We start from the raw sequence: 144,179 nt of genomic DNA, 5'->3' as shown, positions 1-144,179 counted from the left end.
TAAACAGAAAACAATCAAAGCCATCCTTATGGTATTTCTATCACACTGAATGTACTTACAATGACTACTATACTGTTAAACATCAGACAGTATCCATAAACTTGTCAATGAACAATCAACTTAGGAAATCCTCAGATGTCGTCAGTTTCTGTAAACATTGGATGTACCTCACAATTTCTTAATGCAAGAAATTTGGACAAAGCCTAAAATGATGAGGGGGGAGCAAAGGCCCAAAATAGGAACCGAGTTTAAACATTGCTCTTATAAACCTAGAAAGTTGCTAGAATAATAGAATCTGTGTTAAACATGCATTTTCTGAATGATATGAAGTCTTAAACTCAAATGTATGTCATTATTTAGTGAATTCAGTCCTCAGTGATTTACCAGAATTCCACAAATTTTTTTGAGGAGCATAACAAAATATGAGGAAAAAATCTGGACAGTTGAGAGTGTGATACTGCAGACATTACAGTTTAATTATAAATAAATATGACTATATTTTCATTCTGTCCTTATCTATTTTTCACCAGGGTTGTTTCATTTTTATCCATACACCTGCATATGAAGAGAAAGCCCTTGTCACACATGCTCATTTATCCATCTTTATCCATATTGTTCAATTCTACAACTCTCCTTTATGTCACAGACAGATTGTATTGCAGACAATTTACCAAAAAAGCCTGACAGCATTTATACCTTGAGTTATACAGATTAATGATAACATAGGTACATGATAGTAGCAATCTGTTCAACCACAGCAATGCTAGCAGGTGACAGGTCACCTTTGAAGTAAGCTTTACATCAGCTATACCTTAAAGTGAGGGGCCCAAATAGAGAGATGATAAATCAACAAACAAAGGAGAGTAGTACTGCTGGAATTGAATTCATCCTCAAGTCTTAGTGAGTACTGTTATTTTATGCTTAACAAGGTATTAAGGTTGAAAGTAATTCTGCTACAAATATGTAACATAAATAATTTACACAATAAAGCTTGCTTAAATGTAGAAATAGAGTTTAGCAATATGTGATTAGCATCCATACTAAATGACTGTGGCTTGAAAAATAAGGAATTTGCTTAATGGACATGTTTCCTACAGAATCAGCAAGAATGCATGAATTTCACACTTTCAGCAAGAAAGCTGACCTCTTACAGACTTAAAAACAGGATGTATGCAGTTCACATGGTCAGTAAGAGCAAAAATGTAAAAAACAGGATGTATGCATTTCACATTGTCAGTAAGAGCAGAAATGTAAAAAAACAGGATGTATGCAGCTTCTTTAAAGAATGCAAACTCCAAATCACCAAAGATGAAACCAAGAACAGCTGTTGTGAAATAAACTCCAGGAGATCAGCAACCAGTTACTTCAAAGCACTTTATTTGATTAATTAAGTATATCATGTGACTGAGTCAGGAGGGGTATATATTCTTAACATTTTTGATTAAATGATATTGTTCTGATAAAGGTCTAACGAAAGCACTTAACAACTGTTTCTAATATTTGTTCGAATAAAATACTTTAAAGTGACTGGTTCTTCTTTAAAGAATGGGCAACAGGAAAACAATCTGTACATGTTTCTATTATATGACTGTTAAGCAAGGAAGTTTGAATGGATATGCTTTATCACGTACAAGATGTTTACTTAAAAGATAATACCAGCATTATTTCTCTACAGGATGAAAACGTATTTTTCTGCAAACACCAGCAAACAGATGTTTTCATACAAAGACCAAAATCGAATACCAAGGAGAAAAACAGGATGTAAAACCACCATAAAGAGACTATAGCAGATAACATTGTTAGAGATATTTGTGTAGGAACACCCATGTGTTCTGAGATAATATTGTATCTCTCACATCATTCATGCTGTTTGAGAAGTAAAGTAGCACAGTACCTGAAGCTGTAACAGTAGTTCGTGTGATTTGTTATAAAAAGTTATTTATTGGTTACTGTTTTTATGACAGAGTTTGACGTTGCATCAGTGTATATTCTGCAAGTTTCTGTGGGCAACAGACTGTGAATGCAATTATAACTAGTTGTTGATTTCAGCAGAATCCAGCCAGCAAGACCTTAGTGTATTAAGAAGACTTTGGTTCCAGAACAGTAAGCAGCACCTTGATAGTTAATTCTTCAATGGTGAGCTAGCCTGCATTTGAACACAAAGGGAGTAGTAAGGCCCACAGAGGGTCACTTCAGTCAAATTGCAGTAACTAACATTTGTACGTATGTGTAACTCCTAAACAGAAGGACTCCAGTTTATGCAGCTTGCAGCAGTAATGATTTTCAGATGTCTGAATCCAGATTAAGCCTGCAGTCCAGGAAAGTAGCAGTGCCATAAATTCTCCAAGAAAAGGTGGACATCTACTTTTCACAGCAGTTCACTGCCTGCTGTGTTTCACCAGCTTCTTGAGTGACTCTGAAAAATTTGCAGCCATCTGCAACAATAGCCTGATCGCTAACTGGTAAGACCTTTTTCTATGCCACATTTTTAGTATGGGTGCTGTTAGACAGAATTCATGCAAGTGTAACCCAAGCTTTACTCTTAATGTAGCAGAGCAACCAGATAAAATATGGAGTAAATTGCAATGTTGGTATACACAGCACATTAGTAAATATAAAACCTTATTAGGGCAAGTTGACCTACAGGCATTATGTAAGTGGATTTAACATTTGATTGATATTTGCAACAAAAATGAAGTATATCATAGTAAATGTTTATTGTGTGATTCAACAGAAACTGCATTTTGTGTGCCATGCCATAAAAAAGTATTGCATGATATTGCTAAAAATATCGACTGTGAAAACAAACATTTTCATGATAAAGGATTAACTAAGGGTAAAGTGTTTTCATTATATCCAGATGTAAAGCAGTTATGTCCTGTTAGTACATTCATTTTTAAATTACAACAGTCACATCTGTTATTGACAGAATCCTCTGTAGATCTTGTGACACCCTTTAAAAATTATGTACAAGCGTGGAATGATACCACGACTACACATACAGAAGAGGAGAGAAACATTATGATAAATTGACAGAATAATTTAATAAGTTAATAAATTCTTAAAAGACAAACACAGTGAGTTTAAAAAGTTCAGGAATGACATCCAAGACCTCTGTCAAAAGTGCATAGGAGCCCTGCAGTCAACAGAAAAATCTAATATCAGGTATCATACATCCTTTAAACAATTACAGGTAGAAATGTCAGACCTTAAACAGCATTTGAAGGAAAAGGAAGAAGAATTAGATGAATTAACAGAGATTAACCTACAAAATACTGTCTTGATATCCCAGCTTAAGGAGAAGTAAAAAAATACAAAACCAGTCCAAATTATAGAACAGGGACAGGGACAGGGAACCACTACAGATTTATATACACATTCTAGGTTATTACAGAGTTTGCCACAGTGGAATGATAAAAGAGGCATATTTTATAACATGCTTGTATTTGAATAATGGGTGGCATATACAGCAGAATCTGATATATGGACAGATGCATTACTTAGATGTTTCTGGATTTTCATACCCAAATGTTTTAAAACTTTCTTTCAGTTAAAGCAAGATGCTTCTCAGTTAAACACTAAAGTAGGACGTATGACAGCCATTCTAATGGCATTTACACAAGGGCAGCCACTCACAGCTAAGTTAATTGGTGAAGTAAAAAACATGGGAAGGCAATTATGGTGTGATCAACCTCCAGCAGAAAGAGCTACATCTGCACCACCTGCTCTTGCCTCTATGTCTATAGCACCAGGCTAAGGCACAGGTAATGAACAAAAGACACCAACATGCTGTTTTGTAAAAAAAAAATAGAACATGTTAAGCAAAATTGTGATCATTATAAAGCTTGGCATAAAAAGAAGGAAGAACAGGGGGTGTTTCCAAAAAATAGAGCCAAAACCTTACAATATTGGTAAAAATGGCTATAAGGGCCATCAGTATACAGAAACAGGGAAAGTATGCCGTATAGATTTTCAAGCAGTTTCCCCTGTAAATCTGAAACATTTGATAGAACAGACAGAGGGAATAGCTAGGCAACAATTAAGAAAAGAGATTGAAAAGCCTAAATATGTAGATCACTCAGACACAGAGGAAGATTACAAGCAAAACATGAGCTATGTCATATTGCATTTGACAATAAAGAGGAGGATGAGTGGATCTCCTTACAATAGGGATGCCCCCCCCCACTCTGGTATCTTTCCTGACTACTTTTAAAAAGGGTCGAAATGGATGACCACTGATATATGGATAGAGGGGTCACTATGGAAGAATGTCTTATTAAACACAGGAACAGCAGTATCTGTCACAAACAGACATTTACCAGCAAATCCTATAAAAAGGTTTGCATTTCAGCATTTAATGGCACAGGATGCTATTCAGTGAGAAGCCAAAATGTGGACATAAAGTTTAGCCAAGAGGGACAGGCATGGAAGTGTGCATTTTTAATGCAGCCATCTTGCTCAACTACTATTATTGGTATGGACATTTTAGGGCCTTTGGGCATAGTACTTGATCTACCTAATGGAATCCTGTGGATAGGAAACAAGCAAAAAGGAGAGTGAGAGCAACGTACAGGTTACTATGCAATCTCTATACCTGAAAAACCTGACAAACCTACAGGATATGTGAATACAAACAGTGAGGATGTGTGGAAGCATTTACAACAGCAATTCCCAAATCTGTGGTCCAAGGGTCCTAGTGATTGTGGGAAACTAGAAAGCCCAGTTGGGGGTAGGAAGTGATCAAGACTATATACCACATTTTCAAAAACAATATCCTATTCCTAGGGAGGCAGAAGAACATATGGAAAATGTATTGTAGAATGGGAAAAGGAAGGGATTGTACAAAAAGGCAACAGTCCTACAAATTCACCAGTCTGGCCAGTCAAGAAAAAAGATGGCAGTTATCCTCTTGTTATTGATTTACGGAAGGTTAATCAATATACTACTCAAGAGCACATTTGATTCCAGGAGTCCCAGAGTTAGCTGCACATATTAAGCCACAAAGTAAGTGGTTTACAGTAATAGATTTAGCAAATGTTTTTTCTGCAGTACCACTCAGAAAAAAAGATTGTCCAAGATTTGTCTTTACATTTAAAAAACAATAATATGTCATAACAAGGTTACCACAAGGATTTCAAAATAGTCCAGTTATTTTTCATCAGACAGTAGGATCCATTCTACAACATTTGGAAAATGATGATTCAGTGTTACATTACATTGATGACATTTTGATTCAGTTAGAGACAGTAGAGGAGCACGTACAGCTTCTTAAAATTGTTTTCATACTCTACAGCAGGCAGGGTTTAAGGTTAAAAGTGAAAAAAAGTTGTTTATGTCACAAGAGGTCAAGTTTCTAGGTACTATTATAAAACCAACAGGAAGGTCTCATTGCCCTATGCGTGTGCAAGGCATTTTACAAATGGAAAAAACACTGACTATAGCAGACATACATAAATTCATGGGAATCATGAATTACAATGGGAATTTATAGAGGATTATGCAGCAGTGGCTGCTCCCCTATACAAAATGTTACAGGAACAAAAGAACTCCACCTTTTTAGAGTGGTAAGCCCATGAAGTGGAGGCTTTTTCACAAATAAAAGCAAAATTAGCACAAACTACAGAATTAATAGCACACACACTAAAGTTACTGTTTGTATTGCAAACAGCAGCAGGGAAAAATAAACTGTCTGTGGTATTACTACAGGAATGGCCACATGGTAGCAACACTAGAATGGAAAAAAAAACATTATGTCCAATCACTTTCTGTAGTAGGAAGATGACTCCAGTAGAACTGGGCTACCACCCATGTATACAGCAATTATTAACAGGGTAACAGAAAGTTCACACCGGGGATCACACCAACAGCACTACTAGATAGGGGCCAAGGGTACTAGCTGCTAGTACAAGGGTCTAGGGAACTACTGAAGGGGTGGTGAATACCGCACAACATGGCTGGGCTAATATATGCCTTCGGGCAGATAGCTCAGTACCAACCTATGAACCTGTGAACCTATTAGCCATTTATTGGGGTATTAAACAAACTGAGTACCTAACTGTATTTTCCAGCATTATAGTACAAACACCACATCAAGCAGTAGAAGCTCTGACAGTCAAATTTGAAATGAATAAAATTACAGATGGTATTAGTCAGGCAGTCTTTGCAAAATGGATGGCACTTTTTGGAATGAAAACTGCCACTATACAGACAGGGGACAAATACTATTTGTCCAATTATATGGGATATGAAAGGAAACAGCATAACTGTTTAGAAAAGATGTCATCTGATGTGCAATTTTTGGCATCTGACTTTGATTACTTTAAGCCATCCATCTTTGTGGATGGAGCACGATATTGGGACAAAGGCAGATACTGGTCATGAGTTGCCATAGGTCCAGAGAATCCACAACTGGATTCTCCCGAACTAATCAAGTTACCAGGACATATGTAAGCTCAAAGAGCTGAACTGGAGGCAGTACTATATGTACTAAAGTATTACAACCCTGTTAACATTTTTTCGGATAGTGCTTATGTAGTAAATTCTTTAAGACTGCATATGGAAACCTGAGTAAGGTGAGGATTTGTGGATAGTGCAGGTAAACCATTATGGCATGCTGAAGTATTAAAAGGTATATATAAAGTTATAACAATATCAAATCAACAGGGACAGTACAGCATTTTGAAAGTAAAAGCATATCAAATGCCAACCAGTGAAACTTACAGCTGATACTTTGGCAAAACAAGCAGCACAAAATGGAAAAGAACTTCCAAAATATGAGCATACCATTGTAGACATTGGTGTCTTAAAAGAGTTAGATGAAAAGTCAATAGAAAAAGACCTTGTAAATGTACAAACGCACAACAGGGCTTAAAAGAAGAAACTGATCAGTGCAAACTAGCAGGTATACCACCAAAGGAGTACTATGTATACACTACTTCCAAGGGGTTACAGTTGCCATATGTACCATTTCAGCTGACACGCCAGTTGGTCAAGTTAACTCACCAAATACTGGGACATGTAGGAGCTGATAAGCTATGGGCAGTTGTAAAAGAAAAGTATTGGAACTCAAATTTAAAAAAGGTCTACAAGCTAATTGTCAAAGAATGTTTAATCTGTCTGCAGGTAAATGCTAAAAGCAAAAAGCCTCAGTTACATTGGGTGCAGCCAGTAGATGGGACACGGTATGCAGTTCAAATAGATTATGCAGGTCATTTGCCAACAGCAAAGGGTAGTTATAGATACTTACTGGTAATAGTGGATGTTTTCTCAAAATGGGTAGAAGCAATTCTTATCAAAACAATAACGGCAAAAGCAACTGCAGAAGCTTTATGGAAAAATATCTTTTGCCATTGGGGATGGCCACAGGTCATAGAGTCAGACAATGGCCCACAGTTTGTTAGTAATCTCATTAAACAAATGTATAATTTGTTAGGCATACAGCAAAGGTTTCATGTACCATACCATCCACAATCTAATGGCATTGCAGAACATATGAATCAGACGTTAAAAGAACGTCTAAAAAGGCATGCTTAGAAAAGGGCAAAACATGGATACATCATCTGCATGGTATTTTAATGGGTATTCAAGTGACACCAAACAGCAAAACAGGTATTTCCCAGTATGAAATAATGACAGGCCACAAAATGCCCATACAATTACCATTTGATCCAAATATACCTAATGGTAGGCCCATGCTAGAAACCAGCAAACATCAGGAATGGCTTAAACAACTTACTAACATATGAGACTATAATTCAAGGGAACAGGCATTCCATCTATGGAAAATGGTACCAATATTACAAGCTGAAGAAAACCTTCTCTGCAGAACAACAGTACTGGTAAAAATGTTCCAAACAGAAGGACCATGGGCTAGCAATTGGCAAGGCCCTTTTGAAGTAGTGGAACAAATTGGACCATTAGTGTACAAAATCAAAGGAAAAAAGAAAAACAGAACAATGTTGGTACATAAAGATCAACTAAGAATGATCAAACACAGTGAGCAATGTAAATCTGATTGTGTATTCTCTTGTAGGTTTCCAACAGAAAAAAAAAAAAACATAATGAAATTGACATGGTTTAAAGTGCATCCTTTTGGAAATCCAATTTCAAATGACCAAAGGCAAAATCAATCGACAATGGAAATTTTATTTAAAGGATTTTTTTAAAGCAATAATAATTGTCATACTAATTATCATTGTATTGCTTAGCATTAAATTGTATTTACAACCTGTTAATGAAACCATAAAATTGCATAAAAAAGAAAGTAAAGAAATGTGGAAAAGTGAACAAGACTGGTCACCATCTTTTAATACCTTGACAATGTTGGTATGCAAAAAGCATGAATGTTTCTAATTGTTGGGTATGTAGTTTAATGCCAAAAATAAGAGGGGCCATGCCTTTAATACCTATTCCACTAAATTCCCACAACAGACCAAGTCATAAATGTACAGCTACATAAAGGAAGAGTACAGTTATCTGCTATAGTGCAGGGAATCACATGTTTTCAACAAAATGGAACTCTTCCAGTGGGTAATAGTAATTGTATTCAAACAATTGAAATGATAAACTTACACAACCACATACCACTATGTGGAATATTTTTTCATGGTTTTCCTATTTAATACCAATTAAGGGTAAGTTAATATTAAGTGACACAGCAGTGTTTCATTTTTCACAAAATGACAAAAAATGAGTGTAAAACCAATATTACATGTTGGCAAAGTAAAACAGATAAAAACTTTACAGTTGTGCATGATAAAACTCCTACTATAGGGCAAGTAAATGGCAGCCTGGTAATAGTAGTGTTGCTCTGTCAGATAGGTTATATTACATCTATGGAAAATATGCTTATAAATGGTTACCAAAGGGATGGGATGGCACCTGTTATACAGGGTTAGTGGTACCAGCAATGTATCATGTAAAAGAATTACCAAGAGGAAGCATTAGAAATTAAAAACAAGAAAAGGGATATATTACCTGTGATTGAAAGTCCAGAAAATCAAGTAGACACCTTAGATACATCACGTAGCTATCATCAAAATCTTAATTATATTAAATTAAAAGATATGGATTTAGTAGATGATATAATCTCTGGAGTAGGTATTTTCCCTTGGTATGGGGCTGCAAAAGCCATCTGGGAGCTGAGAAAACTATCCAAACTAGTTGAGGTATTGGCAAATGCCACTTTTAATGCAGTCCTTGACATAACTGTCGAAATGACAGCTATATGAACTATGGTTTTACAAAATCGAATGGCATTAGATTACATATTAGCATCCTAAGGGGGTACATGTGCCTTGATAGGAGAGCACTGTTGTACATTTATTCCAGACAAAACATAATCTGTAAAAGCACATTTAGAAGTGATTGTGCAAGTGTCTCAACATACTAGAAAAAACTGGAATGATGACTGGAGTGAATGGTTTAGTAGTCTATTTACAGGATGGACAGGAAAAATCATTATATTTTTAATTTCTGTTATAGTTATTGTAGTGCTTGGTTGCATATTATTTACATGTATTAAAGTCTGCTTAAGAGCTAGTCAAGTTACTGTTGTTAATTGCCATAATGAGAAAGTATTATCAAATAATGCTGAATTTGTATCCCTGTTTTAAAATAAAACAAAAGAGGGAATTGTTAGAGTATGCTTAACAAGGTATTAAGGTTGAAAGTAATTCTGCTACAAATATGTAACATAAATAAGGTATAAAATAAAGCTTTCTTAAATGTAAAAAATAGAGTTTAGCAATATGTGATTAGCATCCATACTAAATTACTGTGGCTTGAAAAATAAGGAATTTTCTTACTGGACATGTTTTCTACAGAATCAGCATGACTGTACGCATTTCACACTGTCAGCAAGAAAGCTGACCTATTGCAGACTTAAAAACAGGATGTATGCATTTCACATGGTCAGTAAGAGCAAAAATGTAAAAAAAACAGGATGCATGCATTTCACATTGTCAGTAAGAGCAAAAATGTAAAACAACAGGATGTGTGCAGCTTCTTTAAAGAATGGGCAACAGGAAAACAATCTGTACATGTTTCTATTATATGAGTTATAAGCAAGGAATTTGAATGGATATGCTTTCAAGTCAGCATTTGCACAGGATGTTTCCTTAAAAGACAATACCAGTATTATTTCTCTACAGGGTGAAAACATATTTTTCTGCAAACACCAGCAAACAGATGTTTTCATACAAAGACCAAAATAGAATACCAAGGAGAAAAACAGGATATATAACCACTATAAAGAGACTATAGCAGATAACATTGTTAGAGATACTTGTGTATGAACACCCATTTGTACCGAGGTAATATTGTATCTCTCACATCATTCATGCTGTTTGAGAAGTAAAGTAGCACAGTACCTGAAGCTGTAACAGTAGTTTGTGTGATGTGTTATAAAAAAGTTTTTTTATTGATTACTGCTTTTATGACAGAGTTTGATGCTGCATCAGTGTATATTCTGTACATTTCTGTGGGCAACAGACTGTGAATGCAATTATAACTAGACTTTGATTTCAGCAGAATCCAGCCAGCAAGACCTTAGTGTCTTAATAAGACTTCGGTTCCAGCACAGTAAGCAGCAATTTGATAGTTAATTCTTCAAGTACCATCATGAGGTGGATCATGTTTTTAACAAAATCTCACCAAGATGACACATATATATAGACTGCATTTTATATATCATGAACAGATGCAGGTTAAAAAATAAAAAAGAGAGCTGGGTGCACTAGACCCAGGATAAAACAGTGCCCAGTCCTGGTAGGTGCACTGGTATCAGGACTGGAAAGAATGATTGTGTAGAATTCTCAAGACACAGAAACATTCCTACAATGTGGCTAGGCCAGGCCTGGGGGAAGGATGGCTAGTCTGCAATACAAGGAAGTGGTAGTAGTACACAAAACTCACAAAAAAAATGATAGTCCAAAAAAGAGGCATAAAGATGATAGACTGGACTACTGAGGATAAGAAAGAAATTATGTGTTGTTACTATTATGCAAGTAGCCTAGAATTTTGAGACAGAAGATGCACAAAAATATTAATAGAGAAATTAGAGGAAAGAAAAATACATGCACAAAAAAAACTGTCAGAAGCTTCAAGTAAAAATGTGCTTTCATTAATACAACAGATTTATGAAAAACATTATACAGACCAAGAAACCTTGGGTGGTTTGGAAAAAGAAGCAACTGAGGAAGTGCGAAAATATAAAGAACAAAATCTAGAGATTTTTGAAAGGTATAAAAAAGAAATATATGCATGAGAAAGAAAGAGAGAACTGATATGGTGCAATATTCATGCAAAGGAGAAAGCCAAATTAATCAATACAAAAAAAGTATCCCAAAAAATATTCGAAGAGAAATACAGACAAAAACATCCGGATATTGAAAATTTCACAATACAAAAAAAAGACCACAAAGAGTGAATGTAGAAGAGAGGATTAGTAAAGCAGAAGTTAGGAAAATAGAAGGTGAAGTTATGGAATACCTGAGAAGTGAAGAATTTACTTTAGAAAATCTAACACAGGTTATATCACAACATGATAGAACGAGTCCCCCAGATGAGGAGAAACAGGAGGAACATGAGACATCTGAAGGAGAAATATGGACATGAGAAAGAGATTGAATATGGTGCAATATTTATGCAAAAGAGAAAGCAAATCTAATCAATACAAAAAGAACAGCACCAAAGATATTTGATGAGAAATACAGGCAAAGGCATCCAGATGTGGAAACCTTTACAATACAAAAAATAAGAAAACAAAGAGTAAAAGTAGAAAAGTGGATTCTCAATGGAAACATTAAAGAAATAGAAACTGAGGTTATGGATTACTTGTGAAGTGAAGGATTTAGTATAGACAATCAAATTTGATAACATCTCAGCAGGATCGAGCAATAGATCCCCAAATTAAGGAGAAATCAGTGGATTGGGAAACAACTGATCAGTTGCCATATGAAGATATTTTGGAGCCTTCCACAGGAAACCAGTACAAAAGTTTAGCTGGAGTTGCAGAGCAAGGGAATGTGGCACCTCTGACACAGCCAATGTTGTGGAGTGATAGGATAGTGAGTTCCCATATGGATGACACAGGATGAAACTGAAGAGAATATGGCACAGGAAGATGCTGTGGAACTTTCCATAGAATGCTCACAGGAAATGGAGAACAAAGAATGTAGTACCCTCAGTTTAGAAGAAAAAGGTGTAACAGAACAGTTGCTTGATTTAATAGAGATGGACAGACATTAAATTGATGAAAGAAATAGACTACAAAAAGTCAATAAAACCTCAGAAGTTAGAAGTTTGATAAAACAAATCAACACAGTAATTAGGACTGTTAATAGATAATCATGCAATATAACAGAGATAAATATGATATATTACTGTGCAGCTAAATTAATAACAGATAAAATCTTACCACAAAAGCACAGTGCATTAAGGGAAAGGAAGAGGAGAAATGAAATTTCATCATGGAAGCATCACCTAGAGAAAAGTATGAAGCAATTAAGATAAGAGGTGTTACAGTTAAAAGAGTATAGAAGAGGGAACAAATCAACAAAATTACTCAGAAAGATACATGTACTTAAAGCAAAGCACAGTATCAGAACATATCAGGATCTATTGTGCACTGTTGCAAATAATAAATTAAAAATAGCACAGGCAAAAACTTCGAAGATATGCAGATGAATATAAAGGAAAAGTACAAAATAAGTAATTTATTGACGACCCAAAAAAGCTTTATAGAGAATTGAGAAACAAGGCAAAAGCAATTGAAACACCGTGAAAAAAGGAAAAATAGATACATTTTGGAGAAATATCTGTGAAGATCTTGTGGAACATAACAAAGATGTTAAAAGGGTAGAATAAGTAAAAGAAAGAATAAGAAGTTCAAATGTACAGGATATGAAATGGGATGAAGTAACTTCCATAAAGAATTGAAACAAAGTTAAGAAAAGCTCCTAATTGGAAATCCTCAGGCCCAGATGCAGTACCTAACTTCTGGCTCAAAGTATTAACATCTTTACATGAAGATTTAACCTTTATTAAACTTCCATAAACATAATTGTTAACCAATATTCATTAATTTCAACCAAAACATGATATAGGTGAAAATATCATCCATGTAACATAACATAGGACAGCATGACCCCACTCATCCTCATCAGTAAGCAGTGTCCATACCTCCACTCGCTTACTTATGAAGCAGCGTACCACTCAATTCAGTTACCATTTATTGAATTACCTCCAACCAAATAAGCAGCTTACCTCCGCTTGCATATTTACTTATCAAGCAGTGCAACCACTCACTTGCCTTTCCCAACTTATTGAATTGAACATCTACCACCAGAGGGGGAACAGAAGAGGGCAAGCCTGCCCCTCTTCTCTGCCCTATCCAAACTGAAAAATAACTGCAATCCCCACTAAAAGGGGAGGGAGGGAGGGTGGGTAGCAAGTTCACCGCAAAAATTTGACTCAAGTTACACTTGCCTAAAACCCTTTAAGCCCCTCCCTACCCTTACCTCATTTACTCCCAATCATCCTTCATTCGTATTTAACCCTCCCCTCCCCTTCTCCTCCTAATTCCTACTACTCTATTTATCTAGCCCCACTTGAAGATATCCCTGGACAAATTAGCCTCTTCCAAACCTCATATGGCTCAGTCCCCTTCAATAAAAACATCACACCGAATGACATTTGATGACCTTTATTAAACTTCCATAAACATGATTGTTAACCAATGCTCCGTATTTCAACCAAAACATGATATAGGTGAAAATAACATCCATGTAACATTAACATAGGACAGAGTGACCCCACTCATCCTGATCAGTCCATTCCTCCACTCGCTTACTTATGAAGCCATGTACCACTCACTTCAGTTACCATTTATTGAATTAACTCCAACAATATAAGCAGCTTACCTCTGCTTGCTTATTTACTTATCAAGCAGTGCAACCACTCACTTGCCTTTCCTTATCAATCTGTGCAGCTGCTCACTTGTCTTTCCCAACCTATTGAATTGAACATCCACCACCAGAGGGAGAAAAGAAGAGGGCAAGCCTGCCTGTCTTCTCCACCCACCAGCCTAAACAGGCTGTTCCCCCTCTCTCCGACAAACTTTCAACCATCTAACCACCATTAAGGCCCTAGGCCACACATCATTCGGTGTACCCCATCCTCTCTAACCAAGCTGAATCTGAGTCATCACCTCCTAAATCCTATCACATAACTAGTGAAAATAGCCAGTTACCTAAACAGCTGAAAACAAACCTCTGATACCTCTCCTATACTAAGGCAGCAACCATAGCATCATAACCTAGCATAACCAATGTGCATAAACTAAATAATCCTTACCTCACAACCAATGCAAGCCTCACAAAAATTCCAAGGGCATTACCAGCCAACTGGACAACCAAACACTAAGCCCACTGCCACTAAAAGCCACACCGAGGCAACTGCATACTATTATGACACATTGAAACCCATTTACCACCCAATGAATGTAATAAACAGATGAGATCCAAATGAGATCTCTAAAGTCAGCGCAACAACAGTCCTGACATCACACCAACTATGGATTATAAACATAAATGTTTTAAATGGATATCATAGCATTTTAGCAGCCCAACCACCACAAACCTTACAAGTTTCATATTGGAAAGATGAACCGTAATTCCCAAAAAACCCAAATGAACCTCCTACCCAGCTTAACACAAAAAACAAATACTCCATATCCCCTACATCATCCTTCCTTCCCTCACACAAGCCATCGACCCAATCCCCCAACTTTATGTAAATGTGCCACTTAAAACCATGCAAAGGCAACTGCATACCCTCATGTCAGATTGCAACCCCATTTTACTGCCCAATTATGTAATAACTACAAGAAATCCCTTTTCAAATTCCATTTAATTGCAATCTTGCCATCACATTAACTACCCATCATAAACAAGAGGGCACTTAAAACCACCATCATGGCCTTTTGCAGTACAACCCCCTACTGTTCCATAAACAGTAACCAAGATAGGCAAAACTAACCAAACACAAAGCGCCACCAAAACTTGAAGATGCCCAATGTACCAGGCCAAATAAAGTCAGTGACATGCCATCACTGTCCAGAATGTAGAAAATTAACCCAACCCTGTCTCCTACGAAACTGCAGTAACTCAAAGCTAAATCACCTTCCAGCAAACACCCCATTTAGCTCAGCAGCCTGAGCCAACTGACTCAGTGTAATCCCTACTCCTGATGGCTGCAAAAGAGTTTGACCAAGATAACCCCCTTACCATAAACTTTACTTATAAATCAGCCCCATAATCCTGCCACAATCATGTAATCTTTCTAACTGCCACCTGCCATGCCTCATCTCACCAGTACCTCCTTCAGCAGTAAACCATTACTTGGTACGTTCCCATGATAGTCCGTCTATCTGACCCATTCCAAGGAAAAAACCCAGCTACCAATAATACAGCATGACATTGAATTTTGCTGCTCCCTGCAAAAGATCAACAAAAATAGGACATTACCTTGTGGCTGCAGGGAGGAAACACCCCAAACAACTCCATATTCAGTTGCCTGCTGGAAAATCATGACCTCCTTACACACTGCTCCATCAGCCGACACATCCTCCAGCTTCCTCTCTCACCTGTTGAGTCCACATTCCTTCTGCCCACCAAGAAAAGCCCACTCTGCATGTTAACATCTGCAACCTTGGTGTGATCAGTAAAAGAAAAGACTGTAAATACTCCACACATGCATAAACCACATCTTAATGACATTATGTTCCTTTCATCAACTGCATAAAATGCACCCTCTACCGAATGTGAAACAATCAGATTCCTTAAATTACCAATACCTACTTAGGGTACAGATTTGTTCCCCCATAGATAACACCACTTTCGGAATAAGACTCCATATCCCTATCAACAGAACATGTCATTGGTCCCCTACAAACCCAATAAACTGGATGGGTAACTAAGTGCCCCAAGGGGTTCCATCCATCCAAATATGAAGGCTAACTTGGATGGCTTGGAAGAACCTTATATCTGTTAGCCTAATAACCTCCTTTGCTCCCACAACTGTTGTGACTCAACTCCACCTGTAGGAATCCCACACTCAACATAAGCAATTCCTAGTGTTTTGTATCCTACCCCCAACCTGCCTCTACCTCTACCTCAATTGCCCTCACTACCCCAAGACACAATACTCTGATGTGCCTTAGTGAACCCAAATAGGTAGGATTACCTGTGACCTCTTTGTGCTCCATTCCAGACACTGATGCCTCCTTCCTAGCAGAATCCATTACCTTGCAGCTTCACTCTCCTCATTCCACTGACCATTGCTCATTCTGTACACTGCCTTTAAGACCTCATTATGCACCATATTGGTGACCGGACATCGACAAAACTTGTGTAGCATTTATGGCCAGTCCATCTTAGTTCTTTAAACCTTCTTGGGGTCATTGTGCATGCAAGTACTACCAGATTATACCAGCGCAACCAGTCTTACCCAATTAAAATGTCACATACACAGTCAACTGATGGAAGATGCCACCATGACAGCTTAACTCACCACAATATATTTGCCAAAGCACAAAATGACCTCATAGCATGCCCATACCCCTCACATGTGGTCCACCCTGATGAGCACCCTCCCTATCTGAGGTCAACAGATTTCATGTGCCTGTATACCAGCGCAATCAGTATTGCCCAAATTAAAATTGTAAACATACATGGGCACCTGATGGCTTGGAAATAACAAAGAATTAAATGTGCATCTCAAGCTTGCATTGTACAAAACTGTATGTATTTAACATATCTGCAGAGAATAAAACATTTCTAATAAAACTTGTAGATGGCACCTGCAAAAGATATGCATTCTCAACTAAATTGCATGTCATTGTGTAGTAAATTCAATCTGCAGGGAATTGCAAGAAAACCCAAATACCATACCGAAGAACCCAAATATGAAGAAAGTCTGTCAGTGGAGAGGTTTCCTCAGCCCTTTGATCTACCAACCCGCCTTATTTATTTATTTATTTTTTTCTGATAGTATCCTTCTCTCCCCTTAAATCAGTGCACTTCATGCCCATGCATCAAAATTCCCTAACGTGCATATGGAAGTACAATCACAGTACCACATTCTCACGAAAACATATCGGAACAGAAAATGTTGCAATGCTATTCTCAACCTCAATGGACTAAACACAATGGTGCAGCAGCCCCCCCCCCCCGCCACCATACTTGCAGCTACAACAAGCAATGAGACAAATTACAATAAGACAGCTGGCCAAACTGAGATGTGCATCCCTTCCATACCTCTCAGGTCCAGAAGCTTGGACAAAGCTTGAAGAAAAATTATGGGGTAGGGGCAGCGGGCAAGGGCCCAAAACCAAGAACATATCCAATATTGCTCCTGCAAATATAATAGTAAGTCAGGATAACCTGGTTTTGTGTAACTATGCATCTCCTAAAGAAACCCAACTATAAAACTGCATATCCCCACTTAGTGACAATTCCTCAGGCCATTCTCATGAACCCCCAGAGAATGAACCACTTTATGTTGAGCAGCCAAACATGAGACACAAATCTGGACCCTGCAAAAATACATACAGTGGAGAGGCATGACCCCTTCATTGGCACCTGTCCTAGTCTAGCTGGTTGTCTTAATCTGTCACTACCCCTACCCATGTTTAACTACTGAAGTACTTGACTGACCCATGCCCATCCCCCCATGACCCCAAATCCCCCCCATGGTATCTGACTCATCTGTGTAGGAGTAGTTACTCACAGTTATACTACTGCCTTGAAAGAAACCCTCCTTAAACTGGTTATCCCTAGCAACCCCCCAACGGTAAGAACACCAGGCCAATCTGACTTGCAAAAGACCGCAAACCAACAATTCAATTAAATGTCACCAACAAAAGCCACAAGCCACTATGGATACCTCACCCCAACAGCTCCAATAACCTCAGTGCAAATTGCAAGAATAAAAGCCTTGTATTACCATGCAAACTGAAAGACAGGAAGTCACTGCAAACATTCAGAAAATTACAAATCATATGAGGACATAGCTTAAGATGTGACAACTAAACTGAGGCAAATCTGGACACTCTGAAAAAATGTGGATGTTTGCAAAATGTGGTTCCCACCCCCCTTAATCATACCTCTCAAACCCTTAAAGCAAGAAATCTTTCATAAGCCACAGACAGAACAGGCAACCAAGACCCAAAAAATAGGAACACTTAAATATTGCTCCTACAAGCTTAGACAGTTAATAGAATAACAGATATTGCATTTACTAGGGTATGCCACCTGAAACTCAATATTATTTTTTTGTGTGCATTAAAAACACAATTCAGAGTCAAACTCTGGACAGTTAAGAGGTATGCCTGAATGGCAGAACCACACGTGGAAGCCATCATTACTCAGGTGCCTTGCTGCCCATGAAATTATCGTGAAGCAAGAAACAGCTCGGCCACCACCCCAACACTAAACCAAGAATACCCCTAGCAGGGTCCTCCACAATCAGCTTCTGGAAGGATGCACACATGGAGAACACAATCTTGGTGCTATTAAGACAAGGAGGGAAAGTCCCTACAGCCAGGACTGACTCGGATCACTGCACCCAAACCAGAAAGCACATCCAACCAAACAGTAATTATATGAGCCCTGAACATTCTGTGTTATCTGTACCCTGAAGGATATGAAGTCTGAAAACCAATGTATTTCATTACCTAGTGGCATCAACACTGAAATCATGCAAATGATTAGCCAGAAAAATCACAATTTTTTTTTGAGGTATAGACAGACGATATGAGAAGAGAAAAAGGGGATGACAGCCTACAGGTAAAAATGGAAAGGCAGTGCAGTAGCAATGGATTTAACAACCCATACAGCCTGCATTCATATCTCATGAAATCCGTCAGTCTCACAAGAAATCTAAATGAGTATTTCCATCGTTATACCTTATGCTTTCCACTGTCTTCTTTATTTTTATTTTTTTATTGCCAAGACGAGTGTTAATACCAAGGAGGAGCACATCAAGTAGTGAATTCCATGCTGCGACATTGAATTAGACTGACTCAACAACCAGAAAAAGGGGGAGGGGGGTTTGTGCCATCATAAACTGACACAGCCACAGTGACAGACAGCTCCTGCCTCAACATTCCCCCCTCGGTGCCACCTCATGAAAACCCTCTTAGTAACAGCAGCGATCCCCTTTCAGCCACAAACCAAAGAAAACTTCGTGAAGCAGCAGTGATCCCCCTCAGCTGCCCATGAACAGGCCAACACACCCCATACCTGACCGAACAGCCACCAATGACCCCCAAACCAACTACCTTTAAGCTCTCCGAAAAAAAAATTACCTTTTAAAAGTACTTCCGTACTAGCAAAAGAGGCTACTCGACTGGTGAGATAAACATCATGATAAATCAGCCAGTACCCTGTGCTACAAGAGCTGTTCAACAGCTGATTCCTCTTTGGAAACAGCCTAGCGTTTTAACTTTTCTGCACCCTCCACCACCGAAGCAAATAAACAGAAGTGAGACAAGGTCCATTTATTATTGTCTGCCAATCAGAGAAGGTTGATTAACGGATTTATCCCTAGTTCTCACAGGGAACATACTTTGCCTGGTAATCTGTCATTATTTCTAACTTAGTCTTTAAAGATTTCCACTATTTTGACAGAAAACAAGGGTTTATAAAGAATGGACCCCAGTTATAAGGTAGAATGCTGGGGAAAACCTGCACCATTTAATGGTAAACCAAACAAGTCTTCAGGAGCCATGAAACACCAAGGTAAAACACAGCAACACCAGTAGTCCCCCCCCCCCCCCAAAAAAACTCTGGTAGTTAGAAAAATGTTTTTACAAGCCACAGAACCTGCAAACCACCAAAACGACCATCTCACCATCCCCAAACAGCCACCCTAGAGAGATACAAGAAAGAGGAGAAGAAAAAAAAAATAATAAAAAAAATATATATATATACATATATATATATATATATATATATATATATATATATATATATGAATAATTTCCCTCACCAAGCCTCACCATGTCCCCACTTACCCCCAAGGCCTGCCTGCACCGAAATACCCACAGGTCGTCTAGGACATGGCACCTGCCTTAGCAAGTTCACGCCAAAAATGTGACTCCTCCTCCAGTTACACTTGCTTAAAACCCTTTAAGCCTCTCCCTACCCTTATCTCATTTCTCCCAATCATCCCTCATTCCTATTTACCCCTATCCTCCCCTTATCCTCCTAATTCCTGCTACTCTATTTATCTAGCCCCACATGAAGATGTCCCTGGACAAATCGGTCTGTTTCAAACCTCATAAATAGAGTTGCAAGTACTGAAAACTCTTGAAACAACCTCATGTTGATCAGGAATGAACACGGGAATGGTTAAGGAGAGGTGAATTTAAACCATAAGGGTGAAAAGCTAATATTGGCGGCCCAAGATAGTGGACTACATGCACATTAGCTTACAGAGTCCATTGAACATGTGAGAAAGACAGAGTAATGTAGGTTTTGTAAAACAGAATTGGAAACAGTTGCACATCTTGTTGCTGGTCATGCTATATTAATGGCCGAAAGACTGTATACTGAAAGGTATAATAATGTGCCAAGACTGTTGCATTGGGGATTGTGCAAATATTATAACACTGAAGTAGCTGGAAACATGAGCTAGAAAGCATTATAGAAAATGATGAAGTTTATATCACATGGGATTACCCATTACCAACAGTTGAAAAAATAGATGCGAGAAAACCAGATATAGTAGTCCATGAAAAGAAGACAAATGTAGCATTGATCACTGAAATTGCTACACCAGTGATTCCAGTGTCTTACATACAGAGAGACACAACATCATAAAATACCAGAATCTGCAGGCAGAAATGATGGCAATATGGAAAAAAAAAATAACCAGACAGTTCTAAAGGTAGAGGAACGGGTCTTATAAAATAGAATTTACCATCATACTTAGATATATTACTGATACATGTAACTTCGTACGAATTGCAGAAGGAGTCATTACTGGGCACATTGTAGGTACTACAAAGAGCACTTCTGGCTAACATCAAAGATTGAAACAATACTAATTCATACTTTAACTTAGGAACACCCACCATGGATTTAGAAACCCAAAAGACATAGAGAAATTAAATAAAGTAAGTTTAGCTATGTGCACACAGCTTTTAATTACCATTTTTCCATATATGATTAATGAGTTCATTATCATTCAGAGGTTTGGAATCAAATTTGCATAAGTCCATATAAGTTCTCAAAATGTAGTGCTTTAACTAATAGTTCAGCATTACTGGAGGGGCTCAGCACAACTACCCAATAGGTGTTGGTGAACTGGAATATCTGTAACATATGCTTGATTCCCTCCAATAGTCTGATACCATCCTATAAGTACCGAATTTAAAATGTGATATTGATGGATTTACTGCTCATACCATTGCTACCTGTGAACAGAGTAGGACCTCAGTTAGCATTTTTGTGAAGGCATTTTTGTACCACTGTTAAGAGGAGGCTTTGGCATGTCCAGGTGCCAAACTGGACTGAGGAGGAGACCACCCAGATGCTGACTGTCTATGGTGGACATGAGCAGAGGATCAGTGCACGCCCCAAGCTCTTTGCGATGAGCAACATCTGAAACCAGATTGTGAGGGAACACCACCGATGGACTGGGATGTATTGGAATGGTGAGCAAGCTTGTTACAACTATGAGGACCTACATCAGAGGGATGCAGAAGATCTTCACTGCAGGTTTTCATAGGTCAGACACCAGCCAGCAGAAGCCTATAGTAAATTTCATAATCCATACATTAACACATATATTACAGTACATGTATTTGGCATGCATATCTGTTTCTGAGACTGTTTCAATTGTATTTTATGGGTATCTGTATTGATAATGGTAATGTAAATGTAGTTAACATTACCTTTTTGATGCCTTCTTAGGTTATCCAAAACTATACTGAGGCAGTATACACATTCTGAATGAACTTTGATTATGAATATACAGACATCACACATATAACTGTGAATGATACTCCATAAATTCTTTTCAAATCAGTATTGAGTTGTTTTGTCACTTAGCTGAAATGGTTAAGCAATAAGTGAAAATGACTGCTGATCTCCTCAGTGTGGGTGCAAACCCCATTGCAGGTTATTTTTTTTAATAGCAGCAGTTATGTAGATAATATTGAACATAACATATGGAAGACCTATGTTTATTAGGTAACTTATACGGTGCATCTTTTCTACATCTAGCATGGCCGGAGTTCACTGATGCCTACAGCACTTAAGTCGTGGATGACTATACATTTCTCCTTTATCCGTAATGGTTCTAGAAGCATCGCACAGTATTCTTCTGTATGTGTGAATGCTGAGTAATATGTGCATACATACATTATTAAGCTCTACATTGCATCATGTACATCATCATAATATGCATGTCTATTGTAATCATGTTTATGAATGTAAGACCATTGTAGGTCAGCATGGCTAAAATTTGTTAGAGTTTGCAAAAACATATGAAACTATAAGACAGCTAAACACTGCCACACACTAATGCTATTAGGTGGATTTCATTGTTGTTCCATACAGTTTTACAACATTAAAGGAAGTATGCTGTCTGTTACCTCAAATGAGAAAGCAATACACCAATGTGAATGTTTCATGCATATGTGTGAGTTTGAATCTTAGTGTACACTATTCATGAAGTTACTTTTCAAGTTCTGTATTTCCTTTTTCATAACAGATTTGTGAGATGTATACTTGATGGCAAGTTATGCAGTACACCTTTTTACAAATCTAGTATATATGTGGTTTATTACTGCTTATAGCACCTAGATCTCTGATTACTATGCATGCCTGTGTTATCTACAAAGTTTCTAGAAATGTCCCACAGTAATTCTGTACAATGTGAGTAAAATGCAATTACAAGATGTGTGGACCTGTAAATCTTATTCTGTCTTATGGGTCTAGGTTTACCACTGTATGTGTAGACGTGTTATTTAATCACACAGTTATGCGCTAATGCTATTTTGGCTTGTTCATTTTGAAAAGTACATTCTGATGTTTATTTTTGAAACCTGTGACAGTTTAACTCAGTATGCCGAGATGTTATAAGGCAGATATATGCATATTCTGTCATTACTTTATGTTGTTTTACAACATTAAAGAAGTGTGCTATATACTATCTCAAAATGTTAAGTACTAGGCCAATGTAAATGTTTCATCGATATAAGTGGATTTGAATTTCTGTGTAGAGTATTTTGGACGATATTTGGTAGTTCAGTATTTCCTAATTAAATGGGATATATTTGGTAATTCATGCAGTACAGATTTTTATACATGTGATGGATTAATACCAATAGTGCTTAGGTCTCAGATGACTGGGAATATCTCCATTATCTGCAAAGTTTCTGGAAACACCCTACCTATGTCAGTATGGGTGTATGTGTAAATGCTGTGCATGTTGATATATTAAATATCACTGATAAACAGTAATTTCTCTAATGTGTAGTTATGTCTTTCAAGTGCAGTCATATGTTTTATAGCAAAGTATAACACTTTGCAATCTGAAGTGTTGTAACTGTTTGTTATTGCTGTGAGCAATGTGCTGACATGCACTCAAGATTTCATGCTTCCATAATTTAAATGCACAGCATGTGGTAGAAGTTGGACTTTTCCTTTACTTATCCTGTAATTTAGAAGAGCAAATCCATGTGTCTAATTCCTCCCTGTATGGTCATACAGTTGAGTTTTTAAACTTTCATCAATCCATGCAATCACAGCCAAGGTAGATTAGCTAGGCAGGAAGGTGTCAGGGTTGTTGTGCAAACAGATGCGTGTTGTAGGTTTCCGTTATAACTGTCAGCTTTTATTTCCCCAGAAAGACTCAAAGCACAGTTAAAAAATCAATTTTAATTGCATATTCAGGCATGCTAATATTAATGCCAGACTACACATAATGCATCTGCAAGGTAAGTACAATAGTCATTGATCTACTGTGAATAACAAAATTGAAACATTGTCCTTTAAGTTATAAGCTCAGCATGTTTGATAACTACAGTTAATACTTTTTTGTTGTCACAGCCTAAATGACAGAAAGCTGTGTATAACTGTAGTAGTGCTGTTAAGTGGACTATTTCACCTCTACGTTGTTTAGCAGCTGCTGGTAAGTTTGTATATTTGACAGTTGTCTTTGGCATAAGCATGTTATTAAGGGAATATCAACATGACACATTACTTATGCATAGTAATACTTTATAGTAGAAAATAACTGACATATTGACACCTCAGCATACATGTGTGAGGCACACATACAAATAGTGTCCCACTGAATTATGTCTTTTCTCTCATATTTTTTTATTGACATTCTTGTAAGGCCTAGATGTTAACTAGTTAGAGTAAGGGCTCCATTTCAAATTGTATGTTGTCAGTGCCACTGTAAGCTTACAGTGCAGCAAGTCTTTTGGGGCAAAGAAACATGTCAGTGTTGAATGGTGCAGCTTGATGGCATCCTTGTCTTGATATGTCATGATGATATATATGTCTACTAGCTGTACATGTGTGTTTTGCATGGATACCAATGGCTAATATGTTCATAATTGAATAAGTAATGACAGTATCTTATCTGATAAATTGTGTACTGCATGCCATGCCATGTACTTGAGTAACATACTGACACTTTATGATGGACACAGTGGCCCACACATGCCTTCTATTCATATCATCAATATATATAGATAATAGGACATTGGGATGTTGCATGATCATGACTGTACACCTGCTTTTTTCATAATTGTGTTGTTATACATTATCTAAATACACATTATGGACAATATCATCTGATAATTAAGTTTTAATGACAACTGTAGTGTATTGTAACAAATCTTGATCAAACATTTCACACGTCCTATCTCATATGTTTTGATCATGTTACTGGCATACTATATACTGTCTTTAACATTATTTAGGTGCACATCTGAATGTGTTTTATGACAGTTCTGTTTTGCATATGACTGTGATGTAGGTTGCACACCATTTTGTACATTGTTATGGATTGAATTCATGCTTTATATTGTATACGGTGTTACATTTGCATAAAGCTATACACTATTGTAATATCATGTACAGAAAAGTTACCAAATAGCGATTGTGTCAGCTTTTATATAACATGTTATGTATTCATAACTTTTAAGGAATAAGTATTATATATGTATGATGTTTTTTACCTGTGTTTAACCTTGCCAGAGCATTGGACACATGTTGTCTCTCCTATCAGATGCAGAAAAGAATGAGGTGCCAGACCAGTGCCAGACAACCTGGACTCCAAGGACCAAGGTGATAACCATGTTGAGGTTGATGATGATGACAGACAGGGACCTGAATGTTGCATCATTCCTGCTGCTCACTGTAGAAGATATCCACTTTCATGACAGGGAGATGATTTTCAAGGCCATATCTAGGAGGTGATAACGGATGCCTTCCAGATTCAGATGAGGGACATGATGGGGAACCTCTTCCAGGAAATGGCACTTGCCATGGCTGCCTCCTTCCAGGAGATCACTAGAGAGATCATTCCTGATATTTGACCACATCAATTTGGCCACTCAGGAACATAAATATTGTCTGTATGATACACTTATGTAACGCTGCCACCATTGTGTTTGCCTTGTTCAACTATATACAGTATAGGCACAATTATGCAGCATTGCATATTGCAGTCATGCTTGTCTGATATATGTCTTACTCTACACTGCACATATAATGTCATGCATGGTGTTATGTTGCTGCTGCAGTCTGACGCACATTGCACATGTGGTAATCAATTAGATGTGCATGACATGCTGCACTTACTGCATACATTGCTCAATATGGGCAGGGGTGGTACTTCTTACTTGTTTGTGTGTGTGTGTGTGTGTGTGTGTGTGTGTGTGTGTGTGTGTGTGTGTGTGTGTGAGTGTGAGTGTGTGTGTCTGTACTCCTATGTATACAGTGCAGCACAATATTGTTATGTCCAAAACAATCTGACCCTATATGTGACAGATATGACTGTTGCCGTTACCATGATGTAAGTGTGACATAATTGTTCTGCTTCAGCTGTTCCAGTGTATACTTACGTGGGATGATAGCAAATCACAAACTATATTATTCCCATACACTGAAAAGGCTGTGGAAGCTGAGGCACTAGAGGATCTGGTTTGTTTCATATTGCTGTAAAACTCTGTTGCTACTTTTTAATTAAAGAAGGAAAAGACAAAATCCTGGTGTGTTTCGGCAATTTCCTTATGGTTCCTGTGGATTTACTGACCTTCTGGTGTGTGGTAAAAGATTACTTTTCTTCATTGTGGTTATCATATATTATTCCCATTCTTCGTACATAGCACAGTGAAGTGAGTCCATTTTGTTTATTTGCACATGTTATCTGTGTGCATGCATTGCACCCATTTCTCTATTGGTTGTTGCTGTCTTATGTGTGTTCAAGATGACAGGTCCTTGGTTATGTGATTTGTGTACCATTGTTGTGTCATGTTGTCAAACTGGCACAATGGCTTTGTATGTGACATGTAGTGGCAAATATTGTGGCATATTTTATTATATTACTGTGATTGATATATATGAGCAGGTAACCACCACATACTGGACGGATGTTCACTGATCCATTACTGAATATCATACCTCTCAGCCTGGAAACATCAAAAATCTGGACAAAGGCCCATGAAAAATAGGTACAAATCTGTATGCTGATTAATATAAAATTTGCATACATATTTATGTAACCCCACCCATTCCAGTGGAATTGTAGGATATCAACTTTCAAATGCAAACTGAAGAACAGACAACCAAAATATGGCCCCAGACACCCAGACCCTGTAGTAAATGGTAACCATTTTCTTTTAAATGTGTAGCAATGATGTTCATTGGGAAGTGAGAAGATGATGAACCTCAGGATTTTGTTTTTGGTGACTTGCAGTATGTGGATTTTATGGTAAAAGTAGAGGATTTATTGGTAGGCAATATTCTAATCTTAGTAAAAGAATATTATAGTTTGCTAGGACCTCCAAAAGTCATTCCTCATGGCCTGCATATCAGTGGTGTTGCTACAGTTTGTGCCTGTTGGGGCTATCCTGTCTGAGTTTGCCGCCCTTCCCCTCTCACAAAATCATGCTTGAATGGGGTCTCCCCATATACACCCCTCCCCCTGCAGTCATTCCAATGTCCCATTACTTAGCTAGTGACCCATTTACCATAAACACTGCAATGTGCATGCTGTTTTTCTTTTAAGATAATTTGGATTTCATTTAAAAGTTTTATTTTACATTTTATAACACAAACACTAATAGACATCGGCTAAACAAAGCAATGCAGTCTCACAATGAAAATAGGCTTAGCACCAAAACTTATCTGTCCTTGAAACTCACATTCATTGAAACAGCATTGAAACCCACATTCAAAGAAAATACATCTGGCCAGTGGCAGATAAAGATTACCTTTGGGCTGTTTTCAAATCATAGGCCCCTTGCACATGAATCATAGATGTGTTCTTTGATGCACCTTCCTGGTTGTATTAAATTATATTTATTGTATAATACAGTACAGTTGTTAGAGGATATTTTAAATTTATTGTTTTAAACATCTTTCCAGTAAACAATGAATCAAAATGCATGCTGCACCAGTAATGACAAAACTGCCCAATTCAGAACATTTCCATCATAAAAAGTCTACTCAAACTTCTACAACCCACTAGTATCAGTAAATATGTACAATATCTGCAGAAATAAGAGTCATCTAAATAATTCCACATTAAAGAGATTTGTAACTAATGAAGAGGTTGCTGCTAGCAAGCAACTTTATATTTCATTGTTTCATCTACAAATAAAGTACCTGTTACCCTTGAGGAATAAATTGCCTATGCTACATTAATTAACATGATAATCTAGTAATATTGCAATAGAGAATGGATGGGAAACTGATAAAGGTTCACAGTTACTAGTTATCACCGCCAAAGAGGACATTCTCAGGACTGCAGCATCCACCCCCTTTAAAAGTACAACACATTACAGTATCATCAATGCACCTACATAATGTGGGAGTAGAACCCACCTCCCACAAACGTCTGCATCAAAAGCAAGTATTTAACCTGTTATGCTATTAATAATGTAAACACACTCACCATAAGCAGCACTAAACTTCTCTTCCCCTGAAGATCTCTGTTCCTTGTAAAATCCACTTGACACCCAACTGTATCTCTAAACTTTGTAGCAGAAGAAATCTGGAAAAAGCCAAAATTTATTGGAGGGTGGCAAAAGCCCCAAAACCAGGGACACATTTTAAACATTGCTTGTATAATCTTGGAAAGCTGCTAGAATAAAATGTTGTATTCCACTGGCATGTTTTGATCCCAAGACCCTGTATACTATAGTTAGAGCAACATACCACTATACCAGATCAGCAGTTTCCTGAAAGATAGGAAGACTGAAACTTAAATGGCTATCATTTAGTGAATTCAGTTCTCACCATAGCTCTTAACCTCTTAGCACAAAACACCTGAAAAAAGCCAACAATGGGGGAATACAGCCCCCAAACATATTCAGTGAATTCAGTTCTCACCATACCTCTCAACCTCTTAACACAAAAAAACTGGACAAAGCCAATAATGGGAGAATGTTGTGTCTTTCGGCTTTTCCCAGTTAGGGGTCACCACAGCGGAACTCCGGTCCGCTAATGATTGGTAGTTGATTTTTACGTGCCGAGTTACCAGCCCTGATGCACAACCTTCAATGAAGGTATACCCATTCACGCATGTCTCCACGCAGTAGACACTCTAGCTGAGAATCAAACTGGATAGCGACTTACTGTGAGGTGACAACGCTACCGCAGCACCACCACTGCAGGTAATACAGCCCCAGAAATAGGTACATATTTCAAATATTGATCTTATAAACTTAGAAAATTGATAGAATAAAAGGTTTTGTGTTACCATGTGTTTTCTGAGGAATATGAAGTCTGAAATTCAAATGCCTGTCATTATTTAGTGAATTCAATCCTTCACTGATTTGCCACAAAAATCCGGAAAACTACATATTTTATGAGGAACAGAAAAGAACAAAACAAAAATATGAGGCAAAAATCTGGAAAGTTTTCACAAGTGGTAGTATGAGGAACAAAACAGAACAAAAAAAAATATGAGGCAAAACTCTGGAAAGTTTTCACAAGTGGTGGTGGGTAGGGAATTCAGGTTCTTCTTACCTGTACCCAAGGTACAGAGTTTGAGCCTTTACACACATACACACACACACACACACACACACACACACACACACACGCACGCACGCACGCAAGCATGCACGCACACACACACACACACACACACACACACACACACACACACACACACACACACACACACACACACGCACATTAACAGCCTTGCGGCTTACCTCTGAAGTCTGAACAGTTTGTTCCGTTTCTTCTCAGCACTGCAGCATAATAATAAAATCCTCAGCAGCATAACCATTCCTGCTTGCTTGTTCTGTTCCTGGAACCACCATGAACAGCCTTGCAGCTTAGCTGGTGCAGTCGGAAATGCTCGTACTCGTGTTATGTTAAGCCCTTGAGCTCAATTCCGTCAGGCTGTTCACGAAGCTGACGTCATCGCACATGTGATGATGTCAGCTCAAATAAGTGAAAACAAAATTTAAAAAAGCAGTAAATTCAGAAATTAAGGGGTGCTACTCAGGAATCGTGGCACCCCATTATTTGGACCTCAAAACTGGTAAAACCCAAGAAATTCGGTAAGGTTGAGACGTATGGTGAATATACAGAGGAAGCAATGCTTTATTTAGCCAGTATATTTGACAATAGCTTATATTAGGATATGCGTAAACAGATTTGCTTGCATGCCTATGTGTATGCCATTGTAATACATATGCAATGATTTACATAGCTGTACATGTGTATGCACATGTTATGATCGACACACAAATGCCCTTGTAATATGTGACTGTGTGCATACAATTACTCCATTTTCCTGTGCTATACTGTTGTTCAAAGTACCCTCCTTTGATCAGTCCTTCACATGAACAATGCTATTTATATCAATAAGTTGTTTGTTGAGTCTGTTGTCTTATGTTTGTATGACATTATACATGTGTATGTAATAATAAAAATCATTTTGTGTATGTAATCATCTTGCTGTTTAACAGTTGCACTTTACTGTGCTCTTCTCATTTGTACACAGACATGTTTATAACCATCGGCAATGCAGTTTGCCCATGTGACATATGTTTTCCATTTTCTTCAATGTAGCGAGTTCCACATCACACTATGTGGTGAACAAATGCATATGCAACGTGTTCCCTTAGATAAGTTTGCCCAGCTTTATTGTATGCTACTTTCTGTTGCTGGCATTTCCTCACTGATGTGAGCATATGTAGTCTATCTCCCTTCCTATTTTTGCTTTGACCTATATACTGTATGTGTATATGTATATATATATATATATATATATATATATATATATATATATATGGTATACCTTTACCTTCCTCTACATTATCATCATTGTCATATTGTGGCACTGTTACAATAGTACATTGTGCCAATGTGTTGGGCATCTTACACACGCAAGACTTACGCATGCAAGGTGCTTGCAATTTGGCTTTGTGAAAGGGAGATCATGCCTGCTCAACCTGGTTGACTTCTTTGAGTCAGTCACCAGGGCTGTAGATGAAGGTAAGGCAGTGCATACAGCTTACCTCGATCTGGCCAAGGCAGTGCATACAGCCTACCTTGATCTGGCCAAGGCCTGTGATACCATTCCTCACTCGGGAATTATTGATAAACAACAAACTAGGCATAAACCCCTATATCACTAGGTGGGTTGCAAATTGGCTCACAGATAGAACACAAAGTGTGAAATAGCAGACTCCATGTCAGACTGCCGACCAGTCATGAGTGGAGTCCCACAGTGATCAGTCCTGGGGCCTCTCCTGTTCACCATCTACTTTTCAGAAGTCAAGGCCAAAACAAAAAGACTCTGGCTGACCAAGTTCAGAGATGACTGCAAGCTGGGAACCATTATTAACTCCCAAGTGATGCAGACATCCTACAGAAAGGCCTCACTGAGACCAATGAGTCAAAACCTTGGCCTTAAACCTAACGCCAAAAAATGTGTCCTCATCCCCTGTGGTAAAAACTCAGTTCCCACTAATTACCACATTGATGGGAGCCCACTGTACACTGAAAGAGTTATAAGAGATCTGGGAATGCAGGTTGACAGCAACCTCACCTTCGACCACCACATTGCCACTGTGGTCAGAAAGTCCTTCTATGTGGCACATCTCATTGCCAAGGGTTTTGCATCCAGGAAGAAGGAGTTCATCATCTCCCTCTACTCTTCCCTCTTTAGACCAATCATCGAGTATAATGCCCCATTTGGCATGCACCTCAATAGACACCTGCAACAGCTGGAGATGCCACAGAAGTACCTCATGAAGAGGATCATAGGAATTGAACACATGTCCTACACGGACAGACTCAAAAGAATCCAGCTATCCTCTGTCTCATATCACCTGCTTAGAGGTGATCTCTGCTTGACTTACAAAGCCATGTCTGATCCAGCTCTGTTAGTAATGCTACATCTAAAGAAATCCCAATCCCTTCACACCACATGATCCACAGACCTCAACCTCATTACCACAATCAACAGAACATGCTGGAGGGACAGGGGATCACTCCAGTGGCTCTACTTGATAGATGTTAAAACAAGGCAGAAACAAACACAATAAACCAGTTACAACTGACAAACACTTTAAAAACACACCTCCTCATCAAGAGGTATACAAACTTAAAAGTAAAATCTCGTTATGTTACTCTAAAGCATAGCCCCCATCACTTCAGCTTCCTGCATTTCATAACAGATTTCAATGGGACTGAATCATTCAGTCCAAGCTCACGATGAGCCCCTAGCCTCCAAATCCACTGCAGTTCCATATTCTCAGATGTATTTGTCAGATCACCCATTCTGACATTCTCTTTCAAAATGTGTAAAACTTGAAAAGTAAAAACATGCTCTCATATCTTTTAAAATTGTGCATATAACTAACTGTTGAAGATGTAGGTTTGTCTGATGAAGCAATGCTTATTATTGTGAAAGCGCTAAGATATGTTTAATAAATCAGTGTTCTGTAGCAGTTTGGTGTGAATTGAAATCTTCAACAACTAGTTTCTGCCTTGTTTCAACATGGATTATTAACTGGGTTTGTTGTTTCTGTATAATATACACTATTTACTTTCTAATTTTAGCAGCAGTGGAGTCATATCCTAGTAAGACAAGATGGCAGCTTTGTAGTAGAGGTACAACACCCTACACTGAAAAAAAATTCAAATCCATCACTATATATACACACACACATGCAAATATATATATATATATATATATATATATATATATATATATATATATATATATATATATATATATATACACATGCATATATGTGTGTGTGTGTATACATATATGTATAGATATATATATATATATATATATATACAGTTGTAGTCTGTATGATCGATCGAACATACATAAATATAAAATACAGGTATTAAGAATTATGAATGTGCAGCAAACTGAACGCTCTAAATATCGACTTACAGAACACTGAGAAAGGAAAACGATTCCTGCTTCTGATCTTCACACTAAATAGTAGCTTCAAAGTAATCTGAGTAGTGGCAGTGTTACAGGAAGGGTTTTTTAAGGGGAGATGTAGGGTTAGAGGTGGCCCCCTATACTTGTTTATTAATGGGTGCTGATCCTAATGTTGCCCCCCCAACCCTAACCCTACACCTTACCTTTAAAAATCTTTCCTGTAACACTGCTACTACACAAGATGGACTTGGGCACACAAATTTGGACAAACACACACTAAAAACATGGCATCTGTCTCTTTGAATAACCCTGACCTTAGCCCTTAACATCACACACACACACACACACACACACACACACACACACACACACACACACACACACACACACACACACACAACCTATCCCCATCCCTAACTGTCAAACACAATCACACTCTTACTCCCCTCCATACCCTCTCAATTGTCTTGATGAAACATACTGTCAACATTTTAACCATTCTGCTATCTTTACATTTGACAAGATATATCAGCCCTAACATTTGTCAACCAACCAGACGTTTATGTGTGTGTGTGTGTGTGTGTGTGTGTGTGTGTGTGTGTGTGTGTGTATATATATATATATATATATATATATATATATATATATATATATACACACACACACACATATATATATATTTATATATATATATATATATATATATATATATATATATATATATATAAAACACGTGAAACCGTAATGTAAGTATTTACTCTTCTAAAAAAAGTTTTATTTCCCATGTTTATTTATTTATTTACTCAGATGTTTCATTCAATAAGAATAGCAAAGAAGTTATTTTGGGTTTCTAGTTGGCAAATGTTTCGGGACGAGTAAAACATGATTTGTCAAACAAAGCACTCATGAGATCATATGCAGAACTACTGTAGATTTCCTTTTCACAAGACAATGGTATTTGGGTCAAATCAGTCATTACAAAATAAACCCTAGCAAAATGTTTAGCCCCTGCATAAGTCATTAGATTCTAAGTAATTTGCAAGCAGTGGTCAAAGAAGGATCTAAAAGCCACAGAGATTAGTTTGAAATTGTGGAAGTATATTAATTGAAGTGAAAGCACAGGAAATTGTTGGAATTGTTCATGGCTCAAGCACTGAGGAACAACAGAAAATGGATAGAACATAATGATGTCTTCAAACAACATGGATGTGAAGATGGTAGACCAGATTACTGGTAGAGTGAAGTGTGCAAATAATCTACATAATAAGAACTGGTGGTGAAATGCAGAGAATTAGTTATGTTATCTAAAGAAAGAAAGACTTTGTGAAGAACTGGGAGATAGAAAAAATGAACCAAACTAAAAAAGAATACTAACTTGCTAGCAAAAAGACTTAGAGAGCCCCAGCTATGTCAAAGAACAAGACATTAGAAAAAGTAACTCAGCAGATGGCAAAAATATGTTTTATCTGGTTGCAAGACAACAACAAAAAGACAAAGAGTATCATCTGTGACGATCGTCACAGACCAAACATTCTGCTAATGACTACAAAGGACATCAAGGGCAGATTGAAAGAGCAGTTCAAGAAGCTTCTGAATGAAGAAAACCCCTCATAAACATACTACTCAGCCTCTTAGCACAAGAAATATTGACAAGGCCAAAAATAATGGTGGGGGGGCAAAAGACCAAACATAGGGACAGATTTCAAATATTGCTCTTATAAACTAAGAAAAGTGCTAGAGTAACAGGATTTGTGTTAGCATGCATTTTATGAAAGATATGAAGTCTGAGACTCTAATGTATGTCATTATTTAATGACTTTAATCCTCAATGATTTGCCACAACACCACAAATTTCATGAGAAACAGGACAAAAATATGAGGCAAAAATCTGGACAGTTGAGAAGTATGCCTGGAAACTGTATTTTACATGCAAAGCCTATGTTAAAAAAGGAAGGAGAACTCAGCCTATGTGTGGAAGGTGCGCAAAGGAAAATGAAGTCTAAGAAAATGATAGAGTCAGATAAAATCACAGCAAGTATGACAACGATGTTCAATGCATTAGGCAGGATTTGAGTCCTCAGGGCACTAGTTGCTGAATGGAGAACTGGAGAAGTCCAAATGACTGGAGCAAAATCTTTCTAGTAATATTGTACAAGAGTAAAGGGGATATAAACAACTGAAGGTAGTACACAGACTCCTGTCACATTACGTGAAAGTGCTGCAGAGAGTGACTGATAAATGAGTTCACAGAATATAGAAAATGAAATGGAAGATGAGCAATTCAGATTTAAGTCTGGATGCAGTACAACAAATGTGATGTTTGCAGAAATAGATACTGGTGAACATGGTGCAGATAAGGAAAGAACTTAATGCTGCATTCTTAGGCATTGAAAAAAACATACCAAGGTCCTAGGATAGCTGATTTAAGCAGTTATGTGATGGCTAGAAGTCCTGCAAACATTAGTAGAATTAGTGCAGGTTATGTATAAGTACCCAGTGACACGTGTACTGACAGAGTTCAGACTCACAGAGAGGATCATAATGGAAGTGGGTCTGTGTGAGGGTTCATCTCTAAACCCTCTCCTGTTCATACTGATCCCCTCCTGATAGACTACATTAACAAAGAGGTCAGAAGGGGCTAACCAACAGAGCTCCTCAATGCTGACGATGTAGCACAACAAGCACTCATCATGAAATTCAGCAAATGATAGGAGACTGAAATGCAAAACTAAGGGCACAAGATATGGTAATGAGTACTGACAATACAGTGGTCATGACAGCTAAAGAGGGAGCTCAGAAGAAGTTTGAAATTGATATAAAAGGGAACATAGTGATAGAGAGTGATAGAGAGTAGCAGCTTCAAGTATCTGGAAGGTCTGGCTAAAGAGAAGGGAACTCTGAATGAATCTAGCATTGGAGGTGCTGCAGCCAACTGGAACAAAGTGTCAGGGGCAGTGAGACAGGCAAAGTTGATAAGTAAGATGTACAAAGTGCGGTACACTTACTGCTTCAGTCTGACATAGAAACCTGTGCAGTGAAAGTAGAGTAGTTAATAAAGTTTAGGATGACGGAGATTAGATGAGTTGTAGGATGCAGACAGTGGAATACATGATGCAATGAGGACATCAAAGCAGAGCCCAAGTGGCACAGGCCAAGGAAAACAGATGTGGTTTAATGATATGTGTAGGAAAAGAAGAATATTTGGTAAAGTAAATTTGGGAGAAACTGGAAGAAGAAAAGAGCAGAGAAGGATGTGCAACTTACAGATGGATGGATTGCATGAGAGAAGACTAGCAACATACCGACATGAATGCTGAAGAAGGTATGAAAGTAGCACTGAATTGAAAAAGGTGGTGGTGGTTGATGCATCACCATGAGACAAGTAAAACTGGGAAAAATGGTGGTGCTGAAGATAATGATAATAATGAACACAGCTGTGACGATGATGATGATGCCTTTACTGGTGTATGTAAATCATTATCAACATGTACACTGGCATTTTTGTTGTCCTGTTCGATTCTCAGCTAGAGCGTCTTCTGTGTGGAGACATGCGTGAATGGGCGTACCTTCGTTGAAGGTTGTGCATCAGGGCTGGCAACTCGGCATGTAAAACTCTTTTGCCAATCATTAGTGGACCAGAGTTCTGCTGTGGCAACCCCTAACCAGGAAAAGCCGAAAGACTTAACAACACTGGCATTTTGCAGGTGTGGTCATAAAGAAACACTGAGCAGACAGTGAAACTAAATCATCAAAAAAATGGCCAAATTTTGAAGGCCTACACTAAGTTTACACTAAGTATACACCATTTTGAGTGAATAAACAAAGCAAGCATAGCTCCCATCTTCTTCCTCCTAATTTCAGTTTTCCTACTGATTTCATAAAAGTTACCACAAAGTGCTGCGGTAGCGTTGTCACCTCACAGCAAGACGTTGTCCCATTCAATTCTCAGCTAGAACGTCTTCTGTGTGGAGGCATGCGTGAATGGGCATGCCTTCGTTGAAGGTTGTGTGTCAGGGCTGGTAACTCGGCACGTAAAAATCCACTACCAAACATTAGCGGACCGGAGTTCCACTGTGGCGACCCCTAACCGGGATAAGCCGAAAGACACAACAACAACAACCACAAAGTGTGGACTACATTTGCACTTAGTGTGATCTTTCTGAATGAATACACAACACAAAAATATGATAGGGATGTTTTTGAATACATACTGTATACACTTACTGTAGGCATTCATGAATTTGGCCCAAATCTTTTTTTTCCACATGAATCACTCCCAACTTTAACATCAGGATTGTAACCATAAATTCAATTAACTGAAAAACAAAGATGCATCAGAAGTACAGCAATACATTAAGGTTTTCACAGCTATTCTTCAGTGTGTTACATAAAACTGCTCATTTTGAGAAAGTAGTTACTTTTGAATTTATTAATATTCCATAATTTAAGTTCTTACACTTCAGGTGGTAAATTTTTCATTTTGTGAAATGCTTCATGTATTTATTTTTTTAGCATTTCCTGGTATAGTGTTTTTGGAGTATTGATCAACTGTTTATTTACGACTCTCATTGACATGACAGTCCTATAATCTAAAGATGTGTCCACCTTTTCCTTATGTCATGTTTTACTTTTATATTTTCTCCTATGCATCTAGCATTGTTACATTTATTGGATAGATTCTGATTATTTGTTCTATTTATTTTTAAATAGTCATTTAGTTTAATCCAATACCCAGAATCTACTCCCTACCAGCAATATAGCTGCAGTTTTTGGTCTGAGGAATTCTTCTGGTATAAGGATGAAAGAGTTGATTTTGCCAATATCCACACTGATGCTATTCCAACTTCTTTTCCCATATCAACACCCCCCTGCCCCACTCATTATTCACAGTAGAATAACATTTCCATGTTGTGGTGTCTTCTCAGGTTGCAATAGCTGCTTGATTTTGTTTTTCTTGAAGTATTTGAGTTTCAGCAGTATTCTTGTTGGATCTTTATCCACCTTTTTTATATTTGCCTGCTTCTCACACATAACATTTATTTATAACACATACCTGGCTCTTCCATTTTGCTAATATTTCTTACTTTTTTCTTTCCAGTGAAAAACACCTATAGCAACCCATATCTCTGACTATCATCTGCATAGCCCTTTTCAGCCCATTTTCTCATTTATTTATTTTTTTCTTGTGAGATAAACAATACAGTATGACACGATTATACAGTAAAAGTCAGACATAGTAACAAACTATAGGAATGTACAGCAATGCAGACAGCAATAAAACTATACATTAATAGCTGCGGTGATGCAGCGGTTAGCGTTGTCGCCTCACAGCAAGAGGTTCTCCCATTCAGTTCTCGGCTGGAGTGCCTTCTGTGTAGAGTCTGCATGTCCTCCCCACGGTCGAGTGACACTTAAGGATATGTAGGTAGGTGCATGCGTGAATGGGTGTACCTTCTTTGAAGGTTGGGAATCGGGCTGGCAACTCGGCACCGTAAAAACCCACTGTCAATCATTAGTGGGCTGGAGTTCCGCTGTGGCGACCCCTAACCTGGAAAAGCCGAAAGACTTTTATTTAACAAAATAGTCACAACAGCCATACAATAATACAAAAGATAATAGAATTGCCTTTCACTGTGGATAAAGTGTTGGCGTGAGTACTTTTGCTTGTAAAGAAAGTGTTAGGGTATTGACAGAAGAGACAGATAGCTACTAACATTATTTATAGAAAATGGGTTTAATTGTGGAGTCTGGAGTCACAAGCCTGGCATCAGTTTAGGATTATATGAACAAAGACATATGCATGGCATGAAAAGCCCTTTCAAGTGATTCTTCCAGATTTTGGGCATGTACAGATTGCCTGTTTAAATAGAAATTTCTTAAAATCCCGTTTGAAAGGTTTTTGTAATCATTTCCTAAAAAATAGATAGTAATGGATTCCCAAATCCATAGTCTAAGGACAGAGAAGCTGTGATTTGTGCAATGCAGGTTTGATCTTCATGTTTGAAGAGATGTTGTGTTAGGTGGAAAGGACCTGAGGTAGTAGCCTGAGCTGTGCAGGAATAATCAGTTGGAAAATAAATTAGGTTTGAAAACCAATGTGCCTACTATCATTTTTATCCCCTTTGAGATGAGTAGCCCAATGTTTATCAGTCTTGAGAGTAAGAGTGGAAGCCGATATTCAAGTTGTGAAAGCAGTACCCCTTTGCCAATTGCCACCCTCCATTTGGAAGAGATAGAAAGTGTGGAATCTTTCTTGCCCAGAAATGTGGTGAGTTAATCTTTGATTATGTAATTAAAATCTGGTATTAAAAGTTAGGGTGTTTCTCTAATCAAATTTCCATGTGCAAGGTGGTGGTCACTTCTCAGTAGCTTGTGTGATACTAAGAAGAGGGGCAAAGTTTTGAGATGGTCTTCACAGTTTTTGTGATCTAGACCTTTCATTTTTTTTTGTCAGAAAGCATTGTGGTCGCTACAGTTGTGACAAGTGTTTGGACAGGTCATACTGAATGTGGCATTATTTTTAATGATCAGCAGTGGAATAATTATATCCCTGGACCTGGATACTGTACCTTTAGGTAAAAGCTGTACAATGATAAAGGACTTCCTCACAATAGAGGATATATAATGATAAAATGGCAGATTTTGTTGACATAGGTACCCATATCCCTGACTACAGAATCAACTTTCAGGGGTGTGTTGTCAACGTGATAGTTACAAGAGAAGTACTGCTTGGCAAAGGGTATGATTATACATTTCTTGACATTTAGTTTTAGTCCATGACTTTGACAGCAGCTACTTATTTGAGAAAGGCACTCTTGGAGGATTTTGCTGTCCTCTGTGAAGTTTATGATCTCACTACATTTACAGTTATCTGCAAACATGGTCAGCCATAAACCCTTGACATTTGATTTGATCTTTGAGATATACATGCCAAAGGGACTGGACTAAGGACTAAACCCTGGGGTACACCACTAGTGATGGGACTTTTGAAGGAGGTACAGCAACCCATCCTAATTTCCTGGATTTCTATTTGTGAGAATTTTCTATTCAAAGAACTACATAGAGGCTTGCATTGTCCCTGGAGAGTTTATCTGTGAGACCTTAGTGTGGGATGGTGTCTGATGCCTCTGCAAGGTCTAGATATTTGGTGTGTGCTGATTTTCCCTCAACCAGTAACCTTCTGAAAAAAGTCAACCAGGTTAAGTAGGCAGGATCTGCATTTATTTATTTATTTATTTAATATTTGGTAACTGGGTAGGTAGACAGACCTTGACAGACCTGAATTGCCTTGGGTTGAGAGCTTGTAGGTTATCTCTGTTCCTATTTATTAATCTAAAATGATTATTTCCATAAACTTACAGATGAAGCTGTTTAAGTGTATAGGTTTATAATACATGTGGGTACATTGGTGCCAAACTTTTGTGAAAGGCGATAACTGTTGCTGCCCTCCATTCATCTGTCATGAAGCCTATTTGGAGGATTGCATTGAATAACATCTGAAGGGGTCTCACAAGTCATGTTTCAGAATGACTAATATGCAGCTCAGTACGTAATGCATCCCCAAAGAAATAGTGTTCTTGGCCTTAGATGGCACCTTAAAGGCTTATCCATGGAAGAATGGAGAGGTGCAGATGCAAGTATTTGATCTGGAAATATAGGAAGGGAGGAGGTAAAGTTTGAGCTAAAGTTGTCTTCAAGTAGACTGGCTATGTTCTCTCTGTCTTAGTATGCGATAGCCTTTACTACTGGCTCTGTGTAGTGCCAGGCATTGTTTCTGAGATTTCTAACATAATTAAAAGAAGGTTTTATGGTTATCTTTTCCCCAGGTGGCTATTTTTATCTCATATCTAGCTTTGGTTGATTTGATCAAGTTCCAGAGATCCCTGTTACATTTTGCAAGAACATTATTTCTCAAATTTGTTTCATATGCAGTGTGTGTGTGTGTGTGTGTGTGTGTGTGTGTGTGTGTGTGTGTGTGTGTGTGTGTGTGTGTGTGTGTGTGTGTGCTGGTGTGTGTTTTATTTTATTACACAGCCCTTTTTGTTTTTATTATAGGAGGTTATTTTTAAATTTGGCATTGCATTTAGTTCTTGGTGGGATAGAATATGCATCTAATTAGCTTTTTACATGTGCATAGAATTTGAAGGTAAAAGATTATGCATAAGTTGATGGGTTGTCAAGATGGAAGAGGCTTTTGAGTTTAGCCAGGTCATCTCTCAGTTTTAGTGGATTAGCCTTGCCATAAGCTTTAAATACCGAAGTATTGGAAGATGCTTCTGGCTTCAGTCTTAAGAGGAATGTGACTGACTTGTGGACTGATTTCACCAAGGAGGAAGTTTCAATTAGTGGGAAGCAAAGTTGATCCATATTGATAAGGATTATGTCCAGGATTTTATCTTTCTGATTGGACTGTAGGCTAACTGGTTCAGATAATTTGTACTGTTTAACTCTAGAAATTTCTGTTCATGCATTCTTGAGGATATGAAAAATCTCCCAGTTAATGGAGGAGAGTTAAAGTCTCCTGTGACAAAGGTGCTTGGCTTAATGCATAGAGACTCCATACTGGCTAGGTAGGAGGTATGGGCTGAGGGGGACATAGAGGGGTCCTATAGTTACATGATATGATAAGGAGTTTTCTTAACAGTATGTTGGTCAAGGAGGAGTTCCAGGTAATTGTCTTGCCAATGAACCAACAGGTGCATTTTTTTAAGAATATGGAGACACTGCTACCTTTAGTGCCTTCATCTAATGGGATGGGCCTGAGAGTGTGCTAGGCATTGAAATCCTGCACAGATGAGTGCCCTCACTGGTCTTGAACAAGGTGTCTGAGGTGATAGATATATCAATGATTTCCAGGTTAAGGAGTGCTTGTAGGGAATGGAGGTGTTTTGTTAAAGCTCGTAGTATTCTGCAGTAATACTTTTATAATATCTGGATTCTGTTAGAAGACTGTCATTGTCTAAAAATGTCTCTATAAAGGTACACAAGGATTTAGTCAATATATATAAAAGCCTTGGGGGATCAGTGCAGTCCATCCTTGGCAAAGCAATTAGGACTACCAGCTCCTTCCATGCTGATATATACATGCATATATATATATATATATATATATATATATATTGTATCCCCTTAGTATGGGACTAGAAATTAAGCCAACTGTTAAATGCAATAATCTTTTGTTTGCATTGTGGTAACCTTTTTGGTGATGGTAGAATGTTGCTCAAGGGTATGTTCATATCTGGCTCAGATACATATTCTGAGAGCTCCATCATTTCTCTTTTCATGTAGTCCAGCGAGGTATGTCTCAAGTCATTTACACACATGTGCACTAAGACTGTATCATATGTGTACTTGTGGTGCATGATGTGGCAAATCCTATCACCTGGTAGGCAACTGACCATGACCCTCTCCTTGCAAGGCCTGGTGAGTGTTTCATCTGTGTGTCTCACTATGGAGTCACCTATGAGCAGGATATTGGAATGTGCAGAGGTTTGCCTTGTGGGCTTTTGAATCAAGTCAGTGTAACTCTTAGATGTATACCTCATGGTGGGTGCTGCCTATTTTGTGTGTCTGTGAGGTTGCTGAGTGCACTTGTTTCTTAAGTTACATTTAGGAGACCTATGTAATTTAGGAATTTTACTTCTTTAGCCCCATGCAATCTATTCACCCATACATAATGTTTTGCTTTGTCACTTATACCCTCTTCAACTTCCAAAGGGCAATGGTTTACTATCAAAAGCATTAACCCTCTTTTTTACTCCAGTTATGAAGATACAAATCCTTGCAATAAATAACCCTTCACTAAAGCAGCATTCTTGTGTATTTCCATATGTGTTCCTTGCATAGTAGCCAGTTACAGCTTGGTTATATACTTATCCTGTGATGAGCTGTTCCTTGTCTGGGTTAGTCAGGCAGTTAATATTTGAAGCCATAACTGTCATCTACTCAGCCACAGTTCATATACATTCTACTATGACTTGTTTGGCCTGAAACTATAAAATGCATTTAAAATACAAAACAATTTTAAAACATATTAAATGCATTTAATAACGTTGTCATTTACCCAGTGTTGCAGGCAACCCTTCCATCCTGCTTTCACAAAAAATTATAATACACCCAGGTGTCCAGTGTAATATTTCTCGTTTGCACACTTACAAATTTCCCCAATAGTCTGGTTCTATACTCAATATTTTCTTTTTAATGGCAGAGAGCACTTAAACTGCTGACTTTGCTGATAATTAATATTGGCCAAGATAGAAATAATGAATAACAGAAATGCCATAAGTAGTCAAAAACGTTTATTCTTCTTCAAAATCTGTCCCCTGTAAGAATCCAGAAAATCTGATATTTATAAAACTCACAAGCAAATGACTCCATCTTATATATTTCTGTACAAGCAAACAGAAACTTCACCTACCTCACAAATACTCTTGCTACACTTCATTAGAACCTAATAATCTTTAATATTTATCCACAAATAACAAGCTTCAAAGATTTCCACAGGCTGAGTAAATACTTGTATTAATTTCTATTTTTGTGGCGGCCTTGAGCTAAACATTAGAAATGGCTTTTTGTACAATGCCCACCAAGTGGTTCTCATTCTACTGCTGTCACACAGGGTCATGTACTCAACATAATCATTTCACCTCTAATTTGTGTTGCATACACTTTATTTTCTCATTTTAATTTGAACAAATGTGATACAAGTGCTTCCTTCTGACATGCAACAATAATATATTTTCTTTCATTTCTGTAATTCTGAATAATCAGATTCTGTTTTCACCAATTCCATATGGTTTCTGCCTTGCTTTAACATCTATCAAGTAGAGCCACTGGAGGGATCCCCTGTCCCTCCAGCATGTTCTGTTGATTGTGGTCATGAGGTTGTGGTCTCTGGAGCATGTGATGTGGAGGGATTGGGATTTCTTTAGATGTAATATTTCTAACAGAACTGGGTCAGACATGGCTTTGTAAGTCAAGCAGAGATCGCCTCTAGGTAGGTGATATGAGACAGAGGATAGTTGGATTCTTTTGAGTCTGTCCATGTAGGACATGTGTCTAATGCCTATGATCCTCTTCTTGAGGTACTTCTGTGGCATCTCCAGCTGTTGCAGGTGTCTATTGCGGTACATGCCAAATGGGGCATTATACTCGATGAGTGGTCTAATGAGGGAAGAGTAGAGAGAAACGATGATCTCTTTCTTCCTGGATGTAAAACTCTTGTTAATGAGATGTGCCACATAGATGGACTTTCTGACCACAGTAACAATGTGGCAGTCGAAGGAGAGGTTGTTGTCAACCTGCATCCCCAGATCTCTTATAACGCTTTCAGTGTTCAGTGGGCACCAATCGATGTGGTAATTAGTGGGAACTGTGTTTTTACCAAAGGGGATGAAGATGCATTTTTGGCATTAAGCTTAAGGCCATGGTTTCAACACCAGCTATTGGTCTCAGTGAGGCCTTTCTGTAGGATGTCTGCATCACTTGGGAGTTAATTATGGCTCCCAGCTTCCAGTCAACTGTGAACTTGGTCAATGAGAGTCCCTTTGTGTTGGCTTGGACCTCTGAGAAGTAGATGCCGAACAGGTGAGGACCCAGAATCAATCACTGTGGGACTCCACTCGTGACTCATCGGCAGTCTGACTTGGAGTCTGCTACTTTCACACTGTGTGTTCCATCTGTGAGACAATTTACAACCCACCTAGTGATATAGGGGTTTATGCTTAGTTTGTTGAGTTTATCAATAATTTCTGAGTGAGAAATGGTATCAAAGGCCTTGGCCAGATCGAGGTAGGCTATATGCACTACCTTACTTTCATCCACAGCCCTGGTGACTGACTCAAAGAAGTCAACCAGGTTGAGCAGGCATGATCTCCCTTTCACAAAGCCAAAATGTGCGGGGTCTAGAGTCTGGAAATTTCCTATATCTTTGTTAATCAGGTACATGATGATGCACTCCATAGCTTTACATATCAGACTCGTCAGGCTAATGGGCCGATAATCCCCAGGGTCTGTAGTCACTCCCTCTTTATGGAGAGGGATGATTGTAGCAGTGCGCCATTTGGTAGGGACAAAGCCTGAGGAGAGGCTCTGACTGAGCAGGGCAGACAGATGTGGTACCAGTTCACTTTGTAGTTCATATAGAACACAGCCAGGGATATTAGGGTCTATATTACATCAACAAACGATTAAATGTTCGAATCTCTAAAGGTCGACCTTTAGAGATCGAACATTTAAATGTTCAAAGATGTAAAAAAAAAAAAAATGAAACAAAAAAAAAAAGTAAAAGAAAAGGGTTTTAGTAGGGTGGGGCAAGCCCTCCCTGCACCCCTACACCCCCGTTACTTAAATATACCAACTCCGAGATCACACATCAGTGCACTACAGTGCGGAAACTGGAAATTTCCCCTTCCCTACACTGTAGTGTGATCTTGGAGTTGGTATATTTAAGTAGGGGAGTGGGGGGGTTCTGCAGGGGCTTGCCCCCCTGCTTACACCCTTTGGTTTTTGATTTTGTCACTTTGTTTTTTTTTTTTTTTATTTTTAAACATTTTCAAACGATTAAATGTTTGATCTGTAAAAGTCAACCTTTACAGATTCGAACATTTAATAGTTCGTTGATCTAATATAGACCCGGATATTATCGGGTCTCATGGAAGCTGTATTGTTGGCCTTGGACAATGCAGCTTTAACCTATGCTGCAGTAATGCTGGGTGTCTGGCATTGTTCCGGTATTATGATTGGTCCTTTGGGGGGGTAAAGTTGGCACTGAATCTGTCGGCCAGTATGTTGGCAATATCTGTTGGCTGAGTATAGAAGGTACCATTGTGCAGTATCTCAGATCAGATCTTGGTATTGCTTTGGAGGTTCTTGATATAAAAGACTTTGTGATTGTTTTTAGTTTCTGCCACAATTCTGCCTTCATAGATGGCTTTAGAGGATTTGATGAGCGATCTCAACTTATTGTTGAGGCTAATAAGGGAGTTTTTCCAGTCTTGGGACTTTTTCTGCAACAGTTTCTTCCTTCTGTTGCAGAGTTTATTAATTGTGGGGGACCATGAGATTGGCTTCCTTTTCTAGAGGAGAGTATTTTGGTTCTATGGCTAGGGTATGGCTTGTTCCATGCATTTGTGTACATGTTTGTACAATGCATTGGTGTATGATTTGGCAGTCATGCAGCTATTTTCCATTGGCATGGGTGCCGTGAAGTTAGCCACCTCTGTTTTTAGGATTACAAAGTCAGCTTTGGAGAAGGTTTTCAAGGTGATTACCTTTGCAGGGGGTGTGGGTGAGATGTGAATTTCCATGGTAAATAGTTTATGGTCGGATCTGACCAGGGAGGGATTGACTATTGGTGTAGAGCAACGGTCGCTGATGTTAGTAATAACCAGGTCAAGTATGTTGCTTCCTCTAGTGGGGGTCAGAATGAGCTGGTCCAGGGCATTGGAAGTGATGAATTCCAGGAAGCACTGGGCCAGTGTATTGGCGCTTGAGTAGTTTTCCCAGTTGATGGAGGGGTAGTCGAAGTCTCCTAGTAAGAGAGTGTTGGGTTGGACCTTGATAGATTCTAGGGTGCTTAGGAACATGGGCAGTATATATTACTATTTCAGTGTCGTATTCTTAGTTTAGATATGCTTTCACTTTGCTGCTTGGGCCAGATTCCAAATGGACCCAGACATGGAGTAATGCACTATGCTAAGCAGTTACTCCATCCACAAGTCCAAAACCTAGGGCTCTGCCAATCCTCACTTAGCATATGTTCATGGGGAATGCTGAGGCATGAGGCCTGATTTGGCGAGGGAACTCAGGCTTGTTACATTGAAACACTTTGGAGCTGTACATTAGTGAAGGTTGACAATGTACAGCCCTGAAGTCACACAGTAGCACATGGAATTCAATTAAGTAGTTTTGGTGAAGCCACAGCTCCAACTGCATGAATTATTTGGGTGTTGGCAGGAAGTTAGGCAGATTGCAGTACCAAGTTCTACATACAGGTAGAGCACCTATACAGGATAGCTTCATTGCTGTATACTATGACTTATATGGCAACTCTGTATCAGTGATACCATACATGTGGAACTGTCATGTGACCACTTCTGCAGGCATTTGAGTAATTTTGTACTATGCTAGGAATGGGTAATAAGGTTCATTATCTTGGAATATCTTAGAATTTCATTACCTGCTCCCATTACAGTAAGAGTCCCAGCTATTTAGTGTCTCAGTGTTGTAAGCTACAATATAGTGTTGTTTTCTTGGTTGTTATTTCTGAAGGTGGGAATGAAAATTAGGTCTGTGGTTACAGGACCTGATGGCAGCAGCTGTTTGGTATCCTGCTCTGAATATTTAGGACTCCAATTTGTCATGCTTTACATAAAGACAGTGGTTGTTCTCTGTAAAGGTGTTTTCATGAATTCCAAGCTATTTTATTTAATTATTTATGTTTGCACATGTTTGTGTATGTTCACATAAGGACCTCCTTTTAAACACAAATAACAAGTTAACTATCATTAACAGCATATATTCAAACAAACTGCCAATATAAAAAAAAAACAAAGGCATAAATCTTACAGTTATCTTCCCGCTTTGAGCATACTGTGGTTAATGCTATGACAGCAGTGATTATAGCAAAGGCATGCAAATGAAGATACTAGCATTTTTAGATATGTCAAATAGCTTCTTGAAAATTAAGTTTTCACAGTAAAAAATATGTGATGCTGCATTTTACTGAATTCAGCAAATACACATATTGTCTGACAATAAACTGCAGTTTACTTTGTAATCATAGATAGCAGTAGGCAGTCATACCACAAATAACAGGTATGATGTTCAGCCTAGCATATGATGAATGCAACCCAGAATTAGAACATAAAAGACACTCGTGAATGAAATAAGGCTGACCAGTAATGACTCATAATATGAATGCTGCAAGTAATCAGCCTATGCTTTTTGATGTCCAGGCAAGCAGAAATACCAATAAAAACATACTGCAGTGAGCTCAGTAATGATGGCTGAAATAAAGATGCTGAAACCAAAAGAGACACATTTTTATCTTCTATAACCTTAAAAATAAACGGATCATTAATTTTTACGTGAAATAGCTGTCTGTCTAAAATCACCATATACTCAAAACGGCTCTGTCACTCAACATATTTTCTTAGTATAAATATTCTTTATTACATCATTCAGAAAACATGATTAAAATCTCCAAGTAATAATTCAGTAATATAACTATTTTTCAGTTGTGTTCAGACCTGAAGTCAGACTGGAATGTTTTAAATTCAGATTTATTTATAATCCGCTTATCAGAAAAACAAATCATCAATATACTCTAAACATAAAAAGCAACGCATATGAAACAAATAAAAATACATTTAATTTGCCATATCTGTTTTTAAGCAGTGGTATTTGAAAATATTTCAGAGCATTATAGGGGGCACATATTTGCTACTCCATTGCAGAAGTCTTGCAATACATAATGAGGTGCAGGTGGAAAATTCTGTTACACATTATAACACTGCTCTATGCTATACAAATATTCATACCACATGTGGAAGCACCAACAATGATACGTATTGCATATATATATATATATATATATATACAATAATGTGCAAAGCAAGATGAATACAAAGTTTTGTACATCACATGCAAAATGCAGTATGAATTAAAAGCATACCTATCAACTTCCCCGTGCAAGAATCAGCAGCAAAGCCAAAGATAAAAGGGATACAAAGCCTCCAAAATAGGGGCAGATTAAAATAAATGTTTTTATAAACGTAAAATTTTGCTAAAATACAAATTTTGCATTAGCATGCATTTTATGAAAGATATGAAGTCTGAACTGCAATTGTCTGTCATTATTTTCTGACTGCAATCCTCAACAATTTGCTAGAAAATCACACATTTTACAAGGAACAAACAAAAAAGAGGAGGCAAAAATATGGATATTCCTTGCAATTCTGGACAGCTGAGAAGCATAATTGGAACAAATAAGCAAATATCATTCACACTGAAAACTAACTGAAACAATTTCATTAATCTCTGTAAATAAGAAAGCTTTGTTCTATTCATTATTGTCTGAAATACATAAAACAGATTTGTTTTATCTATGGCTGTCTGAAACACCCCCACACATGCACACATGCACACACACACACACACACACACACACACACACACACACACACACACATATATATATATATATATATATATATATATATATATATATATATATATTTATATATATATATATAAATATACACATATACATATATAGTATCTAAACACACACAAGCATGAAAACAAGGCATGGATGCAGGCTTTTAAAATCTACATAATAAAAAAATCAACATAAATTGCAAACAGAAAATACATTTTTTTGACTGTTAGAAAATAAAGTTTCTTTTTGCAAACCATTGACTAAAACACTAATTACATACATACTTTGTCTAAATAAAGGTATTGATTAGTGGGATAGTGTCAAAAGCCTTTACCAGGTCAAGATAAGCAGCATGCACAGAGTGATAACTGCCTACAGCCTTTGTATCTTTTTCAAAGAAGGTTACTAGTATCAGGAGACAGGTCCTAGTCTTCATCAAATTATAATAAGTAGCGTCTACATCGGTTAAGTTGCCTATGCCTACATAAATTAATTCTGCTATGATACATTCCATGACTTTGCATATAAAGTTGGTGAGGCTGATGGACCTATAACTTCTTGGGTCTGTTGAGGGGCCAATCTTGTATAGAGGAGACACAGTGGCTGTCCTCCAGGCATCAGGCATAAAGCCTGTGGATAGGTTGAGGCTGAGTAGTTTAGGTGGGTACTCAGACAGTGCTTATTTGGAACTGCTGAGAATGCAGAGTGGTACGTCACCTGGTCTTATAGAAATATTATTTTAGCCTTTAACAGGGATTCAAAGACTTTCTCAATGTGACTTCAGGGAACACTTCTTTCTTAGGGATAGTCAAGTCAAAAATATGGGTAGATGGGATAAAGTTATCAGTAAATTTGTTTGATAATATATCGGCTATTGCTTTCAGACTGCAATGTGTGCTATTACTTTGGATGATGGACAGTACAATATTGCAGCAATTAATGCTGTCGCCTCACAGCAACAGGTTCACAGGTTTGATTCTCAGCTGGGGTGCCTTCTGTGTGGAGTCTGCATGTCCTCCCGGCATTCACGTGGGTTTCCTCTGAGCACTCCAGTTTCCTCCCACATTACAAAGACATGCATCTGGAGTATTTGTCACTGGGCCTCCAATGAAAATAGGCTCTGTCCTAGTCAGATTGTCCCAGTAAGCAAATGTTAAATAAATAAATAAATGATGTCAGTGCAATGTTAAACTTAATTTCCTGACAATAACTGAAGAAAGAGTTTTAGTTTTTTTTGGCATCTTTATTGACCTTAAGTTCATACTCTGCTTTACATTTTTCTACTAGTGCTCTTATGTTCCTTGTTAACATGTTCCAGTGTGGTCTTGAGGTAGGAGATGGAAATTTGTTACACGTTTTCATTATTTTGTTTAACACTGGAATCCCACTAGAGAGTCTTATTCCTGAATTTACCACTATCTTTATGGCAGACAGGTACATACTTTTGTATGTGGTTGTTTATGTGTTGGTAAAAATTGGAAGTGAATGCAGCAGCCATCTCACTTGGGCCCATTTGGAGAAGGGGATTGTTGTGAGTTTTGCATATGTTTTCTGTAAGCTGAAACTGATTTGCCTAGAGAATTCCTTAAAGATGGTCTTATCTGGTTGTGGGGTGGTACTACTAAGCCTTACAAAGAAAATAACTGATTTGTGATCAGATTTAACGAAGGATGATGAAATTTAGGGTGGGGTGCAGGGAGGAGATAGATTGACAAGGATCAGGTCAAGGATATTAGATCCTGAAGTAGTTAGTTTCAGAACTTGATACACTGCATTGGTAGTCTCAGAAAGGCTCAGCATACATACTTTTTAGGACTGTAAGTGTGTCAATTAAAGCTTGGTTAATTGAAATCCCCTAGAAAGAAAATATGGGCATCCTAAGACACTGTAGTAACTGTCTCATGTACATGGACAACCATCTAATACTACCACCTAGGAGCACAATTTGTGAGAGATGCAATTACATTAAGATCCTAGAGTCAATGCTCTGTTTCCTCACAAGCCAGTATATCTGGTACTGATAAGGTTGCCAACATAAACACCGCACCTCAACTACCACCCACACCTGCACAACACACACCCACATATGTGGATGTCCTCAACAAAACACACCCAGACAAAAGAGACCTCCGAGGCAAAAACACATGCAAACTCCACTCCCCACCATACCACACACCACACATAGTCTACACACCTGTCTCACAGCCACTAAGGCCGAAATATAAACCCAAGATATTAGTCATAGGAGACTCCATTGTAAGACATGCAGATGTGCCCCTCACCAGGCTGGATAAGGAGAAAGTCGCTGTTAGTTGTTTGTCAGGTGCCAGAATCCACCATATCACCTATGCACTAAAGTCTCTCAACAACAGGTACTGTTATGACTCTGTCATAGTCCATGTTGGCATTGAACGACTTGAGACATACCTCCCTAGACTACATGAAGAGAGACATGATAGACCTTGCTGAATGTGTGTCCCAGGCAGGTATGTTCTTAGCCTTAAGCAGCATTCTACCATCACTCAGAATGATGCCTCAATACAAACAGAAAATGATTGACTTTAACAATTGGCTTAGTTTCTGGCATCATTCTAAGGGGATCCATTACCTGATAGCTTGGGAAGACATGACTGACAGACAATGATGCTTTGCCAGAGATGGCTTGCATCTGTCTCACTTGGGCTTCAGGCTCCTGGCAAAGGCTCTTGCCTACTCCATAGTCCCATTTTTAGGCAATGCCATGAGGTCACAGCTACCAACACGAAAATTTCATCAAAACACAAATTAAAGGTCATGCTGCTAAATGCTGGGAGTCTAAATATGAAACTGCAATCATTGCAAGTATTCTTAACCCTGGAAGATGCTGAAATTTATGCAGTCACAGAAACCTGGTATAAAGCTGCAAACAGCACCCCAGCCATACCAGGTTACTCATCCTATCATACATTCAGACCACAAACCATGGGCAGCAAAGCAAAAGGAGGTGGGGTTGCAATATATATAAGAGACATACATACCTCCAGGCTGGTCAAACTGTATGATGCACAGGAGACACTCCAGGTGCAGTTAGCCATTGACAGGACCCCTATTCAAATCATAGTTGGCTACAGGCCCCCAACTTTGACTCAAGATACCCACTCCACCTATCTAAACCTCTACGAATATATCAAGATTCAACCCTTTACCCTGATCCTGGGTGACTTTAACTATCCAACCATAGATTAGAAGAACTACTCATGCCAAAACACAGATGCCCAGCGATTCCTTGATTTCTTCAATGCAAATGCCTTTGACCAGCTTGTTGACACCCCCACAAGAGGTGAAAATATCCTGGACTTGGTATTAGCCAACATGAGTAACCACTGCAGCATCCCTACAGTGTCATCCTCCCTGGCAAGATCCAACTACAATGCGGTCACTTTTGAAGTCACCATCTCCCCCAACCAACCCCTAGATAAGGTCAAACAACAAAACTTCTTGAAAGCTGATAACATTCTCCTGAGGGAAGGTATAAAATGCTCCACAGCTCCCTCCCCCTCCCTAGGAAATGGCACATATGTTCAAACCTACACCAAAGTACTATACCAGCACCTATATAGCTGCATGGAATCAGGAATACCCGACAGGACAAAATCCTCCTCCTCAAGGAAGAGTAAACCTGTTTTCTCGACATCTGCAATAAATAAATTCTATAATAAAAGGAAACAAAATGCTGTCCAGGAACAAGAAGGAGCAGATGCCAAATTGGAAGCAATCTCTCCTCAGTCTGAACAAGCAAATAAGAGCACTAGTGAAATCCTCCAATGCAAACTTCAAGTCCAAACTGGCCACATTTATCAAAGACAATCACAAAGCTTTCTCAGTATATGTCCGCAATCTCAAGGGAAGCACCCAGATCTGCTGAGAACTGGTGGTCAAGGACACCACATACACAAATGCCATAGATATAGCCAACCTGCTGGCAAGACAGTTTCAGTGAAAATTTCACCCCTCTGTCCCCCCTTCAGTAAATCAGAACATCCCCAGCACCTGCCCCCCTCCACTTATCTCTAGGAAGCAAGTCATCACTGCCCTCTCAAAGGCAAAAAACACAGCCTCCATAAGACCAGATAACATCACAGGCTGCATCCTAAATTAACTCAGACAGGAACTTGCAGCACCATTAGACAACCTATTCAATGAAAGCCTGAGTACTGGCTTCATCCCACCCGAGTGGAGGACAGCCACTGTCATCCCTTTGCACAAAAGAGAAGCATCCACCGTTCCAGGAAATTTTAGACCCATCAGCCTATCTAGCCTGATCTGCAAGGCCATGGAGTGGATTATTATGGACCTCATTAACAAGGACATTGGCAACCTCCAAACACTTGATCCCACACAGTTTGGTTTCATCAAGAGGAGGTCATGCCTGTTAAATTTGGTCAACTTCTTTGAGACAGTCACAAAAGCCATGGACATGGGGAAGACTATGCACACTGCCTACATTGACCTGGCTAAAGCCTTCAGTACTATTGCCTACTCGGAGATAATAGATAAACTCTCTCAACTAGTCATCAATCCGTATGTTACCAGATGGGTAGCAAACCGGCTTATGATAGAACCCACCTAGTCAAAATAGGGGAAGCCACCTCAAGCTGTCGACCTGTAACGAGTAGTGTACCCCAGGGATTAGTCTTAGGGCCTTTGTTGTTTAGGATATACTTTTATGAGGTGCAGGCCAAAACCAGTGGGTTATGACTGACCAAGTCTGCAGATGACTGCAAGCTGGGTACTGTCATCAGTTCCCCTAGTGATGTGAACATCCTCCAAGAGGGTCTCACCCAAACATATGAATGGTGCCAGAAACATGGCCTCAAACTGAATGCCAAAAAATGCATCGTCATCCCCTTTGGGGCAAGTGATGTCCCCACAAATTATCACATTAATAACAAGGTCATAAGCATGTAATCAGTCGTGAGGAACTTGGGCACCCAGGTTGATAGTAAACTGACTTTTGACAACCATATTGTCTCCGTGGTATATGGAGCACCTCATTAGTAAGGGTATCTCATCCAGGGACAAGGTGGTCATAACATCTCTGTATTCTTCCCTTATAAGACCCATTATTGAGTATAATGTCCCTTTCGGCATGTACCTCACAAAGCAAATGCAGCAGCTGGAGAGACCACAGAGGTTCCTCACCAGGAGAATCCAGGGCCTCAAACATCTACCCTACACAGATAGGCTAAAGGCCCTGTCTATCTACTCAGTTTACTACAGACTCCTCAGAAGTGACCTCTGTCTGACATGCAAAGTAATCTCAGACCCCGCCTTGATGGGACTGCTGAAAATCCACAAGTCAAGCTCCACTTGAATAACCCGCACACGTGACCTCAACTTGGACTATGACATTAATAGGATGTTGGCAGGACAGATTTGTGTCCCAGAGACTCCCCTTCTGTGGAATAGACTCCTGCTCTACATCAAGCAGAGTATATCATTAACCCTTTTTAAGCAAAACCTGGATAACTGGATGGGGAACAGAAAATACACCCCTGGGATTCCACCTGTGTCCCTGCTGGACAGGGGCATCAGGTGCTGACTTGTCGGAATAAGGGCTAAAATCTTAACTAGGCTTGTAAGGGCCTCAGGGCCAATAGCTTAGTAACTTCCTATAATCCTATGATTAAAAACTAGAGCTGTATATATGTAGTTCTAAAACCAGGCAGTAGGGGAAAATTGATGTATTTATCTAGAACTTAACTGACAAACGGAAAGATTTCAGAGTGGGTGATAATTACCCAGATTGTGTGAAACTAGGCCAGTTTTTCTAAAGATGGAAGTAACCAGGGTGTCCTCTAATTGCCTGTGAAAAACTCCCAGTCTAATGAAAAGGCAACAATCTGAAACAGGTATGGACCTACAGCATCTAAGAGTGCTAAGTCAGGCTTAGATGGACAACAGTCCAGAGGACATTTAGGCATACATTTACTGGATATCAGAGATCTATTGGTCCCTAACAATGTTTGCTTTATGGCTGGAATTGGCAGCCATCAGCAGGATGAAAGAAGGAAATGCTTCCTAACCTACACTTCAGGTTAAAGAGTCCTTTCATACTTTACTAAGCCTTACACTATTTAATTATATATATATATATATATATATATATATATATATATATATATATACATATATTTTGCAATAATAATGATAGCAACCAAAACAGAACCTAATTGCCCTGTTGCAACCTATATCAGTTAAGTTATGAACAATGAGAACTCATTAAAGCTATGGTATACAAAGTCTCCAGTACTACATGCATATTCTAATTGGAGGAGAAATATCTACAGGAGAGAGCTATAGATAGTAATCAGAGTGGCCAGACTTAGGCTATAGAGACAACTTCAGTAATACACCCTTCACTCAGGACCAGAGTATACATCAATAAAATAAAACGCCATGAAAATTTATTACAAGTAATAAATATAGCAAGATACCAGAAGCGGCATCTCATATCCTATATGCAAAATAAATAAATATACCAGTAAATGAATAAGTAAAGAAAAAGCATATGATAACAAACCAATAAAGTGTCTGGGTAGTATTAATAAACACCACTGAGCAGTGGTGAAGGGCTGGAACACAGTATTCCTGTAGGTTCATAATTTCATTGGCAGTTACTAGGCTTGCTGTCCACGGGACCACTAAGGAGCATAGCACAAATTCCCAGTTGCTCCTAAAGCACTATCTAGTTAAGTCACTTGCTGAAGGTCACACAGCAGGAAAACAAATGCTGAATAAATGAAGGCTATGTAATAAAACCATAAACAATTCATAAACATTTGTAAACAGTGGGGCTGGATCACATACCATTGTGTAAATGCTGCACTCCTTGCATAAAGCACATATGATGCACCCCTCCCCATCCCAACTGTTCAACAATCTAGCATCACTAAAGTACTCATTGGTCCCTACAGCAGCTGTGTACTACACAGCAGTGGTGTGCATGTCAACATAGTGATTCCCCCTTCCCCTCTAGTATGGTGTGCAACATCCTTAAGTTATCAAAAAAAATCTGCTGCAGGGCAGGAAAATCCTACTAACAATGTAATTTTCATGCTGCAAACAAATATTATATTACACACAAATATGTCCCAGTGCCTGGACAGTGATGCTGACAAGGTCCAACCAATGAAATCAAACACAGCACCAGATCCTCTCAATGCATTATATTTTTATGAAATATTGCTAGGCCTAATTGTAATTTAAAATCTTCTTACTGCTCGATATTCTCCCTTGTTGCTCTTCCAAATAAATCTTTTACAGTCTCTTTTATGACACTCTTATTGAGACTTGCACCTATATGCTTGCTTATGTAACTATCATGAGGAGGGATCATACAATGTTCATCATTTTGATCACTGTTGCAGTAACCTTAGCTATATGGGTATACCCGGCTAAGGATATAACAACTGTCCATCTTCCAAAGCTTCAGGGCACCTTCCACACTCCCAAACCATTAGTCAGCTTTACTCTCCCTTCTGTCTTATACTGTGCACGCATGCTAGTCAACTTTCAGGCTGCTGTTAAAAATAAGCTGCAGGCATGCTATAATAAGGTTGCAAAATTTGCCACCAATAAATAAAACCACAGATACCACTGTATTGCCCTTAAGGCCTTGAATTGTCTTGAACTGAATTACTACTTAGATTACATACAGCTTATCTCTACATACAACATTATTCAAATGCCAGTGACTGCCCTGCTTTTACACCTGTTCTCCATATATATATATATATATATATATATATATACCCACAAATCCTCTGGCCAAACTCTCTCCTCATACCCTGGGATTCAATAAACTCCATGCAAGAATACTGCTATTCCTGCATGGAGTGGTTCGTGTCCATGTAGCCATAGCAACGCACCTTGCATATTCATGAAGGCGCACTGCTGTTAAGGCTAAAAGGACACAAACCATGAATGAGTGCAGGAGGCATGTTTTAGTAGTGCACAGACTACAAACATGCCCCCTGCACTCAGAAAGTGCCGTACAGCACTTTTCAAATGCAAAGCAAACACAAACGGATCTTTCAGTGCCCGCAGACACTGAAATAAGTAGTAGATCAGGAAATAAATGCAGGGAGTGTGTGACAAGTCTGTCACAAACCCTCTGCATTGCAAAAGTGCCGTATGGCACTTTGCAACTGCTGTCGGTGTCCGCGGATAATGACAACTAATAAAATAGCTCATGTCAGTGTCCGCAGACACTGAAATAGCCAGCAGATGAACAAGAAAATGCAGGGGGTGTGTGACAGGTTCTGTCACACACCCTCTGCATTACAAAAGTGCCATATGGCACTTTGCAAGTGTTGACAGTGTCCGCGGATACTGACAGCTAATAAAATAGTCATTTCAGAGTCTGCAGACACTGAAATAGCCAGCAGATGATCAAGGAAATGCAGGGTGTGTGTGACAGGTTCTGTGACATACCCCCTGCATTGTAAAGTGCTGTACAACACCTCAGAACCTGTTAAAGCAGAAAATGTGGACAAAGGCACAAATAATGGGGGGACAAAGCCCTAAAAATAGGGCACTTTTTAAATATTGCTCTTACAAACTTAGAAAGTTAATAGAAAACAGGTTATGCATGGGCATGAATTTCCAAAGGATAGAACTCTGAAAGTCAAATGTATGCCATTATTTCCTGACTGCAGTCCACAATGACTTGTCAGAAAACCACAATACTCACTATATAGTATAATGATATAATAATATAATAATAATATAATAATTTTTTTCCATACTAGGGAATGTTTAAGAGTAGCTGAGCAGGTGTGCGAGTTATGACTCTCCGCTTAGCATTGCTTAAACATCCCATAGAAAATAAAAATAAATAAAAATATACAGCTGAAATTCTCAAACTGCAATAGTGTAGCAGTTAGAGTTCCGGCTTTGCATGCCGGTGTTCAGGGTTCGAGTATCAAGACAGTCAAGTTGTTTTTATATGGGAAATTAGTGTTAAAATTAGTATTTTCAACTTAAATTATGTAGTAACTGCTTTTTGTCAACCAGGGTAGTGTAGCTGGTGTAAAATGGAAGTGTGAGTGCATATAACATGTGAAACCACCCATGTATACACAAGTGTCCTATACAGTATAGTCCCATCCCTTCCTAATGTAATGAAAGTGCATAGAGGGATGTCACGTAAAGTAAATCATACACACTTTCTAAATTAAGTAATTATTCTGATATTTTTTTAAAATGAAAAGTGAGCAATGGTCAGCAATGCTAAGGAGCAGGTAACTCGCCTAAGCACTGTTAAGCAGTGCTCAGAAATTAACCCTTTACGCACTGTTCAACTCAGCTTAGCGGACTTGTGCACTGATTAGCGGAGCTTAACATGTTCAAAATGGTCCAATGATAGCAAAGGGTGGGAATATTGCCTTATCTGAATGGCACAGGTGGGAATACATCCCAAATCTGTTATAGTTCATCTGTGCAGGCCCTATGGCTGATGTAGGTGAAGGAGCACACTTTCAGGCACAGCGCTGAAGCATTCAAGAGTTCAGGGTCATGGCTGGACTCCTTGTAGAAAATCATGATGACAGACTGCTGCAGGGCCAGTACCAGGGCTCACAATACAAAGTGGAGGCCTGGGACTGTCTTGTACATGATCTCACCAGTGCTACTGGCGTCCCCCTGGACTGGTGAGCAGGTACGGCACCACTATGCTAACCTAAAGTAGAGGAAGGTGACGGTCTTGACCCAAGATGCATGGGCATGGAATGCTCCAGTAGTGAGTAAGAATCACTATCAAGTAGTTTGTAGCAAATACTAGCCAAAGATTGTAATAGACAGGTATGCATAGTGTTTGCTTTTCTCCCCTACAGCTGCAGCAGAGAGGGCTATGAACATAGAAGCTCATGCTGACAGACTGCTGAGGCTGGGCTGACAGGCTGGTAAGTACAAATCTATTTTGCAGATATTGTTCAAATAGCTAAGAAGGAGCACATTGCTTAGTGCTAGTAGGTATACTGTTACTGTGTGAACTGAATAAATAAAAAAGTTAGACTGACTAAAACGGATGTGTAATAAAGATTCCTACAAAAAGCTATTGTGTTTATTCTGGTATGTTGTTGTAGACTTATAGAATGTATACAGGTTCTTCACAGCAAATATGGTTGTGACACCATACATTAACTGATGTTCTTCTGTGAACCAGCTGTTAAGAAAAACTGTAGATGGTGGAGCTGACAAACAAAATATAACTGAAATGTGAAATATATACTGCATTAAGCTCTGAACCCTGAATAGTAATGTGTAAAATTTCAAAGTGTGTTCCATCCAGCATTGTCTTGTGTTAACCTTTGCTTTCCAGATTGTAGTAATCCAAAGGATTAATGCACAGTACAATAACTATCTATCATGCATGCATCACAGAATTACAAGTTCAGACTGTCTAACCGAGAGACTATTAGGAAGAAACCAGTGAAGCCAAAAACAGCACTTCCTCAGTAGCTCAGTGTGGTGAGAAATAGCTTAGTTGTTAATTTTGCACACTCAGGTATAGTTCAAATCCAGGGGAGTGGTAATAAGATGTGTGGATATCTACACACAAGGAATCAGGAATACATGTAAAAACAGTCAGGTAGTGTTAACAGATATTTTCTCCACAGGTTTTACAGGTAAGGAAATGTTGGTAGTAGCTGTATGAAAGGTATACTAATAAACTGTGTACAACTGTTCAACTGTCCCACCACATGCCTGCAAATGACAGCAGGATAGGTACATAAAACATGCACTCTTCCTGATATATGTCTCTCAAGTGTCACAATGTCATAGCTAGTGGTCACTGCTGCCAATAAGCCTGGACACAGATAGGAAACCAGTTGAAGTATGCCAGTAGCGCACTCACATAACAGCAGTTCAGGGCACCCCTCCTGTGCCAGATATGTAACCCTGACATGTATGATTCCCCTTTAGTCATGTACCCAGAGTTGCCACAGTTTGCCCATACCATTCCAGGCTGACAGTTTAATAGGTATGTTTGTGCTACAGAAGCTACGAGCCATAGGCATATGTAATGCGAGGGCAGACCCACAGAGTATTGAGCAGTACTGTTGTGGAAAATAGAAGCATAAACAGATGTTAATGGACTTTTTGTCTCTCCCCCCACCCCTCATCTGGATCAATACTATAATTCATATACTCTGGGCATGTTTTACTCCAAAGCTAATGTTGGGACTTGTGTTCTATTATTGTTCATATATTTGATCGTTGCATGTTAACATACCTTTTTCAAATACCATTGTTGTTGGCGTGTTGCCGTCAATGTTACTGGCATGCAGTTACAATGCATACTGGTGTTCCATTTATGCATTTGTTCATTTTGCTATGCAACTGTTTCAAATTTGTTTTATGGGGTTAATTTGAACACCCATGCATGCTGTTATAACTAATCTTGAAATGTGTTGTTCATGACTAATCAACATATTTTTTAAAACCACAATACCATAGCACGTTTGAGAAGACAGATCCCGGTGCATCTGCCTGTCCCACCTTATCTGGCTGTGGCACCAGGCCCCAGCATGTCTGGGATCCAGCCTAGGACCTCTTCATCCACTGGTTCTGCACCACCCTCCAACCCGGGACTTTCTTGTCCACTGGTCTTGAACCACCTTTGGGTGGAATTGCCTCAGGACTGGGCGTGGACAGGAGCCTGTCACCCACAGTCATTTCTGGGGTTTGGTGTGCAGTGCCATCTGAGCAGACCTTGATGGGCAGCTGCCCCAGATTTCGGGGCGCCTGCCACACCTTGAGGGGCAGGCCGCCCCACCTGCCCAGCCCCCAGCACAGCCACCTTTGGGGCCATGAAGGAAGAGTGGTGACTGCCCATATGTGGGGACCTCAGTCCCACTGTATCCATTTGGGGGCTCATGGGCTTCGGATTCCCAACCACCCTCCCTGGCAAAAGTGTTTACCCCCCCATGTGACATATACCACCCTTGTCTGCTGTCTTGTCTGTCTTGTCTATCTGCAAATGCAACCTATCTCATCCACCCTACCTCCCCAAACATATATGCAGCCCTTACCCAACATCCCACTCTCACCTTAAAAAAGGGCATCTGTCCTGCAAAAAAAACATTGCCCCATACATAGTTCTACATTTTGCCCCCATGTACAGTGAAATGAATCAATCAACCCACAGATTACTCTGCAAATGTCTGTTGCCAACACCCCTCCCTGTGGGGTGTGAGGCTATAAATTCCAAATTCTACACATGTAATTCACATCTGTTGCTGCCGAAGAAATGTAAAGCTATGGTCCTTTTCTGCACCTGTCCTGCACATCGCTAGCTGATTTTCATAATGTTTTACCCTCTGCTTAGCCCCATTGCACCACTTTCTTATCACCCTTTTTTCTTTTCTTTAAAGAAAATTAGAGTGGGTTTAAGTGGGAGTAAGCAATGCTAAATGAAGCTAAGAGGGTTTAATCGTCTGTTAGCATCGCTTAGCTCCAGACAAAACCAAGCAAACCCACTTACAACTGCTTAAAAGTACCTTAATCACTCTGTCTCCATCAGCCCTTGTTCTGCCCGGCAACAAAATAATCAGCACAGCCAAATCTCAAACCCAGGATGCTGTGCACTACAATCACAACAACATACTACTACACCATTTGATCTGTGAGAATTGGCAATGCTTTTACAAACATACAATTCATTCTGGTCATTTAACATTAATGAGAAAAAGTAATCACTTCCTAGTCTAGATCCCAGGACCCTACATACAACAATCACAGCAACATAGCTCTATACAATCTGAGCTGTAGGAATGTGTAATGTTTTAACAACATATCATGCACAACAGTCATTCAACATAAGGGGGAATTATATATCTGTAGTACTGTTATATACATATATATATGTATATATATATATATATATATATATATATATATATGTATATATATATAAATTCATACAGAGATATATAGACATATAACCAACCTCTTATTGCAACAAATCTGCATAAAGCTTGACAAACAGTGGGGATAAAGGGCAAACAATAGTGTCATCTATGAAATATGGCTGTCATACACATAGAAGTCTGCTCAAGTGGCATGGTGTGCTTTAACATACAATGCCAGATAGATTCCAGGTCTGAAACACAAATTAATGTCATTATTTACTGACATCAATGCTCACATCATCCCAGTGATTTCTCAGAAACCCACAACTGTTGTAAACAACAGACAAAATTTATGAGCCACACAGTGTCTAGACATCTGGACAGTGGAGAGGTATGACCGCAGTCATGTAACAAAATGGAAAAACAAGTGACAGCCGCCAACCATGTTACCAAGCACCTTCTGAACCACAGTAAGACCAACATGACACTAACCCAAATCAGCTCTGGGCAATTACCCATGTATATCCAAATATATCATGCACTGCAGGGATGGGACAGTAGGGAAAAGCAGATAGTGGTGCATAAATGTCCACCCACAACCATTTGCACCACAGTCACAGCAACATACCAGCACCCCAAATGAACTCTAGAGTAGAACGACTGTTTGAACGAACATATCCTAATTTCCAGTCAAACACTACACTGACATATATTGGGCCAACTCACCGTATACTGGGAATCCTGAGGTGTTACCGGACCTTTCTCAGTCTGCTCCTAAAAACATAAACATAAACACCTAATAGACCAACAGCAGCCATAGCAGCATGCACAGTCAGACAGAAAAAGGATCTGCGAATCTCACATCTGCTACTCTCCCTACCCAGCCAAACAAACATCTATACACAACACTGCTACACAATCTTGGCAGCCACTTCACAATGGCCAGACATACATAACTCTCATATGTACAGATTTCCACAGAATGTCCAGGGTGTGAGATCATATTCATGGCCACTGCCGCATGCCACTTCCAGGAGTCTGCTAAGTGAATGGGATGATACTTTGAATGCAATCAATAAATAATGATATCACATACATCTGACCCTCTTACTGCAAGACATCGGGAAAAAGCATGACATACTTGGGGGCCAGGGGGCCAGAAAGAGGGACATATCGCACATAATGGTGTTACAAACTGAAACAGTTGCCACTGTCCCAGGCTTTGTTGTAACATAACATCCCTGAAAGATATGATGTCTGAAACACCAATGGATGCCAACACTTACTGACTATAATCCTCACATTATCCTACTGCTTCCACAAAAACAGACGTTGTCTGAGGAACAGACCAAACATAACAGCCAAACCCCTGGGCAGTCTGCGGACATCAAGACAGTTGAGAGGTATGTCAGAGACAAATGACTGTCAGATGTCAAGTCACACAGAAAATGCATGTCCAGATGAACCCTTTTGAACTAGCAACCCTCTATGTGTATAACAGCACTACTGACTTACAATCTGTACCCAATTCTGGAGCTTTGTTCCCATGTTGCTGGGCTGTCTCCACATGTCCACTCCTGAGAGGTATTCCCACCTACTGTCTGTGAAGCTGTAGCCCCCACACCTCCATAATGTCCTCCACACAGGCAAGGAAAAGGGGGCAAGCACACATGAAGGTCATAATTATAGCACTGTGTTGCTATGGCATTGGCAAATGGAAAGACAACACAGCTGCTCTGGATGCAAGTAGCAAGTGGAAGACACCGACTGGTGCACAGGCCATAACCTGCTCATGAGCAGTACCTACAAAAGGCAAGCTGCTGCCTATGCAACACAGGTCTCAATCTATCAACACAAAGACAGACTGCGACTACACAAACCTAACCATTTGCATTGTTGTGAGGGAACTCCTGAGCACTATAACAGGTATGTCAATCATGCAAGCTTGTAATGGAATGCAGAAGGGGGGATGCAATGATGTCAAATGGGACATTAAACACTAGGCCACGACAAAACCTGCTGGACTCACATGCTGCTGTACAGTACCTATGGCCATTTCTGCTTGCCCTGCCTGCATTGACATGGAGCACATCTCTGGCCCCTGAGTCACCCCAGCAAAGGTTAGCTCATGTATGACTACTAATGGAGTCACTGTTGTCCAATACTGAGTGTGTCAGTGGTAGGCCAGCTACCTGGCATGTTGTAATTATTCATATCTCACCTGTGAGTGGTATTCTGAAACATATCCTTTTCTTACAAATGTAAGAGATGTACATAGGGTATGTGCATATTACATGACAGGTGCAGATGTGTGTGTTGAACTGTATGTGATATCAAAAGGAATCCAGAGACAGCGCACACAATCCGCACTTTATTCAAAGTATAAAACGTCCAAAACTAGATCACAGAGTTCGTAAACGCTATTACACATCCAGTACATGCGTTTTCGTCAGCCTGTAGCTTAGACTTCATCAGACAAAATGAATTAACTAATTAAGCATTATATAAGCCAATACATTTAAAAAGACCAATAACATTCAAGCATCTAAGTTAAAACCAATGAAAATAGTGACAGTCTGAGGAGCTCATTATAATAAAATTGTGAGTGATTTAAAATCATCTAATAAATATGTAAAAAACTTTTCCTTTAAAATAATTACAGTATTTAAAAGCAGAGGTGTTGATAAAAAATATTGTAGTCAATTAGGTTTCTAGAACCCACAATGTAATGAAGCTGTTTGGTTAAAAACTGATAAATGTATTTATGTGCACAGTAATTGTAATAGGTACATATAACAGAAGCATAGACAACAGTGCCCTCTACTGTTCATAGAACTACTTAATGAGTTTCAAACTTGAATTGATCTCAGTTTGAGAGCTGGAATAATTGAGATACATTCATTTAAGCCTGGTGATTTGTTGGCCTCTAATAAAATTTGCCAATACAGTTCCCTGTATTCAAGCCATTCTTCCCAGGGACCTCCTCTTATTTCTTTTTTAACTTGTTCTAAAACAAAAAGGAGAATGTGGCTTCTTTACAGTTCTTTGTGTGTTTGTACAATGCATTGGTGTCCTTTGCTTTTTGTATCTCATATAAATGTTCATAAATCCGCCTCTTCAATACTCTTTCTGTTTTCCCAACATAATATAATACGAACTGCATTTTGTACACATTGCAAGGTAAACCACTCCCTGGGACTCACAGTTGAATGAACCAGTGCTATATATATTAATGTCCCTTATTTCAATGTAAATTTCTCTTTGTTGGAAATATAGGGACATTGTTTACAGTGCCCACAATGAAATGTTCCATATGAGGTGTTATTAAGGCATGCCCTCCAAGTAGTGATGAGGATCTTTTGTGAGATTGTTCTCTAAAACTTTTTTATGCTACGTGCATTTTTATATACCATTTTGGTGTTTTTCCTTTTATGTTCGGTATATCTGAGAAAGAGATGAATTTTTCCCACTCATTGAGGATCATGCTTTTTATCTTGGAGTTGAAGCCATTAAATTCCAAGATAAGTGCTGATTGATAGTCAGATTCAACTGGGGTATGATTTATGTTGATGTTTGTCTGACTCTTAGTGGTGTGCTCACTTAAGGCTTTGTCATTTAGACATCCTTTTATGGGTTTAAATTTGGTCTTTCTGTGTTGTTCAACTTCCGTCCTAATGTTTTTTATGAACTCGAGTGGGTATCCTCTAGCGAGGAACATGGCTTCTAGCGTGTTACATTCCACATAAAAATCTTCGTCCTTGCTTGTCATTCGACAACCTCTAACAAATTGTCCTTTGACAATGTTTCTTTTGCAGTGGGGGGGGTGTGCACTAAGAAAGTGTAGGTAGGAATTGCAGAACGTATTTTTCCGGAATATTTTGGTCTCAAAATCTTTAGAAATTTTGTTCTTTTGGACCTCCACATCCAAGTATTGAAGTCTGTCTACCGAGCTTGTGTGTGTAAAGCTCAAAAAGAGGTGGTGTGGTTGATATACTCCAAAAGAGATAGTTGGTCACTACCCCAGTCCAAAGATAACAATATCACAAGAAGAAAGCGTCGATATAAGGACCAATATTGTCGAATTCAGAATTCAAAATGTAGTTCAATTCCCAACCTGCAAGGACTATGTTAGCATAAGTGGGTGCACACGCCGCCCCCATTGCTACCCCTTTTGTTTGCTGGAAAAATTCTCCATTAAATGTTAGAAAGTTATATTTCAAAATGTTGTCCATAAGTCCCACTACAGCAACCTTTTCTATGTGTGTCAAGGTATTGTCCATAAAAATAATGTCCTCAAAGATCCTCATTCCTTCATTGTGTGGGATACAAGTAAAAGGTCCCCACATCAATGGTAACAAAATTAAATTCTCCTAATAGAGGGTAGATGTAATGTTCCTAAGTAGGTCCCATGAGTCTTTCAGAATGTGACTAAAGTTGTTGCAAATATGTTTGATCTTGTTGTCCACAAATTTGGCCATAGGCAGCGTCTTTGAGCAGTCAGCCGACACGATCGGTCTGAGTGGTGGGTCGCTACATTCTTGTGGACCTTGAATACCAAATATAATTGGAACCTTTGGTTTAGGCACTGATAGAAACTTATGCATGTTGTTGTTTATTGTTCCTTCAATAATCATGTGATCAAGTGCCATGTCTATCTTTTGATAAGCCACTTCAACCTCATCCATGGAAACATTTCTATACTTGGTTTCTTCACGAAGAATATTGTTCATTTTTCCTTCGTATATAATGTTCTCCATTATAACTACTCCTCCTCCCTTATCTGGTTTCATGATTCTAATTGATGTGTTCTTCTTTAATTCTTCTAGTGTTGCATATTCCTCCTTTGTTAAGTTGTACTTTAAATGTTGTTGTTTAAATTCTTTTCAATCCCATTTTCCAATATCATCTCAAGGTTTTTCAGTTGTGGGAGAGAAGCGGAGGGTTGTAAATGCTACGTCTTGTAAGGCCACCTTGTGGTTGTTCAGTGTTAGATGGTGCTGGAGGTAAAGTAGCTTTCAAGTTAATTTTCCTAAGAAACAGCTTCATATCAATAATGGTTTTAACTAGGTCTCCTCGAGTACTTGGAATGAATTTAAATCCCTTACTGAGGAGATCAAAGTGTCCCTTATTTAAAATGATATTGCTAAAATTGTAAATAGAAAAATTATTGAGGGAATGTGTAGTACCTGTATGTAAGATCTCAGTGTCACCATTGGTATCACTCTCAGTAAAAGATGCAGAAAGGGTTAAAGGACTAGTGAGTGGGGAACAGTGGTGGTGGGGGTATAGAGGGTATTCCTTAATACCTCCCTCTCCCCTTCTTCCTCCCCTCTCTGAAAATTCTGAGGGCCTTGCCCTTTCTGTGAACATTATATGGTAACTCTAGGTCCTCTAATGGGGAAATTCATTGTCATAGTCCTCAAAACCCATTCTGTGTTTTTATTTTATATTGACCTTTATAATTATTACCTCTCATGTAGTCAGTCTGGTTTTTGACATTATGTGCTTTCCTGAATGGTGGTGATGGGTAATTCATTGTTTTTATATTCATCCAAGTCCCTCTTAAGTTTATTAATTTTCCTCTGCTCTAGCGCTTACATTTTGCATCTATTTCTAACCTTAAATTAAAATATTTGTCTTTTTCCTGTTTTATTTCAAGAACAAATCATGTTTGATAAAATTATCTAAAGCAACAATTTCATCCTCAAGGTCAGCTAGCTGTTTAGTGTTTTCTTTAATAATGCCGCAAAATTTCTAAACCACATCTATTAAAAATGTCTATAAGGTCTTTATGGTATGCAGTCCCTATCTCAACATTATTAGGTATTTCCAAACCCTGAGCCCCTTAGGTACAATATTGTGCTTAATGCAGGTTGTAAGATACGAATTTTCAATGCATAACATTTTGTATTTGTACATACATTTATGCAATTTATCTAATTTAACACTATAGGAATCACCATCCTGTGGTGAATCATCATTATTCGTGGAAATATTAAATCCACGCTGGTTATGTAGCCAGTCAGTTAAATTGTCATTGTTAAAATACTCATTAGGTGGTGGAATCGAACAGTACCTGGAGCATTGCTGCCCGTAGCTTTAGAAGTAGTCCCAACACGCCCATTGATGGCTTGTGCTCCGGAAGAAAGTTCTCCTGTAGTTGAAGAGCCCAAAATTGCTGGTGTATTGGCAGGGTCAAATGTGCCACTGTTCGGTTCTGCCCCATCTTCGGACGTAGAGCCGGAATCATGATATAGCCTTTTCCTCTTCTGTTTGGTTCCTCTCAACCTTTCGGTCCCTTCCTGCTTGTTAGATACGTCTGTTGACTTCCTGCCAGTCAGAGCAACGCACATCGGCGTGAGTAACTCTATCAGCTCAGTGAGCTGTCCGATAAGCTTGCGGGTCTGCCCTACTTCCTCACGGCAAGATGAGTGTGAGCTGTCTGCCATAGCTGTGCTCCCAACCAAGAAAACAGCCAAAAGGAGCCAGCAAAACACAAAACTGATAACAAAAGGAATCCAGAGACAGCACACAATCCGCACTTTATTCAAAGTATAAAACGTCCAAAACTAGATCACAGAGTTCGTAAACGCTATTACACATCCAGTACATGCGTTTTCGTCAGCCTGTAGCTTAGACTTCATCAGACAAAATGAATTAACTAATTAAGCATTATATAAGCCAATACATTTAAAAAGACCAATAACATTCAAGCATCTAAGTTAAAACCAATGAAAATAGTGACAGTCTGAGGAGCTCATTATGATAAAATTGTGAGTGATTTAAAATCATCTAATAAATATGTAAAAAACTTTTCCTTTAAAATAATTACAGTATTTAAAAGCAGAGGTGTTGATAAAAAATATTGTAGTCAATTAGGTTTCTAGAACCCACAATGTAATGAAGCTGTTTGGTTAAAAACTGATAAATGTATTTATGTGCACAGTAATTGTAGTAGGTACATAAAAAACAGAACCATAGACAACAGTGCCTCTACTGTTCATAGAATTACTTAATGAGTTTCAAACTTGAATTGATCTCAGTTTGAGAGCTGGAATAATTGAGATACATTCATTTAAGCCTGGTGATTTGTTGGCCTCTAATAAAATTTGCCAATACAGTTCCCTGTATTCAAGCCATTCTTCCCAGGGACCTCCTCTTATTTCTTTTTTAACTTGTTCTAAAACAAAAAAGGAGAATGTGGCTTCTTTACAGTTCTTTGTGTGTTTGTACAATGCATTGGTGTCCTTTGCTTTTGTATCTCATATAAATGTTCATAATCCGCCTCTTCAATACTCTTTCTGTTTTCCCAACATAATACGAACTGCATTTTGTACACATTGCAAGGTAAACCACTCCTGGGACTCACAGTTGAATGAACCAGTGCTATATATATTAATGTCCCTTATTTCAATGTAAATTTCTCTTTTGTTGGAACTATAGGGACATTGTTTACAGTGCCCACAATGAAATGTTCCATATGAGGTGTTATTAAGGCATGCCCTCTCCAAGTAGTGATGAGGATCTTTTGTGAGATTGTTCTCTAAAACTTTTTTTATGCTACGTGCATTTTAATATACCATTTTGGTGTTTTTCCTTTTATGTTCGGTATATCTGAGAAAGAGATGAATTTTTCCCACTCATTGAGGATCATGCTTTTATCTTGGAGTTGAAGCCATTAAATTCCAAGATAAGTGCTGATTGATAGTCAGATTCAACTGGGGTATGATTTATGTTGATGTTTGTCTGACTCTTAGTGGTGTGCTCACTTAAGGCTTTGTCATTTAGACATCCTTTTATGGGTTTAAATTTGGTCTTTCTGTGTTGTTCAACTTCCGTCCTAATGTTTTTTATGAACTCGAGTGGGTATCCTCTAGCGAGGAACATGGCTTCTAGCGTGTTACATTCCACATAAATATCTTCGTCCTTGCTTGTCATTCGACAACCTCTAACAAATTGTCCTTTGACAATGTTTCTTTTGCAGTGGGGGGGGTGTGCACTAAGAAAGTGTAGGTAGGAATTGCAGAACGTATTTTTCCGAATATTTTGGTCTCAAAATCTTTAGAAATTTTGTTCTTTTGGACCTCCACATCCAAGTATTGAAGTCTGTCTACCGAGCTTGTGTGTGTAAAGCTCAAAAAAGAGGTGGTGTGGTTGATATACTCCAAAAGAGAGATAGTTGGTCACTACCCCCAGTCCAAAAGATAACAATATCGTCAAGAAAACGCCGATATAAGGACCAATATTGTCGAATTCAGAATTCAAAATGTAGTTCAATTCCCAACCTGCAAGGACTATGTTAGCATAAGTGGGTGCACACGCCCCCATTGCTACCCCTTTGTTTGCTGGAAAAATTCTCCATTAAATGTTAGAAAGTTATATTTCAAAATGTTGTCCATAAGTCCCACTACAGCAACCTTTTCTATGTGTGTCAAGGTATTGTCCATAAAAATAATGTCCTCAAAGATCCTCATTCCTTCATTGTGTGGGATACAAGTAAAAGGTCCACCACATCAATGGTAACAAAAATTAAATTCTCGAATAGAGGGTAGATGTAATGTTCCTAAGTAGGTCCCATGAGTCTTTCAGAATGTGACTAAAGTTGTTGCAAATATGTTTGATCTTGTTGTCCACAAATTTGGCCATAGGCAGCGTCTTTGAGCAGTCAGCCGACATGATCGGTCTGAGTGGTGGGTCGCTTACATTCTTGTGGACCTTCGGAATACCAAATATAATTGGAACCTTTGGTTTAGGCACTGATAGAAACTTATGCATGTTGTTGTTTATTGTTCCTTCAATAATCATGTGATCAAGTGCCATGTCTATCTTTTGATAAGCCACTTCAACCTCATCCATGGAAACATTTCTATACTTGGTTTCTTCACGAAGAATATTGTTCATTTTTCCTTCGTATATAATGTTCTCCATTATAACTACTCCTCCTCCCTTATCTGGTTTCATGATTCTAATTGATGTGTTCTTCTTTAATTCTTCTAGTGTTGCATATTCCTCCTTTGTTAAGTTGTACTTTAAATGTTGTTGTTTAAATTCTTTTGAATCCCATTTTCCAATACCATCTCAAGGTTTTTCAGTTGTGGGAGAAGCGGAGGGTTGTAAATGCTACGTCTTGTAAGGCCACCTTGTGGTTGTTCAGTGTTAGATGGTGCTGGAGGTAAAGTAGCTTTCAAGTTAATTTTCCTAAGAAACAGCTTCATATCAATAATGGTTTTAACTAGGTCTCCTCGAGTACTTGGAATGAATTTAAATCCCTTACTGAGGAGATCAAAGTGTCCCTTATTTAAAATGATATTGCTAAAATTGTAAATAGAAAAATTATTGAGGGAATGTGTAGTACCTGTATGTAAGATCTCAGTGTCACCATTGGTATCACTCTCAGTAAAAGATGCAGAAAGGGTTAAAGGACTAGTGAGTGGGGAACAGTGGTGGTGGGGGTATAGAGGGTATTCCTAATACCTCCCTCTCCCCTTCTTCCTCCCCTCTCTGAAAATTCTGAGGGCCTTGCCCTTTTCTGTGAACATTATATGGTAACTCTAGGTCCTCTAATGGGGGAAATTCATTGTCATAGTCCTCAAAAACCCATTCTGTGTTTTTATTTTTATATTGACCTTTATGATTATTACCTCTCATGTAGTCAGTCTGGTTTTTGACATTATGTGCGTTTCCCCTGAATGGTGGTGATGGGTAATTCGCATTGTTTTTATATTCATCCAAGTCCCTCTTAAGTTTATTATTTTTCCTCTGCTCTAGCGTTTTACATTTTGCATCTATTTCTAACCTTAAATTAAAATATTTGTCTTTTTCCTGTTTTATTTCGAAGAACAAATCATGTTTGATAAAATTATCTAATACTGTATGTGATATACTGAGCCCATACCTGACAACTGTCCAGAGTTTTTCAGACTAACCACGTCTGCCTCATATTTGTAGTAAATGCCTCAGACAGTTGTGTATTGTCTGGTACATCACTGGCAACTCACCGAAGACTGAAGCCATAAAAAATTAGCATACATTTCATTGTCAGATCTCATATCCTGCAGTGTACACCTGTGAATATGACACCGTCTTTGCTGGCAACTAAGTGTGTTTCAGCTAGATTCATATAGTGACACTATTTACTGGTATTTACCCAACACTGATGTGCACCTTTGTGCATATGTCTTGCTCTAACAGGAGCTAGGTGTCTTACCATGACACCCATGTCAATGCAAGCTTATCTTGTCCTGTAGGATGCTGACATTTGTGCAGTCACTGACACCTGCTGTCTAGCTGTGGAGAGCACACCAACCTTGCAAGGTTACTCATCCCATCATATGTTTAGACCCCAAATAGAGGCCGGCAAAGCCACAGGAGTTGGAGTGTTGAACATTAGCATGCACATACACACCCCCAGGGTGGCCAAACAGTATGATGCATGAGTGACATCCTGAGTGCAGTTAGCCATTGACAAAACACCTACTCAAATCATAGTGAGCTACAGGCCTCCAACCATGACTATGGACACCCACCACACCTATTGGGACCTGCTGGACTCTGTCAGGAGTCAGTCGTCTACCCTGCTCCTGGGTGACTACAAATACCCAACCATAGTGTGACTGACCTATGCCAACTGAACATGAATGCACAGAGATTCCTCAGCTTTGTCAATGGCAATGCAGTGTATCAGCTGGTTAACACCCCTATGGCAGGTGAGAATCTCATGTACCTGGTCCTAACTAACATGAGTAGCCACTGTAGCACTCCTACATTGCCATCCCCCTTGGTAATATCTGACCACATAACCATCACGGTTCAAGTCACCATGTCCCCTGCCCCACCCCCCTTTACAGTGTCAAACAGAATGAACTGTACAGAAATTACTATAAATCCCCTTGGAGCAGGTAGATGTAGTTGTACAGCCAATGTCCCATTTGTTGGAACTAGCAGCAGTGTCCAGGCCCACACCACAATACTATGTGGGCACCTACATAGCTGTATGGACTCAGCAGTACCTGACAGGGCAACACCATTTCCCTCAAGTTAGGGTAAATGCCTGTGGTGGGCAACTGCAATACACAAATACCATGTTGTTGTTGTTGTTGTGTCTTTAATGCACAAATACCATAATAGGCAGAAACAATTGCTGGATGGCCCAAGAAGGAACAGGTGCTTCATTGGAAGCAATGTCACATTGGTCTGCACAAGGAAATAAGGGAACAGGTGATGTACCCTAAGGCTGTCTTTGAGTGCAAATTGAACACATCCACCAAGGTAAATCACTAGGCCTTCCACACGTGTCTGCAATTCCAGAGGCAACACACAAACTGCTCTGTAGTGGTGGTCAATAACACCACATGCACATATGGCATAGATATAGGCAACTGGCTGCAGACAGTTGAAGTGACACCACCCCCCATCCCCCAAGTGGTACACATGTGCATGTACAGCACCTGCCTCCCTCTCCTCATCATCAGGAAGCAGGTCTGTAATGCCCTCTCAAAGCAACACACAGAGGTCTCCATTTTCATGATACCATCCCTGGCTGCATCCTACATAAACACAGGTATGGGCTCTCAGATCCATTTAGCACTGTAGTCATCCACAGCCTGGGCAGCAGTGTCATCCCATCTGCATAAAGAATAGCCAATGTCATCCCTATACACAAAGGCGGAGCAATCCACCAACCTAGCCAATATTATACACATCAGCCTAACTAGCCTTCTCTTCAAGGGCGTGGGAGGAAATATCAAGGACATTATGGAATGGGACACTGGCAACATCAAAATGCCTGGGCCCACACACCATGGTATTGTCAAAGGAAGATCAGGCCTGTTAAACCTGATTGACCTCTTTGCATTGGTCAATAAACACAGGGAAGAGGGGAAGATAGTGAACAATGCCTGCCTTCACCTAGCCAAATCCTCTCACACTAATCCCCAGGTAGACAGGATACATATGCCTACACAACTAGGCACCAACCTATAGGTTACCAGATGGATAGCTAACTGGCCCAATGATAGTACCCACTCAGTCAAAGTAGAGGAACCCACCTCTAATAGTTGATTCATCCACAATGGTGTACCCCAAGGATCGGTCTGGGGGCTTCTACTGTTTGAGATATATGTATCTGAGGTACAGGACAATAGCAGTGGTCTGTGGATGTCCAGGTGTATGGATGCTTGCAAGCTGCCCACTGTCTTACATTCCCCTACTGATGTGACCATCCCCCAAGAGGCACTCATCCAATTACTGACTGGTACAAGAAGAATTACTGCAAACAGAATGAGAGGAGAGGTATCACTCTCCCTGCTCTGGCAGATGTCATCTACACTAAGTATGACAGTAATAATGTACTGAGCATGCAATCAGGTGTGAGGCGACTTGTGCACTGAGGTTAGTAGCAACCTGACAGTTTCCCACCATGTGGGCACCTATGTACAGAAGGCTGCCTACATGGCCCACCATACAAATATGGGTATGTCATACGTAGGCCATAGGTAGATATAAAGTGAGGGCAGACCTCTAAAATATTGAGCAGTACTGTTCTAAAAATAGAGGCCTATGCAGTTGTTAATGGACTTTTCTTCTCTCTCCCCACCCCTCAGCTGAATAATTAATTATTATTCATATACTACGGGTATGTTTTTACCAAACCTAATGTTGGGACATGTGTTACATTATTATTCATATAATTAATTGGTTACATGTTAACATACCTTGTTCAAATACCATTGTTGGTGGCCTATTGCTGTCATTGTTACTGGCATGCTGTTACAATGCTTACTGTTGTTCCAGTTATGCATGTGTTCTGTTTGCTATGCAACTGTTTCACAGCTGTTGTTTTGGGTTAGCTGAACACCCATGCATGCGTTTAAAACTAATATTGAAATGTTTTCCTCATGACTAACCAATATATATTGGACATTCTCAACAACATAGCACATTTGAGAAGGCCGATACCAGCGGATCCCCATGTCCCACCCCATCTTGCCATGGCACCAGGCCGAAGTACATCTGGGACCCACCCTGAAACTTCATCTCCTGCAGGCCCTGCACCACTCGTGCATGGGCACTGAGAGGAGCCCGTCATCTGCCGTCACATCTGGGGTATGGTGTGCAGTATCATCTGCTCTGAGTTGGGTGGTCAGCAGCACCAGATGGAGGGCTGTCTGGTGTACCTTTAGGAGCAGACTGCCACTCCTGTCCAGCTCCCAGCACAGCCACCATCAGGGCTGTGAAGGTGCAGTCATGACTGCCTGCAGGTGGGGATGTCAGTCCCACCATATCTATATGGGGGCTCATGGGCCTCTGATTCCCAACTACCTTCCCTATCCAAGGTGTTTACCCCCCACATGTGACATACGCCACCCCTATCTGTGGTCCTGTCTTGTCTGTCTCCCTACTCAACCTACCTTCCCAGACATACCTACAATCCTTCCCAACATCCTACTATCACCTTAACAAAGAAAAAAAGGTCATCTGTCCCCCAAAAATTATCGCCCCATACATAGCTGTCCATTTTGGACTAGTGTTCACTAGACACATATAATCTGGTCCAATTGGCTTGACAACACATTTCTGTTCTCCTCACCCCTCTCTCTGGGTTTGAGTGTCCAAATTAACCTCCAAATTCCGTACAAATGCACAACTGTTGCTGTAAAAGAAATGGACAGCTATGGACCTTCCCTACACCTGTCCTGCACATCCCTAGCTACCTTTCATATTGTTTTTCTCTCTGTGTGCCCCTTTCTCACCACTTTCCTCTAACAACTTTTTCTTTTCTTTTAAAGGAATTAGCGCAGTTGAAAGTGGGAGTAAGCAGGACTAAGTGAGTTTGCGTGATGCTATGTGAAGCCAAAATGGATTAAGCATCTGTATGGTTAACCATATGTTGTCATCAGTTAGTGGCACGCAATCCTGCATAAAGCCACTTAAAACTGCTTTAATCACTCTGTCTCCATCAGCCGCTGTTCTGTCTAGCAAAAAAAATGATCAGCACTGCCAAGTCTCAAACCCAGGACACTGCAAACTACAGTGAGAGTAATGTACCACTACACCATTTGAGCTGTAGAAACGGCTGATGATTTTTCGAACATATTCAGTAGAGTCATTCAACAGTGGGGAAAAATCTCTGTTGAATCACTCAGGTTTTGTATATATATGTATACAGATAAATATATATATATATATATATATATATATATATATATATATATATATATATACATATGAAAATATATATGAAAAATATATTAAAGATATGTATATATATATACACATAACATGTAGTGCAGTCATACCTCAGAACCATACCTCTCAACCTCTTAGTGCAAGACATCTGGGCAAAGGCTGTCAAAATGGGGAGACAATGGGCCAAATGTAGAGATGTACTTTAAATATTGCCATTATAAACATAGGCTGCTGCAAGTGTAACAGGGTTTGTTTCAGCATACATTTTCTGAAGGATATGAGGTCTGACACTGAAATGTATGTCATCGTTTACTGACAGGAATCCTCAGATCATCACAGTGATTTACCAGAGAAATATGAATAATTTGTGGAACACACTGAAAATATGAGCAATAAACCTGGACATTCTGAAACAATCCAGCCAGTTGAATAGTATGCTCAGAACCCCTTAGTGCAACGAATTTGGACCAAGCCTGACATACTGGGGAGAGAAAACCATGAACATAGGAAAATATCTGAAATACTTGAGTAGATAAGCTGAGAAAGTTGCTGCAGTAACACTCTCTGTTCTAGCATATATTGACCAAAATAGCACAAGTACAAGACTTGACTGCTTCTCATTAGTTAGTGATTTAAATCCTCACATCATCCCACTGATTTGTCACAAATACACAACACTTACAGGGACCAGACCAAAGATATGAGCCAGACAACCGGACTTCCTACGAATATCTGGATATAAAATGACATTAGGGAATCCACAGTGAGCTGCTAAGCATGTCACCAAGCACCATCCACAATACAGTCAGACTGACACAACACTACCCAAATCAGCTATGGGGAATTACACATGCATTTGCAAATATATCAGGCACTACAGTAATGTAACAGTAGTGAAAAACAGACAGTGATGTGAAAGTGCATACCCACAACCAATTTCACCACAGAAAAATGACATACCAGTAAGCCAAATGAACATCAGAGTATAACAACTGTGTGAACAACAATATCATGTTTGCCACTCACTCACTAGCCCTACATATACTGGCTCAATTCACAGTGTAGTAGGAATCCTGAGGTGGTACGGGACATGTCTCAGTCTGCCCCTTCAAACATATACAGCTGATGGACCTCCAGAAACTGCAGCAGCATGCACAGTCAGATAGAAAAAGAGTCATAACACTTACATCTACCCCCCTCCCTACGCAGGCCAAATAACATTTACACACTACACTGCTACACAATTCTGACAGTTTGTTAGCAATCACCAGACTTACACAGACCTCTCAACTGTACAGATTACCACAGAATATCCAGGCTTCTTCTTCATATATACAGCCTCTACCTCACAACATATCTGGCATTCTGCTACATCACTGGGATGATATCAGGAATGAAGGGACTAAATAATGATATACTATACCTAGAAACCTCTTACTGCATGACATCTGGACAAAGCCTGACATAATTAGGGGACAGAGGTCCAAAAAGAGGGGCATATTTGAAATATTGCTGTTAGAAACTGAGAAAGTTGCTGGTGTTACAGGGTTTGTTGTAACATATCTTTTCTGAGGGATATGAAGTTAGGAACACAAATGGATGTTAGCATTTACTGACTGTAATCCCCAGAGTATGTTACTGATTTTTCAAGGACAAAAACTGTCTGAGGAACAGAACAAACATGGGAGTCAAACCTCTGGCCATTCTGTGGATAGCCCTACAGTTGATAGTTATGTCAACCACATAACACTGTCAGACTTAATATCATACAGAAAATCCATGTCCTCACAAACCCTGTTTAACTAGCATTAATCCAACTGTATAACAGCAATACTTACAATCTGTCCCTAGGTCTGGCACGTTCTCCCCATTTTGCTGGGCTGTCTCCACATTTGTTGTTGTAAAAGGTATTTTCAACTACCCTCTGTGATGCTGTTGTTCACACACCTTCATGAAGTCCCCTCACAGGCAAGGAAAAGGGCTAATGTCCACATAAAGTACTCAGTTATAGGAGTGTGTTGTCATGCCATTGGCTACATGAATAATAACACAGCTGTTCTGCATGCAGTTAGCAAGTGGGGGACACCAACTGGTGCACAGGCCATCAGCTGCTCATGAGCATTACCTACAAAAGGCAAGTTGCTGTCTATGCAAAACAGATGTATACCCAACATCTCTGAGAGAGAGAGAGAGAGAGTGAGAGTGAGAGACAGACAGACAAATAAAAACAAACAAACATAAACTGGAAGCAAACCAACTATAATTGGGGCAGAAGTATGTCAATCAAGTAAGCATGTAATGGAATGCAGTAGGGGGTATGTAATAATGGAAAATACAATATTTAACAAATATGTCTCAACAAGACTTGCTCTACTGCTATATTGCTGATCAGCACCTATGGCCATAGCACCTGGGTCTGTCTGCAGTGACATAGATCACAGCTCACGCCCTTGAGTCACCCCAGGAAAGGATAACTCACATATGACTACTACTGGAGTGTCTGTTGAACAATACTGACTGTGACACTGCTAGGCCAGCTAGTAGGATGTTGTTAATATCCATATGTTAATTGTGAATATAACTATGATACACATTTGTCTCACAAATCTAAGAGAACTATACAGAGTATGTGCATAGTAAACTACTGTCGCAGATGTGTCTGTTGAACTGCATGTGATATACTGAGCTCATACCATTCAATTCTCCAGTGTTATGTACACTGACCATATGTGTGTCCCATATTTGTAGTCATTTACTCACAGAGTTGTGTTATGTCTGGCAAATCATTGGCAAATCTGTGAAGACTGACAATATAAATTCTGAATAACAATACATAAAGTGTCCCAAAAGCATGAGGGAAAATGTGTTCTGGTCAAATGAGACCAAGGTTGAACTTTTTGGGCATAATTCCAAAAGTTTTGTTTGGTGAAATAACAACACTGCGCATCACCAAAAGAACACCATCTCCATGGTGGAGCATGGTGATGGCAGTGCCCTGCTTTGGGGGTGCTGTTCATAAGCTGTAACTGGGGCTTTAACAAAGTTGTAAGGGATTATGAACAGTTCCAAAAAACAGTCTCTTTAGGCCCAAATTCATCAGGTGTCTGCTAGATAGCTGTGGATGGAGAGGAATTCCACCTTTCCACCCAACAATAACTCAAACCATACATCCAAATCAATAAAAGGATGGCTTCACCATAAGACATTCAACGCTCTGGAATGGCCTAGCCAGAGCCCATACCTACATCCAATAGAAAATCTGTGGGGTGACCTGAAGAGGGCTGTGCACAAGGATGCCCTCACAATCTGACAGAGTTGGAGGGCATTTGCAAGGGAGAATGTGCAAATATTGCCAAGTCAAGATGTGCCATGCTGATAATCACCTTCCCAAAAGGACTGAATGCTGTAATTAAATCAAAAGGTGCTTTAACAAAGTATTAGCTTAAGGATGTGCACACTCATGCAACCAGCCTGTTGTATGTATTTCATTTACTATATGTTACCCCTAACCAGTGTGTATGTTCTTCAATTGGATTGCACAGGTTATAGGTCACATTAAAGGTGGGAAATGTTATGACATGATTTCTGTGGTCTCATGTTAGATATCACAAAAACCTGGCATGTTAACAGTGGTGTCTACACTTATTATATTCACTGTAAGCTTAGAAAGTTGTTACAGTAACCGGCTTTGTTTCAGCATTCATTTACTGCAGGTTATGAAGTCTACAACTCAAATTATGTCATTAATTAGTGGTGACAATCCACAGATCATCACAGTAATGTATCAGACAAACACAGGATTTATGAGGGACAGACCAAAAATATGATCCACACATCTAGACATTCAGCAAAACTCTGCAGAGTTGAGAGGTATGTTCTGTAGGAGTTGAAACTGTGCTATACAGGTGAACAGTAATAATGTGTACATGGGTGCAGTGTGTGATAGGTGAAGGCCCATCACCTACTAACACTACTCACATATCACAGAGGTGTATATTAGTATAACATTAAGTGGAAAGGGCTGTACTACATAATGTTGAGGGCCTGTCCAGAGTGTGTATGTTGTGGTCTGGCTGTGTGTCATGAATGTCATCAGTTGGGTATTGTGAGGTCTGTGAAATGCCTTTATGCCACCTCACCTGTATGTGTCTGTGTGTGTGTCCATGTGTGCATGTGTGTGTGTGTGTGTGTGTGTGTGTGTGTGTGTGTGTGTGTGTGTGTGTGTGTGTGTGTGTGTGTATGTGTGTGTGTGTATGCATCAGCAAACCTTATAGTGCAGGTACTAATTTACATGTGTTATCTTCCTCTCACTCCCGCTCAGAATTTGATGTCAGTTTCTCTGCAGACTCTGACCATGATGGTGGTCTTAGTGAGGCACAGGTGGGGTTGTCAGGGGCTGAATCTGTGCCATCGGTTGGCATCCCAGAGTCATCCACAATGTTCCCACACACAGTCACAATGCCCACACATAGCCCATCCCCAGCAGCCACAGATAATGGACAGTTTGCGGGTGCTGGCATGGATCAGGATACTATGGTGTCTATGGCAAGTGTGAGTGTAGACACTAGTCATAGCTAGAGTGCAGATGAGGTCCCAAACAGGTGGGTGGACAGGGGTGCTCAAAGGGGGACTGCTGCCCGTCAAGCCACTGTTGAAAGTACCACAGCAGGTGTCACCAGACGCATGTTTTGGGCTGTCATGGATGCACAGGAATGTAGTGAATGCAACACCAGACAAATACTCAGGGTCTTGCTGACGTCTTGCATGTCTTCTAATGACATACTTGATGATATATGTGGACTCAACAAGGTCACATATGTCATCACGTAAGCCAGGAAGAGTTGCACCCAATACTCAGGGTCTTGGATGCAACTCTTCATGGCTTATGTGATGACATACATGACCTTATTGAGGCCACACATCAAAATACTGAGGTAATGAATAGACGGTGGGGTGAGACCTTAGCAATCCTCAACCATGGAATGTGTGTGCTGCAATGTGTGATGGGAGAAGGACATCAGCCACATGGATGTAGGTCAGCACCAACATCAGCTGAGAGTCTATGTGGCCATGCAACTTCGCACATCTGTAGCGGCAGTCCCACCAGCAGTACCAAAAGATGGGTGCTGTCCACACCACAATGGAGCAGGCTATGGGCACGTGGTCCTGGCCAGTCTCGTCACGGACATGGATCCAACTGACAGCAGTCACCATTGGGAAGTAGTACTGCATCTGGCCTTGGGCCTGGTGGTGCCAGTGTGATCCCTGGCAAGACAAGTTCATGTGTTCATGGCCAGAGATGGTGAACTATACACTCTGCTATGTACAATCCATAGCTGTCCAACATGCCATTTGTAGGGCAGCCACATGGCATGACTGTGTGCATACAAACACATACACATCACCATCACAGCCAGGTCATCTCCAGACACATACACTCCACCTCTACATGGCCCATTCACAGAACACCCCACCAAACACACACACATGATGTCAACCATATGGCCCAGCCTATACTTCTGGCAAACCCACATAAGACCCTGTGCATATGATGATACATGTGCCACATCCCTGTCATCCATACCCCTGATGCAGGGACATGCTGATATGTTTCTGATGCACAAGGTGAACTAAGTACAATTTAGCTATGTAATGCTGTGTAAGGTCCTGTCAGCTGGCATTTGTAATGGGTACACGTCAGAGTGTGTGTACCAGTTTAAGCCATGATGCATTATTGGTATTAGTAATGCTGAGTGAATGTAGTCACATATGCTGTATTCTGTTTGTGTTCTAGGTGTCTGTGTGTCAGCAGGATGTAGCCCTGCAGACCTTACCAATGAGGGGTATGGCAGAGTAGTAACACATCAATCATGTCAGAGCCGAGGTACAGCTGTATATGTACACATTTACCAGGTCTGTGTAATAGTTATTGCATGTGCCACAGAGCTTATAGGACTGAGGGGTGTATACAGATAAGTCTATGGTGGTTGACATCAGCAGCCCTTGTAAAGTGGACAATGGTAAGGGTAGTGTGTGGAACACACCTCAGATTGGTAAAACTCACACCCACAGAGGATATTGTGTTGACCAAACAAGCAGAGAATACTGTTACACACAGACACACACACACACACACACACACACACACACACACACACACACACACACACACAGGATCTGTTGGTTTTGGAACCCCTAACCATCTAATTAGTGGTACTACAGTGTTATGTGGTTATCGCAGGTGGCACAGAACTAATAGTGTGATGACTGTTCCAAGGTACTTGTAAAGTGAATAACATAATGTGCCCTTGTGAGGTATGGCAATGGGAGGTGTATTGGATGTGGAAGGACTCATTAGACTGTCCCTATGAGTCTACACACTCACAAACACTGTTATACACATCAATGCTCCCACAATTGCCATTACTGACATTAGCAGCTCTGCTTATCATGTTATTCATTCCATACTGTTACATAGCTGTTGCACGTGGCACAGGGCTTATAGGACTGAAAAGTTTCCACAAATACCTCTACGGAGGATGTGAACAGCAGCCTTTGTAAAGTGGACCTAGGGATGTGTACTGGGAGTACCATGGTCTAAAACTGCAAACCACGGCACATTTGCTAGGATTGAGATTTGCAGCCCTGCCTATCTTGTTAGTCAGTCCATACTGTTACATAGTTCCTGCATGTGGCACTGGGCTTATTGGGCTGAAGAGTGTTAACAGATACCTCTATGGTTGAAGACAGCGGGCTTTGTAAAGTAGACCTTGGGATGTGTACTGGGAGAACCATGGCCTAAAAATATCAAACCCACCAATCGTTATAGTTCTCACTCAAACACATACACAGAATACAGTTTCACATGCACGTATACACACACACACATTTGCCAGGACTGAGATTACAACCCCTACATATCTAGTTATTGCTAATACAGTGTTATACATTTATCACACGTGCCATGGAGCTTATAAGCGTGGAGTGTCTCATAGTTCTTCTAAGGTGAACAACATCACTAGCCCTTGTAAAGTATGGCAATGGGCAGTGTACTGGTAGAGTGAGGCCTCAAACTGCTGTATCCTACAAATATACACACTTTCAAACACTTACATACGCACATTTGCCAGGACTCAGATTAGAACCCCTACCTATGTAGTCATTGGTACTATAGTGTTATGCAGTTACCGCATGCATCACAGAGCTTATAGGGTGAAGATTGTCCCAAGGTTCCTATATAGTGAATAACATCACTGGCCCTTATAAGGTATGGCAATGGTAGGGTTACTAGATGAGAAGGGCCTCAAACTACTTTCACTCACTTTTACACACTCACAAACACTTTTATACACACTAATACACACACATACATTTGCCAGTACTGAGTTCCATAGGCTCATAGGTTCATAGGTGTGTACTAGGTGAAAGGCCATGGAGCCTTTACAAGCCTAACCCATGGAAATACCCTAGCATCATGCCACTTGAGGATAGTTCCCAGCGTGTCTAACAAGTATAGCCACTGAAGTGATCCCTGGGGTGGGATTTCTATTCCCCATCCACTCATCCAGATTCCTCTTGAAGAGGACCAGTGAGGTGCTCTGCTTGACGTGTATGTGATGTCTAATCCATAGCGTGGGCAGTCTCTGGGTTATGAACCTGTCCCTCCAGCATGTTCTGTTGATTGTAGAAATGGGGTTGAGGTCTCTGGGGCACGTGGTGTGGATGGATTGGGTTCTTTAGATGTAGCATTCCTGGCAGAACAAGGTCAGACATGGCTTTGTAAGTCAGGCAGAGATCGTCTCTAAGTAGCCATTATGAGTCAGAGAATAGTTGGAATTATTGGAGTCTGTCCATATAGGACAAGTGTTTAAGGCCTAGAATCCTCTTTGTGAGGTACTTTTGCAGCATCCCCAGTTGTTGCAGGTATCCAGTGAGGTACATACCAAATGGGCCATTGTACTTGTTGATTGGCCTAATGAGGGGAGAGTAGAGGGAGACAATTACCTCTTACTTCCTGGATGCAACACCCTTAATAATGAGATGTGCCACATAGAAGGACTTTCTGAACACAGTGGCACTGTGGTGGTCAACAGTGCACAAGCTATCAACCTGCTTTCCCAGTTCTCTTATAAAAACATCAGTGTTCAGTGGACTACCTTCAATGCGGTGATTCATGGAAACCATGTTGTTCACAAAGTGGATGTCAGCATATTTTCTGGCACTGAGCTAAAGTCTTAGGTTTTGACACCAGTTGTAGGTCTCAGTGAGGCCTTTCTGTAGGATGTCAACATCACGTGGGTAGGTAATAATAGCACCCAGTCATCTGCAAACATTGTCAGCCCTTCATGTTGGGCTGAACTTCAGAGGCATAGATCCTGAACATGAGGGGACCCAGGACCAAACCCTATGGGACTACACTCATGATTGGTTGGCAGTCTGACATTGAGTCCACTGTTTTCACACCGTTGGTTCTATCTATGAGCCAGTTTGCAAACCACCTAGTGATATAGGGGTTGATGCCTAGATGAGTGCGTTTGTCTATGCGTCCTGAGTGGGGAATGGTATCCGAGGATTAGAAGGCCTGCCTGTCTTGTTATTTATTCCATACTGTTACATAGTTATTGCACATGGCACAGAGCTTATAGGACTGCAGATTATCTACAGCTACCTCTAGAGTGGATGCCAACAGTGGGCTTTGTAAACTGGACAATGGCATGTGTATTGGGTGTGCAGCAGCAAACAACTGCAAAACTCACCCCTCCAATGGGTATGTTTCTCACACAAAATCACACACCCTGGATACTGTTCTTGAACATGCATATTTGCCAGGACTGAGATTAGAACCCCTACCTATCTAGTTACTGCTACTACAGTGTTATGCATTTATCGCACGTGCCAAGGAGCTTACAGGGTGAAGGGTGTCCCAAGGTACTTCTAAGGTGAGGAACATCATCAGTCTTTGTAAAATAGGGCAATGGGTGATGTACTGGGTGAGAGAGAGGCCACAGCATACTTTAGCCTACACATATACATTCACAAACACATTTGCCAGGATTGAGATTAGAACCCCTGCCTAACTAGTTCTTTGTATTATAGTGTTACACAATTATCACATGTGCCATAGAGCTTGTATGGCTGTAGGCTCCGCAAAGGTACTTCTAAGGTGACTGACAGCAGGACCACTAAAGTAGGGCAATGGGAAGTGTACTGGGTGTGAACGGGCTCAAAAGCTTTAATCAACAGATGCACACAATTTTACATTTACCAGGACTGTGATTAGAACTCCTACCTAACTAGCTATTTATGCTATAGTGTTATGCAGTTATCGCACACACTAGAGATTGCAGGGCAGAGGCCAGTCCAACAGTATTTCTACAGTGAATGAATTTGTGAAGTAGGACAATGGGAGGTGTACTGAGTGGGAATGGACTAAAACACTTACTCCTACACACACACACACACGCACACACACACACACACACACACACACACACACACACACACACACACACACACACACACACACACACACACACCACCGCACACACAACCACTCTTACATATACTGGGACTGTGATTAGAACCCCTACCTATCTAGCTTTTTGCATGATAGTGTTACACATTTATCATACACACTATAGAGGTTAAAACCACTCCAAATGCACTTCTAAGGTGAATGGCATTAGCAAATCTTGTAAAGTAGGGCAATGGGGAATGTACTGGGTTGGTAAGGCATCATAATACTTAGACCTACAGACACACATACACACAAATGTAGGTGATGTGATATTCCAACCCCCACCTCAGTACCATCAGACAATGAATCTCATCTTCATGCTGGCACATGCCAGTGTTTACAACTGGTATGCAACTGCCTGCAACAGGACATCACTCTATGCCATTCAGGGTATCCCTATGTATGACTCCTTATCTGTGTTTGTCTCACTCTATCATTGTCTGTCCCTCTCTTCCCCATGTCTATGTGTGTGTATGCTTGACATATTGTGATATGTTGCCTATATATATATATATATATATATATATATATATATATATATATATGTGTGTGTGTGTGTGTGTGTGTGTGTGTGTGTGTGTGTGTGTGTGTGTATCACATGCAACAGATGCAGATATACCACACATGTGCCACCTACAGCTGGCTGTGGGTAATCCTGTCTGATGGGTTTGTGTGGAGACATGTTTACATAGCTGTGTGTATGCAAACACATTTGCAAAATGCAGAGATATATAGTCTGATGTGGTTTCAGACATGGGCTTCACTTATCTAAGTGTAGGAGCATGCTCAGTATGACCTTCTATAGTAAGTATGGGAATTCATTGCAGGGATAGTTGTACTCCAGTTCAGGGTGTTGTGTGCTACAGCCATACCTTGAAACCGGTTTGTGCAAGATATCTGGAGATAGGCTGCCAATATGGGGAAATAATGGGCCAAACATAGGGGGTACTGTAACTACTGCTCTTATTAATGTATGAGTTGCTTGAGTTACAGGGTTTGTTTTGGCAGACATTTTCTGACATATGTAATGTTTGACACTGTACTATATTGTGTCATTACCTACTGAGAAATATAATCAGATCATCACAGTTATTTACCAGAGAAATACAAGATGGATGATGCACAGGCCTATATTATGAGGTAAAGGCTAGATATTCTTGCACAATCTGGCCAGTTGGGAGGTGTGGCTATAGCCAATTTACTGATAGAGCTGTGTAAAATGTCCAGCACCTTGGCAATATACTGGCTGGGGATCTCCTGGTTGTGCAGTATTCTTCTTACCCGAAAGGTCATATCCTAGTGTGGCCATACCTGTCAACTCTACAGATTCTCACAGATTAACCAGATTCATGCCTCATGTATCTGGTCAGTTTCCCTTAACATTGTGGTTTCCTAGCATATTTGTTGCAAATCACTCAGCATTGCAGTCAGGGAATAATGACAGAACATTAGAGTTTCAGACATCACACCCTTCATGATATCCATGCTACTACACACCCCCTCTGTTATCCTATCAACTTTTTAACATTATGAGAGCAATATTTCAAATGTGTCCCTATAGTTGGGCCTTTATCCCACTATTATGTATGGCTTATCCAGATTTCTTCCTCTAGGAGGTTGAAAGGTTTGCTACTAGCATTTAGCAGCATGGGCTTGCATTTGCATTTTGTTGACTGTGTTATGTTGATAGTATGGACCCCATGACATTCCATACAAAGGCACTATGGATGAGGCATGGGCCTTTGCCAGAGGCCTGTAGGCCATGTGAGACTGATGCAGGACATCTGTAGCAAGGCAGTGCATTCTGTCACTCATGTGTTAACAGACTGCCAGGCAGTGGACCCCCCTGGGGTGACAATGGTAAGTTACAGAATGCACTGCTGTGCTACTAGACACCATACTTCTCTATGTATGTGAGCCAGACAGCTGGACAAAGCCATGAATAACTGGGTGACAAAGGCCTAAATATACAGACCATTGTAACTATTGGCCTTACAAACCTGTAAGGGTAATACAATAACAGATTTTGTATTAGTATGCTTTTTTCTATATAGTATGAAGTCTGAGGCACTACAATCCATCAATATTTTCTGACTTCAGACTTTCGTGGTTTGCCAATGATTTGCCAGACAACCACTATTTTGGAATAAAGACACCACAAACCTGTGTACAGTCTGCAAAATATCTGTACAGTTGTGAGGTATGGTAAGCACTGTGTAGGTTACTCCAATCTGTGTACTGCTCATATGTGTGGCCTTCCTGTACATAACCTGTCCAGCTTCCCAGCAGTAATGGATATTGACATCTGAACAGTGTGTACAACTCTCACCATAGGTGTAGCTGACATGCAAAATATTTGGCACTGTTTTTCATGGAACATGTCCCTGTCTACCACAGTACTATACCTAGGCCACTAGGACACAACAACCATGAGAAGTTGCTGGCCACATCCTGACAGTACTTATGGACATCCAACAAGTTATCATGTTTATTGGGACAGCTCTGGCAATGTGTACTCTGCTGATATTACCCTACAAATGTACATGTTACTGCATTTCTATGGGAATATGGGTGTGGGGGCCACACCTGTCAACAGTACACATTTGCACAGACTGTGCTGATATTGGCTTTACATTTTGGTTCCATTTAGCATAGTATTGTGTCTCATCTTGGAGAATAAAAGCATATCACTAGAGACCACAGGTTAGATTGTAATGCCATACAATTGAGTTTCAGACTTCTTACCCTTCAGAGCCTTACTGCAAATGCAAGGCCTGCTGTGATATCACTGTGTAAGTCTGTAGGGGTTATTTCATCATTGTCACCATTTGTGGGCCTTTGCCAGACATTCCTTTATGCTTTTCTATGGCCTACTTGCTGTCTGAGTTTGTCGGGTGAGTATGGGATCCCCACAGTGACATTCATGCTTGTGACATATGACCCCCACCTTAGTTGCCCCCCACATATACTGCAGTGGGATTTGTCACCTTAAATGACACTGCATAGTGTGGGGAATCCAGTATTGTGCAGACATTTCCTGGTGTCCAACATAACTGTCAGTTGTCTGCTGCTATCCCAGTAGGCCACCCCATTCCCTTGCATGTATGCCGCATCACCATAGATATGCTACCAAAATATACTAATCCATTCATTTATTGTTAAGAAGACTGACTTACCTTGTGCCTGCAGCAGTTGTGAGGACAGTGCTTGAGGGCTGCCTATGTTGGATGCACACAGTACACTGCCTATACATGGTAAGTTACAGGTAATGTGATGTGTGTGTCATCCATTTTACTGTGTGTTAGAGTAAGAGAGAGGTGTCAGTCCCTGGGTCCCTAAAGTGTCAGTGTGCGTGCTATTCATTGCATCATTGCCAAGACCTGGGCATACTGGGCATGTCTTCATCTGCCTACAGGAGCAGGCTCAGGGGTTTTCTCTTCTGAGTCCCTCTGTGCATGTGTGGACCTCGGCAATGGTGTGGGGCTGTGTGACCCTTCCCCATGCTGTTCTTGCTGCAGGTGTTTCCACAGGATCATATTGTGTAGCATGGCACATACTATGAACATGTGTGCACATGTGGCTGGAGAGTACTGCAAGGCTCCACCAGGTATGTCAAGGCAGCGGAACTGTGACTTGAGCATCCCAAACACATGCTCTATAATGATCCTGGTTTGTGCATGTGCCTCATTATTGTGTTCTTGAGTGAGTGTGTGTGCATTTCTGATGGGTGTCATCATCCACAGCTCTAGTGCATAGCCAGTATCCCCTACCAGATGGCCATATGGGATGTCCCCACTGGAAAATGCCTGGTACAGCTGTGCTGAATGCCAGATGTGGGATTCGTGATAGCTTCCAGGCCTGCTAGCACACACATTCATGATAATGCCCTGGGCATTCCACACAACCTGGCAGTTGATTGAGGGGAAGCCCTTGCAGTTTATGTAGACCCTACCCTGTTCACTGGATGGTGCTTTGATTTGGATGTGCATGCAGTCTATTGCACCCAGTACCTCCAGGTATTCTGCTACATGGTGGAAGAGACGCATATTGCTGGTCCTCTCCCCACTGGTGTTGGGGAAGTAAATGTGCTCACCACCATGTAGTAGGATGGCATCCAGGAACTGGTGGAGTACCCTGGATGCAGATGCCTGTGAGACCCCCATGATGTCCCCAGTAGGTCTTTGGAAAGTACTGTAGCTAGTATTCTTAAGGCTACACATACCTTGGTAATCACTGGGATGGGTTCCCCTCTGTTGGCTCTGGGTCTGAGTTGAGGCTGGCACAGCTCAATGATTTGCTGAAGTATGTCTCTGCCCACCCTGTAGCACTGTACTATCTCCAGATCATATAGCCCCTGGTAAGTAACCCTGGGTTGCTGCACTCTTCTCCTCCTCCTTGGTCTGTTGGGGTTGTCAGCATTATCCTCCTTACTGGCCTTACTCTCCAGCACATACTGATGGATCAAAGCAATGGCAGGCCCTAACATGTTTTCAGTTAAAATTCCACTGCATTTGTACACCAATGGTGCAGAGTTTGTGGGAAAAAACAGACTGAAAGGTGTTTGCATAGTTTATACTGTTGTGCTGCAGATGCTGCCTGTATGATTGGCTGACTATGATGCACTCCACCTGCCAGTTATGTTATTTGTACTCGATTGCTTTTATTCTGCTATTTCCCTTTTTTCTTTTTTTCCCTTCTCATTTCAGCCCCTTTTAAGCCCCAAGGCATGACGTGCAAACCAAGTGCCAAAATGTAAACAGTCTTGCTATTTATGGGTTTTTTTTGTTTGTTTGTTTTACACCCAGTGCGTGCACGCAAACCTGTTTAGCTAAGGTAAGCAAAGAGAAATGGCCCTGCTCTGGACATGAACATGCTCTTCATTTCATGGAATAAGTCAATACAGCCTCAGACATACCCCATTGCTTAGCTGTGCTTAGCTAAGCTCATCTGGGTGCCATGGAGATCCAATATGCTTACACTAAGCATGACACCCCCCCCCTTTTCATGTCTGCTGCTCCTCCTGCATACACCACTGCCTTATAGCTCCTACAAGTTTAGGGGCAGTTTGTCACTTTGCTTCTTTTTGTGATTCAGTAAATTTTCCTCATTAGCATACCCCACTGCCTTGGTCCTTAGTTACAGTACTACACCAGAGCCTTTCCCCTTAGCAATCACTGTTCCCTGTTATTGTTTTGATTCTGCATGGCATAGACTATAATGGCAAAATGCAGATTTTACTTAGAATTGACTTTTCACATTTCTTTCTTTATTTTTGGCACAATCCCGTTTGTGCACTGCTGCCCTATGCTTAAACGGCTGAGATCGGCCAAAAAAAACCTTTGATTTTTATAATTTTGCAACACTTTTCCATGCCAGTGGTCATATATTTGGCCATTGGCATGCCTAAGGATTAGAATACATGCTTTAGTTTGAGCTGTCATGCGTCCGTGTTGATTTTTGCAGAAATCATTTCTGCATGCTACACTATTCTGCCACAGATGTCTGCCTGCTTACTGGATCGCTAATTGATCTCATTTGCATGGTTTTCAACAGCAAATAAGGTCATTAGCATAATCCAGTCATGTCAGTGGCAGAACAGTGTTAGCAGGCTCATGCATGTCCCCAGGCTTGTTTTCTGTTGACAATGTTTTTTTTCAGCTTGTTATAGTTGTCCAAATATTTGCACTATGTATGTATAAGTTCATGTTGTATGACCTGAAGCTGAATGTTTACTTAGTTAATATGTCATTCTTTTGTATTAGGCTTTGTGATAATTTTAATTAGCTGTAGTCATATTAATTCAATGTGGAGCTGTTTTCCCCAGGTCTTCAATGAAAATTGGATATTATCCTAGTTAGACTTTCCAGGTAAACAAATGACAATTTAAATAAGTTCACAACCTATTACCTCTTGTTCATCATTTACGTTTGCTGGTAACACTAGATTTAAAAGATGTGTATCATCACCTCTATTCATCCAGACTTCAGGTACTTCTTAAGGTTCTGGGTGTCTGGATCACATTATCAGTTCTCTGCCTTACTATTTGGATTGTCCACTGCACCGAGTGTTCACAAAGTGTCTATCTCCAGTTGTGGCTCATTGCAGGCTTTAGGGTATTCACATTTTACCACATTTAGAAGACTTGCTTATCTTTGCATGATCTTTTAAAAGTGACAGGAATCTGTTTCTGGGTGAGAGCTCTCTTACACAAGCTGGGATTTCAAATAAACATCAAAAGTCTTTTTGACTCCTTAACACAGGATTGTGTCCCTGGGGTGTCACCTAGACACTTCAGATCAAATAGGTTTTCCTCCACAGAAAAAAAAATAGATCTATATCTAAATTTATTCCTAGGGTTTTCTACTCAGGCTTTTCTCAGTGTGAGGGAATACCTCAGGATTTTGTGTCTTATGGCATGTATGATTTTCATGGGAGTCCTATAAGAATACACATGAGAATGGTAATGCCTATAGCATCTATTTTACTGTTCATGTATTATTGTGTGCCTATTTGATTGAAGTGGCTTTACGTATTTGTAATTAGTCAAATACATATTCAGCTAATAGATTTGTAAGAGTTTGTGGCTTTTATACTTTTTCTCTGTCCCTGTTTTATCTTATTTATGTAACAGCAAAGCCACTGTTTAGCTGTGATTTCCAGGCTGCTAATACAGAGATGACTATTTGATATAGGAGCTTATCAGTATTCAAAATAAAGTAGGTCTGATTCCACCATTTAAATTAGCTTACTATGCTTGGGAGTTACTGTTGTGTAACATACTGCAGCTGTATAAGCAGGCAGTGGATAAGAACATAGGTTCATAGGTTCATAGGTTCATACTAGGCTATCTGCCCTAGGGCATTTATAAGCCTAGCCAGAGTGTGTTTGGCTTTCGCCACCCATTTTAAATTAATTTTGCTATGCCCTTTTTCGAGGTTAGTATACTGTGCCTCTGTCTAACAGTGACACAGAAGTGATACCCGGGGTAAACCTACGATCTCCCATCCACTCATCAAGATTCCTCTTGAAGAGAGTCAATGAGGGACTCTGCCTAACCTGGACTGGGATTTTATTCCAGAGTGAAGGGAGCCTCTGGGCTATGAATCTGTCCCTCCAGCATGTCCTATTTATTTCAGTGCTGAGGTTCAAGTCTCTCGAGCGCGTAGCTCAATGGGATTTGGATTTTCTGAGGTGCAGCATGTCCATTAATTCCGGGTTGGACATGGCTTTATACATCAGGCACAGATCGCCTCTGAGCAGGCGTTATGCCACTGAGTAGAGCTGGAGTTTCTTTAACCAGGCAGCATATGGCATCTGTTTGAGCCCTTTGATCTTCTTGGTGAGGTACTTTTGGGGTCTTTTCAGTTGCTGCAGGTGTCTGGTAAGGTACATCCCAAAAGGGCCATTGTACTCAATTATGGGCCTGATGAGGGATGAGTAAAGAAGCACGATGACCTCCCCTGATCTAGATGTGAATCCCTTCATGATTAGGTGGGCTATATAAAATGTTCTTCTAACCACTTTGGCCACGTGCTTGTCAAATGAGAGATTGCTATCAGCTTGGGTCCCCAGGTCCCTAATTACTTCTTCTGTACTTAATGGATTACCACCTATGTGGTAATTTGTGGGCACTTTATTTTTGCCAAAGGGGATGACTATACACTTTTTGGCGTTTAGCTTGAGGCCATGGCTCTGGCACCAGTTGTCTGTTTGTATGAGGCCCTTTTGGAGGATGCTTGTGTTGGCTGGAGAGTCGATTATGGCACCCAGTTTGCAGTCATCTGCGAACTTGGTCAGCCACAGTCCTTCCATGTTGGCCTGTACCTCCGAGAAATATATACCGAACAAGAGAGGTCCCAGGACTGAGCCTTGTGGGACACCACTTGTAACTGGTTTGGAGTCTGACATGGCTCCAGCAATTCTAACCATGTGGGTTCTGTCCTTGAGCCAGTTTGCAACCCATCTAGTGACATAGGGGTTTATATTTAAGCTGGTGAGCTTATCTATAATGCCCTGGGGTATTGTATCAAGGCTTTTGTGAGGTCCATGTAGGCTGTGTGGACCACCTTCCCTCCAATGGCCTTGGTGACTGTTTCAAAGAAATCAACCAGGTTTAAGAGGCAGGATCTGCCCTTAACAAAGCCAAACTGGGTAGGATCCAGTGTCTGTAGGTCCCCAGTATCTTTATTTATGAGGCCCATGATGATCCTTTCCATAGCTTTGCAGACCAAGCTAGTCAGGCTTATGGGGCAATAGTTTCCAGGATCTGTTGAGGCACCACCTTTGTGGAGAGTGACCACTGTTGCTGTACGCCACTCTTTGGGTACATATCCTCTAGTAAGGCTGAGATTGAACAGTAGTTTTATGTTTGGGTTTAGCTCTTCTTGGAGTTCATGTAGGACGCAGCCCGGGACAACGTCTGGTCCCATTGATGCTGTGTTTTTTGCTTTGGAGTGGGCGGCTCTTACCTGAGCATCTGAGATGTCAGGGTGGCAGCACTCTGATGGGATAGATATTTGCCCTTTTGGTGGGGAGGGGGGGGGGGTTTGCACTGAACCTGTCAGCTAGGATGTTGGCAATGTCTGTGGGTTTGATGTATTTTTTGTCATTTTGGACTAATTCTGAGCATATCTGGGAATTCCCACCCAGGTCCCTAACATGACTAAAGAAAGCCTTGTGATTATCCTTAGTGCCCTGTGCAATTTTTCTCTCGAAGCTGGCCTTAGACGATTTTATGAGTGCCCGTTGTTTTTTGCTAATACTGATCAGAGAAGCCTTCCCTTTTTGGGATATTGCTCTATCATGTAGTAGCTTCCTCCTTCTATTGTATAGTTTGTTTATGGCTGGGGTCCATCAGACAGGACGTCTGCCTTTGGAGGATTGGGTCTTGGTTTTATTTGGGATTGCATGATCCATGCATTCCTGAAGGTATTCATAGAATGCGTTTATAAAAGATTCTGTGGTCTGGGCCATATTTTCCACAGGCCCGGGTGCTTTGAAGGATGCCACCTCAGTTTTGAGGAGTGTGAAATTTGCTTTAGAGAAGTTTTTCACTGTGGTTTTCTGGGCAGGGGGTGGGGTCGGGATGTGAATATCCAGTGAGATTAGTTTATGGTCTGATCTTACCAGTGAGGGATACACTTCTGGTCTGGAGCATAGAGTCCCCATGTTGGTGATGATCAGGTCCAGTATGTTTTCCCCTCTTGTGGGAGTGGTAACAAGTTGTTCCATTGTATTTGAGTTTATAAATTCTAGGAACCTTTGGGCTAGGGTGTTGGAGCTAGAGTAATGCTCCCAGTCTATGTTTGGGTAGTTGAAGTCACCCAATATAATGGTGTTTGGAGAGACCTTAATATTTTCCAGTGTTCTCAGGAAGGCCGAGTGGGGTTCCTGGGTTTGGGAGGGTGGTCTGTAGCAGGCTATAAACTGGAAGGCAGTTTTACCCACTGTTAGTTGCACATGGATAGTCTCTGATGCTTCTTGCTGTGCCACCAACCTGGAGGTGTGGGTATCTTTGACGAATATTGGTACTCCCCCTCCTTTTGTGGTTCGGTCCAAGTTTTGGGGACGAAAAGCATGGTATGAGGTATAACCTGGTAGTGCTGGGGTGCTCTCGGGAGCCTTGAACCAGGTTTCTGGTACTGCACAGATATCGATGTTCTCCATGCTAAGGAGAGTTTTGAGTGCATGCATCTTGAGGTTTAGACTTCTGGCGTTGAGTAGCATTACTCTTAGTTTCTTATCTCTTGTGATACCTATGGAGGTGGGTTTGTCTTTTGAGCCTTGCCTAAAAAAGGCACTATGGGGGTAGCAAGAGCCTTTGCCAATATCCGAAAGCCCAGGGGTGACAGGTACAAGCCGTCCCTAGCGAAGCATCGTGGCTTGTCGAGCATGTCATCCCAGGCTGACAGGCATTGGATACCCTTTGAATTACACCAATACTTAAGCCAATTGTTGAAACTGATCATCTTGTCTTCATATTGTGGCATCATTCTTTGTGAGAGTAAGATGCTACTCAAGTTCAGGGTCATACCGGCCTGGGCTACATGCTCAGAGAACTCCTCTATGTCTCTTTTCATGTAGTCCAGGGAGGTACGTTTCAGGTCATTCACACCAGCATGGACAATGACTGAGTCATATTTGTACTTGCCTTGGAGTGACCTGAGTGCTTGTGTTATGTGCTGGATCCTGGTGCCTGACAGGCAGCTCACCGTGACCTTCTCCTTGTTCAGCCTGGTGAGGGGGACGTCAGTGTGCCTGACGATAGAGTCACCTATTACAAGTGTATCAGGTGTGTTGTTTAGCCTTAAGGGCTTTGACTGTTCAGCACACTGGCTTTGTGAGCTATGTGTTGCACGTGTTTTGTTTTGGGGTAGCGGTTGCTTGGGTGTCTGCTTTGGCGGTCTCTGCTGCTTAGGCAGATTTTTATTTAGAGCCTCTGAGTATGTTTTTGTGTGTTTATGTGTTTGGTTTGCTGTCGTGGTAGGTCTATGTGAGACTGGAATTGTAGTGAGTGTGGTTTCTTTCTCCTCCTGACTGGTTATGCCAGTACTGAGTTGAGAGAGCTTAGCCTCCAGTTTGGCTATATGGTTGCATCTCTCACATGTGTTGGACTTTGTTGGGAGGAGGAGAGGGTTGTCTGTGTACATGAGGCAGTTGTAACATTGCCTCAAGATTCCCAGATTCACCAGCTGGACTGGAGAGGAGATTGACAACTGACCTTTGGACATGCTAGAATAGTATTGGGAATTCCTTTATAATTGAAAAAAAAGGCCAATGGGGAACAAGGTACTCAAGGGAAGTTTGTGAGGGTGTAGTGATTTTAATTTTTTAGTGCTGACTTAGTGAGCAAGTGCCAGGTAACTTAAATGCAATGTGTTACAGGTAACTTAAATGCAAAACGACAAACAGAAACTTTCTTTCAAGTGAAACAAGGAAATATGTACAGTAAGCAATGTAGATATCACTAGGGATCCACAGAAGCACTGAAAAGCCTCATTTCAGGTAGAATTAGCGTTTCAGGGAAATAACAAGCAAACAAACAACAAGCATACAAACAAAGCTAGATTCAGCAGGCCTGGATCTAGTCTATGCTACAGCAAACAAGGTGTACCAATTTCAGTAAGAAACAGTTCAAATATGCAGGCACTATAAGCTTTTACCAGAAATTCCCAGCTCAGAAGGGCAGAGTCCAGCCTTTCCTCCCACAAGAGTGCAGACCACGAACCTTCTTAATGTAAAATAACTGGCCTGAAGCCCAAGTGCTTAAACCAGAACTAATACACTTTTAGAATAACAGACACTGAGACCTCAATCAGCAGTTCCCAACTTAAAAGGATGTAAGCTACCTGTCCTGTCACCACAGTGCAGGCCACAAACCTTCCTAATGTAAAACAACTGGTCTGAAGCCCAAGTGCTTAATCTAAAAGACTTAGAATGATAGCTACACTAAGTTACTACCAAGCAGTAATAAATACAATTGAATACTTTAAAGAATGCCTGGATTAGTGCTCAAGTTATATAACAAAGCTAGATTCAGCAGGCCTGGATCTAGTCTATGCTACAGCAAACAAGGTGTACCAATCTCAGTAAGAAACTGTTCAAATATGCAGGCACTATAAGCCTTTATCCAGAAATTCCCAGCTCAGAAGGGCAGAGTCCAGCCTCTCCTCCCACAAGAGTGCAGACCATGAACCCTCTTAATGTAAAATAACTGGCCTGAAGCCCAAGTGCTTAAACCAGAATTAAAACACTTTTAGAATAACAGACACTGAGCCCTCAATCAGCAGTTCCCAACTTAGAAGGATGTAAGCTACCTGTTCTGCCACTACAGTGCAGACCACAAACCTTAATGTCAAACAACTGGTCTGAAGCCCAAGTGCTTAAACTAAAAGGCTTAGAATGAGTTACATCAAGCAGTAATAAATACAATTGAGTACTTTTAAGATGACGCAAAAGCAAAATAAAGTAGGAAGAAACACAAATACAGTAAAAGCAGATAAAATCTTTTTTTTAAGTGGAAAGAGAGAAAGGAAAGAGAGAAAGGAGTAGCAGAAACTAAGTTGATTGGCCTTCACAAATGTTTTCCCTGTACTGGGTAGAATGAGGTAATGACACTAGACTGGGAGGAGGGTCCCAGATCAAACTTACACTAGGGGCGGGCAACTGCAAAGCCACCAACTATAAAAACACTATACCAACAGGGAGGGTGGGAAATGAACTGCAGAAATGTTTCTCACAGCTGAAAAGCAGCAGTGAGCCTTTAAATGAAAGTTTTAAACAGCTAAAGGAGCCTCTAGAAAAAAGAGTTTAACTGCAACAAGTTATCCGAAACAAACAACCCAACAGATGCTTAATAAAAGTGGACAATTTCCAGTTAATACCTCACACACAGTGAAACTAGCTAGAAAAATACACAGTACACAAAGTGTTATAAATAACAAAGAAATAAAGAACAAAATAAACAAAAAACAGGATACTTAATGTTATATATTATAGTTGCTTAGAGATTTACTCAAACACAGCTCAAGCATGATCTCCTATAGTGGGCTGTTTTCATTAAGCTGAACCATCAAACAGTTGTGCTCCAGTGTACTTGTTTGGATTACTACTTTTGGGTATAAAGGTAAATATTTTTTCAGCTCTCTCTCACTAATAGCACAGCAATTCTTCTGTTAACATACAGTACTTAGTGTCTATGGTTTAGATATTTGCACACTATTCTTAACCTGCAAACTAAATTTTCTCTAATAACTAGGTACATTAACACTAAGCTCACACCCCACATTCAGACTGATGTTACTGGTAACATCAGAGAAGGCTTCGAAGCAGGATTAGAACACCATATTATTTTGGCTCCAGAGGGCATTAGAACGAGAGGTCGCAGCAAAGTGCCTTAAGTAAGGTCATTTCCTATATTGTAACTGTTTAGTTAGGTACGTCCTGGATAGTGTACATACATTTCATTGCTATCTCCTGTCTTAGAATGAGTGCAGCTGCCCTCTTTCACCTTATTGTATGAATATTGAGGTGTCTTAGGAATATTTTTCATTCTTGGCTTTCTTTCTAATAGAGACCATGTACTCTTAGACACTCTCCTCTGTGTCTCTCACTTATAAGGCAGTGTAAATTACTATTGATTTTTGGTTACTGTCTGTCTCCTGTGTGCTAAATATATTGCACTCCTAATTCCCAGTCTATTTTCTCCCATCTGGTCCAGCCTAGTTATGTACCTTTTAGCACCTTCAAACTGTTATTTGATACAGTGTCCTTTTCTATCTCCCGGTGATACTATCTTTCCTGTTTCCATGTTAATACTTATATATTTTGCTGAATGCCACTGCTACTGCTCTGTCCTAGTCCATTTAGACATGTTTACTTATCTTTTTCTAGTCCTGACTGATTTCTTTCCCTGCTGGACTCAGTATGATCCCACTACACTTCACCCCACTGCACTTGACTGCTTTTCATTCCTCACCCTAACCCCATTCCCACCCACCTTGGGCATCATTTCCTTTATACTGGACCTACCACTGGGCCTACCTACCCAACCATATCCAAATTCCAACCTGTAATGGGACTTCTCACTGCTCCCACCTGCAGCAACATAACCATATTAAAAATAACTACTCACAGGCTCTCACTCCTTCTAACCACATACATTTAAATCTGCCTTATCTGTTCTTTGTACTATTGCATGCACCTAAATTTCATTATTAATGCCCTTAGTTATATTTTGCTTCTTATACCTCTGACTGACTTCAAATAGCTTTAATACTCTTCCATTTCCTTTTCATTATTACATAACTAGAACTGACTAATAAGGCAAATCTTCACTTACTGCTCTTCATTTAGTCCACCTCTGCCTCCCTCCACTTCATACTACACCTTACGTTTTTGTCTTCTCTGTAACCACTAAAGTTTCAAATGTTTCATCAAGCATCGTGCTTCTTTCTGCTGCTACTAACATCTTATCTAACAAATTATCAATGTATACGTTCACTTCTACACATCTCTCTTGCTTCAGTTTACACTGCACTCTATGAAATCAGGAATAGCTATACAAATATATCTCCTGACTTTTTAATATCTCACCTTGTCTTTATGTTAAGCACAAAACAGTCACTACCATCACTCTACTCAAAAAATAAATCTCATACAAGTCATCTCTAAATCAATATACTGCCTCTCAAAAATCCTATAGTGTGGTGATGTTCATCCCAACCCATAATCCTAAAACTCACTAATTAATCTAAGTAGTAAAGTATCACCCTTACAAAATTATGACTTATATTACCCTCTTTCAATGACCACCTCAGACTGTACCTCTTCCTAGCTGTACTATCCTATCATTAATCCACCACTTTTCAATACTAATTCAACTAGCACATCAAAACCCTCACCTCATCCTTCTTCTACTGGTCTTACAAAAATTGAATATTGTCACTACTGACCTCCTAAGCACTTGTAACAAAATTAGAGAACCAAATACCTGGATATCTCAGTATAACCCTGATATTATTGCCACCACATATACCTGGCTTAAGCCTAACATTAACAATTCCAAACTACTTCCTCCAGGCTATAGTATTGTCAAAGATGATAGGTTCCACAAGCAAGCAAGAGGGATAGCCTTAATTTATCCAAGTTCATACAATCCCTCTCCCAATTCACAGAATATCCCACAATTCCAATGTGCCAAATTACTAGTATCACTGATGAAGCTTTACAATAGCAGCATCTATGTTTTGTTACACTGTATATCCCACCTGAAAATACATAACAACTTTAGAAGAAATCCTCTCCTGGACAACTAACAATATGCCTTAATATTAGTTGGCAAAACCTTAAGTCAGGCTTTCCCTCTGCTGTTACAAACATTTATGGTTACATACTACTTGTCAAAACACATAATACTAACAGTAAAAGTGCAGTTCTAGACTGGATACTGGTCTCTGATGGTAGTAAACTTACAACCTCTGGAACCTTTCCAAACTCACTTAGCAACCATCTTCCAGCCTATACCCACAAAAATAACACCCACCAACCCAACACTCACCAACTTAAAACATCCCAAAACCTTTATAAACTCAATAAATATTCCCTCATCAATGTAATGAAATACTTTAATTGGTCTGCCTTAAAAACTCTTCTCCACAAGACAGTCAGTGAGTCAGTCGTGCCCCACTCTGCAAAAAAAAAAAGTGAAAATTAACCACTCAACATAGCTCACTGCCCAGACAAAAACTACAACATATATCAGAGGCAAAGCCTGGAAAGAATGGATTGAACTTAACATTTCCTTTAACCTGCTACTTTTTAGAGAATTATACAATCTGAATAAAAAAAAAAAAAAAGTTGACCTAGATAAAAACAATATTACAGTTTCAATGCAAAAATGACCCCCAACAATTCTGGGCATTCATACTTAACTAATAAATACCAAAAACGACACAAACCAAACACCAACAAACCAGATGGTACTTAAGAATGACACTGGGCCAGATTCAGGAAGCCTCCGTGTAAGAGTTATAACTCTTACACGGAGGCTGCAGTTAAACTGTGTGATGTCAGCATGTCATGCATATGCATGAGGTGCATGAGGCATGCTGAATCACACTAGTAACTCTTACACGGTCCGTGTAAGAGAGTAGGGGGCATGTCTGTAGGCTAAGCTCTGCAAGTGGACACGCCCCCGGAAGACTAGAATGGCTGAAAGTAAACAGCCACGAGAAAGGCCATGAAAATGTGAATAAACACACTATACAACACATGCCCCGACTGGCCATCAGTGTATAAAGTGAAGAGATGTCATAAAAGTAAATTAAAACCTTTTTTTTTTGTTAAACCCAGAATGTTTGCTACTGTGTGCTGGTGTGCTACTAGCGCAATCACAGTTAGCAGTCAGTGGAAAAGGATATAAGAACTAAATATGCAAAGTAAGCCAAGAAATAATAGCTTAGCGGTAGAGTAGCCGCCCTAAGAGTAGGCAGGCAGGGTTCGAGCCCCTACAACAACCTTTTTTTTGTAAATAAGCACTAAAAGCCCCCTGACAGTATTGTACAAATGTAAATGTATTCCCTTTTGTAAAATGGAATGAAATAGAGCATTTTGAAGTAACATAAGAATAAAAATAGTCAGAAATGTACTGATAGCTAAGCTGCCGTGAGACAGAGTGCCCGTAGCTGAGTAGTGTTTAAAAGCTGCAAACTGCGCGCCCATTGCCAAGCAGCGGGTAAACAGGCTGAAACTGTGTGCAATTAGCTGAACATGTGTATCGCTAGCCAATTAAGATTTATCCCAGCGCCAGACACCGTTTGCCGCCCCACAGGCTAACTGCCAGTGCGCATGCGTTACCTCCGCGCAAACGAGCGCAGAACAGGTTTAAAGTGCTTAAAAGTGCTTTTGGCATGTTTGATTGACAGGTCCTCAACTCATTTCTGTTAGGAAAAGCAAAAATCAGTTGCCAGATTCAAACCCAGAATACCATGCACTTCAGTCAAGGAACTAAACCACCAGGCCATGACAGCAATACCTAGAAATGCAGAAATAGCATATATATGGGATAAAACCCAGAATGGAGCATGATAAAGCATTTACAGTGAAGTAGATACAATTCCAAAATGGCCAATCAGAGAAATGTGCGGGAAAAGCGGCATATATAAGCCCCATAGGCGGGAATACACAGCATAACTGATTGTAGAACAGACTTGCAGTCAGCATGAGTGGAGTAGGTGAGGGACGTTGCTTTCGAGCACAGCGTTGGGCGTTGAGGAGTCCAGATACATGGTCTGGCTCCTTAACCCTACAATTCCTTTCCCCAAAAAAATCCTTTTAACTTTTTCACCCTTAAAACCCCAAAAAAGAAAAAAAAAAAGGTTTTAAAAAATCCTTGGTTCCCCAAAATTTTTTTTTTTCCGGGCCCCCCAATTTAACTTTTTTTTAAAGGGCTTGGTCCAATTTTGGGGGGGGGGGGGGGGGGGGGGGGCACGGGGGGGGGGGGGGGGGGGGGGGGGGGGGGGGGGGGGGGGGGGGGGGGGGGGGGGGGGGGGGGGGGGGGGGGGGGGGGGGGGGGGGGGGGGGGGGGGGGGGGGGGGGGGGGGGGGGGGGGGGGGGGGGGGGGGGGGGGGGGGGGGGGGGGGGGGGGGGGGGGGAAAAAAAAAAAAAAAAAAAAAAAAAAAAAAAAAAAAAAAAAAAAAAAAAAAAAAAAAAAAAAAAAAAAAAAAAAAAAAAAAAAAAAAAAAAAAAAAAAAAAAAAAAAAAAAAAAAAAAAAAAAAAAAAAAAAAAAAAAAAAAAAAAAAAAAAAAAAAAAAAAAAAAAAAAAAAAAAAAAAAAAAAAAAAAAAAAAAAAAAAAAAAAAAAAAAAAAAAAAAAAAAAAAAAAAAAAAAAAAAAACAAAAAAAAAAAAAAAAAAAAAAAAAAAAAAAAAAAAAAAAAAAAAAAAAAAAAAAAAAAAAAAAAAAAAAAAAACTAAAAAAAAAAAAAAAAAAAAAAAAAAAAAAAAAAAAAAAAAAAAAAAAAAAAAACTAGTTTCCCAATTTAAACAAAATATTAAATCTGGGCCCAATTTTTTGGGGTTTTTTGGGAAAAAAACATTTTCTGTTTTCACCCCTTCTGGGTTTAAGGCCAAAAAACCTAAATTCCCAAAAATCCAAGGGGTTGTTAAAAAAGTTTGGCACAGGGAATTCCCACACCTTTTCCTGCACATTAGCTACCCTTTTTTTTTTTCCGGGCCCCTTTTCTCAACTTTCCCTAAAAACTTTTCTTTTTTTTTAAAAAAGAGTTAAAATTTGGGAGAAGAGGAAAGTGAGGGTGAGCAGGAAGAAAAAATAAAACAAACCCAAACATAAATGGAAGAAAACCAATAAAAAGGGCCCAAAAGTTTTAATAAATTTTTAAGCTTTTTGGGAAAAAATGCAGAGGGAATTTTAAAAGGAAAAATAAAATTTTTTTAACAAAAAATGTCCAAAAAATTTTTGGGTTTAAAACGGCTATATTTTTAAACATTTTCCATGGGCACCGGGGGGTTTTGTTGAATCCCCTCATTTTTGATAAAGAAAGGGAAAAATAATATATATATATTTTTAAAATATATTAATTAATATAATTTGTTAAAAAAAAAATATTTAAAAATTTTTAAATATAATATATACACATTTGTTCACAAACCTAAGAAAACCCTTCAATTTGTGCAAGAAATCGGGGCAAAGGTGTCTGGGGAACGGGGAAAATGTAAAATTTTATTTTAAACCCTTAAAAACCATTCCAATTTCCGGGGTTTGTTTGTACACTGAAATATGGGTTCCAAAATTTGTAGTCATTTTACTACGGGAATTTGTTAATGTTTGGAAATTTTGGAAAATTTGGGGAAACCCCTGAAAATATAAATTTCCGGGAATTTTAAACAATACCATTAAATTTCCCCCAAAACCCCCATGAAGGGAAAAGTGTTCGGGGAAAAAAACCCAAATTAAATTTTTGGGAAAATTTTGTTTGGTAAATAACCAAAGAAAGTTCCTAAAGAACCCCTCCCCTTTTTTAGCATTTTTGGAAAAATGCCCTGTTTGGGGGTGCTTTCTTTAAGTTAAAGGGGGTTTAAAATTTAAGGATTTGAAAAAATTCCAAAAAACCAGCCTTTAGGCCCAAATTCCCTAAAATTCGGGTTAAAAGCTTGGGAATAAGGAGGAAATTCCCACCCCCACCCAATAATCAAACCAACATCCCAAATCAATAAAAAGGTTTTGGCTTTCACCAATAAGAACATTAAAAAACGCCTGGGAAAGGCCCCCTTTACCCAAAAAGCCCAAAACCTAACACCCAATAAAAACTGGGGGTAAACCAAATTGTTTGCCAAATGCCCTACAATCGGGAACAATTTGGAGGGAATTTGAAGGGGAGGAATGTCTAAGTTCAAAATTCCAGCTGATAAAATCACCTTCCCAAAAGGACTAAATTTTAAATTTAAAACCCCCCAAAAATCTTTAACAAAGTAACTTTAAGGGTTTTTTGAAACACCAGCAACCAGCCTTTGAAAATTGTATTTTTTTCTATATGTTCCCTCCCCAAAAATTTGGGGATTTTTTCAAGGGGTTTGAACAGGAATAAGGGACTTAAATAAATGTTATCCCATACCGGGGCCTCATGAGAATCAAAAAACCGGGCATTTAACAGGGTTTCCAAAACTTTTTTAAATATTCCTTTTAAGTTTAGAAAGTTGTTTTTCCCGGGTTTGTTTAACATTCTTTCTGAGGTTATGAAGTTAAACCCAAAAATTTATGTTTAATTTTAGGGGTGAAATCCCCAGATTTTTACGAATTTTAAAGGACAAAACGGTTTTGGGGAAACAGAAAAAAATTTGGGAAAAAACCCCTCTGGCCATTGGGGAAAACCCTCGGGTTAAAGGGGTTATGTTCCTGTGGGAAATTTAAAAAAACCTGTCCAAAACCCCTTTTTAACAGTTAATAATGTTAAAAAATTTAAAATTGTTGGGTTTGGGCCCTCCCCATTTTTTTCCCCACATTTGGGTTTTTGTAAAGGGTTTTTAACATTTAAGTGGAAACCCTGAACCCTACAAAGGAAAAGGGCCCTTGTCCAATGTATTTTTGGGTGGTCGGGCCTTGGGGTCATGAATTCACAGGGGGTTTGTGGGGTTCGGGGGAAACCCTTTTGCCACCTCACCTGTATGGTTCCTGGGTTTTGTGCCCATGGGTGTTTTTGGGGGGGGGGGTGGGTGGGGGTTTGGGTTAAAATTGGGGGGTATGAAATAAAGAAACCTTAAATGGTGCGGGTAAAATTTAATGGAAATCTTTTCCCCCCAAATTTGTTAAAAGTTTCTCTGCAATTCTGACCAGATTGGCCATGGGGCCCCGGGGGGGTTGTCGGGGTAAATTTGTCCAGGTTTGGCACCCCAAAAAAGGATCCACAATGACACACATTTCAACAACCCCACTTCCCCCACCCCAGGCCACAGTAATGGAAACCAAGTTTTGGGGAATATCAGGATCCCAATTTGTCTAAAAATTGGGGAGAACTATCAAGAAAGGTGAAATGGGGTAAACAGGTGGGTGGGGGGTTGCTAAAAGGGGAATCGGGCCAAACCCCCAAAACTTTTGAAAGTCCCACGCCAAGGTGTCCCAAGATTTTTGGGTTTTATGGGGGAAAACAGGAAATTGTAAAATGCAAAAAAGAAAAAATAAAAAAAAGGGCCCCGCGGGGGGGTTGTTTTCTTCAAATAAACCAATTAATTTTTGGGGGATAAAAAATTTTTTTGGTTAAAAACAAATGCATCACCAAAAAACCCCCAATCCCCAGGGGGTTTTTGGATGCAACCCCAAAAGGTTATTATAAACATTCCAAAAACCTTTTGGGGCCCCAAAAATTTAAAATCGGGTTTAATAGCGGTGGGGGGGGAACCCCTTTAAAAAATCCTAAAACCATAATTTTCCTCAATGGAGGGGAAAAGGACTTTAAACCCGGGAAAGGGTGGGCCAGACCCAACCCTCACCTAAAAAATCTTGGGGCCTGAAATTAATTGTGCGGAGCCCCCCCAACGAAAAAGTTGGGGGCTTTCCAAAAAGGGAAATGGGGGAAAGTGGTCCTGGAAATCCCCCCCAAAAAGGACGGGAATCCAATTAAAAAAAAGGGGTCAACCAAAGTATTATTTGGTTTGGGGCCCTTTAGGGGCCCAGTTTTGATTTTTTTTCAAGCCCCAAAGTTTATGTTTTAAATTGGGCCAGGATGGTAACTTTTAAATTGTTATGAAAATTTTTCCTGGGGTCCCATGTTTGTACACCAAAATGGCATGAACGGGGTGCTAAAAACTTAAATTTTCCCCTTAACCCAGGTTTTCCAGAACCCTTTTTCCACCTTTTTTACTCCCCATTAAGAACCCCCAACCAAAAACCAAAAGGGGTGCAACCAAGGCCCAGTAATTTCGGAAAAACCCCAAAATTTAAGGGGGCCCCGGCCAAAATGATCCACCACACCCCTGCTTTCCAAAAAACCCCTGAGAGGGAATGCTGGGGGGTTTCTGTGCAAAGGTGAACTAATAATTTACAGGGGTAATGTGTGGTAAGGCCCTTCATTTCCATTTTAATTCCCAGAGGTGTTAAGTTTAACCTTTAAGGGGAAAGGGGTAAAATAATGGAGGGTGTCCAATGTGTATTTTTTTGGGGTTCTGGGGGTGTGTCAGAATGTCCCTCAGTTTGGGTTTTGGAGGTTAAAATCCTTTATGCCAACCGAGGTCGTGTTTGTCCATTTCCAGGTTGTTGTTTTGGGGTTGTGGGGGTTTTTGGGGTTGGGGTTTTTTGGGTTGGTTATGGTGGTTGACATCAGAAAACCCTTTTAAAAAGTGGGACAATTTTAAAGGGGGTTTTATTTTTAACCCCCCAAAATTTGGAAAAAATTTTTAAAACCCCCCAGAGGTTTTTTTGAAAAAGGGGGGGCGGGAAAATTTTCCCGGGGTTCACCCAGACACCACAACCCACACACACACAACACACACACCCACCCCACACCACGGGATTGGGTTTTTGGGGCCCTCCTTTAATTAGGGTACAAAGGTGTTATGGGTTATTAAAAAGAACTAAAGTGGATGACCCCCCAAAAAGGTTTAAAAGGGTGAAAACAAAATGGCCCCCTTTTTAAAAGGAAACCCAAGGGAAGGTTTTTTGGGGTGTAAGGATAAAGGGAATTTTATAAATCAACCCCAAACAAAACTGGGTTTTACCCTTAAATGCCCCCAAATTGCCTTTATTTGAATTAATTGGGGTTAAAAAGGTTATTCTTTCCCAAAAGGTTCCCCCAATACCTTTGGGAGGGCCCCCAGGGCTTATGGATGAAAAGTTTTCCACAAAAATCCCTTAGGAAAAAGGGGTAAACCCAGAAACCTTTTGGGAAAGTGGGCCGGGGAATGTGTATGGGAGAAGGCTAAAACGGGAAACCCCCAAACTTTTGCTAGGATTGGTTTTGAAACCCGCCATCGGGCAGCCCCAACTTTTCCCAAAAGTTCCTGAAAAATGGGCAGGGCTTTTTGGGCAAGGGTTCCAGTTCCCTCATGGTTAAGACAGCCCCCTTTGGGGAAAGTAGACCCTTGGGTGGGGGTCCGGGGAAAACCCGGGCCCAAAATTAAAACCCACCAAGATTTTTAACTAAACACCCAGAAATAAAATTTTTCCCAACATGCCTTTTAAACACCACTTTTCCCAGGACTGGTTAAAAACCCCTCCCCATAACCCGGGTTATTCCAAATACATTTTACATTTAAAAACACCCCCAAAACCAAAACGGGGATGTCCCATAGGCCCCTAAGGGGGAAAAAACCCCCACAAAAGCCCTTGAAAGAAAAGGGCCCAATTTGGGCATTCCCCGGGTGAGGGAAACCCCTAAATGCTGATCCACAAAAAAATACAATTTAAAACATTAATCTTGAAGGCCGTTAGCCCTCCATTTGTTTTGGGTCCCCAAAGTGTTTCCATTTTAACCATGATCAAGGTTTAAAAGGGTGAAGTTGTCCCAAGGTTTCCTTTTGTGTTCTATCCCCTTTTAAGGAGGGCCCCTGGGGGTTCCCAATGAGGGGGGCCCTAAACTTTTTTAAATCATTTTCAACCAAAACACTTTTTTTACACATTTACCACAAAAATTTTCCCAGTACGAGTTATAGGCTAAGGGGTTAAAAGGTTGGTCTAGGTGGGCCATGGACCCCTTTAAAGTCCCCAATGGAAATTTTTAACCCCTGGGGAAAATAAACCCCACGAGGATAGTTTCCCAAAACAACAAGAATAGCCACGAAAACCCACCCCCACCACCACCAACCCAAAGGACCTTTTGGGTTTTGGGCCCTTCCCTTAAATTAGGGGTCTAATTTAGGGTTGGGGAAAGTTTTGGGGGTTTTATAAACCTGTTCCAATTTTCTTTTTAAATTGTAAAAAGGGGGTTGGGAGGTTCGGGGGAGGGTGTTTTGGATTGGGGCTTTAGATGTCCCTTTGGAGAACAATCAAACACTTTTAAATAAAGGCAAATTTCCTTAAATGCCATTAGAGTCGGAAATAGTTAATTATTATCTTTTCCATATTTAGGGCAAGGGTTTAAGGCCTAAAATTTTCCCTTTTGGAGGATTTTGCAGCCCCCCTTTTTTAAAGGGACCAGGGAGGTACATACCAAAAATGGGCCATTTTTTGGTTAAATTTGGCCCCCTTTTTTGGGGGAGAATTTTTAAAGGGGGGGCCCCTCTTATTCCTGGATGAAAAAACCCTTTTAAAAATGGTTGAAAGAAGGGCTTTTAAAAGTGGCCCCTTGGGGGTGGTCAAACCAGGGGCCAAAAAATATAAAACCCCCTTTAGTTCTCATAAAACATCACGGGGAATCCCTTTCAAGGGGGGGTTTTCAAAACCATTTGCCAAATGGATTCCCCCAAAATTTTCTGGAGGGCAAAATCGGGTTTTAACCCCATTTATCCATGAGGGCCTTTTTGGGGGATGTCCATAGTTTTTAATGAACCCATCACTGCCCTTAAAAAGTTAGGGTTGGGCTGAACTTAGGGGTGACCTAAATGGGACCCAAAAACCCTTTAAACATTTCATGATTTTGGCCGGGCTAATTAGCCCCTTTTTACAGGGGTTTCTTTTATGACCCAGTTTGAAAACCCCCAAGTTATGGGGTTTGGTTTGCCCAAGGTTTCCTTTTTTCAAGGCCCCTTTATGGGGAATGGTATTCCGGGGTTTAAAAGGGGCCTCCTTTCTTTTATTTAAAACCCCCAAAAACCCTTTTAAACAATTCACACACAACTTTGGGGACTGAGTTCCATACCTCTAGGTTAAAAGGGGGTTTTTGAAAACTGGGAAAGGCCCATGGAGGGTTTCAACCCAAACCCGGGAAAACCCACCCTCCAAATTGGGATTTTTCCCACAACAAAATACCACAAGGCCCCCTTTTTAACCCATCCATTTTTCCGGGATTTTTTGGAAAAACCCCATATTGTTCTGCTTACGTTTTAGGGATTTAATCCAAAGGGGAGTTTTGGGGTGCCCCCCAAGGTTTTTATTTAAAAAGGGGTTGAGGCTCTCACTTTAAAAATTTTGGGCAAGGGGTGATTCCTGGGGAAAAGGCCAACATCTTTGTAACAAAATTTCCAAACCTTTTGGGCCGGGAAAATTTGGAAAATTAGGAACCCCTTGGCCTTTAACCTAGTTTTTTTGGGGGTTTTTTAATATTTGTTCAATTAATCCAAATGGGCCTTTGACTTGTTTTTGGCCCTTGGGGGGTAAGGGGGAACTTTTTTAATTCCGGGAAGAAAACCCCCTTTAAAATAGGGCCCAAGGGGGAAGGACTTTTAAACCCGGGCCCAAACTTTTCAACAGTGCAAAACAAAACCTTTTCCCGGGCTTTTTTAAAAACTTTCCTCCCTTTAATGGGTTTTTTAGGGCCATGTTTTTAAAAGGGGAGTTTTTTCGGCACACTAAAGTTTAGGGAAAAGGAGGCCAGTCCCGAAATTTCCCTCCCCAGGAATAATTTTGGAAGTAAAAATTTGGGGGGTTCGGGTTGGGGGGAATTTAAAACATTAATCCTAACAAACCCAGGACCAAACCCAACACACCAACACACAACCACCACACCACAACCACAAACCACCAGGAAAACCAAATTTTTTCATTAGGGGGGAAGGGTTAAAATTAGAACCCCTCCTTTTTGTTTTTTTTATATGTTACATTTTTTCACATAAGGGGTTAAAACTCCAAATTTTTCCACTTCAAAGGGGGAAGGGCCAAAAAATTTTTGTAAATGGGCAAGGGGGAATTGTATTGGGTTGGAAAAAAATCAAATAATTAGCCTACAAAAACACACTAACCAAATGTAGGGAGGGTTAAAATATTCCCAACCCCCCCTCATTTTACCATCCAAGGACAATGAATTCCCCCAATCTTCAAGGTGGGAACATCCAGTTTTTAAAAACGGGGTATGAACTGGGGGGAAAAGGAAAATCACCTCCAAAAATTCCAAAAAATTTCCGGGGATTAGTTTTGCCCCTCCTTATTCTTTGTTTTGTTTCACTTATAAATTGTCCTGGCCTTTTCTTCCCAAAAGGTCTTTGGTGTAAGCGGCCCAAAAATTGGGGGGGAATTAGGGTTGCCTAAAATTTAATAAAATAAAATTTTAATTTGGTGTGTTGTTTTGTTTTTGTTGTGTTATCAATGAAACAATGAGATTCCAAAAGGGCCACCAACAGTTTCTGGGGGTAATTTGTTAAAAAGGGGGGTTTGGTGGAAAGGGTTTAAAAACTTTTAAACCAAACAAAAACCCAAAAACCAAAAAAAAAAAAACCCCAAAAACCCACACAAAACACCAAACCCAAAAAAAACCACAAATTTACTATTCGGGTTTTGTTGAACCCCTCCCTTTAAACCGGTTTTGAAAGATATTTAAATTTTACTCCAAAATATGGGGAAAAATCCAAACTTTTGGGGGGTAAGGGAATTAGCTCTTTTAAAGTAGGGCGGGGGTTACGGGTTTTTTTGGAAACATTTTTTTGCCCAAAAGAAAATTTAACACTGAAATTTTTGTGTATTAACCCCCCCTAGAAAATAACAAAAATCTCACTTATTTCCAGGGGTTTACAAGGAGGGAATGTGAAACAGGCCATATTATGAAAAAAGGGCCCTAGATATTTTTTTGGGGCCAATCTTGGCCCCCCCCAGTTAGGTGTGGTTTAATAGGGCCAATTTATATAAATTTTAAAATTAATTAATATATGGTGGGGTCTTGGTTGTGGTTTTTTTGGTTTTGTGTGGATCCCCTGAAACCCTTCAGATTCCACAATTCCAAATTCAGGGGTTTGGGGGAAACCCGGGTCTTTTTAACTTTGTTTTCCTAGCTTTTGTTGCAAACCCCAATTTGAAAATCAGGGAAAAATAAGCATTGGTTTCAGACATCCCCTTCATTACCCAAGTTAACACCCTCTTTTATCCTTCAATTTTAAATTATGGGAATTTTTTCAAATTTTGTCCCATTGGGGTTTGGGTTTTACCCATATTAAAAGGTTTGGCTTACCCAGATTTTTTCCCTTAGGGGTTGGGGAAAAAGGGTTTGAAACTACCCCATTTTGGGGGCAGGGGGGGTTTTTTTTGGAAAATTTTTGCATTTTTTTTGCCCTGTTTTTTGTTTTTATAGGGAAAAAACCCCATACTTTTTCCAAAAAACAAATGGATGAGGAAAGGGCCTTTTAGAGGTTGGGGCCCAGTAACTTGCAAATCGGGCCCAAGGGGAGGGGGGCTTTTCCTTTACTATGGTTTTAAAAACCAGCCCCTTGGAAAAGGCGGGGACCCCCTGGGGTGAAAATTTTTTTAAAGGTTACCGGGGAATGAAACTCTGTTCTACAGAAACCAATTCTCCTATGTTTTGGGGAGCCAACAGTGGCCAAACCCTTTTTGGAAATAACTGGGTTGAAAAAGGGGGAAAAAATACAAAACCATTGGTTTAACTAATTTGGCCTTACAAACCCCCCTTGGGAAATCCAATCAATTTTTAAAATTATAAGGCTTTTTTAAAAATTTTGGTTAAGTTGGGCCCTTTTAAACCCCAAAATATTTTTGGGTTTTCCAGACTTTCGGGGGGTTTGAAAATGATTTCCCAGAAAACCATTTTTTTTGGGAAATTTTTTTAAAGGACCCCAAAAAGGGACACCCTCAAAATTTTGGTACGGGGTTTGGAGGGGGAAAGGCCTGTGGGGTTATCCAAATCTGTGAAGGCTCATTTGTCCTTTCCTGTTTAACCTGCCGGGCTTCCCCCGGGGTAAATGGAAAATTACAGAACAGTGTGTACAACCCAAACCCTTAGGTGACCCGACTTTGGAAAAAGGCCTTTTTTTTTCGGGGGAAAAAAGGCCCTTTACCCCCAGAAACTTTTCCTTTAAAAAACCTTGGGGGGAACAAAACCCAGAGAATTGCGGGCCAATTGAAGTTTTAGGCACCAACAATTATAAATTTTTTGGGGACAGTTTTCGGGGGCCAATGTTTAACCCCTTTTTTGGAATAAAACCCTACAAATGTACATGTTACTGCATTTCTATGGCAATATGGGGGTCACACCTGTTAACTGTACAGATTTGCACAGACTGTGCTGATATTGGCTTTACATATTGGTTCCATTTAGGATAGTTTTGTGTCTCATCTTGGAGAATAAAAGCATATCACTAGAGACCACAGGTTAGATTGTAATGCCATACAATTGAGTTTCAGACTTCTTACCCTTCAGAGCCTTACTGCAAATGCAAGGCCTGCTGTGATATCACTGTGTAAGTTTGTAGGGTTATTTCATCATTGTCACCATTTGTGGGCCTTTGCCAGACATTCCTTTATGCTTTTCTATGGCCTACTTGCTGTCTGAGTTTGTCGGGTGAGTATGGGATCCCCACAGTGACATTCATGCTTGTGACATATGACCCCACCTTAGTTGCCCCCACATATACTGCAGTGGGATTTGTCACCTTAAATGACACTGCATAGTGTGGGGAATCCAGTATTGTGCAGACATTTCCTGGTGTCCAACATAACTGTCAGTTGTCTGCTGCTATCCCAGTAGGCCACCCCATTCCCTTGCATGTATGCCGCATCACCATAGATATGCTACCAAAATATACTAATCCATTCATTTATTGTTAAGAAGACTGACTTACCTTGTGCCTGCAGCAGTTGTGAGGACAGTGCTTGAGGGCTGCCTATGTTGGATGCACACAGTACACTGCCTATACATGGTAAGTTACAGGTAATGTGATGTGTGTGTCATCCATTTTACTGTGTGTTAGAGTAAGAGAGAGGTGTCAGTCCCTGGGTCCCTAAAGTGTCAGTGTGCTATTCATTGCATCATTGCCAAGACCTGGGCATACTGGGCATGTCTTCATCTGCCTACAGGAGCAGGCTCAGGGTTTTCTTCTGAGTCCCTCTGTGCATGTGGACCTCGGCAATGGTGTGGGGCTGTGTGACCCTTCCCCATGCTGTTCTTGCTGCAGGTGTTTCCACAGGATCATATTGTGTAGCATGGCACATACTATGAACATGTGTGCACATGTGGCTGGAGAGTACTGCAAGGCTCCACCAGGTATGTCAAGGCAGCGGAACTGTGACTTGAGCATCCCAAACACATGCTCTATAATGATCCTGGTTTGTGCATGTGCCTCATTATTGTGTTCTTGAGTGAGTGTGTGTGCATTTCTGATGGGTGTCATCATCCACAGCTCTAGTGCATAGCCAGTATCCCCTACCAGATGGCCATATGGGATGTCCCCACTGGCAAATGCCTGGTACAGCTGTGATGAATGCCAGATGTGGGAGTCGTGATAGCTTCCAGGCCTGCCAGCGCACACATTCATGATAATGCCCTGGGCATTCCACACAACCTGGCAGTTGATTGAGGGGAAGCCCTTGCAGTTTATGTAGACCCTACCCTGTTCACTGGATGGTGCTTTGATTTGGATGTGCATGCAGTCTATTGCACCCAGTACCTCCAGGTATTCTGCTACATGGTGGAAGAGACGCATATTGCTGGTCCTCTCCCCACTGGTGTTGGGGAAGTAAATGTGCTCACCACCATGTAGTAGGATGGCATCCAGGAACTGGTGGAGTACCCTGGATGCAGATGCCTGTGAGACCCCCATGATGTCCCCAGTAGGTCTTTGGAAAGTACTGTAGCTAGTATTCTTAAGGCTACACATACCTTGGTAATCACTGGGATGGGTTCCCCTCTGTTGGCTCTGGGTCTGAGTTGAGGCTGGCACAGCTCAATGATTTGCTGAAGTATGTCTCTGCCCACCCTGTAGCACTGTACTATCTCCAGATCATATAGCCCCTGGTAAGTTACCCTGGGTTGCTGCACTCTTCTCCTCCTCCTTGGTCTGTTGGGGTTGTCAGCATTATCCTCCTTACTGGCCTTACTCTCCAGCACATACTGATGGATCAAAGCAATGGCAGGCCCTAACATGTTTTCAGTTAAAATTCCACTGCATTTGTACACCAATGGTGCAGAGTTTGTGGGAAAAAACAGACTGAAAGGTGTTTGCATAGTTTATACTGTTGTGCTGCAGATGCTGCCTGTATGATTGGCTGACTATGATGCACTCCACCTGCCAGTTATGTTATTTGTACTCGATTGCTTTTATTCTGCTATTTCCCTTTTTTCTTTTTTTCCCTTCTCATTTCAGCCCCTTTTAAGCCCCAAGGCATGACGTGCAAACCAAGTGCCAAAATGTAAACAGTCTTGCTATTTATGGGTTTTTTTTGTTTGTTTGTTTTACACCCAGTGCGTGCCACGCAAACCTGTTTAGCTAAGGTAAGCAAAGAGAAATGGCCCTGCTCTGGACATGAACATGCTCTTCATTTCATGGAATAAGTCAATACAGCCTCAGACATACCCCATTGCTTAGCTGTGCTTAGCTAAGCTCATCTGGGTGCCATGGAGATCCAATATGCTTACACTAAGCATGACACCCCCCCCCTTTTCATGTCTGCTGCTCCTCCTGCATACACCACTGCCTTATAGCTCCTACAAGTTTAGGGGCAGTTTGTCACTTTGCTTCTTTTTGTGATTCAGTAAATTTTCCTCATTAGCATACCCCACTGCCTTGGTCCTTAGTTACAGTACTACACCAGAGCCTTTCCCCTTAGCAATCACTGTTCCCTGTTATTGTTTTGATTCTGCATGGCATAGACTATAATGGCAAAATGCAGATTTTACTTAGAATTGACTTTTCACATTTTTCTTTATTTTTGGCACAATCCCGTTTGTGCACTGCTGCCCTATGCTTAAACGGCTGAGATCGGCCAAAAAAAACCTTTGATTTTTATAATTTTGCAACACTTTTCCATGCCAGTGGTCATATATTTGGCCATTGGCATGCCTAAGGATTAGAATACATGCTTTAGTTTGAGCTGTCATGCGTCCGTGTTGATTTTTGCAGAAATCATTTCTGCATGCTACACTATTCTGCCACAGATGTCTGCCTGCTTACTGGATCGCTAATTGATCTCATTTGCATGGTTTTCAACAGCAAATAAGGTCATTAGCATAATCCAGTCATGTCAGTGGCAGAACAGTGTTAGCAGGCTCATGCATGTCCCCAGGCTTGTTTTCTGTTGACAATGTTTTTTTTCAGCTTGTTATAGTTGTCCAAATATTTGCACTATGTATGTATAAGTTCATGTTGTATGACCTGAAGCTGAATGTTTACTTAGTTAATATGTCATTCTTTGTATTAGGCTTTGTGATAATTTTAATTAGCTGTAGTCATATTAATTCAATGTGGAGCTGTTTTCCCCAGGTCTTCAATGAAAATTGGATATTATCCTAGTTAGACTTTCCAGGTAAACAAATGACAATTTAAATAAGTTCACAACCTATTACCTCTTGTTCATCATTTACGTTTGCTGGTAACACTAGATTTAAAAGATGTGTATCATCACCTCTATTCATCCAGACTTCAGGTACTTCTTAAGGTTCTGGGTGTCTGGATCACATTATCAGTTCTCTGCCTTACTATTTGGATTGTCCACTGCACCGAGTGTTCACAAAGTGTCTATCTCCAGTTGTGGCTCATTGCAGGCTTTAGGGTATTCACATTTTACCACATTTAGAAGACTTGCTTATCTTTGCATGATCTTTTTAAAAGTGACAGGAATCTGTTTCTGGGTGAGAGCTCTCTTACACAAGCTGGGATTTCAAATAAACATCAAAAGTCTTTTTGACTCCTTAACACAGGATTGTGTCCCTGGGGTGTCACCTAGACACTTCAGATCAAATAGGTTTTCCTCCACAGAAAAAAAAATAGATCTATATCTAAATTTATTCCTAGGGTTTTCTACTCAGGCTTTTCTCAGTGTGAGGGAATACCTCAGGATTTTGTGTCTTATGGCATGTATGATTTTCATGGGAGTCCTATAAGAATACACATGAGAATGGTAATGCCTATAGCATCTATTTTTACTGTTCATGTATTATTGTGTGCCTATTTGATTGAAGTGGCTTTACGTATTTGTAATTAGTCAAATACATATTCAGCTAATAGATTTGTAAGAGTTTGTGGCTTTTATACTTTTTCTCTGTCCCTGTTTTATCTTATTTATGTAACAGCAAAGCCACTGTTTAGCTGTGATTTCCAGGCTGCTAATACAGAGATGACTATTTGATATAGGAGCTTATCAGTATTCAAAATAAAGTAGGTCTGATTCCACCATTTAAATTAGCTTACTATGCTTGGGAGTTACTGTTGTGTAACATACTGCAGCTGTATAAGCAGGCAGTGGATAAGAACATAGGTTCATAGGTTCATAGGTTCATACTAGGCTATCTGCCCTAGGGCATTTATAAGCCTAGCCAGAGTGTGTTTGGCTTTCGCCACCCATTTTAAATTAATTTTGCTATGCCCTTTTTCGAGGTTAGTATACTGTGCCTCTGTCTAACAGTGACACAGAAGTGATACCCGGGTAAACCTACGATCTCCCATCCACTCATCAAGATTCCTCTTGAAGAGAGTCAATGAGGGACTCTGCCTAACCTGGACTGGGATTTTATTCCAGAGTGAAGGGAGCCTCTGGGCTATGAATCTGTCCCTCCAGCATGTCCTATTTATTTCAGTGCTGAGGTTCAAGTCTCTCGAGCGCGTAGCTCAATGGGATTTGGATTTTCTGAGGTGCAGCATGTCCATTAATTCCGGGTTGGACATGGCTTTATACATCAGGCACAGATCGCCTCTGAGCAGGCGTTATGCCACTGAGTAGAGCTGGAGTTTCTTTAACCAGGCAGCATATGGCATCTGTTTGAGCCCTTTGATCTTCTTGGTGAGGTACTTTTGGGGTCTTTTCAGTTGCTGCAGGTGTCTGGTAAGGTACATCCCAAAAGGGGCATTGTACTCAATTATGGGCCTGATGAGGGATGAGTAAAGAAGCACGATGACCTCCCCTGATCTAGATGTGAATCCCTTCATGATTAGGTGGGCTATATAAAATGTTCTTCTAACCACTTTGGCCACGTGCTTGTCAAATGAGAGATTGCTATCAGCTTGGGTCCCCAGGTCCCTAATTACTTCTTCTGTACTTAATGGATTACCACCTATGTGGTAATTTGTGGGCACTTTATTTTTGCCAAAGGGGATGACTATACACTTTTTGGCGTTTAGCTTGAGGCCATGGCTCTGGCACCAGTTGTCTGTTTGTATGAGGCCCTTTTGGAGGATGCTTGTGTTGGCTGGAGAGTCGATTATGGCACCCAGTTTGCAGTCATCTGCGAACTTGGTCAGCCACAGTCCTTCCATGTTGGCCTGTACCTCCGAGAAATATATACCGAACAAGAGAGGTCCCAGGACTGAGCCTTGTGGGACACCACTTGTAACTGGTTTGGAGTCTGACATGGCTCCAGCAATTCTAACCATGTGGGTTCTGTCCTTGAGCCAGTTTGCAACCCATCTAGTGACATAGGGGTTTATATTTAAGCTGGTGAGCTTATCTATAATGCCCTGGGGTATTGTATCGAAGGCTTTTGTGAGGTCCATGTAGGCTGTGTGGACCACCTTCCCCTCGTCAATGGCCTTGGTGACTGTTTCAAAGAAATCAACCAGGTTTAAGAGGCAGGATCTGCCCTTAACAAAGCCAAACTGGGTAGGATCCAGTGTCTGTAGGTCCCCAGTATCTTTATTTATGAGGCCCATGATGATCCTTTCCATAGCTTTGCAGACCAAGCTAGTCAGGCTTATGGGGCAATAGTTTCCAGGATCTGTTGAGGCACCACCTTTGTGGAGAGTGACCACTGTTGCTGTACGCCACTCTTTGGGTACATATCCTCTAGTAAGGCTGAGATTGAACAGTAGTTTTATGTTTGGGTTTAGCTCTTCTTGGAGTTCATGTAGGACGCAGCCGGGACAACGCCTGGTCCCATTGATGCTGTGTTTTTGCTTTGGAGCGGCTCTTACCTGAGCATCTGAGATGTCAGGGTGGCAGCACTCTGATCGGATAGATATTTGCCCTTTTGGTGGGAGGGGGTTTGCACTGAACCTGTCAGCTAGGATGTTGGCAATGTCTGTGGGTTTGATGTATTTTTTGTCATTTTGGACTAATTCTGAGCATATCTGGGAATTCCCACCCAGGTCCCTAACATGACTAAAGAAAGCCTTGTGATTATCCTTAGTGCCCTGTGCAATTTTTTCTCGAAGCTGGCCTTAGACGATTTTATGAGTGCCCGTTGTTTTTTGCTAATACTGATCAGAGAAGCCTTCCCTTTTTGGGATATTGCTCTATCATGTAGTAGCTTCCTCCTTCTATTGTCTAGTTTGTTTATGGCTGGGGTCCATCAGACAGGACGTCTGCCTTTGGAGGATTGGGTCTTGGTTTTATTTGGGATTGCATGATCCATGCATTCCTGAAGGTATTCATAGAATGCGTTTATAAAAGATTCTGTGGTCTGGGCCATATTTTCCACAGGCCCGGGTGCTTTGAAGGATGCCACCTCAGTTTTGAGGAGTGTGAAATTTGCTTTAGAGAAGTTTTTCACTGTGGTTTTCTGGGCAGGGGGTGGGGTCGGGATGTGAATATCCAGTGAGATTAGTTTATGGTCTGATCTTACCAGTGAGGGATACACTTCTGGTCTGGAGCATAGAGTCCCCATGTTGGTGATGATCAGGTCCAGTATGTTTTCCCCTCTTGTGGGAGTGGTAACAAGTTGTTCCATTGTATTTGAGTTTATAAATTCTAGGAACCTTTGGGCTAGGTGTTGGAGCTAGAGTAATGCTCCCAGTCTATGTTTGGGTAGTTGAAGTCACCCAATATAATGGTGTTTGGAGAGACCTTAATATTTTCCAGTGTTCTCAGGAAGGCCGAGTGGGGTTCCTGGGTTTGGGAGGGTGGTCTGTAGCAGGCTATAAACTGGAAGGCAGTTTTACCCACTGTTAGTTGCACATGGATAGTCTCTGATGCTTCTTGCTGTGCCACCAACCTGGAGGTGTGGGTATCTTTGACGAATATTGGTACTCCCCCTCCTTTGTGGTTCGGTCCAAGTTTTGGGGACGAAAAGCATGGTATGAGGTATAACCTGGTAGTGCTGGGGTGCTCTCGGGAGCCTTGAACCAGGTTTCTGGTACTGCACAGATATCGATGTTCTCCATGCTAAGGAGAGTTTTGAGTGCATGCATCTTGAGGTTTAGACTTCTGGCGTTGAGTAGCATTACTCTTAGTTTCTTATCTCTTGTGATACCTATGGAGGTGGGTTTGTCTTTTGAGCCTTGCCTAAAAAGGCACTATGGGGTAGCAAGAGCCTTTGCCAATATCCGAAAGCCCAGGGTGACAGGTACAAGCCCCTAGCTAAGCATCGTGGCTTGTCGAGCATGTCATCCCAGGCTGACAGGCATTGGATACCCTTTGAATTACACCAATACTTAAGCCAATTGTTGAAACTGATCATCTTGTCTTCATATTGTGGCATCATTCTTTGTGAGAGTAAGATGCTACTCAAGTTCAGGGTCATACCGGCCTGGGCTACATGCTCAGAGAACTCCTCTACGTCTCTTTTCATGTAGTCCAGGGAGGTACGTTTCAGGTCATTCACACCAGCATGGACAATGACTGAGTCATATTTGTACTTGCCTTGGAGTGACCTGAGTGCTTGTGTTATGTGCTGGATCCTGGTGCCTGACAGGCAGCTCACCGTGACCTTCTCCTTGTTCAGCCTGGTGAGGGGGACGTCAGTGTGCCTGACGATAGAGTCACCTATTACAAGTGTATCAGGTGTGTTGTTTAGCCTTAAGGGCTTTGACTGTTCAGCACACTGGCTTTGTGAGCTATGTGTTGCACGTGTTTTGTTTTGGGGTAGCGGTTGCTTGGGTGTCTGCTTTGGCTGTCTCTGCTGCTTAGGCAGATTTTTATTTAGAGCCTCTGAGTATGTTTTTGTGTGTTTATGTGTTTGGTTTGCTGTCGTGGTAGGTCTATGTGAGACTGGAATTGTAGTGAGTGTGGTTTCTTTCTCCTCCTGACTGGTTATGCCAGTACTGAGTTGAGAGAGCTTAGCCTCCAGTTTGGCTATATGGTTGCATCTCTCACATGTGTTGGACTTTGTTGGGAGGAGGAGAGGGTTGTCTGTGTACATGAGGCAGTTGTAACATTGCCTCAAGATTCCCAGATTCACCAGCTGGACTGGAGAGGAGATTGACAACTGACCTTTGGACATGCTAGAATAGTATTGGGAATTCCTTTATAATTGAAAAAAAAGGCCAATGGGGAACAAGGTACTCAAGGGAAGTTTGTGAGGGTGTAGTGATTTTAATTTTTTAGTGCTGACTTAGTGAGCAAGTGCCAGGTAACTTAAATGCAATGTGTTACAGGTAACTTAAATGCAAAAACGACAAACAGAAACTTTCTTTCAAGTGAAACAAGGAAATATGTACAGTAAGCAATGTAGATATCACTAGGGATCCACAGAAGCACTGAAAAGCCTCATTTCAGGTAGAATTAGCGTGTCAGGGAAATAACAAGCAAACAAACAACAAGCATACAAACAAAGCTAGATTCAGCAGGCCTGGATCTAGTCTATGCTACAGCAAACAAGGTGTACCAATTTCAGTAAGAAACAGTTCAAATATGCAGGCACTATAAGCTTTTACCAGAAATTCCCAGCTCAGAAGGGCAGAGTCCAGCCTTTCCTCCCACAAGAGTGCAGACCACGAACCTTCTTAATGTAAAATAACTGGCCTGAAGCCCAAGTGCTTAAACCAGAACTAATACACTTTTAGAATAACAGACACTGAGACCTCAATCAGCAGTTCCCAACTTAAAAGGATGTAAGCTACCTGTCCTGTCACCACAGTGCAGGCCACAAACCTTCCTAATGTAAAACAACTGGTCTGAAGCCCAAGTGCTTAATCTAAAAGACTTAGAATGATAGCTACACTAAGTTACTACCAAGCAGTAATAAATACAATTGAATACTTTAAAGAATGCCTGGATTAGTGCTCAAGTTATATAACAAAGCTAGATTCAGCAGGCCTGGATCTAGTCTATGCTACAGCAAACAAGGTGTACCAATCTCAGTAAGAAACTGTTCAAATATGCAGGCACTATAAGCCTTTATCCAGAAATTCCCAGCTCAGAAGGGCAGAGTCCAGCCTCTCCTCCCACAAGAGTGCAGACCATGAACCCTCTTAATGTAAAATAACTGGCCTGAAGCCCAAGTGCTTAAACCAGAATTAAAACACTTTTAGAATAACAGACACTGAGCCCTCAATCAGCAGTTCCCAACTTAGAAGGATGTAAGCTACCTGTTCTGCCACTACAGTGCAGACCACAAACCTTAATGTCAAACAACTGGTCTGAAGCCCAAGTGCTTAAACTAAAAGGCTTAGAATGAGTTACATCAAGCAGTAATAAATACAATTGAGTACTTTTAAGATGACGAAAGCAAAATAAAGTAGGAAGAAACACAAATACAGTAAAAGCAGATAAAATCTTTTTTTTAAGTGGAAAGAGAGAAAGGAAAGAGAGAAAGGAGTAGCAGAAACTAAGTTGATTGGCCTTCACAAATGTTTTCCCTGTACTGGGTAGAATGAGGTAATGACACTAGACTGGGAGGAGGGTCCCAGATCAAACTTACACTAGGGCGGCAACTGCAAAGCCACCAACTATAAAAACACTATACCAACAGGGAGGGTGGGAAATGAACTGCAGAAATGTTTCTCACAGCTGAAAAGCAGCAGTGAGCCTTTAAATGAAAGTTTTAAACAGCTAAAGGAGCCTCTAGAAAAAAGAGTTTAACTGCAACAAGTTATCCGAAACAAACAACCCAACAGATGCTTAATAAAAGTGGACAATTTCCAGTTAATACCTCACACACAGTGAAACTAGCTAGAAAAATACACAGTACACAAAGTGTTATAAATAACAAAGAAATAAAGAACAAAATAAACAAAAAACAGGATACTTAATGTTATATATTATAGTTGCTTAGAGATTTACTCAAACACAGCTCAAGCATGATCTCCTATAGTGGGCTGTTTTCATTAAGCTGAACCATCAAACAGTTGTGCTCCAGTGTACTTGTTTGGATTACTACTTTGGGTATAAAGGTAAATATTTTTCAGCTCTCTCTCACTAATAGCACAGCAATTCTTCTGTTAACATACAGTACTTAGTGTCTATGGTTTAGATATTTGCACACTATTCTTAACCTGCAAACTAAATTTTCTCTAATAACTAGGTACATTAACACTAAGCTCACACCCACATTCAGACTGATGTTACTGGTAACATCAGAGAAGGCTTCGAAGCAGGATTAGAACACCATATTATTTTGGCTCCAGAGGGCATTAGAACGAGAGGTCGCAGCAAAGTGCCTTAAGTAAGGTCATTTCCTATATTGTAACTGTTTAGTTAGGTACGTCCTGGATAGTGTACATACATTTCATTGCTATCTCCTGTCTTAGAATGAGTGCAGCTGCCCTCTTTCACCTTATTGTATGAATATTGAGGTGTCTTAGGAATATTTTTCATTCTTGGCTTTCTTTCTAATAGAGACCATGTACTCTTAGACACTCTCCTCTGTGTCTCTCACTTATAAGGCAGTGTAAATTACTATTGATTTTTGGTTACTGTCTGTCTCCTGTGTGCTAAATATATTGCACTCCTAATTCCCAGTCTATTTTCTCCCATCTGGTCCAGCCTAGTTATGTACCTTTTAGCACCTTCAAACTGTTATTTGATACAGTGTCCTTTTCTATCTCCGGTGATACTATCTTTCCTGTTTCCATGTTAATACTTATATATTTTGCTGAATGCCACTGCTACTGCTCTGTCCTAGTCCATTTAGACATGTTTACTTATCTTTTTCTAGTCCTGACTGATTTCTTTCCCTGCTGGACTCAGTATGATCCCACTACACTTCACCCCACTGCACTTGACTGCTTTTCATTCCTCACCCTAACCCCATTCCCACCCACCTTGGGCATCATTTCCTTTATACTGGACCTACCACTGGGCCTACCTACCCAACCATATCCAAATTCCAACCTGTAATGGGACTTCTCACTGCTCCCACCTGCAGCAACATAACCATATTAAAAATAACTACTCACAGGCTCTCACTCCTTCTAACCACATACATTTAAATCTGCCTTATCTGTTCTTTGTACTATTGCATGCACCTAAATTTCATTATTAATGCCCTTAGTTATATTTTGCTTCTTATACCTCTGACTGACTTCAAATAGCTTTAATACTCTTCCATTTCCTTTTCATTATTACATAACTAGAACTGACTAATAAGGCAAATCTTCACTTACTGCTCTTCATTTAGTCCACCTCTGCCTCCCTCCACTTCATACTACACCTTACGTTTTTGTCTTCTCTGTAACCACTAAAGTTTCAAATGTTTCATCAAGCATCGTGCTTCTTTCTGCTGCTACTAACATCTTATCTAACAAATTATCAATGTATACGTTCACTTCTACACATCTCTCTTGCTTCAGTTTACACTGCACTCTATGAAATCAGGAATAGCTATACAAATATATCTCCCTGACTTTTTAATATCTCACCTTGTCTTTATGTTAAGCACAAAACAGTCACTACCATCACTCTACTCAAAAAATAAATCTCATACAAGTCATCTCTAAATCAATATACTGCCTCTCAAAAATCCTATAGTGTGGTGATGTTCATCCCAACCCATAATCCTAAAACTCACTAATTAATCTAAGTAGTAAAGTATCACCCTTACAAAATTATGACTTATATTACCCTCTTTCAATGACCACCTCAGACTGTACCTCTTCCTAGCTGTACTATCCTATCATTAATCCACCACTTTTCAATACTAATTCAACTAGCACATCAAAACCCTCACCTCATCCTTCTTCTACTGGTCTTACAAAATTGAATATTGTCACTACTGACCTCCTAAGCACTTGTAACAAAATTAGAGAACCAAATACCTGGATATCTCAGTATAACCCTGATATTATTGCCACCACATATACCTGGCTTAAGCCTAACATTAACAATTCCAAACTACTTCCTCCAGGCTATAGTATTGTCAAAGATGATAGGTTCCACAAGCAAGCAAGAGGGATAGCCTTAATTTATCCAAGTTCATACAATCCCTCTCCCAATTCACAGAATATCCCACAATTCCAATGTGCCAAATTACTAGTATCACTGATGAAGCTTTACAATAGCAGCATCTATGTTTTGTTACACTGTATATCCCACCTGAAAATACATAACAACTTTAGAAGAAATCCTCTCCTGGACAACTAACAATATGCCTTAATATTAGTTGGCAAAACCTTAAGTCAGGCTTTCCCTCTGCTGTTACAAACATTTATGGTTACATACTACTTGTCAAAACACATAATACTAACAGTAAAAGTGCAGTTCTAGACTGGATACTGGTCTCTGATGGTAGTAAACTTACAACCTCTGGAACCTTTCCAAACTCACTTAGCAACCATCTTCCAGCCTATACCCACAAAAATAACACACACCAACCCAACACTCACCAACTTAAAACATCCCAAAACCTTTATAAACTCAATAAATATTCCCTCATCAATGTAATGAAATACTTTAATTGGTCTGCCTTAAAAACTCTTCTCCACAAGACAGTCAGTGAGTCAGTCGTGCCCCACTCTGCAAAAAAAAAAAGTGAAAATTAACCACTCAACATAGCTCACTGCCCAGACAAAAACTACAACATATATCAGAGGCAAAGCCTGGAAAGAATGGATTGAACTTAACATTTCCTTTAACCTGCTACTTTTTAGAGAATTATACAATCTGAATAAAAAAAAAAAAAAAGTTGACCTAGATAAAAACAATATTACAGTTTCAATGCAAAAATGACCCCCAACAATTCTGGGCATTCATACTTAACTAATAAATACCAAAAACGACACAAACCAAACACCAACAAACCAGATGGTACTTAAGAATGACACTGGGCCAGATTCAGGAAGCCTCCGTGTAAGAGTTATAACTCTTACACGGAGGCTGCAGTTAAACTGTGTGATGTCAGCATGTCATGCATATGCATGAGGTGCATGAGGCATGCTGAATCACACTAGTAACTCTTACACGGTCCGTGTAAGAGAGTAGGGGCGTGTCTGTAGGCTAAGCTCTGCAAGTGGACACACCCCGGAAGACTAGAATGGCTGAAAGTAAACAGCCACGAGAAAGGCCATGAAAATGTGAATAAACACACTATACAACACATGCCCCGACTGGCCATCAGTGTATAAAGTGAAGAGATGTCATAAAAGTAAATTAAAACCTTTTTTTTGTTAAACCCGTCAGAATGTTTGCTACTGTGTGGTGTGCTACTAGCGCAATCACAGTTAGCAGTCAGTGGAAAAGGATATAAGAACTAAATATGCAAAGTAAGCCAAGAAATAATAGCTTAGCGGTAGAGTAGCCGCCCTAAGAGTAGGCAGGCAGGGTTCGAGCCCCTACAACAACCTTTTTTTGTAAATAAGCACTAAAAGCCCCTGACAGTATTGTACAAATGTAAATGTATTCCCTTTTGTAAAATGGAATGAAATAGAGCATTTTGAAGTAACATAAGAATAAAAATAGTCAGAAATGTACTGATAGCTAAGCTGCCGTGAGACAGAGTGCCCGTAGCTGAGTAGTGTTTAAAAAGCTGCAAACTGCGTGCCCATTGCCAAGCAGCGGGTAAACAGGCTGAAACTGTGTGCAATTAGCTGAACATGTGTATCGCTAGCCAATTAAGATTTATCCCAGCGCACACCGTTTGCGCCGCCCCACAGGCTAACTGCCAGTGCGCATGTTACCTCCGCGCAAACGAGCGCAGAACAGGTTTAAAGTGCTTAAAAGTGCTTTTGGCATGTTTGATTGACAGGTCCTCAACTCATTTCTGTTAGGAAAAGCAAAAATCAGTTGCCAGATTCAAACCCAGGATACCATGCACTTCAGTCAAGGAACTAAACCACCAGGCCATGACAGCAATACCTAGAAATGCAGAAATAGCATATATATGGGATAAAACCCAGAATGGAGCATGATAAAGCATTTACAGTGAAGTAGATACAATTCCAAAATGGCCAATCAGAGAAATGTGCGGGAAAAGCGGCATATATAAGCCCCATAGGCGGGAATACACAGCATAACTGATTGTAGAACAGACTTGCAGTCAGCATGAGTGGAGTAGGTGAGGGACGTTGCTTTCGAGCACAGCGTTGGGGCGTTGAGGAGTCCAGATACATGGTCTGGCTCCTTGTCCATAATCACGAGGCCCAACTCATGCAGGGCCAGGTCTCATGGGGAGTATATAGGGCAGAGGCGTGGGACCAGTTGGCTCGTGATCTGACCAGTGCTACTGGCATACCACGCACTGGTGAGCAGGTCCGTCACCACCATGCGGACCTGAAGAGACGCAAGCAGGACCAATTGAACCGTTGGATCCAGGAGGCCCGGCAAATGCCCAACGCCCCACTACTGAGTAAGTCACATTTTACCCATGAATGTAAGGATCTCAACCAGCTGATACCATGGAGATGTGTAGTCCAATATTATTCCCTTTGTATTACAGCTGCAGGTGTCCGCTCTGCGAATGTTGAGATGCACGCCAGAAGGCTGGTGCGGCTGCGCCACCATGCAGGTTAGTAACCCCACCCAGTACTTGTAAATAAATATTATTATGTACCATGTATCAGAACAGTGCAGTGTATTGATTAAAAGTAATATAATGTGCAAGCAGGAATTGAAAGTCTGCAGGTATGGCTGCAACAAGTTCATCAGTATGCAAGTGTAACTGGAAATATAATTGATAGAATTAAACAGTGCTGTAATACAGATGTCCCATCATTAATTAAATATACTGTAACCTGCAGTAGTCTCAAGAGTACAGCTTCACAATCTGAGGTAGTCACATGTGAGATATATCCCCTGTTCAAATGCTGAATCATGACAGAAGTGAGGCTGTTGGAAAGTGTTTGAATCACCACAGGTCTAATATGTGAACAAAGCCTAGAAGTACCAACCTGAACTGTGAAGTTGCAGAATGTGTGAGAGTGACAGAAAGGCTCATGTATGAATAAATAAAGTAGTAATAACCCCTGAATATATAAGCCTCAGTGTGTTCTTACAGAACTAAATGCATGTGGGAAGTACAAATTAACATCCCAAACTGATTTCAGTGTGTCTGAATCTGAATGTCTAGCTCAAAATCTGTATATGGTGATAACAGTAAACAATTTGCAGATAGAATGAATGATTATCTGACAGACTAAACAGCCATAGTTGTCCCCTGTCCTGTCATCAAAGTGTAGCAGGATGATGTATCTGATCAAATTCAAAATAAGTAGGATAGTGATGTATGTGTAACAGGTGTAGCATGACAGTCAAATAAAGATTATTTTGAAACATCAGCCTCAACTTAATTGTGTATCTATGATAAATGTGAATCAATGTTTAACATATGAATGTGTCATCACTTTCTATCCCCACCCAACCCTGTAATTCCATATAACAACATCCACTAAATAATGGTATGTGAACATTTCATTAATCATGGACATTTGTCCGTTCCAAACATATATGCATGTCTGTTCGTGCATGTGCCCTGTTCATACCTGCAAATACGATGGCCTGTTGCCATTAATCAACCCTGCATGGCGCTTGACTGTGTTTTGCTGTTCAAATAATGCATGTGATATTGATATGCCCCTTGTTCAATGGTGTTCATATCTGGGTGTTTGTTTGATGGGAATACCAATGCATGCTGTTACAACTAATCTGAATGGAATAAAATGCCACTAACCCAAACTAACATAACTACTCACAAACCTAGAACGCTTGGGAAGGCAGGTCCCAGCGGACCCACCTCTCCCACCTCAGCTGGCGACTGCACCTGGCACTAGTGCCCAGGCCGGACCCCCCTCCGGTGGCCCTGTGCCACCTTCGGGTGGGAGCGCTGCAGGGGATGGGGCCCGTCCCCCCTCTGCAAGTGTGGCCGGAGGGGATCGTCCACTCACCCTCCGCGGTGTCCGGTCTGTGGTGCGTAGGGAGATCCAAGACACTGTTCTTGGACCCCTACGCCAGCTCGAGGCTCGTGTGGCACAGCTAACGGCCCCGGCCGTTGCCCTGCCTACACAGCCCCCAGCACAGCCCCGTCCTGGGCTGTGAAGGAACAGTGGCAACTGCCTATGGGTGGGGATATCAGTTCCACTGTTGCCATCTGTGGGCTCGTGCATCTCGGATATCCCAACCTCCGTCCCCGTCAATTGTGTAACCCACCCACGTGTGTCATACACCGTCCCTGTATGTGTCTTGTCTGTTAACCTACCCAACCTACCTCCCCAGCTTTACCGACTTCCTTCACCTGTCATACCACTCTCACCTGTAAAAAAAAAAAAGGGCACTCTGTCCCACAAACATTACGCCCCATACATAGCTGTCCATGTCGCAGACATGTCCGCTGGACATCTAAACTGTTAATTACAATTGGCTGTACAACAAATATTAATGTTGTCCTGACACCTCTCTCAGAGGTGGAAGGTTTCAAATGTCTCACCAAAATACATAGAAATATACAGCTGTTGCTGCAAAAGACATGGGCATCTATGGGCCTTACCTACACCCTTCCTGCAAATCCCACGCTTCTTTCCCTACTGTCTTACCCTCTTTGTGACCCCTTTTCACCACTTTCCTGTCACCCCTTTTCTTCTCTTTCAAATCAAATAGCGCTGGTGTGCTTTGTGTTAGCGGAGCTCACCGCCAGTGCAAGTGAGCTCACAAAACGCGCAGACCTGGTTTAAAGTGCTTAAAAGTGCCTTTATGGCACTTTGATTGACAGGTCCTGTACTCAGTTCGAAAGTTTGCTAAGAAAAATAAATTCCCACTGTCAGTCTCGAACCCAGGACCTTGGTAACATTAGTCTGTATGACCTACCACTAAGCCATGCCTGCTTTACAAGAACACAGTGCTAAAATAAATATAACATGTAATAGTAGGAATCAGTATAAAGGCAATATAGGAGATGTACTATCCAAAGCATGTCAGGTAGAGTTGTAATGGCCAAATTACTGGATTCCCATACTAGTTCAGTGTGAACAGAAACAGCCCTGCTACCTGTTAGCTTGTACATAATAATGTAACGTAATGTACATATGTGAAGGTATGTATATCTACACATACATATATATAAATATATATTAATACATATGAAATATAATCGTAGGTCTCAGTAGCCATACACACTCACTACAGGAAAAAGTTAACATAATTGCTGCAACCTGAATCTGCAACACAGCCTGACCCCTGTGTGACCTACTTACCCTTCTAACTGCTTACAGGTGGCCTTAGCACTTTGATTGACAGGTCCTGTACTCAGTTCGAAAGTTTGCAAAGTAAAAAATTCCCACTGTCAGTCTCGAAACCAGGACCTAAGTAACATTAGTCTGTTTGACCTACCACTAAGCCATGCCTGCTTTGGAAGAACACACTGCTAAAATAAATATAACATGTAATAGTAGGAATCAGTATAAAGGTAATATAGGAGATGTACTATCCAAAGCATGTTTGGTAGAGTTTTAATGGCCAAATGACTGCATTCCCATACTAGTTCAGTGTGAGCAGAAACAGCCCTGCTACCTGTTAGCTTGTACATAATAATGTAAGGTAATGTACATATGTGAAGGTATGTATATCTACACATACATATATATAAATATATATTAATACATATGAAATATAATCGTAGGTCTCAGTAGCCATACACACTCACTACAGGAAACAGTGAAGATATATGCAGCAACCAGAATCTGCAACACAGCCTGGCTCCTGTGAGACCTACTAAGCCCTTTAACTGCTTAAAGGTGCCTCCAGCACTGTGATTGATAGGCCCTATACTCAACTCAAAAGCAGAATATGAGCATACTAGTAGGCCCTACCACAAGACCATTGTAACACTAGTCTGTATGACCTACCACTAAGCCATGACTCTCATACAGGAATATAGTGCTAAATAAGTGGAACATGTAATAGTAGGAATGAAGATAAAGGCAATATAGTATGTCTACTACCCAAAGCATGTCAGGCAGACTTTTATAGTCCCAATTACTGGATTCCCATATTAGAGTAGTGTTAACGAAACAGCCCTGCTAATTGTTAGCTTGTACCCAATAATGTCAGCTAATGTACATATATGAAAGTATGTATATGTACACAGATATATATATATATATATATATATTTATATAGCAATACATATGACATATAGTTGTAGGTGTCAGTATGCATACACACTCACTACAGGGAACAGGCAAGATAAATGCAGCAACCGGAATCTACAACACAGCATGAAGCATGGGAGATGTACTAACCTTCACACTCACAGAACACTGTCAACAGCATACCAGCATGGTCCACGCCCTACAATCTGAAAGGGCAACGCCTATCTCACATACCCTTTTATAGCAGTGTCCTGAAATCACAGTGAGACATGCAATTAGTACACACCCAGCTGCTTGCAATTAGCAAATGCTGCCTTACAATTGGTGCAGAGGCCATCACATGGACCTATGCAGATACCTACAAAAGTATTCAGTACCCACACTCCACTCATGCAATACAGTCATTGCACAAACCAAATGAGAAAGAGAGAGAGAGAGAGAGAGACAGAGAGAGAAGACAAAACAAAATATACAAACAGCCAGCAGAAAAACAGCAGCAGCAGCAGCAACAGCAGCAAAATACAAGCACGACTGACACACCAAAAGCTGCCACATAAAAAGGTAATGCAAAGTAGCAGGTTAATCCTGTGTATACTGTGACACCTCCAAATGTATCATAGTTCACTATCTATAGGTATGTCCATGAGATAGGTTGTGTGTAGATAGTCATGAAATATAAATATATGTAATATTGTTGTACATGTGGGCCATAACTAACACTTCCATAGCTTAGAACACAAGGCCAGTTGTGCATATGATGCAGTAGTTCCCAGGGTCAGTAGAGGTTCCTCCTCATTGGTGTGGGACCACTGTGTATGTATGGCACTGTTCAGGTACATATCCTGTAGTATGGCCAGGGATTAATATCAGTCTGTCATGTGGTGCTATGTCCTCCAGGGGTGAATGTAGCACACATCCAGGGATACCATTTCGTAACAGTGATGATATGTGTTCTGCAATGATGAGGGTGGCTCTCACCTCGACATGTGAGAGGATAGGGAGGTTACAGTCATCTGGGATAACTAATAACACGTGTGTAGGACAATGGGGGGGGGTACCTGCACCTAAACTGTCTGCAACATTGTTGGCAATATCTGTGCATTTGGTGAATGTGAAGCATCTTAACACTGCAGACAACAGATGCCTTCCTGTCATGTGAATCTGCCCTGTGCTGCAGTAGCCTCCTACTATTGTTATACAATATGCCTGTATCTGTAGTCCACTGGACAGGATTAATAAGTGGTGTGCAGTTGTTCTGGGTTAGATAACTGTGTGCACAGTACATGCAGTATGTGGGATGTCTGTGGTAAGCATATGCAAATGTGCTGGCGGTGTGTGTTGTGGCTTCCACTGGCCCAGTGGGCTGCATGGATAGCATCACTGTCATAACTACTGAATAACTGTGTAATAACATGCATACATAGCAAGGTAGTGTATTGTGCTTGTGGTGTTGTTCAGATATGTATATCCAGGCTGAGTAATGTGTGTCCACATCACAGGGTTGGATGGCAGCACACATCCAGTATGTATGGATGAACACCCAGAATGTGTCACACGTGTCACCTGTGCAGACGATTCTGGCCATTACCTGTGCATCCCCCACAACACACACACATGCAACATATGGCAGAAGTACTATAGCAGTACACACATGTTCATAGGTTCATACTAGGCTATCTGCCCGAGGGCATTTACAAGCCTAGCCCATCGCTTTGTGGCTTACGCCACCCCTTTAGTATGGGGAACCATACCCATTATTTTGCTGTGCCTCTGTCGAGCAGTGACACTGAGGTAATCCCTGGGGTATATCTGCGATCACCCATCCATTGGTCAAGATTTCTCTTGAACAAGGCCAGCGAGGTGCTCTGCCTCACATATACCGTGATTTTGTTCCACAGCATAGGAGTCTTTGGGTGATGAATCTATCCGTCCAGCATGTCCTATTAATAGCTGTGTCGAGGTTTAAGTCTCCTGGCCTTGTGGCTCTGATGGATCTAGATTTTTTTAGGTGAAGCATATTCATCAAATCTGGGTCTGACATGGCCTTGTATGTTGGGCAAAGGTCACCTCTGAGGTAAGCGACTGAATAGAACATACATGGACATGCTGGGGCAAATTCTAACTGAGAGGCTCCCTTTACTCTGTAATGAGCTCGAACAGTTGAGAATGAACAGTTCATAGGTTCATACTAGGCTATTTGCCCTAGGGCATTGGTAAGCCTAGTAGAATGTGTTTGTCTTTTGCCACCCAATCACAAGTTATGCTGCTATGCCCTTGTCCGACTTTAGTATACTATGCCTCTGTCTAACAGCGACATAGAAGTGATACCTGGGGTACAACTATGATCTCCATCCACTCATCCAGATTCCTATGGAAGAGAGTCAATGAGGGCTCTGCCTAACCAGTAGTGTGAGCTCATTACAGAGTGAAGGGAGCCTGTTGGTTAGAATATGCCCTCCAGCATGTCCATGTATGTCAGTGCTGAGGTCCAGCTCTCCTGAGCATGTGGCTGTATGGGACTCTGATTGCCTGAGGTACATCACGTTCATTACTGCTAGGTAGGACATGGCTGTATATGGCATGCACAGATTGCCCCTGAACAGGCAGTATGCCACTGAGTCCAGCTGGATTCACTTTACCTGGGCAGCATATGACATCTGTGTGAGCCATTGCATCCCCTTGATGATGTACTGTTGTCCTGTACCAGTTGCTGTAGGTGTCTGGTTAGGTACATCCCAAAAGGTGCATTGTATGCAATTATAGGCCTGATGATGGATGAGTACAGAGGCACAATGACCTCCCCTGCCATACATGTGAATCAGTCATGATTAGCTGGGCTATATAACATGTCTGTCAATCCACGTTGGCCATGTGGTAGACAAATGACAGACTGCTACCATGTTTCTTCCCCAGGTCCCCAACTACGCCTACTGTACTCAATGGCCTAACACCTATGTTGTACTGTGCCACCAATGTGGAGGCGTGGGAATCTGCATTGAATACTGATACTCCCCTCCCTTGTTCAAGTGTTGTGGCCGACAAGAATGGTAACAGCTATAACGTGGTAGTACTGGTGTGCTCCTGTGAAACCTGAAACAGGTTCATGTTACTGCACAGATATCGATCTCCAGAATGCTAGGTAGGGTTTTGGGTGCGTGCATCCTTGGGTCTAGACGTCCAGTGTTGAGTAGCATCACTCTTACTTCCTCATCCTTTGTGATACAAATGGATGTGGGTTTGCCTTATGAGCCTTGCCTAATACAGGCACTATGGGTGTAGCAGGAGGCTCCGCCAAATGTCAATAGGACTGTGGTGACAGGTGCAAGCTGTCCCTAGCAAAGCATACCACCCCAAGATGGCAGGGATTGGCACACCTGTGAATGACACCAGTATGTCAGTCAATTGTTGGAAGGGATCATTGTGCCTTGATATTGTGGCATTGTTCTAGGTGAGGGTAGGATGCTACTCAAGGTCAGGGTCAAACTGGCTACGTGCTCAGAGAGCTCTGTAATGTCTCATGTCATGTAGTCCAGGGAGGAATGTGTCAGGCCATTCACAGCAGCATGGACATTGACTGAGTCATACCTGTACCTGCCTTGGGGTTACCTGACTGTTTGTGTTATGTGGCAGGTCATAGTGACTGACAGGCTGCACACCGTGACCCTCACCTCGTTAAGCCTGGTGAACGTGATGTGAGTGTGCCTGATCATAGAGGCACCTAGTACAGGTGTATGAGGTGTGTTGTTAACAGTTAATGGCTGTGAGTGTTCAGCACATTGGCTTTGTGTGATATGTGTTGCACATGTTCGTTTATGTGGTAGTGGTTGCCTGGATGTCTGCATAGGAGGTCTCTGCTGCATAGGCAGAGCTGTGGTCTGAGCCTACAAGTATGATCATGTGTGATCATGTGTTAGGTCCGCTGTTGTGTTAGGTCTACGTGAGACTGGAAGTGTAGTGAGTGATCCCTTTGCCACGTGACTGGTTATGGCGGTATTGAGTAGACAGAGCCTAGCCTCCAGTCTGGTATATGGTTGCATCACTCACATGAGTTTGAATTTGTCGTTAGGAGGAGGGGGTTGTCTGTGTACATGCATCTGTTCTAACATTGTCTCTGGAGTACCACACTCACCAGCTGGACTGAGGAGGGAACTGACAACTGACCTCTGGACATGCTAGAATACTATTGTGAACTCTGTAATCAGTAATGATTGAAAACAAGGTCCAGTGGGGAGTGAGGGTGTACTGACATTACCTACAACTGCTGACTGATATAAAAGCGTCAGTGAGCAAATGCCAGGTAACCTAAGTGCAATGTGTCACAATGAAGTAAATGCAACAATGACAAGCAGTCACTTGCTGTCATGTGTAACATGGAAGTACGTACAGTAAGCAATGCAGATAACAGTAGTGAGTCACAGATGTGTTGCAAAGATGTGTACTATGTGGAAGTAGCATACCAGTGAAATAACAAGCTAACAGATAACAAGCATATAAACAAAGGTAGATGCAGGAGGCCTGGATGTAGTGTTTGCTACAACAAACAAGGTGTAGCAATGTCAGTAAGATACAGCTCAGATATGCAGGCACTATAAACCTGATACCAGATGTCCCCAGCTATGAATGGCAGAGTACAGCCTATTGTCACACATGAGTGCAGACCACAAACCTCGTTAATGTTAAATAACTGGCCTAAAGGACAACTGCCCATACCAGAAGTAATACACTTGTACACTGGGCCCACAATCAGCAGTTCCCAACTTCAATGGATGAAAGATATGTGTCCTGCCACCACAGTGCTTGCCACCAACCTCCCTAATGTAAAACAACTGGTCTGAAGGCCAAGTACTTAGTACAAATGACATAGAATGATAGCTACACTGTAATCAGGTTTTAACCAATCAGTAATAAGTAGAAGTTAACACACCCTGTATAGAATGTGTACCATGTATTGTTGAGATACTATGCTGATAACCTGTATGTGTACCTTTCCAGATAGACATGGCACCGAAAAGAAATCCTGTGTACTCTGCTGCAGAGGATGACGTGATCCACCAGAGCCTGGTGCGTGACTATGCCATCCTGTTCTCACGCACCACCCAGAATCAGCAGGAGAGGTCTGCACTGTGGCAAAGCCTCGTTAGCAGGATAAATGATGTTGGCATGCATGATAGGACATATGAGCAGGTGAGACATCACTGCAGTGATTTGATAAGGAATGTCCGCCAGCGTGCTGCAGATATCCGCAGGCAACAGGCTGCCACAGGTGGGGGGGTGGCCACACATCCCCCCCTCACCAGACAGGAGGGGCTACTGCTAAGTGTTGTGGATCCAGCCCCAGAACAACAGCAAACATCATGCATCCTGATGGAGGTTGGATCCACACAGCAGCAAGACAGCGAGCGTGCAGGTAAGATGCCATATTCATTTATTGTTATTACTTTTACATTTGTTGACCCAGATAGTCTAGCTGGATATGAGTTCATTTTCAGTAGAGGCCTGTGGAGAAAAGCTCCACACATAACGTAATAAAGGCAGACAGACAAGTTGTCAATACAGACAGCCAACATAATAGAATTGTACACCAGCCTGTTAATTAAATAAACATACATGTAAGGAAGTCAAACAGTTTAGAGTCATACACAATGTACTGTTGGTTTCAAAGCAATCCTACCTAAAGCATAATGGTTATGCAATAAGGCAAAAGCCATATACATAATAGTTAGGGCTCAGAAGGGTAGAGAAGTAGAAGGAGTATGACAGATACAATGATATGGAAGAGGCAGGAGTCAAGAAGGGAAGTGAGGAAAACAAGGAAGACAGTCAAGAGGAGGTGGGAGGGATGGGAGAAGTAGGTCAGAGCATAGAAGGACATCAAGGTGAAAGAAACAGGGTAGAAGCTAGTTTCTATGCACAATGAGGGGTTAAAGGTGAAGAGAGCGTAGGGAGAGGGATGTTAGCCTGGACTCCAAGAAGAACAAAGCCAGTGGTTTTGGAAGTACAATTTGAGTTGACGTTTGAAGAGAGGTAAGGGTGAGATTAGAGTTAACTCCTGGTATGTACATATGACTGTTCTGTACGCTGTTACTTCATGCACGCATAAGGTGTGCATGTGGTATGTATCTGTCATCATGATATATATACAGACATGATGTGCAGCTGATGTGTATAAGGGAACTAGTGTACTACTGTACTGTATCATGTGCAAAACAAATGGCACACATGTGCCCACTGACATTACTCTCTTCACACTTCCAGGTCCCTCCCATGTATCAACGAGGCAGGCCATACATGCTGGTGAGTCTTTTAACAGTATCTGTAAAACAATTTATAAAACTAGGAAGAGTAGTGTAACTCTGTAGTAGACATGCTGGTGACTGTGTCCACAATAACTGTAATTGACAGGTAGTAAATTGAGTAGTGTAACACGGTATTGATGTGTGTGTTTACTGTGGGGTGTGCATGTGTGCAAGTGTGCCTGTGCCCAAGTGTGCATGTGTGTTAGTGTCCATGAGTGCATGTGTCCATTTCTGAATGTGTGCATTAGTATTGAAGTGCATCTCTTTCAAATATGTATTGAGACTGTAATCTGTGTTCCATGTTTTCCTCCCGTAGGTTCTGGTGCTGCTCTGGTGACCTGCAGCAGGGAACCTGAATCTTGTGCCCCAGGTACTGATGATGATGAAATGTCTGTAATGGTGCAGGAAGGTGTGTCTGGGTCCGCCATTGGTCAGCCAATTGACAGTACACAGCTTTCAACCCCGTCAATGCGCACAGTCATCCTGCCGTTACATCCTTTATCACCATTGTCCCTAGGTGATGGACAGTCAGCAGTGGGCATAGATCAGGGTAATGTGGTACCTGTGGCACATGCATCCTCACAACGCAGCCATGTGCAGAGGCCTCCAATGGTACCACGCAGACAGTCGCCCATGGGTTCTCGGGGGGGCATCCGTGGCCGTACTGCCTCTGGCCGACGTGCCCAGGGAGGTATGTCAACCTCCACTATGTTTAGAACTGTCATGCAGGCACAGGCACGTATGGAAAGGTACACCAGACAGGGTCTGAGGGAGCTGAGAGCATGTCGCATAGCCATGACAGACGGCATGCATGATGTTGCGAATGCTATCCGTAACTTCACAGATGTCGTTGACAGACGTTGTGAGGGCATACAACAGCTGCTCCACAACCAGATGTCCATGGGCCAGGGCGATGGTGTGCGTTTGCGGCGTCGACGTGGCCGTATGCCAGCAAGAGCACCAGCTGGCAGTGGCCGCGGGCGACAACGGGCCCACTCGCGTGCCTCAAGTGCCAGCACCAGCCCCAGGAATCCTGGGTCTGTGCTGTCATCCAATCCGCCCAGGAGACCACGTGCACGTGGCTCTGGACAGTCCCAACAGGGAACTGTGTCCAGTCAACACACCCCTGCTTCCGATGACAGTACCCAGTCTGGGTTAGTACCGGATACGGCCCGTAGCACCCCTGCCAGGCACAGGTACCGTGTCCGTGCCCACAGACACTGATTTGGATGACCTGACAGGTGCAGTCTGTGGCTGTCCACAAAACCCTGTACATGGCAGCCATTATGTGGGACTGTGTGCGTGCTTACACACATGCAGAAACCTAACACCTAGGGCAAACACATACACACACACACTGCACCAACAACGGTCCACCCTGTACTGCTGCCCCTCACAAACACACATACACACACATGTCAATTGGTGTTACCAGTGGCGGCTTGGGCATATCTAACCCACACCCTGTGCATATGATGACACTGTGCCACCTCCTGCATACTACAACATCGGTGCAGGTAAAGGTAAACACGTTGCTGATGCACAGGGTGACTACATAGATGTGTATAAGTAGTAACATGTTGGTAACTGTTGTGTGTTGCAGTATAAATGTGTGTATATCCCATCAGTCCTGCTGCAGTAACTGTATGAATGTCCTCAATTGTTATCTGCACCCATACTACTTAACAAAGTGTACCTGCAGCACACCATCACATGCTAACATTGACTATGGCAATGTGCATCTTGTGCTGTTATGTAGATTCAGCTACATGTATCTGTTCTGTCACACATGCATTTATACACACCCTGCTACCCACACACATGCACACGCTCACCTGCCATTCCCATTATTTATCACCCTACATGAGTAGCTGTTGATACATGACAGGTACACATTTCAGAAGTGCACTATGTTGTTTACTACTGGCATCCCTTCTCTACCTGTACTCACAGGGTGCAGGCAACCTCATCATTTGAAGATGTAATGTGCATCAGGTACTGTAGTACCCTGATTGCCACAGCAAACATGCTTCCCATACGGAAATGCACACACAGACACATCCCACATCCACACACTTGCCACATTCAGGCTTCAGAACACTATCTAGGTATATTCGGTACATGTGCATGTTCAAGTAGCATGTAACACTATACTGAGTACTGGCACTTAGTTGTCTGTTGTCATGTTGTCTGTATAGAATAAAAGAATTGTTTTATTATCCTACTCCGTGTTGTGGACATTACTTGAACAAGTGTTACCTTACATGTGTTATCAGTACCAACACCTTCTGTTTTGTAGTTTTGTTTGTATAGGGTGCTATCAACATCACTGCTTGTTAAGGGTAATGACCACCCTGCAGTGCATAGCCCCATGTGGCAAAAGCCACATCCCACCCCATCATTGTGCACACACACTAACCCCACCAACAGTAAAACACATACTTTCCATTTGCAAGATTCAAACCCACACCTAACTGTGCAATGACAGTAGAAACAGACACATTAGCAGAGTGTGCTATTTGCAGTAGTTGGAGAAACCTTTACTAATGCTGTACTTAGAGGGTGCTGACATCATCTGTGTGTAGGAGGAGGGATGTGCACCCTGTAGTGTGTTCTCCCAGTTGGCAAAAGGCAGTTAACCCTCCCAGCATAGTGCACACACATAAACCACACTCATACATTCCCTTTGCAGGATTCAAACCCCCACCTAACTACGTTATGACACTGAAGAAAGACACATTAGCAGAGCGTGCTATGCAAATTACTGGAGGACTTTACTACAAGTGATATAGTTATACACTCCTGACATCATCACTATTTCAAAAGGGTGATCTGCATCCTGTACGATACTGTCACGGTTGCTAATAGGGACATTTCCACACACACACATCGATGTGTTGGAGGTTTGCATATGTGGGGATCCAGAACACCAGTGTGATTAGTATATGGTTTGATTGCAACAATGAGGGATATACTCCCAGTGGTGATTAGTTGTTACTCATGTTTGTAAAGATCAGCTCTAGTATATCTGCCCCTCTTGTGGGAAGGTTGGTTACCTGTTCCATAGCCAAAGAATGTCTGATCAATGGGAATCTTAGAGCTTGGGTATTGTGGCCTGTGTAATGTACACAGTCTATGTTTGGGTAGCTGGCATCACCCAGTATGATGGTGTTTGCAGAGTAATCTAAACTCTCCTGTGTCAGCATGAAGGCTGTGTGGGAGACCTGAGTTTGAGAGGGTGCTGTAAGAGCTCCTCTGTGTCTCTTTCCATGTGGTCCAGGGAGGTACGTCCCAACAGGTAGCTGACTGTGACCCTCCCTTGCTCTGTCTGGAGGGCGGCACGTCTGTCAACAGCTCATGTCAAGCAAGTGCACACCCCTCATAAATGATGTGGAAACCTTCAAAGGCCCAAGGCCTGTTGAAAATATGGACCAGACTGCAGATACCTGTATAGAGGCATTCTGTGGACACATTCAGGAATGCATGGATCATGAAGCCACATATGAAAGCATGACCCAATTCTCCAAAGGCAGATGTCCTGGGCGGACACCAGCCATAAACACACTATACAATAGAAGGATGGCGCCACTACATGATACAACAACCTCCCAAAATGTGAAGGCACCACTGATGAGTATTGGAAGACAACTACAGGCACCCATATGATTGTCTAAGGCCATCTTTGAGAGAGGATTCCACAAGCCACTGAGGATAATCACAAGGCTGCCTGTAGTTATGTTAGTACCCTGGGTGGTACTACCCAGATATGCTCAGAGGTAATACAATATGTCACACAAAATATAAAACACACAGACATTGCCATCATCCTAGTGGACAGGTTCAATGCTGCCTTCTCCCCACCACACCAAAAGGGAACATATGTCTCGCATCACAGTGCTTCCCCCCCTGACATCACAGATGCTCAGGTAAGAGATGCCCTTCCCAAAGCAGTAAACACTGCATCAATGGGACCAGACAGTGTCCCAGGCTGTGTCCTACATGAACCACAAGAAGAGCTACACCCAGACATAACACCACTGTTCAATCCCAGCCTTAATACATGATATGTGACCAGAGAGTGGCATACAGCAACAGTGGTCCCTCAACATGCAGGTGGTGCCGTCACGGATCCTGGACACTACTCGCCCCATATGTCTGACTAGCTTTGTCTGCAAAGCTATGGCAAGAATCATCAAGAACCTCACATATCTAGATATTGTGGACCTACAGACATGTCACCATACACAGTTTGGCTTTGTCAATGGCAAATCCTGCCTATCAAACCTGTTTGCTTTGTTTGAAACAGTAACCAAGGCCACTGTCAAGGGGTAGGAGGTCCACACAGCCTACCTGGACCTTGCATAAGCCTTGGATACAATACCCCACTTGTGCATTCTAGGAAGCTCACCAGTGTACATATTAACCCCTATGTCACTATGGGTATTGCACAGTGGCTCAAGGGCAGAACACACATGGTAGAATTGCTGGAGCCATGTCAGCCTCCAACCTGGTACAAGTGGTGTCCCACAAGGCAAAGCCCTAGGGGCTGTCATGTTCATTATATATTTGTCATAGGTACAGGCCAACATGGAAGTACTGTGGCTCAGCACGTCACAGGTGACTGCAGACCGAACACCATAATCAACTCAACAGCTAACACACGCATCCTCCAAAAGGGACTCTTGCAAACACACGACTTGTGCCACAGCCATGGCCTCAACATGAATGACAGAAAGAGTATAGTCATCCCCTTTGTCAAACAGTAAATGACCACAATGTACCACATATGTGTTAATCCAGTAAGTGCAGACCTAGGAATTATGGACCTTGGGGTATGCAGGTTGATAGCATCCTACCATTTGACAACAACATGGACAAAGTGGTTAGGTAAGCATGTGATATGGGCCACATCATCATGGGATCCACATGTAGGCCAGGGGAGGACATTGTGCCCCTTTACTCATCCCTCATCATGCCCATAATTGACTATGATGAACCTGTCGGCATGCACCTTACCAGACACCTGCAGCAACTGGGGCTACCACATATGTACCTCGACAAGGGGATCAAAGTGCTCAAACAGATGCCACATACTGACTGGTTAAAGTAGCAGCAGCTCTACTCAGTGACATACTGCCTCTTCATAGGCAATCTGTGCCTTACATAGAAGGCCAGGTCATACCCTCACGTAATGGCCATGCTGCATCTCAGAATATCCAGATCCCACCAGGATACACGCTGGAAATACATGAACTTCAGGAGTGATATACATAGGACATGGTGGAGGGGCACATTCACAACTCAGAGGCACCCTTCATTCCTGATTATTATCCCAATAGAGGTTAGGCGGACTGACTCAGTGACTATCCTCAAGAGCGATATTAATGACTGGATGTGACATTGTAGGGTTACCCTGGGTATCACTTATGTGTCACTGTGAGAAAGAGGCACAGTATACTAACCTTGGAAAAGGGCATAGCAAGACAGATTCACAATGCATGTTGAAAGGCACGCACATTCTGGCTAGGTGGATACATGCCCTGGGCAGATATCCCTGTACGAACCTATGGACCTATGTCTCTTTTTCACCATTGGCCCTATGTGCTGTCAATCACCAATGTAATCTCAATACTCCGGTAGCATGTGCAAAGGTCAGTTGTCAGTCACCTCTATGGTACAGTTGTGGAATATGTGTGTCATGTAGTAATGTCACAGCTGCCACATGTACACAGTCAACCCTATCCCCTACCCATTGATGTACATCACATGTATGAGATGGAAACACATGGCCAAACTGTAACAACAACATACAAGTCAGTCAGATGCATGGACACATATGACTCAGTCATTGTCCATGCCACCACAGCTGATGTGGGATGTCGCTCACTGGGATACGTGATAGGGAACATGGAAGGGATCACTGAGCAAGTGACACAGGCTGGTAGACCCCTGACCTTGGTTGGCATCAGACCCTCACCAGGGATTCCGACAAATTACTGAATGCTAATGAATAAGTGTATCTACAACACCCTAGCTGAATGGTTCTTAGCATGCAGTCACTGCATTGCTATGGAATACTGTCTTACCACTCCCACAACAGGTGAAAACATGCAGCTCCTGTACATTAACAACATGTAGACCTTATGCCCCAGACCAGGTGTGCATCCCTCACTACTAGGCTGATAGCATCTACATCTCACACTGTATATACACATCCCACATGCAGCATCTGCACAGAAGACCACGGTCATAATGTTACCCTGTGCAAATACCATGTATTCACATGTGGCAGGCATCACACATGGTAACTATTGAAAGTCACAGGTACATATGTGTATTTGGCACACACATACATCATGTGTTCATTGCCATAACCGGTGTAATCAATGTCATGCATTATTGTTTGGGACAACCCACATACATGGGCATTCTGTGTGTGCACAACACACATGGCATGTCTGTAATCAAAAGCCATACATAATTGTGATATCGTTTAGAAATGGGTATGTGCATCCTGTAGTGTGTTTTCCCAGTTGCCAAAAGGGATATATCAATCATACACACTTACCCCCCTACACACACACTTGTCATGTGCCGGATTCAAACCCCTACCTAACTATGTTAAGACACTAGAGACCGACGCATTAGCGCAGCGCACTATTCGCATTACTGGGGAATGTCCTTTCCCCTGATATACTTATAGGGTGCTGACATCATCAGAGTTTAGAAAGTGGAATGATCATCCTGTGGTGTGTTTTCCCAGTTGCCAAAAGGGATGTTTCTTTCATACCCACACACTTACCCCCTTCACACACACTTGTCATCTGCCGGATTCAAACTCCTACCTAACTATGTTAAGACACTAGAGACGGACGCATTAGCACAGCGCGCTATTCGCATTACTGGGGAAAGTCCTTTCCCCTGATATACTTATAGGGTGCTGACATCATCAGAGTTTAGAAAGTGGAATGATCATCCTGTGGTGTGTTTTCCCAGTTGCCAAAAGGGATGTTTCTTTCATACCCACACACTTACCCCTTCACACACACTTGTCATCTGCCGGATTCAAACTCCTACCTAACTATGTTAAGACACTAGAGACGGACGCATTAGCACAGCGCTATTCGCATTACTGGGAAAGTCCTTTCCCTGATATACTTATAGGGTGCTGACATCATCAGAGTTTAGAAAGTGGAATGATCATCCTGTGGTGTGTTTTCCCAGTTGCCAAAA

Source organism: Protopterus annectens, chromosome 1.part1, assembly GCF_019279795.1.
Source record: "Protopterus annectens isolate FY-2018-M chromosome 1.part1, PAN1.0, whole genome shotgun sequence".
NCBI lineage: Eukaryota > Metazoa > Chordata > Ceratodontiformes > Protopteridae > Protopterus > Protopterus annectens.
Note: the sequence above shows the minus strand (reverse complement) of the source record.